This window comes from Meriones unguiculatus, chromosome X, assembly GCF_030254825.1.
Source record: "Meriones unguiculatus strain TT.TT164.6M chromosome X, Bangor_MerUng_6.1, whole genome shotgun sequence".
In the NCBI taxonomy this organism is placed as follows: Eukaryota; Metazoa; Chordata; class Mammalia; order Rodentia; family Muridae; genus Meriones; species Meriones unguiculatus.
In genome coordinates this window covers 11,615,059-11,759,237 of record NC_083369.1, presented here as the reverse complement: position 1 = coordinate 11,759,237, position 144,179 = coordinate 11,615,059, and the positions used below count along the sequence as shown (strand labels likewise).

At 38.2% G+C, this 144,179-nt stretch overlaps 1 protein-coding gene across 1 annotated transcript; it reads left to right on the top strand.

Moving 5' to 3' along the window:
- Positions 1–51,411: 51,411 nt before the first annotated feature.
- On the top strand, positions 51,412–135,752 carry Sh3bgrl (SH3 domain binding glutamate rich protein like). The gene is made up of 4 exons (XM_060375752.1): positions 51,412–51,656; positions 116,487–116,672; positions 128,799–128,879; positions 133,477–135,752. Exons 1-4 carry the CDS (start codon positions 51,612–51,614, stop codon positions 133,507–133,509), a joined length of 345 nt encoding a protein of 114 aa, XP_060231735.1. The 5' UTR covers positions 51,412–51,611; the 3' UTR covers positions 133,510–135,752.
- The last annotated feature ends 8,427 nt before the right edge of the window (positions 135,753–144,179 follow it).

Here is a 144,179-nt window from a genome sequence, read left to right as displayed (position 1 = left end):
TACTGGCTGTTCTTCCAAAGGTCCTGAGTTCAATTCCCAGAAACTACATGGTAGCTCATAACCATCTATAATGAGATCTGGTGCCCTCTTCTACCAGGCACAAATGCAGGCAAAATACTGTATAAATAACAAATACTAAAAAAAAATGAAGTCTGGTAAATACAGACTCCTTCAGGATTTTAGACACATTAACAAATATATGCTTAAGATGGGCTCCTCCCAAACTGCCACCACACATCCTTGTTCACTACTCCTTAGCCATCGTAGACACTAAGGATTGCTTCTTTTCCATCCTGCTAGCTACAGAGGACCAGCCCTAGTTCACATTCACAGTGTGGGAACCCATTCATAATGTGCCCACCCAGAGATATCAGTGTTCTCCCCAGGGCAGGAAAAATAGCCCCTCCATCTGCCAAAGATTTGTTTCCTTGGCCACAGCAAGACTACAGTCTCATTGCATGGTCATCCATTATATGGACGACTTGTTACTTGTGCATCCCTCCAAGGATTCCCTTTCGAACCTACTAAAAATATTGGTCTCAAATCTTGAGAGCCTTCGCCTTACAGTTTCTAATGACAAGATTCAGACCCTGCCCACTTTAGCTTCCTGGTCACCACTGAGATAAAACCTCTTGAACCCTCCCTCGCTCCTCAACGATCTCTAAAACTCTGCAGTTAACTTAATTGGCTTTCCTCCCCATTCCCAACTGCAGAGCTTCTGCCTCTCTTCTCCCTATTGTGACATGCTTCTGAGCCTTCCTCTAGGGTCAAGCTGGACTCACCCTCATGAAAATTGCTCTATAAAATATAAAGCTCTCTCTTCTCCCTTTCACTTGGGAGATATTATCTTGGGACTACAGTCTTAATATTATCTTCTGGATGCGGGAGGCTCCATTGGCCATTGTCTGGCACAATGATCAGCCCTTTTATTGGATCTATCCCTCTTGGTCAGATACCCATAAATTAACCACAAAGACTGATCTCCTTCTTATGTTAGCTATCAAAGCACTGAAGTATACTAACAAAATCTTGAACACAGAACCTTCCAAGATCATTCTTCCCCTCCCTCTGTCAGAAATTCAGTTCCTGTCTCAAGATAGTTCCCTCTTCCATATCCTAATGTCAGGATAACCCAAAAACATTGATAACCATCTCTCAGCCCACAAGCTTTTGCAATCCCTTACCATCCAGCTCCTAGAAGGAACCCTCTTTTCCATATCCTTCAGATGCCCCATTCCCTGAGCCACCTTGGCATTCACTGACACCAACAAATCGTTTTTGGGGTTGTCCTCAAGAGACCTAACTATCCAGATTCAACTCACACGTTCTTCAGCCCACACTCTGGCTGTCCTCAATGCTCTGGAACTCTGCCAGTAGGAGCTCCTTAATATCTCTGACAGCAATTATACTGTACAAATGGTCAGGATGCTGCTGCTTTGATCGTCCCCTCTTCGCATCAATAACATGATCAGTGCCTTGCCTTAAGAATCATGCTGGATAACAGACAATATGCATGATTTATCGAACACGTATGGCCCCATACAGGGCTCCCTGGTACAATAGCTGAGGAGAATTTCCAAGTGGATAAGCTTATTGCCTGCATAGAACCAACAAAGAGCCTAAATCACAGATTCCACCTGTTCCCCTCCAGCCTACATACTCTGTTCCCTGAACTGTCCTTGGAACAATGTAAACACCTGGCCCATGCCTATAAAGCTTGTGCCATCCTGGTGCAGTTGCGCCCTCTTTAACCACAGGTTGTTAATCCTAGGGGACTCATCCCCAACTCTGATGGCGAATGGATGTTACCCACATCATGAGTTTTTGTAACCTTAAATATGTCCATGACATCATCTACACTTATTTCAAATTTGTCTGTGCACAGGCTCTCTCAGGGGAAAGGGCAGCCCATGCCATTAAGGCCACTAAAACTGCTATGCTGGTTATGGGAGTGGCATGGGAGATTAAGACTGACAACGGCCCAGCTTACATCTCCATTTAATTTAATTCATTCATGGATTCTTGGGGTATTAAACACTCCACTGGAATCCCCTATAATCCACAGGTTCAAGCCATAGTGGAGAGAGCTAATAGAACCCTCAAAGAAATGATCCTCACACAAAGATCCATTATGATGCCACAGGACCCCTATTTGACACTGGAAGAGGCACCTTATACAATCAACTTCCTCACCTTTGATACAACTAGGGCCTGCCCCAAACATTGGAGGTTCCATCCTGCCATGGTCCCCTCTCACCTGGTCCACTGGAGGGACCCTCTCACTGGCACCTGACAGGGACCACGCTCTTTCCTTGTCCAGGGCTGCGGGTTTGCTTGTGTCTTTCCGGAGACCTCACAAATACCCATCTGCATTCTGGCTCACAACATGGGCAGGCGACCTTGAGCCAGCAACCAACGGTGGTGATGAGCTCTTCCAGGAGGAAAATGCTCTCCTGGAGGAATCATAAAGGTGGGTGACAACAGTCCAGGCCAATAAGGTTCTCCTTTATGCAGCTGCATAACAATAATTTCAGCACCAACCTCAGGATGTTACATATGATATCCTCTCAGCCTTTCTCACTCATGTTTGGTTTCTTCCACAACACCTCTCCTCTAGTTGAGCCAATTATCCAACTGCCATCCCTACAGGTCTGACTAATATACCCTTAAAAAAAACCTTCTCTATATCTCATTTGATACTCATAACCAAACTTTGGGCAGAGTATTGTAGCCCTTATGGAAGAAGAGGGAGATAGAAAGACCTGGAGGGGAAAGGAACTCCACAAGAAAACCAAGAGAACCTAAAAACAAATCAAAACAAAACAATAACGTGGGCCCAGGGGGCCCTCCAGAGACTCCAATGAAGGACCATGCATGGAAAGTACCTTGATCCCCTATTCAAAGGAAGCCCATAGGCTTCTCAGTTTCCAAGTGGATTTCTTTGTAAGGGGTACAGGGGCTGTCTCTGACATGAACTCAGTGACCATCTGTTTGATCACCTCCCGCTGAGTGGGATGGTTACAGTCTTGCCAGGCCACAGCCAGCCTTGATGAGACCTGATAAGCTAGGGTCAGACGGAAGGGGAGGAGGTCTTTCCCTATCAAGGAACTAGGGAAAGAACATAGATGGAGAAGAGAGAGGGTGGGTGGGACTGAGAAAAGACAAGGGAGGGGGCTGTGGGGGGACACAAAGTGAATAAATTAAATAAATAAATAACTTCTCTGTGACAGAGTGACCCCTGGGGAGTACTTACCAGGAAGATGGATAGCCAATGACAGGTAAGACCCCAAGCATTGGGGCAACGTAAGACAAGCACGGTGCCTTGAGGTGAGCCGCCAAGGCTTTGGGCCAACATTGGTGGGAAAAAGGACCCTGTCTCTCAAGGTTGCCATAAATAAAACAAAAAGGAGGATATGTGGGCATCCTCAGCAAAGGGCCATTAGGGCTCACAGCCTGAGCTAGCTCCTGTTGACATGATGACGGAAGGAAGTCAAGCTTCCTTCCGTCATCATGTCAAGAGTGAGAGTCATGTTAAGAGTGAGAGTATGTGACCTGAAGCTGGAGAGTCTGCCCAGAGATGAACAAGCAATGGCAGGCTCAGAGATGGTGTGGAGTATCCTGACTGGTCATCCAAAGCTACATAATGTGATCTCTCTTCTGCAGCTGCTTGCCCTTGGATTTCATTCACCCCACTCCTGGCGTCTGAGTGGTGTCTCTGACCCTCTCACCTCCTCAGCCTGGACCCACTGCCCTCACCTATGGGCTGGACCTTTGGGAGGAGGACCAACATATACACACATACATAGACACACACACAGGAAAAACACTCACACATTAAACAAAATAAGGGACAAATTTTAAAAAACAAAAAGGGTGAGTTTCTGTGTGTGTGTGTGTGAGAGAGAAAGAGATAGAGTGAAAGAGAGAGCATGGTCAATAGTGAAGAGTACTTGCTGCTCTGATTAAAAACCTGGATTTGATTGTGAATATCTTCATAACAGCTCAGAACTTCCTGCAGCTCTAGTTTCAGAGGGTCTATCATGCACTCTGGCCGCCATAGGCACCAAGAGCACATGTGTTGCACAGGTTTACATTCAGGGAAATACATACATAAAATAAAAATAAATAAGGCCCTGTGCATTGGCACACATACCTGCAATGCCAGCACTTCTGGAAACAGAGGCAGGCAGATCCCTGTGAGTTCTAGGCCAGCCTGGTCTACAAAGCAAATCCAGGACAGCCAAGGCTACACAGAGAACCCTGTCTTAAAAACGAGAACAAACAAACAAAAAGAACAAATAAATCTAAACAACAATATTATATTTGTCTTTAGGGAAGTAGTATACTGCCGTGATTAAAATGTGATATTAAATGAATAAGGCTTTTCTTGGAAACAGTGCTTCTCTCCTTACCAATTATACGACCTCAGGTAAGTTATTTCAAAAGTGTGCTTCAGTTTTAGCTTTTGTCAACTATGGACAGTTATAACTACTTCATAGGTTGGTGGGAAAAGTTAAATTAGATAATAAATATACATACAGAGTGCTATATATTGCTTAGAAAAAACAAACATTGTGAAAATGTCTACATTTAGTCTTCTATTACAGAAATTAGAAGTTTATTTTCTATAAAGTACATTTTCATAATAATATCTTTTGTTGGTATAGGATATGTACCACATGATCCCATTCCATATGGAAGTAGAAAGAGCTAATATAAAGTTAACGTCAACCCATTTTTCATTATAAAATGTAATTTGTAGTGGGATGCCATAGTCTGTATGTGTCTATAAATCCTAGAACTTGCATCACATACATAGACACACACACACACACACACAAACACACACTAATAAATGATGGTAATAATTTAGGATTTCTCTGTGTAGCCCTGGCTGTTCTGGAACTTACTCTGTAGATCAGGTTGGATTCAAACTCATAGAGATCTCCCTGTCTTTGCCTCCTGAATGCTGAGATTAAAGGTGTGTGCCTTTAATCCACCACGCTCATCATAATAATACATTTTAAATTATAGTGTGAATACTTATACTCTGTATAGATTAATATTATTTCTAATAAGTGAAATTATATTTGCTTCCTTTGACTCATTAAAATCCTCCCTTTTATTTCTTCTCTTCGTCTTGTCTAAAATATCTAATACAATGTTGGATAGAAAGGTAGTGATAAGTATTATAGTTCTCTTCAGTTACTGTCAGGAAAAAAAATCTTTGGTATGGTATTTGGTTAGGTTTTTTGTTCAAATCTTTGAATAGCTTAAAGAAGCTCTTTTTTATTTATAGTTCGCCATTTGTTTCTAATCATGAAGGATTGTTGAATTTATTAAATTATTTACCATGAGGCAGAATGTTCAGGCAGAGAGCTTTGGACTTATTACCTTGTATGGGAATGTATTTCCCTCTTCCATATGCAATGACTCTTCTTTTGTTCTGGTAAGTACATGCATCAATGGCCCTTAGGCTCATCTTCAGCTTTCAGCATGGCATTTTAGATGAGGGTGAGAAGCAGAGCCATGCACGAGGTACAAGAGTGGTGAACTTCATCAGTTGCCTTGCATTGGCTGGAGAAGATGTAGTAGCTGTGGGTGTGTGTGTGTGTACACAAAGGAGCAGACACATAGCATTGAAACAATTTATTCTTTTTTTGTGTATAAATAAAATGTTGTTCTATCCATTATTTGATTTCAAAACCCAGATGCAATGAGCAAGAGTGATCACTGTCCTCTCTTGAGACTAATCTTGTGCAGTTTCCTGTTTGTGAGTTGGAATAACACAACTTACTTATAAAGAATTGCTGTTGTGGTGCTAAGAATACAATTCAGGTGATAGAGTGTTTGCTGATCATGGTTGAAAGCCCTGGTTCAAGCTCTCAGCATCTCTTCAACCTGGCCTGGTGACAATTGTCTATCACTCAGTATGGGACACAGGGGAATCAGGAAGCTCAAGGCTGCCCTGAGCTACACAGTTGGAAGTGAGCCTGAATTACATTCCACTCTATTGCTCTTATCAGCAAAGATCAAGAAGACAAAAAAAATACATTATTTTGTGTAGTAACTTTGCTTCTGCTTTTTAACAGTGTTAGCTTTTTTTGTAGTATACCCATTAAAGTTTGGAATGAGTATACAACTCATCTTGAAATGACTGAAAATTATGTCTTTTCCTCTATTATCTGAAAGAATATGGGTAAATTGTTATTATTTTTCTCACATGTATCTTTAAAAATTGCCAGTGAAATAACCTGAGTCTATAGTTTATGTAGAAGTCTTTTTTGTTTTTTTAATTTTTATTTATATTACTTACAGTTTATTCACTTTGTATCCCAGCTGTGACCCTCTCTTTCATTCCCTCCCAATATTGCCCTCCATCCTTCATGTAATTTAAATTAATTAATTTGTTTTATGTGCATGGCTGTTTTGCCTGTGTGTGTGAATTCTGTAACACATATGTTCCTGGTGCTAGTAGAGGCCAAAAGAAGTTATCAGATCTCATCTATTGGAGTTAACTAGACACTGTGAGACAACGTGTGCCTGTTGAGAATCAAACCCATGTCCACTAGAAGAACAACAAATGCTCTTAAGCATCCAGCCATCTTTCCAGCCCCGAATACATAATCTGAATTTTCCTAATATTTTTAGTTTATACATAGTTTCAATCCATAAGACTGTTATAATGGCTTGAAGTCATCTGGTCATTTCAGATTTACTCAGATAATTACTATTTGTACAGCTCTTCCCTCCCTATTCAGTATCTCAGCTTCTATCCACAACTACATACCTTTTGAATATTTCAGTCTAGTTTTTCATGTTTCTGGAGTATGGCTTTTTAAAGAATTGGTACTATATAACTCTTGAAGTAAGGTCATAGAAGTGACATTGTTTGTGACTAGTTTGCAATATTATGATTGAAGTATAAGAAGTTCAACACTCTGAAGCTTCTATGTCATTAGAAAGTCAAAGTCCTATAGTGAAACCACACCGCAGCTAACATTTACACCTGAACTTACTGTTTGAAATATTGCAAGACAATGATCAGGATTATGAATAAAGGAGCCTTCAGAAAGTTTCACCTTCCAACACCAACACCATGTGAATCTCAATTTCAAGGCTTTCTAGCTGAGGCCCTGGTTACAGTGGCACCAATGATCCCTGGATGAATTCCTGACCCACATAGTATGAAAGTAAAATTGTTATTTCATGTTACTAACTTTTGGAGTTGTCTGATATGCAATGACTAGAGAAAAAATTACTATTTACAAGGTGTCACTATGGTAGGGAAATGAAAACGAATAAAAGGAGTAATATTTGAAAAAACTAGAAATGTCATTTTTTATGGAAAAAAATGACTGTATAAAGAAAAATTCAAAAATATATGTGATAAATGATTAATATGAGTTTAGAAAAAATGTTAATCAAAAGTCAACATTCAAAAACAATTGTATTTTTATATTGCAGTTTTATATACTAATTTTATAAAGTGAAATACAAATATATAAGACATTTGAAGATGATTAAAGTAGGAGCACTTGCTGTATCAGATATCAAAATATGTGAATTTATATTATTTAAGATAGCAAATGGGCAGGCAGACAAGTATAACAGAACACCGAGGCCTGATACAGACCTGTATATATATAATTATTTGCTTTTTGACATAAAGCTATTAAAAAAAAACAGTGGGTGAATTTTTTATTTATTAGTTTCAGAATAACTATGTGCCTATTTTTAAAAAAGCTGGAAAACTTATACCCAAATTGTTTCAAGCTATATTTTAGAAAAACAAATGTAAGGAGCTTTTATAAGTGAATATGAAAACATCTTCAAGTCTTTGGGGTCTGAAAAGTTATCTTTTACAATTCAAAATAAACCACAAACTGCGTGTGTGTGTGTGTGTGTGTGTGTGTGTGTGCACGCGCACACACACACATGCGCGAACATGTAAAACATAACAAACTTATAATTAAGGACAATAGTTCACAAAATACACCATTTTAAAAGTGCAAAAGCCAGCCTTGGGCTCCTTTTACAAACAAAGCCACTGAGCATTATCAGTCTTGTTTTCTCTGATTCATGATCTATTCCAATATCAGGAATTCAAGCATTATGTTATGCATCCTGTACCATTGACCAGAGTCATCCCTACTTCAAACCTGTTGCTTTAGCCAAGTATTTTATTATAGCAACAAAAAAAGTAACTAATACAGGTAGTTACAGATCAGTAAACATCGTTTAGTGTGCATGGACACATGGAAACAGAGATAGTCAAAGACAAGAGTTCTAAACCATTATTTTCTTCATTCATTCATTAATGTGGTTTTCTTTTTTGACACCACTATTATTTATGTAGCCAAGACTGGCCTTGAACTTGTGATCCTGATTTTGAACTCATGATCTTCCTGTTTCAGCTTTCCATGAGCTGGAATTACAGGTAATGTTGCCGCTCTACGTGGCTCTTAAACAAAAGAAAATACCAGCATGAAACAGAAATCAGTATGAAAAAATGGCAATAGGTATATAAAAAAACACACTTTGCTTATAACGATATCTTGAAATATTTTCTTTCTAGGAGATTATACTTTTTAAAGCTGTTTTTCATGATAATAATTCTATAAAGTATTAGCTGTTAAGTCAATGATAACCAAGCTATAGTCTATAGAGCAATAGAGGTTACTTATAGAGTATGGAGCTAGGAGGAACAGAAAGATCTCCCGAGGAAAATGAAATAGAGTAGATAGTTGTAAGAGGAACTTATCTTTACCCGAAGTAAATATTTTCTCAGAGGCTTACTGATTCCTTCTGCTAACCTAGGTCAGGTCCTGGAAGCTTCTAGTCTCCTTACAATCTAACCTAGGCCTAGAACTTTTTTTTTCAAACATTTATTATTTATACAACATTCTGCCTGCACACCAGATCTTACTATAGATGGTTCTGAGCCACTATGAAGTTGCTGGGAATTGAACTCAGGACCTTTGAATGAACAGCAAGTTTTCTTAAGCTCTGAGCCATCTCTCCAGCCCCCGGCATAGAACATTTTCAGGCTCTGAGACTTATTGCTTAGTAAGTTCACACTTTTTTTTTTTTTTTTTTACAATTTATTCATTTTATATCCTGATTGTAGCCCCCTTCCTCAACTTCTCCTGGTCCCACACTTGTTCTCTCTTCTTCCCTATCCCCTTCCCCTAGTCCACTGAAAGGGTGAGTTCTCCTCCCCTGCCATCTGCCCCTAGCTTTTCAAGTCTCATCAGGACTGCCTGGATCCTCTTCCTCTGTGGCCTGGCAAGGTCGTAGCAGTAGGGGGAAGTGATCAAAGAGCACTATATAAAATAACCATACTATAATCTACAGACCTAAAGAAGCTAAACAAGGAGGAGGACCCTGGGGGATTGCTTAAATCTCATTCAGAATGGCAAACAGGATAGCACCAGAAGTTGTGGAAGAGGGAACAGGATGAAAGCCTACTATAGAGGTCCTCTGAAAGGCTCCACCCAACAGGGGATCAAAGCAGATACTGAGACTCACAGCCAAACTTTAGGCAAGGGTACAGGGAATCACATGGAAGGAGATAGACCTGGAGGGGACAGGAGCTCCATAAGGAGACCGACAAAGCTAAAAAATTCTGACCCCAGTGCAGTCTTCAGAAACTGCTGCACTAACCAAGTACCAAGTATAGCGAGGGCCTAGACATCCTGCTCAAATGTAGCTGATAGGCTGTTCAGTCTCCATGTGTATTCCCAAGTAAGGGGATCAGGGACTGCCTCTGTTATGAACCCTTTCTTGTTCTGAGTAAGGGGATCAGGGACTGAGATCTGGGCTGGCTGATTCAACTCAGCTGTTCTGACTCAAACTCCTCTCCCAGCTGACCTATTCAATCTAGCTTTTCTCTCAGCCTCTGAATTGCTCTTCTTGGCCTCCAACTAAATCAAGCAATCTGTTCTTGCTACTTCTTATTCTCTGGTTCATTCATTCAACTGAGTACTCTCTTTGCAATCTGTCTATTACTGTCCCAGTAAAACTGTTCTCTCCCTCCCACCCCCATTTCCCCTTAAGTAGCTTCCCTTTCCTCTCTGTTCTCATGAGAGTTGGGGTCTTATTCTGTCAAAACTTCTCTGATTTGTCACTTTTTCTGCTACTCAGTCATCACTTTCAAACATTGGTGCTTCCTTCTACAAACTAACTTTACCTTCATTGTTTGGATTAAAGGTGTGTACTAAGGGCATGTCTATATTCCAGCTGATGGGGACAGTTAATGAATGATGAGGCACACAACAGACTTTATATGAAAGAGGTTTATTAGATGGAGATGAAGAGAGAGAGAAGGGAGAACGGGACATGATGGGGGGGAAGAGAGATGGGCACCCTGACAGAGAAAGAGGAGAGGGTGAGAGGGGGCAAGAGGAGCAAGAGAGAGACCACATGTCGGGTTGTTCCCTTTAAGGGGCAAGGTAACCATGCCTTCCAGGTGTGGCCAACTGGCCGGCGACACATGATGACATCATAGGTTGCTAGGCAACCCAGAAGCGGGTTCCTAAATACTAACTTTCCTCCTTTTTTTCTATAATTAAAAAAGAAAAAACTTGGGCTGCTTCTCATGTAAGGTAAGTTAAAGTATATAAATTTAGGTTCATTAGAAGCAGCTCTTTGTTGCCATGCAAGGGGTTAAACAGAGAGAGAGAGTGAAGAAATAATAGCAACAGAATGGCCACATTACATGGTCAAGAGGAGGAGGGAAAGCCTCTGCCCTGGAAAAGTTAGGGTAGAGGGTTGCCAAAAGAGAGTTGTTAGCCATGCAAGGCAGCAGGTAGGGAAGGAGGAACACTGGGAGAACCTGAAGCTGCTTGTCCTGGTCCTGAAGCACACCATTCCAGCCTTTTGTTAATAATAAGTGAATAATGGGTGTAGATTGTCTTCTGGCAACTTCCTGCTGACACTGGGGTCGCTGTAGAGAGGTCACAAGGCTGAAAAGCTGGCCAAGTCCAAGAAGAATAGGCTGCTTTGATGCTGTCCAGCGTCTGCAAGAACATCCATGGCTTGGAGGGAAAGTGCAGGTCTAGCTTGATGGAAATCTGCGAGGTTAGACTCAAACACTTATGGTAGCTGTTTTGGCTCTGTTGTGGCTATAGGAAATATGTGCATCTGGCAGGACACTGAAACATATACATAGGCAGAAGAAAAACTTAATTAAGTTATGGAGAAAAAAATTTTAGGTGTACATTTAAAACTTTTGGGAGAGCGAACAGAGGTGGAAGGTTTGGATCAAAAAGACTTGATCATGGGAAGCTTCATTTACCTGAGAGAACCTTTATTCTCCAGAAGACATCCCAGAAGATAATCTGGAGGAATGGAAGAATAGACTATTCCCATTGTGAGAGTAGGAGTCAAAGACCTGTCAAGGTGTCCCAAGAGCAGGGTTTGACCCAGTAGATATATATGGTCCTACTTGATCCAATAGCTTGTCCGCTTTTGCCAGAGACCAGGGACATAGCTGCCTGAGGAGGCACAGTTCACCTAGAGCTAGAATTTTCATAGGTGAGTGTGAGGGGAAGAAACTGCACATAGAAGAAAAGAATCTCTCCCAAGGGAAAGAGGAAGTCCTAAATGGAGGTAGCCAGTGAAGACTGTGGCTGGGGAGTGGGGGGTCCCTCTGTCTCAAAAGATAGTGGGAAGTTTCTGGAGCTCAGCAGTCAAGCTTCCCCTACCAAGAGAGGAATTTTACGCTGATAAATGAGGTGAACTCACCAATCCAGTGGCTTCCAGTTAGGAGAACTCACCAATCCAGCCAGTGTTGCATGCAGCAGATAGCAATCTGGTAGCCAGTAAAGGGAAGTCCCAAAACCAGAGAAAGGGGAGGAATCCCACCTTCAGAGATAGGCAATATATGCAGTACTTATCTGGAGCCCTATTGACCTGAGAGGTGGGTTCAGGTAGATTTCCTGCAGCTTACAAGAATTACTTTTAAGTTTTACGAAGGAGAGAAAACTTTAGACATGTTAGCATCACAATTGTAATCTGCACTGAAATATACATTGTAGAAAAAGCAGTAGACACACACATTTGTGTTAACAGCATAAGCATTCTTTAAGGTGAGGTCTGAAAAGACAGAAGCGTTTCATGAAGTAGAAGTAGAAACTCACTTGATCTTAACCTTTAATATAAGTGGACATTATGGAGATTTAAAATCTGAGCTTGGAACCATGATAATGGCTGATATAGCGGAATGTTTTTGTATTAGAGTTAGATTAATAAATCAGAGCTCTATTGATAAATTTAAAGCTCTGGACAGTCAATACAACAGTAATATAGCAACAGGAGGAAATATTAAGCCTTTTTAACTATTTAGAATACCTTAAATCACCTTAGAATTTGTAACCTTTATAATTTGCTTTTATCAACCTTAAAACATTTTCTTAGACATTTGAACATTTATTAACTTGCATTTATGAACCTTAAGATGCTTTCTTAGACTCTCAAACATGTATAACTTGCATTTATCAATCTTAAGGCATTTTCTTAGACTCTCAAACAATATTTATTTATTTTTGAGGGGGTCCTTTGTGTCTAGTTATTTACCATGAGACATAGGTGAAACTGCTATGAACATTTGTTGTCCTTTAGCTAAATAAAGGGATGGTGAAACATTTCATTTAGGCCTGTTTCTTGAGTCTGGCAACAAGGCATATTGTGTTTAGGCCTGACAATGGCAGCTCTAAGAATTAAGCTTAAGGCCTGGTCTCCTGCATATGAAGAGAACTGAGAAGGCATCTGAAGTCTCCCAAGACAGAAGTTGGCAATATATCTGTAGAACCCCATTGTGAGGCCAAAACAGACCTGCAATGTTACCCTGGGCTGAGAGAGGGTGGTAGAGGTCGCTGAATCAGGAGCCATTTATTTGTCCTCTGCCAGGCCAAAGAGCTGGAAGGCTGAAAGTGTCTATGGTTTTTGTGCTGATTGAGCCTCCATGGCTAGGCACAGAGGACAAACCTGCATGGGAACATTTTGACTTCCAAAAGCCAGTCTACTGGCAGGCAACCATGGCTTGTTGAGGCAGCAGTGGAACTAGTGTCCCATTTGGCTGCATTTGAAATCGTCACCCGCCCAAGTTGACTTTAGGCTATACCCCAGTGGGATGCAGACCTGTTTATTTTTTTTGTGCCGGAATGCCAACAGCCTCAGAGCAGCAGCCAAGGTCTGGAGCATAGCTTTTGTTGAAGATGAGCCTTTCAGGAAGGCTCTTCTCTTATTTTTACCAACTCCTGTATAGTGACTCAAGGACCATTCTCAGCTGTTTATTAAAGATTGCAGTGAGACCATGTTTGCATCTGTAGGACTATAAATATATATTTGGACATCTATGAGATGGCTATTAACTTTCATTCATTAAGCATAAAATATTAGGACTTTAGGTTTTGTCCCTGTTAAGTTAGAGCCTTAAAAGTCATAAATATAGTCCATTAAAGTGAGAGTACAACAGTTTTCTGTATGACTTAGTATATAAAAAGTTTATATCTTATAAAAGTCTAAGATTATACTAGAGATTAATAATAATACCATTTTTTAAAAATAAGACCAAGCATATTTTAAACTTTTGATAGTAAAGATATAGCATAATGACCAAGTTTTAACATAAATAATGCCTCTAAACTAACTTAATTTGAATAGACCTTTATAACTTTGAAATTTTATTATTATATAAAGTTTATTTTGAAGCAGGGCTGAATTATAGATATTGGAAAACATAAGTTTGAATTTTTATAAAAGTCCATACCAATTTAAAACGAGGCTTGTTGTTGTTCTAGTCTAAAAGGAGATAAAATAAATAGTTAGTTATGATTAAGGAAGTCTTATAGATGTAAACCCAATGAGAAAATTATATAAATTGTTAGATATGAATTTAAAGCATTTTAATATATATATATTTAAGAGCAGGGTGTACAGAAATGAAGAAGAAAAAGATTTTTTTAAAAGCTTGGAAACAGCACCTTAAGGGACAGAAATATTGGAAGCCAGTGCTTGAATGTGCGTGGCTTGGAGCATGGCAAGAGTGGGGAGCAGCGAGCACATGGCAAGGCCGAGTTCTTGTAGAGGCAACCCCATCCGCAGGAAAAGGGCAGAACTGTCCTAAGTCTAAATGGCCTTGAAACCATGTGGAGATGGCAGTAAAGCCATGGCTCCACCCGCCTCCTCCCAAAACCAACATGGTGGCGGGTGTTTCAAGGGAGATTCAAAAGAAATCAAGTCCATGTTTAAAATCTCAACTATAGGAGCCTGAGGCAGTGGTACAAATCTGTGTACAGGATCCCCAGCAATTGCTTACCTAGAAGGAGGCTGTCTGTCTGTCTGAAGCCAATTATGGCACCGCTTGAGTGTCAGGAGTTCAGAGTACTAGCAGGGAACAAGTCCGATAGGCAGGGAGCCACCTTGGGGAGCCAGGGGCCACCACTGCCTCAGGCAGCAGGATAGATGTGCCATTCGAGATAAGGCAGTTGAGGAAAAGTAAAGGTTTTTATGCTTAGATAGAGCAGAAAACATCTGTTGTAGCCATCCATTGTTCCATAGGAGACCAAAAGGTTTCCCAGAAAAACCAGGAAAGATCCTCCCGGGTTTCATCACCAATAATGGGGACAATTAATGAATGGTGAGGCATACAACAGAGTTTATATGAAAGAGGTTTATTAGATGAAGATGAAGAGAAAGAGAGAGAAGGGAGAGCAGGACATGATGGGGGAAAGAGAGAGGGATGCCCCGACAGAGAAAGGGAAGAGAAGGCAAGAGAGGGCAAGAGGCAAGAGGCCAAGAGAGCAAGAGAGATATCACGTGTCCAGTTGTTCCCTTTAAGAGGCAAGGTAACCACACCTTCCAGGTGTAGCCACCTGGCAGACGACACATGATGACATCATAGGTTGCTAAGCAACTCAGAAGCAGCTTCCTAAATACTAACACCAGCCATAGAGATTAAAGGTGTGTACCATCACCCCTGGACCTAAGCTTTTTTCTTTTTTTTTTTTTACCTGATCCTTGCTCTATACCAGGCTAACCTTGAATTTAGAGGTCTGCTTGCATCTGTTTCCTGGATTAAAGGCATATTGTATTCCAGAATGTCTTTGGATGTGATCTCTTGCCAGAACAGCCATGTTCTCAATTAAAATTTTTCTACAGATAGTTATGAATTGACAGGGGGGTGTTGAACAGGAAGATCAATTCAGGAGGGGGAGGAAGGAAATAATTAAGTGCTTTTTGAGGGGCAGTATGGAAACGTAATGCAGTACAAGCTTCCTAACATACATATACATATATATATATATAGTGATCTAAAAGAAATTGCCCAATAATAGGGGAGATAGCCCCAACTGGCCATCTCTTATCACCAAATGAAGCTTCAAGTCCTGGTGCTGGGTTACATCTAATTGAGTTGCCCTATGGAAGCAAGGTGTGGTGTTGCACACCTGTAATCCCAGTACTCTGGGAGGCAGAAGCAGGCGAATCTCTGTGAGTTTGAGGCCAACCTGGTCTACAAAGTGAGTCCAGGACAGCCAAGGCTACACAGAAAAACCATCTTGAAAACACACACACACACACACACACAAAAGAAAGAAAAAAAAAGGAAAAAGAAAAAAAAAAGAAAGAGAAAAAGAAAAAAGAAAGAAAAAGGCCACATGAGCATTCCCAAACTACCCAGGTTGTTGCCAAGAGTATAGGTTTATCTTCACAAACTGATGACAAGGCCTCATTGGTAAAGAAAACACCTACACAATTCATTGATCACAGAGAAGATGAGCTGGGGCTTATATAGAGTCACAGATGATCTGGTGCCTACATAGATCTTCACCTCTACATTCTAGCATCTTTTGCACGGTACAGAAGGAAAAACAAACAACAATCTAGCTACAAATGCTTTGACCTACAATGGTGTTCTGCTTGCAAGATATACCAGTGCAATGGTGACACAAAGCTTGTGGGAAAGACTAAATGTGACTTGTGGTTCCTGTACTCTATACTTCGTGGGTGATCAAGAACTAGGGCCGAGGATCTGGCTTGCTTCCATGTATGTGGACCTATCTGCATTGCCCCCGTGGCATGCCTGGGTTGGCTACCCAGAGGCTATTTAAGCTGTGGGCTGGCTTTCTCCGGGGTCCGAGGATTGTTCAATGTTCCTGAATAAACTGCATTGAAAAAAAAAAAAAAAAAAAAAAGAACTAGGATTGGATAACCCAGGGACCAACCCAGGGACCAACGGTAAAATCCAAACTAAATACTAGTGTTTTAACAACAAAAAAGCAATGAAACAACTTCTAATGACATTAGGTTATACTCATAGACCAGAGCCTTCGTCCACTTTCATCAGAGACACTTCCTCATGTAGCAGAACAAATACAGACACCCGTAGCCAGACACTATGTAGAGAGTGAGAGACCTTGGAAGACTCAGCCCTAAACAGGACGTCATTAAATTCCTCCTCACAGTGATCAGAGAACCCTCAGGGAAGAGGAAGTAGAAAGTTTAAGAGCCAGAGGGGATGGAGGACACCTGGAAAACAAAGGTCTCTAAATCAACATTACCAAAGCTCATATGAACTCACAGAGGCTGAGTCAGCAAGCATAGAGCCTGGCCTGAAAAGGGTCCACACCAGTTCTTTTCCCTATATGTTAAGGTTTCAAGTTTAGTGTTTTTATGGGATTCCTGAGTGTGACAGCAAGTGGGTCTCTGTTTCCTATGCCTTTTCTTGAGCTCATTTTCTTCTGTTTTTTTTTTTTGTCTGTTTGTTTTGTTCAATTCTAATGAATTAGTTTTCATTTTATCATTATATTTTATTGTTATGCCCAGGTCTCATGGACCTCAAAGACCACCAAGGAGCCAATTCCAATGCAAAAGCAGTAGGATCTTTTTATAGCAAGCTCGAGCTCCAGCCCACACACTCACCAATGCAGTGGTTGAGAATAGAGCCCCAAGCTCAGTGGGAGGAGGGTTTATATTTAGGGTTATAGCAAAATAAATTGGGACATTCCAGCTAGGTAGTTTATGATTGATTGACATTTAGCAAATATTAGTTGCCAGCAAACATTAGTTGCCTCTGGGCAAACAATTGTTTTACTCATCCTTTTATAAAGAACACCTGGATAAATTCCAGGTATTCAGTGAGTAGCTGTTGCTAGGGGTGATGGTTAAATATTACTGTTTTATTTTTCAGGCTATTCCTTGTGTAGGGGACTCTATTGTCTTCTTTGTGGAATTGGCAACCTATGGCCTAGTTCCTGGGACTGGTGCCTTTTGGTGTTTGGAGGACTCAGGCCTGGTTGTCTCATTTCCCCCTTCCCATGGTCATGTGGAGGCCTAATCATGGGTCTTCCAGATAGGACCACCTGGTGTGCTCCAGATTTACCCCTCCATAATAAGATCTGAGTACCATTACTGTATCACACCCAAACATCCCTTCATGAAAGCCACCAAGTGATTTAAAATATAAGGCCCAAAGGTAAAAACACAAAATCAAAATGAATAGAGGTACCAGCAGGGTGTACATAAGGGTGTTAAGCCAAGGGGAACCATTAAACCATGATTCAAAACATCCTCTGGAATCCTCTTTCTCTATTCAGCATCTTTTCAGACTTTTTAAAAACTCTTGCTAAGGATTTTTTTAATCACTTCTGAGTGGTTTACATAAAAGCAACATTTTTCTTTAAGGGCGGCACACAGCCTGTCCTGCTGTTAAAACAACAGATCCAAGCCCCTTCTGTTTTTCAACACTACTTCTGCCAGGTAATCACTTTTTTTTTTTAAATGGGTGATTGAGTTCTCAAGGCATTGAATATCTCTATCAATATCTGCCTTTAAGCTGTTAAAATTCTGGCTTTGTACAGCCAGTGTTGCCATACCAGTTTCTACTCTAGTTAAGCCGGTCCCCAAGATAATAGCTAATGTCAGGGAACCCCTTTTGACTTAGCATTTCAGCCTGTTGAGTAGGATAAAGACTGACAATTTTTTCTTTTTCTCTAGCTTCTTCATGCTGACATTAGGACTAAGTTATTGGGGACCCAGAAAGGCTGAAGGACTAGCCAAAACCTGGACAATAAAGCACTTATTAAAACCATTAACTAGCAATCCAGTTGAAAAGACAAAGAGCCATCACATCAGCTGAACTGGTTTACTTCAGCTTTCAGTAAGTCCAGATCTCAGCTTGCAGTCCATAGCTGATCCCTGAATGGAGTATGTCAGCCAGGTGAACATCTGCTGAGACAAATCCAAACTAGTGACAGAAGTTAAAATTTGTCTAGTAATTAGGGAAAGAGAGGAATCTTAAGACCAAGGGAAAAACTCATCTGGGGTTTGTTTGAGCTATGACGTATCTGGGTCTTATGACTTTTTGATATCCTGAAACTCATATGAATTTTAGTTTACAAAAGGAAGTTATATTAGTATCACCATTGTATTGAGATCCGTATTTTATAAAAAGCAGGTACCAGGATTCTGCAAGATAGCAGGTGTAGACTTATGCCATTAAGACCTAGTGAAAGCTGTGGCTTTTGGGTCAGATATACCTATTAAACAGAGATGTTTTTAGCACAATAAGAAGCACCTTTAAGTCTATCTCCAGAAAACAACCAAAGGGAAATTAAAATCTTGAGTTTGTGACTGGATAATAAGCAGTCATTGCTCTATCAGCTTATCAGAACTCTATCAGCTTATCTGAACTTCTAAAATATTATAACAACGTAAGCACAACAATAGGGGAGAAATCTGAAATATCCACATTTTTAGTATGCCTTAAATTACTTTTAATATTATTACAACTTGCATTTACATATTTTAAAACATCTTAGATCCATAAACATTTACAACTTGCATTTACCAACCTTAAAAATGACTAGACCATCCAATCTTCCTTGCATTTACCAACTTTGAAACATCTTTTTAAAGTGTCAATTTTTTTAGAGCCTCATAACTTAAACTTTTATATTTTTAATCTTACATAAACTATCTTTTTTTCCAGTTATTCACCAAAAGAAACAGGCAGTTAACATAAAGCATGTGAGCAAGGCAAACCTGTTTGCCTTTCTAAATAAACAACCTAGTACCTAGTAGTTCTAACTAGCTGATGAATTGACCGAGTAACTAAAAGTGGATCTAACTGTCTGCTCTTTAGCTGCAAATCTACCGTTAGCTTAGCTTAGCCATCATTGTGATCAGAGATCTGAGAAGGATAAATTATAAGCTAAATGAATGTACCAATCTACATACCAATCAAAATGACAGAGATGAGTAGTCAGTCCATCATGTAGGCAGTTATCCCTGGCTCCTGTGGTTTCATGGTATCTTGAGCAGATATCAGGCCCAGAAGAAGAGAGACTGGTTCTGTGGAAAAGAAGAACATAAGAGAATAGCATCATTTTGCCTTCAACTATGTGAAACAATGATTCTCCAAGTTTCTACAGTTTTGACCACAGTTTAGGCTGGGCCTTAGTGATGGAACAGTTGGGGCAGTCTTGCCCAGTGATTAGCATACCACAATCCAGAGTTTAAGTCATCTATTCTTGTGCCCAAATCTTGCCAGAGATTTTAGGGATTTTGCCGGGATTTTGGGACTCTGTCATAATAAAACTTATGTACATTAGATGCCATATTCATCAGATCTCTGACAAGCTTGAGAACAAGCATCTGAATTAATTGTTGTCTGTCTTTAGTTATCTAATCTAAACTGCATCCTGTAAACACAGAACGTTATAATCTCTAATTTTGGCATATTCCTTAGATATGTGTTTTAGGACCATATCTATTTTAAGTAGATCTACATAGGCAAACTTTGTAGTTACCCATCCTAGGCTTAACCTGGAAAACATAAACAAGAGACTAGGTAAATCTCAATCTTGTAATCAAATGCAGTAATTAGCATAACTTTAAATATATTTATGAACTAAAATCAAAGCAAAACTTTTAATCATAGAGTTCATAGAGGGGCTGGCAAATCTTGCTGATCATACCATGTTGCATTATTAAGACTGAAGAGCAAAATGCTTGAAGGACCAAAGTTGCACTTAGCACTGAACATATCTGGTATCCCTCAACAAAGATGGCAGTAAAACCATAGCTCCATCCGCTTCATCCCTGAGCCAACATGGTGGCCAACCACATGTTCTTACAGGCAGTGGTGGGCAATTTAAAACATAGGTACTGCTGGTGGTGTTGTCAACTCCCATGGTATAGCATTGTGAAACATTTACAGTTTTCAGTAACCAAGTTCTAACATTGTAATCAAATAAGTTTTAGAACCAACTGCATAACAGAACAGTATAGAACAATTTAAAAACTGTACTTGAACTATTCTGGCCATATGAAAACTATCAGACACAAGTGAAACAGCATTAATCCATTTATTCAGGAACTCTCATTAAGGCACACACTTCACCTCTGAATAGACCTTCACAAATCAGGGTGGAATCACACAGAATGCCTAAAAAATACAACCCTGAATTATATTATATTATATTATATTATATTATATTATATTATATTATATCTATTTAATATATATAATTATGGATGATATATGCTACACATATATCATCCAAAAAGACATTATTATAAAATACCTAATAAACTTTAAAATGTTTCATAGCCTTAAGCACATTTTTAATTTTAAAATTCAAAACCAAATTTTAATAATGTAAACAATTTAGTCTCTAAAATCAATACTAATTTAAGATGAGACTGGCCTTCTTAGTATAAAAGGATATAGGATGATAAACAGAATTCATTTCAACAAAGAGGTTCTATTATTTTTGTCTTATGCCATACCACGTTGCAATTTCAAGATGGCAGAGTCACATCCATGGTAGGCCACATGGTTGCTATTTAAAGCTATCTTTGTCTCTGTAGATGTTACAAACACATATGTACACATATATATGTTCTAAACAAAAATTTGAATTTAAACTTTAAACATTTCCAATAACTGTTAATCAGTAACAAAGACATACAGAGTATATTAACCATTTAAGATCAGTCAGAAATAAACATGTAATGGTCATACATACATTTAAAATAGACAGACAAAACATTTCTTACTCCATCCAGCTGTAATTCAGTGCATTGTTAACAGTTGAATCTACAAAGGAGTTTGGGACTTGCTGGTAGTGTTTCTGGGGAGCTGCATGATGCAATCACCCCCTGGCATGCCTCCTCACCTCTGTCCACTCATGCTGACCTCAGGAAGAGTAGTGGACACCATCATAGTGGAAGTTTACCATTGCCATTTCCCTTCCCAGAAGGCAGGGCTGCATGACACCATCCCTCTCCAGCCATTCTCCCCAACAGGGCCATCCCTTCCATCCAGGTGAAAATGATTCCATCAGCCTAGGCAAGCTTGATGCCTAACCCACTCTTGGCTGATTTCCACTTGTCCTGCCCCAAGGCATGCTCCCACAGGCAACCAGAAGGTCTCAGCTTGTAGCCCTGGGAACATGGGACAGGCAAAGTCATCATAGTGCATAGCTGTTTGGTCACCAGCCTACTGAGACCAAACACACACACACACACACACACACACACACACACACACACAGAGAGAGAGGGGGGGGGGAGAGAACGTACAGGTATAACACACCCAAAGAGAAAGGAAGAAGAAGAAAAACAGAAACTCAGAACAGCACCTCTACCAGACCAGAGGCCAGAGCAGTGGCAGAGCTCTGCCAGATCAGAGACTCCCAGAAATGGGCAAGAATTAAATCTTGGGAGTTAGAAGCAGTTCATCCCATGTTCCAGTAACAAAACAAAACAAAACAAAACAAAACAAAACAAAACAAAACAAAAAACAACCAACCAAAAGCAGGCATTAACAGACAATAAGGTCAACCAGAAAGACACACACAGAGCCAGATCCTGGTGTTCACATGGCAGAAAAACATACACAGATAAACTTTAAAATGTTTCATAGCCTTAAACACATTTTTAATTTTAAAAGTCAAAACCAAATTTTACCTTGTAAACAATTTAGTCTCTAAAATCAATACTAATTTAAAATGAGACTTTCCTTCTTAGGCTAAAAGGAGATAGGATTATAAACAGAATTCATCATGACTAAAATACAACAACAGATCCCACCACTCCTGCAGCAGGAAAGCTGTGCTGTGGGAAACACCTGCCTTGTCTTTATTCAGAGATCAAGAGGTCACAGAAAACTGAGTGCTCCAGCACCCTTTACAGAAATTCAACACACACACAAAGCCAGACAACAGATCCCACCACTCCTGCAGAGGAAAAGCTGAAAGTAGAACAGCAGCAAAGCCACACTGTGGAAACCACCTACCTTGTCCTCATCCATAAATGCAGAGATCACTGGGTGCTCTTTAAAAAAATTCAGGGGCATTTTTGTTCCCTTTGAAGGGGTCTGGAAAGTCTTCCAGGACCCCTTTGTCACAGTTGTCCAGAGAGTTCACCCTAACAGTTTCCGACCACACAGATTACAGATTTAGCCTTGAAGCCCGAAATAGAAACACTGAGACAGACACAGACAAACAGACACAAACAAAATGCTTACTGGCTGGACCTTGACCCTTTGGTTCAGGAGTCCTGGTGTGTGTGTGTGTGTGTGTATGTGTGTGTGTGTGTGTGTGTGTGTGTGTGTATGTGTGTGTGTGTATCTTGGGGATCCCGGACAAGCCCCCAGATGTTATGCCCAAGTCTTGTGGACCCCAAAGACCACCAAGGAGCCAATTCCAATGCAAAAACAGTAAGGTCTTTTTATAGCAAGCTCAAGCTCCAGCCTACACACTCACCAATGCAGTGGTTGAGAGTAGAGCCCCAAGCTCAGGAAGAGGAGGGTTTATATTTAGGGTTACAGCAAGGTAAACTGGGACATTCCAGCTAGGCAGTTTTATGATTGATTGACATTTAGCAAATATCGGTTGCCAGGAGGAAGTTGTTTGCCTGGAGGGCCAAGCCAAAGCATAATTATTTTACTCATCTTATTGTAAAGAACACCTGGGTAAATTCCAGGTATTCGTTGAGTAGCTGTTGCTAGGGGTGATGGTTAAATATTACTGTTTTTTTTTTTTTCAGGCTATTCCTTGTGTAGGGGACTCTATCGTCTTCTTTGTGGAATTGGCAACCTATGGCCTAGTTCCTGGGACTGGTGGCTTTTGGAGTGTATGTGTGGGGTCAGGCCTGTTTATTATTATTATTATTATCCATTATAAGCTTGTTTGTTTGCTAATGAGAGACAGAAAAGGATACAGGAGGTGAGGAGGAACTGGGAGGAGTGGAGGGAGGGAAAACTGTAATCAATATACATTATACGGGAAAAAAAATTTTAATAAAGGGGAAAAAGCAGATTGACTTTTATCAACCTGAGACCCTTGCTATACTGTATTGTCTAAAAGATCTTTGGAAAGTAACTCAACATTGAAAAGTCTGTTTCCTGATACGGGTATTATTTGTTCCTACCTCGTTCAACTGTGACAATTATGTAAGTAAATGCTTACAAAAGGTTTGCTATTATGAAAATAGTTATCATATGTCTATTCAGTTCTAAAATATAATGACTACTATGCATTAGAAATGCACTCAAATGATTGTACAAATTGGTTTATGTGCTTTTTTTAGTAAATTTTATTATAGCTTGTATTTTGGCCACGAAGTTTATTGCTGAACATATGATAGAAAATCATATTCAACACTATAAACAGCTTTTTCTTAATGAGATCATATCAATAAATGTTATAGAATCACTAAAATGTAGCTATATCTTGACTGTATACTACATTACTGCCTGTGCTAAAAGCATTGCATGCATGATCTTATAGCTTTGTCATTTTAGGAATAGGGTGATATTTGACTGCTCTGAACAAAAAGTAGAAGCTGAACTTTTGAATAATTAAATTCAGCTAAAGATTATAAGACAATCACATAATCTAGGATTCAGTACCAGATCTCAAAAGTCCATAATTTTGTCATTAACAGTCTGTAAATTATGAATGTGTGTATTTAAGAGAGTCTGGGAAAGACTAAACATGAATTATTCTATTTAGAAAATAGAAGTTTCTTTCTCAAGGTATCAAAAACTGAGGTATCTATCACCAAGACTCTTAATACTCTTGGTAGTAGAAATCAGGAAAATATGAAAAATAATTATAACTTCCTTTACCATAAGTCAAAAATCTTTTGTTTTGTTTTGCTTTCAGAAAACCATAAAATGGCAGTAGTAACTTGTCCTGGCTAGTCTTATGTCAGCTTGGCACAAGTTAGAGTTATCTGAAAGGAGGGAACCTGAACTGAGAAATGCCTCCATGAGATCAGGCTGCAGGGCATTTTCTTAATTAGTGTTTCAGGGGGAGGGCCCAGCCTGTCCTTAGTGGTGCCATCTCTGAACTGGTGGTCTTGGGTTTTACAAGAAATCTGGCTGAGCAATGTATGAGGAAATCAACGGGATCTGATGAAAGAGGACTGCACCAATAATTTTTTTTTTATCAAAGTATCAGATTTGTTTTTTTTCTCCTGCAAGTATCAGAATATTTTGAAAACTGTTGTTGATTTTGCCTTGAATCCTATTCCTTCGCGAGACCCTTAATTGTAACTGCTCTGGGAAGATGGCTGAAAGGTTTTACTGTTGAAATTGTGCAGAGCTGGTAAAAACTCAAAAAGTCGCTTTTCCAAGTGCCTGACGTTTCTCTTCCGTGGGCCAGTGGTGCCCTCTAGTGATCGTACTGAGAAACCGCAATTTGTATGTAGTCAGAACCTTGAACCCAATACTTTTCTGAAAGTGTCCCAACATTGCTCTCTTTGGCTGCACATCATGTCATCCCAGATGGGGAATAAAAGCTATGAACTATTAAGTCAAACAGTGTATGTTAATTCATCCAAGCTCCACTGCCAATAATGTCGTTCTATAGAGAGCTGGCAAGAACAAGAGAAAGCCTATCAAACTGTATTGTGAGAGTGTGAATGTGTGTGTGTATGTGTGGTGTGTGTGTGTGTGATTTAAATATGTACATGTGTGTCATATGCCTTATCCTCCATCTTTTACAGAAAGCAAGAAGGAGGACTTCAGGTGTTATAAAGGACATTGCCCATAATACATGAAATAATAATTTTGAAGGCCACTAAGATTATTTTTTCTTTGAAACAACCAATGTACTATGTATTGAACACATGAAATATAAGTGTATATATAATTCAGTTAAACATACACCTGAAATATGTATATTATTTCTAGTTGTCTATCACCTGATGAGTGAGTAATGAAAATGTGGTACCTATATACAGTGGAATTTTATTCAGCTATAAAGAAAAATATAGTTTTCAGGTAAATGGGTGGAACTGGAAATAATCATTTTGAATGAGGTAACAGTCCCCAAAAGACGAACTTTCTAGGTTTTCTCTCAAACGTGGATCTCAACACCAAGTCCTTAGATTTATGCTTATTTTGGCATAACTTTAGATCCTATGAAACTAGAAAGGGACCATGGGTGAGGAAGGGAAAGAAAGGCTTTGGGTGGTGTAGAACATAGATGATATAAGGAGGAAAATGGGAATAATGGTGGACTGATTAGCATTTTTTTCCCTAAATTTTACACAAGCCAGCGTCATCAGGGAAAAAGAAACCTCAATTGAGAAAAAAAAAAATGCCTCTATCAGATTGGCCTGTAAGCAAGTATGTGTGGATTTTCTTAATTAATGATTGATGCAAGAGGGCTCATCCCACAGTGAGTAATGCCACCCCTTGGCAGGTAATCCTGCATTGAATAAGAAAACAAAACTGAAAAAAGCATAAGAAGTAAACCAGTAAGCAGTGTTCCTTTATGGTCTCCTACTATGATTCCCGCCTTGGCTTTCCTCAGTGGAGTATAACATGTAAGCTGAAATAAACAATTTCCTCCTCATATTTCTTTTGATCATAAGGTTTTGTCCTAGCAATAGAAAGCAAACTAAGATAAATGGGGAAAGAGATTTAAGAGGGGAGAGGGATGTGAGAATGTAAAGAAGGGGGGTAAGAGGAAGGTTTTTTTAAAATTTATGTAGGAATCAACTGTTACACACACACACTCACTCACTCATATAAAAGAGTTTGACTGGTGTTTCCCTACACAAGGGATATATTCCTCCCCGAAGACATGACATTGCTGGGGATACAAGTAATTGTAATATACAACAATTGTTTTTTTTTTTTTTTTTCCTAAATAGAAAGCCTACTGAAGGCTTGAGATAACTCCCGCATCATCTCAATCATTTGAACACTTGATTCCCAGTTGTTGGTCCTGTTTGGGAAGATTTTGGTGGTGTTGCTGTGCTGGAGCAAGTATGCCACTGAAGGTTGGGCTTTAAGATTAAAAAGTTCCTGTCAGGGAAGGGGAAATGGGGAAGGAGAGTGGAAGGGTGGGATTGAAAGGAGAGGAGAGGGCTGTGATCAGGTTGTAAAGTGATTAAATTAATCAATTAATTAATTTAAAAAGATCCTGTCATTTCCAGTTGCTCCTCTCTGATTCATGCTTGTAGTTCAAGATGTGAGTTCTCACCTTCCTGCTCAATGCCTGCCACTTGTTACCATGCCTCTTTTCTGCCACTGTGAACTCTTTCCTCTTTGGACCTGTAAGAAAAATAAACTCTTCCTTCTCTAAGTAGCCTCAGGAATGGCACTTTATCACAACAATTGAAAAGTAGCTAACAAACCCTCCAATACTCAGAGACAATCTCAGGAGAGTGGTGGAATGGTTATAAGAGCAAGTGGTCAGGGAGCACAGGAGAAAAAAAAATGTCTTCTGAACATATGTTGCACAATACAGATTTCCTTCGGAGATTCTACACACATGCTACTACTAATAGCAGAAAGGGAGCTCGCGACACACCAAAGTGATGATTGCACCAAGGTTCAATTTGGTGAATGAGTGAGGTTTTTGTTGGAGTTACTAACAAGAGTGAGGGATTACTTTAAAAGAGCAGGGTTAATGCAAAAGCAGCTGCATCATCAGAAAGTCTATCCCAACAAGAGTGATGACTCCTGAAAGCCTGTAACCTTAGACCTCTCTACACATCTTGCAGGTAGCTAGCTCCATAAATAAACATACCACGTAGCAGTCTGTCCCCCTCCCTTGGCTCTTAAAAATATTTCTGACCCCTTCTTTCACAAAATTCCCTGAGCCATGAAGTGGATGATTCAAATGTCTATATATGGCTAAGAATTAGGCCACTGTGTCACAGCAGCAGTCACTCGTTCTCACTTCACTTGTGGTTATGAATCTTATTAAATACAAAGCACCAGAAAGGAAAAAAATCTTTTTATATGATGAGTTGAGGCTCACAACAACAGTGATCTATGGGTGCAAATATTTAGATGGCAATTTGACAAGTACATCATATCCATTTAATAAACAATAGCAGTGGCTTCTCTTTTGGGGCCTATGACCTCCTCAAACACAAGTTTTTAAGTTCCAGTACCAGATGTGAATTTCTTCCTGTGGAGTGGACCTTATGCCCAATCATAAAGCCCGTTGTATCTATAACCACTGTTACTACTAGCTGGTACATGACACTTTCTACCTCTATCGTGAAGCATGCAGGATCCACAGCTCAGTGGAAATTTTGATGTTTTTCTTCCCCAATAATTTCTGGTACCAAGGGATTTAACTCTCAGGGAGAGGATTGATCCATCTAGTCCTTGCTTTATTTCCCCAAGTCCAACAACCAAACTGTACAAATTCTTCTGCAATAGGAACCTACCATTTTGTTCTGTAATGAAACCAACAATGGTGGAAATACGCTTTATGTTTTGTAGGTCCTCCTTGACCAGTAACCACTACTGAGGTAAATAATTCCCAGTACTGGAAGTTTCAATCAATAACATTACGGCTTTGGGGAGCATCTGTTTCTCCTCTTACACTGTAAAATTTACAAAATGCTCCTGTTTACCCTGTAGGAGCAGATTTTTTACTTGTTCAGGCTAAATTACATACCTTTCTGATGGTGTTCTAATCTGTAAAACACTCAAAGCTTAGCATTATATCATCTACAAACCTTTTCAGAAGATGGTCAGGATAGGGCAACATCCTGAACCACCATCCTATAACAAGTATAGGGATTACAAAATTAACATTGGTGCGATAATCTAAAAGTCCATTGTCTTCTGTTCTGAGTGTCAGGTAATCCCAGAATTTCTCAGCTAAGGAGATACTAAAGACAAACATAAACAAGGTCTAACACAGAATAGAAAGGTTCCATTAATTTTTACTAATTGTTTTCTTAAACAGTCAATGATGAGTACTGCAAGAAAGGCACCGACTCAGTTAGTTCTCACCAACTCTCTGTCTGTCATTCTGTGCAATTCCACTTCCATATCCTGGAGCTCATCCAGAGAACCTTCCTGCACTTCTCCATCTCTGATATACTCTGTGGGCCTGACTCAAGCTGCTATGCCCTCCCCCACCCAGGGCTAAGGGGAAATGTTGCCCCACCTTCCTTGCTGTAACTGCTGGCTGCCCAGGTCCAAGAGGCTTTGCGTTGGCACTGTGGCTATAGCCATAGCTGTTGCAACTATATTCACACTTGGCTGCTGGGAAGGTCCCGGTTGAGCAAATCACCTTCACCTTTACCATATATTTGTGCTGGAGGAAATTAGACCTGATTATTTGAGGGTAGAGGGAGAATAATTACCGACTCTTGAGACAGCTTGTCTTTACCTGTATTGTTTAATCAAGGATGTCTTATATAAACTGATTCTTGGGCTTAAAGCCTTCCAGAAACTCCTTAGCATACAGCTGGGCTTTCTGCCAATACTTTTTTCTTCGGAACTATGGCTTGATGCAAATCTTGTTATATTTTTCTTTCAGTAACCCAGACAAAACTCTTCCTCAGCTTTACTTTTTTCTTATCCCTTCTTGGTTTCTTTTTTTACTTTTAGATATTTTTTCAGTGTGAAAATATATTTTTTCATTTTTAATTTTATTTTTTTCACAATTTATTCATTATATATCTCAACTGAAGTCCCCTCCCTCAACTCCCCCTGTTTCATCTTTCCTCCCCCACCCCCCCCATCCAATTCCCTTAGTCCCTTAGTCTTAGGGAGAGTTCTCCACCACTGCCATCTGCCCATCGCTTAAGTCTCATCATGACTGCCTTGATCCTCTTCCTCCATGGCCTGACAAGGCTGCATCATCAGGAGCCAGTGATCAAAGAGCAGGCAACTGAACTCATGATAGAGGTACTCCTGGGCATATACCCTAAAGATGCCCCATCATTCAATAAGGACATTTGGTCAGCTATGTTCATAGCAGCTTTATTTGTAATAGCCAGAATCTGAAAACAACTTAGATGTCCCTTAAAGGAGGAATGGATACAGAAATTGCGGTACATCTACACAATGGAATACTACTCAGCTATTAAAAGCAAAGAAATCATGAAATTTTCAGGCAAATGAATAGAACTAGAAGAGAGCATCCTGAGTGAGGTAACCCAGAAACAGAAAGACAGGTATGGTACACATTTACTTATAAGTGGATATTAACTATATAACACACGATAGCCATCTACAGACCTAAAGAAGTTAAACACTAAGGAGGACCCTAGGAGGAATGCTTAAATCTCATTAAGAATAGTAAACAGGATAGACACCAGACATTCTTTACATGCTTCCCTTTAGACGGTGGGTCTCTTTAGATCCACCAACACCTTTCCTTCCTTATTAAGAGCTCTCCCCACCAAAGGTCTCAGCAGTCACTAAAGCTCCATTTCTGTCTCCAGGTCCTTTTTGAATCCAGTTCTCCCCTAAAGCTATGGTGAACACTGCTCTCTGTCCTAGTGAGCTTGGCCTCATATCTGGCTTTCCTTTTACCTAGTTCCCTCTGTAGTACCTTTCCTGCCTCTGTGTTCCTCCAGCTGCTGCTATCTCTAGGGCCTCCAGATGGAGATAGCCAAGTAAGTGCTCCTGACAGCTCTGATAAGCTAGTCCATGATGGACTAATTTTCCTCATATTGCCTCAAGTTATTTAGTCTTTGCTTTAAGGAGAGATGGGTAGTTATAGTTCTCAGGGGTTTTATTTTTTCTGCCTCCACAGCAGTTAGATTGATCACATCTGATCCCATTTTTCAGAGCCTCACTAAGCAAGCTTTGATAGGATCTTTCAAGTGCTTAAAAGTTTTCTGGAGGGGATATAGCTCAGAAGTTAAGGGCACTGGCTGTTCTTCCAGAGGACTCAAACTGGATTCTCAGCACCTACATAGAAGCTCACAACCATCTGTAATTCCAGTTGCAAAAATTCCAACACCCTCCTCTGGCTGCTGTGGGCACTGCACATACATGGAACACAGACAAACATGCAGACAAAACATCCATACACATAAAAAATGAAAATAAACAAAACTGATTCTGTCATCAGTTAAAGTGCTGAGCATTCATTCCCAGGTCACCACAGTTTCTTCCATTGGTAAGGCTTCCATCTGCATGTTGGATCACAGATCTGTTCTGTCCCCTCCCCTCCCCTCCCCTCCCCTCCCCTCCCCTCCCCTCCCCTCCCCTCCCCTCCCCTCCCCTCCCCTCCCCTCCCCTCCCCTCTTCTCTTCTCTTCTCTTCTCTTCTCTTCTCTTCTCTTCTCCTCTCTCATAGCACAAAGGTATATTATTAAGATACACCACATGGCTGTTTGAAATTTTCTCTGAGAATTCTTGAGGCTGTTCTGACTCAGTTGCATGCCTTGTAAGTCATAACCAGAACCATGCAATAACTTCTTTGAAACTTGTCTTTGCTTCTGTTCTGTCCCTGTTTGAGTGTCTCATGTTATGTAACAGGCATTCCCTGGGTGAGAGACAATACACACACACACATGTCTACACACCCTAGAAAAGGAGCCTGCACCTGACCAAAATAATGATTGCACCAATGTCCAATTTGTTAAACCAATGAGTTTTTATTCCTGTTACTAACACAAGTATAGGTGATGGATTAAAAGCAGCTACATTACCAGAAACTCACCTCAACAAGAGTGAAAACTCCCAAAAGTACAACCCTGAAGCTCTCTCCATAGCTTTCAGGCAACTCCAAAGTCCATCATCTTTCTTCCTTTGTGGAGTTTGGCTGCTCAGAGTCTCCCCATTCCCTTCACCATCAAACTATTTTTCTTCTTATTTCCTGATGGTTAGGAGCTCTCAGGAATACTCCAGGTACTTGTTTTCCATCCCGCCACCCTACCTGACACAAGACCCTGTGTTTACCTCCTGTTTATCACCTGAGACTACTGAGTTGTTCCTTTCTTCCTTGGGCAAATGTCTCCATTAGAATAGAATGTCACTATTGGGGGGCCATGCCATACAGCAATTTGGCAACTCACAGCAGCTGTGTTTGCCTGCATAAGAGCTGCACAGAATCAAGCTAGTCAACATTCTAACATTAATGGGAGAAGAGCTTAGGGGCCTTCACTTTCTGAGGTGCTATTTTCAAGTTAGTGGCTTCCATGCCATAGAGAGGCAGTTTTTAGGGGTGTGATTCACGGTAGGTTGATCCCATTTCCGTGCATAGCCCCATGCTTAGGAGTATATATGATTAGCACAAATTGTACTAAGTAGAATATTTTTTTAAGGAAGAGAACATGAAGTGAGCAGCAGAAATAGATAGGAGGTTAATATGATCAAGTACATTGTACGGAATTCTCAAGAAGCAATATAACATGTCTATTCTTAAGATATTGTGCTGATTCATGGCTGCAGCAATCCATGATGATAATCCTGTGGCTAGTCCTGCATCCACTCTGGTAGAATTTACTGTGACAATGGCCACTCTCAGCTGCTCCATCGTAGTATCGAATTCTCCAGTCCAATTACCTAAAATATAGCTCGACAATTGTTTAGACAGATTTGCAGCACAGGAAAAACTCTCATGTTATATGCTAGTGACTCAAAGTCCAGCATATTTTCATTGACAGTCAAGTTGAGCGATTTGCCATAGGGTATCAATTTGCTCCTGCACGAGGTCAATCCTCTGATTGAACACCATCAAGCTTCCTTTTAGTTGAGCATTAATTCCTTTTTGTACAACTAAGGCATGAGCTACATTGGCTAAATGATTATTCAGGGTCTGAGCAGTCTGCCCAGTATGACTCATGGCTAATGCCCCGGTGGTAGCTCCAACAGCCGCCTATGAGATGGTAGTAACAATGGTGGCTGTAGTTCCTAGCCACAGGATTATCATCATGGATTGCTGCAGCCATGAATCATCTGAAGGAATGGGCGGGCATGGGAGCGGAAGCAGGCCTTCTGGTGTTGGTCTCCTTGGTTTGCCTGTGGTATATATGCAAGATTAGAGTCTCACAACAGTGTGATGCAGCCATGACCATTCAGGCCTTTACAGCCATTGAAGCAGGACAGTCTCCCCAAGCATGGTTGGCTACCATAAAAAGCTAAAATGTTACTCTCAGGATGCGAGGCTAAGCACTGCACTCAGGGTCAGCCACTTTCGACCCAGAGAAGAACATGTCTGATTGCATGGGGGTTGATGCCCCACGTCCCGCCTCTGAGAAAAAGGTATGGGACGGGTCTGATGCTCTTTGGGTGGATGACACCTAAATGAACATCTGTACAAAGTCCCAATTTATTTCTAATATCAGAGATCAGACCTCTACTCTTGCCTGATGCGTCTAAAACAAAAAGGGGGAACTGTAGAGAGCTGCGGAATGCTATGCCTTAAAGATGGAGCTGGTTTCCGCCTTCCACCTTCCCGATGGTGAGTGCTCTCTGCTGTCACGAACAATTCCACATTTGGCTAAGGCTGAGGATCTGGCTTGCTTCCATGTATGTGGACCTATCTGCATTGCCCACGTGGCACGCCTGGGTTGGCTACCCAGAGGCTATTTAAGCTGTGGGCTGGCTTTCCCCAGGGTCCGAGGATTGTTCAAGGTTCCTGAATAAACTGCATTGAAAAAAATAATAATAATAATTAAAAATAAAAAACAAATATCAGAAAAAAAAAGAAGGGGGACGGAGGGTGGGACTGGGAGTTGAGAAGGGAGGGGCTTATGGGGGCATACATAGTGAATAAAGTGTAATTAATAAAATAAAGTTTAAAAAAAAGTACAAAAAAAAGATATTGTGCAACTGTAGTAGACTACTGGACTATACTTATGACACAAAGGTTTTTGTAAGAATAGTTTTAAGCACTAAGACTATTTTGGGTAAACTTGTCTTTGGTCTCTTAGACAAGCCATAAACTCCTAGAGTAAACAGGTCTCCAGACAAACCACAGACTCCTAGAGTAATCTGGTCTCTGGACCAGCCTTAAACTCTTAAAGTGAACTGGTCTCTGTACCAGCAATAAATTCCTATACCATATGTCCCTGACCTAAAGGTTAATAGAACTTCTTGACCACTTTACTGCTGTTGGTTCAGTTCAGTAAACAACACTTGCTTGCTGCAGATGTCCAGAGCTGCCTTTCTGTATATATCACAATTGTAGTTTTTGCCTTTAAATACAAATCTCATTAGGACTGCCTGGGTCCTCTTCCACTGTGGCCTGGCCACCAGGGGGAAGTGATCAAAGAGCAGGCAACACAGTCCCTGTCCTATGTCTGAGACAGCCCCTGTTCCCCTTTAATAGGGAATCCATGGAGACTGAATATGGTAGGAAGGCTCTCCCTTTATGTGGAAAAGGAGAGGGGGTAGGGAGGAAAAGGGAGAAAGAGGGAGGGAGGGTGTGACCAGGAGGAGATGAGGGAGAGGGCTATGATCAGGATATAAAGTGAATTAACTAAAAATTCTAAATTTAAAAAAATAATGAAAGACAAAATAAAACAAAAGTCCAGAACCTTTACTCTGATAGGAGAAAAATCAGAAAATGGGCAACTCCCTAGCACAGGAAAGGACCTGCTAAAAAGAATACTGATGCTTTGGACAGGGAGGTTTATGGGAGAAGGGAAATATAAAAAGTCTGGGAGAACACAGGAGCCATACAAGGAGACCAACAAAGCCTGAAAATGCTGGGCCCAGGAGGGATTGCAGAGACGGATGCATTAACCAAAGACAATGCATAGAGAGGACATAGACCCACTGCTCAGATGTAGCCCATAGACAGCTCAGTCTCCATGTGGGTTCCCTAGTAAAGGGAGAAGAGACAGTCTCTGACATGAACTTGGTTGCCTGCTCCTTGACCACTTCCCCCTGGTGGGGTGACCTAGCCAGCCCACAGAGGAAGAGGTTCCAGGCAGTCCTGCTGGGACCTGATAGGCTAGGGTCAGAAAGTAGGAGACGAGGGTGTCCCCTCTCAGTGGACTAGGGGAAAGGGGTAGGGGAGAAAGAGCAAGGGAAGGTGGGACTGGGAAGGGAAGAGGAAGGAGGCTTAAATTGGGATATAAAGTGAATAAATTATAAACAACTGTTAAAAACTTCAGAAAAAAAAACCCTGAACATACTGCAAGTTGAGGCTATTTTCCATATTTTGTCTGGGACAACTTGGCCTGTGGTAAATAAAGACTTCATATGACTTATGCAGGTATGTTGGAAATCTTTCTCTTCAGGTGCCCCATAACATAACATTAAGATGGAGACAGGAAGATTTCAAGAGCTTGCTGGGTTCAAGTCTAGCTTCAGGTTTTGCAAGGGATTGTGTTTCAAAGAAATAAGGCTGAGAACAATGAATTAGGACAGCCAATACCTTCCCCTGGCCTTCTGTATGTATAGGCATATGCTGCCCTGCCATGTGCATACACCACACACACATACATACACCACACTCACAGACATATATATTTTCTCTCTCACACATAAACACACGTAATCACTCACACAACAAGCACCACACTCACATACTTCCTCTAACTCACACACACATACATATGCACACACAATCACACACACATGCACTAAAAATATTTATCCAAAATGAATTTGTTAAACTATGGTTGGTTGATTTGTGTGTAGTCATTATATATCTTTAGTAAAAGTTGGTTTTGGAATTGTACAATGTCATTAGTCATCAGGGAAATGTAAATGAAAATGACTTTGATATTCTATCATACACCCATCAGAACAGCAAAAATAAAAAACTCAAGTGACAGCACATGCTGGTGAGGATGTGGAGAAAGGGGAACCCTCCTCCATTCTTTCTGGGAATACAAATACGTACAACCACTTTGGAAATCAATCTGGTGCTTTTTCAGAAAATTGGGGATAGCTCTACCTCAAGACCCAGCTATACCACTCTTGGGCATATACCCAAAATATGTTCAAGTACAAAACAAGGACACTTGTTCAACTATGTTCACAGCAGCTTTATTCCTAATAGCCAGAAGCTGGAAACAATCTAGATGTTCTTCAATGGAGGGATGGATACAGAAATTGTGGCACTTTTACATAATGGAATACTACTAAGCTATTAAAAACAAAGAAATCATGAAATTTTCAGGCAAATGGGTGGAACTAGAAAAGATCATCTTGAGTGAGTAAACCCAGACCCAGAAAGACAAGCGTGATATGTATTCACTTATAAGTGGATTTTAGCCATATAGTATACAATACATATACAACAATGAACATACCCTAAGAAGACAAGTAACAAAGAGGATCCAAGGGAAGATGCTTAAATTCACTCAGATGGGGAAATAGAATAGACAGAGGTAATGGCTGAAGAGAGGGAACCAGGTAGGAGAGGAAACACAGAGAGATATGAGGGTAGAGATCAGACCTGGGGAGAGTGGTGGCAGAAGTACAAAAAATCTGTAGCGAAAAGAGAAGCTGTGGGCAAGGGCATCTCTCTGACAAGTTTGAGACCTAAATAAATAAGAGTAGGCTCCTGGGGGGTATATGAGAAGAACTCTAGTAAAGACTTCTAGAAGCAGGAGCCATAGAGATGGAGAAGAAAACCCTTTAACTAGACAAGTCTCTCAGTAGAGGGAGGAGAACACCAACTCAGCCACAGAATCTTGTCAAAATTCACCCTGCCTACAAGATTTGCAGTGATAAAGATAAAACAAGGATGAAGGAAATGTCCAACCAATGCCTGGCCCAACTCAAGACCCATCCCATAAGAGAGAACCAACACTTGACACTATTAACGGTACTCTGCTATGCTTGCAGACACAGTCAAGCAGAGCTGTCCTCTGAGAGGCTCCACCCAGCAGCTCCTTGAAACATTTGCTGAGACTAACAATCAAACACTAGGAAAGGCATAGCAAGCCTTTGGAAAAGTGGAGGGAAGGAGAAAAGGACCTTGAGGTTATAGGAGCTTCACAAGAAGACCAACAGAGCCAACTAACCAGGGCCAAGATGGGCCTGCTGAAACTAAAACACCAACCAAGGACCTTGCATGGACTGGATCCAGGCTTTCTATAAAGATGCAGATGATGGGCAGCTCAGGTTTCATGTCACATAAGGAGAGCAGGGGTTCTCTCTGACATGGACTCTCTTGCCAGTTTTTCAGTTACTTCCCCCTGGAGGGACTGCCTTGCCAGGCCACAGGGAAAGAGGACACACTCAGCTCTGATAGGACTTGATGAGCTGGGGTGGATAAGAAGCGGGGGGGGGGGGCTTCATTGTGTAAATGTACCACAGTTTTTTATCCATTGTTTGGTTGATGAACATCTAGGTTGTTTCCAGCTTCTGGCTATTACGAATTAAGCTGTTAGGAACATGGTTGAACAAATGTCCTTGTTGTATAGTAGAACATCTTTAAGGTGTACTGAGAGTGGAAGGAAGGACATATGACAGAGATGTAAAGTGAATTAATTAATAAAAAGAAGGGGAGCTCCCTTTGCTAAGGAATAGAGGAGGGGTATGGGGGAGAGGGAGGAAGGGTGGGACTGGGAGGTGAGGAGGGATGGGGCTAAGACCAGGATATAAATGTAATTAATTAATTGACAAAAAGTTGGTTTCAGATGAAATTTTGTGAATACTGATTTTGATACCTAACAAGGTTGAATTGGTAACAATTTTAGAAATTAAAAAAATAGACATCTTTATTGTACTGATGTCTTTTGCACTCTTAAATAGTCAGTATTTCTATTTTCTTATAAATTTCTGTAGAGGAATATCAAGTGACAGAGAAACACTTAAAGAAATGCTCAACCTCATTAGCCATTAGGGAAATACAAATCAAAACGACCCTGAGATTTCACCTTACACCTATCAGAATGGCCAAGATGAAAAACTCATGTGACAACACATGCTGGAGAGGTTGTGGAGAAACGGGAACCCTCCTCCACTGCTGGTGAGAATGTAAACTTTTACAACCACTCTGGAAATCAATCTGGCGCTTTCTCAGACAGCTAGGAATAGTGCTTCCTCAAGATCCAGCCATACCACTCCTAGGCATATATCCGAAAGAGGCTCAAGTACACAATAAGGACATTTGCTCAACCATGTTTGTAGCAGCTTTATTTGTAATAGCCAGAAGCTGGAAACAGCCCAGATGCCCCTCAACTGAAGAATGGATGCAGAAATTGTGGTGCATCTACACAATGGAGTATTACTCTGCAATGAAAAATAAAGAAATCATGAAATTTGCAGGTAAAAGGTGGGACCTGGAAAGGATCATCCTGAGTGAGTTGTCCCAGAAGCAGAAAGACATACAGAGTATATACTCACTCATATAGACATATAACATAGGATAAACCTACTAAAATCTGTACATCTAAAGAAACTAATCAAGAGAAAGGACCCTGACTAAAACGCTCAATCCCCATCCCGAAAGGCAAAGAGGATGGACATCAGAAGAAGAAGAAAACAGGAAACAACCTAGGAATCTGCCACAGAGGGCCTCTGAAAGACTGCCCTGCAGACTATCAAAGCAGATGCTGAAACTTATGGCCAACTGTTGGGCAGAGTGCATAGAATCTTATGTAAGAAGCGGGAAATAGTAAGATCTGGAGAGGACGGGAACCCCACAAGGAGAGCAACAGAACCAGAAAATTTGAACACAGGGGTATTCCCAGAGACTCATACTCTAACCAAGTACCAGGCATGGAGATAACCTAGAAACCCTGCACAGATGTAGCCCATGGCAGTTCAGTGTCCAAGTGGGTTACATAGTAATGGGAAGAGGGACTGCCTCTGACATAATCTGATTGGCCTGCTCTTTAATCGGCTCCCCCTGAGGGGGGAGTAGCCTTACCAGGCCACAGAAGATGACAATGCAACCACTCCTGATGTGATCTGATTGACTAAGATCAGAAGGAAGGAGAGGAGGACCTCCCCTCTCAGTGAACTTGGGGGGCATTTGTGAAGAAGAGGGAGGGAAGGTGGGACCGGGAGGGGAGGAGGGAGGGGCTTATGGGGAGATATAAAGTGAATAAAGTGTAAATAATAAAATAAAATTAAATTAAAAAAATTTAAACAGAAAAACTTCTGCTTCTAGAAATACTATGCTAGTTTACCTGGAAGAACATTTTAATATAATATTTTTATTAATTATTTGAGAATTTCATATATGCATACAATGTAATTTATTCATATTCAACTCTCATTCACTCCTCCCTGAATTCCTCCCATATCCTTAACCTCCAACATTTCCTAACATTGTGTACTCTAAAAAAAATAACTCAATTTGTTCAATTAAGTTCAATTTGTGCTGCCATTGTACTCTCTGGTATATGACCATTTACTGGAGCATGGTTGACTTATTAGGTACTACACTGATAAAGAAAACCAATGCTCTCTTCCCTAGCACCCATTAATTGCCCATAGCTTCTCAACTAAATAATGACAGTTAGGATTTACACCTTTTTCATGCTAAAATGTTAACTGGCTTGATTTTTTGCAGTTCTTACACAGGGGAGTACAACATTTGTGAGTTATGAGTGGAATGAACCTATCATATACACAAGACACTTGCTTGTTCACTACAGTCCTCTCTCCTCCGGTATCATAATCTTTTCACTCCCCCTTCCAGGGTGGTCCTTGAGCCTTGGGAGAAGAGGGTCTGATAGATAGATTCCTCATTTATGGTTGAATTCTCCTCAGATAATTATTCTCTGCTCTTTGGCAGGCTTTACATTTTTGCATTAACTGCTTTTTTGTCTAGTGTAAAAGGAAGCTTATCTGATGAGGTCTGAGATCTGCACTTATCTGTAGGAACAGACACGTGTATTTAGAAAATACTTTAGTCCTGTTTCCATTTAGCAAAATAATAATAGGTTCACCCCTGGGCTTATGAGCAATTCAACCACAGGTTCTTGGTCAGATTTACAATACTGGACATAAATTTTCCTCTTGTTGAGCTGGACTCAAACATGATCAGAAAATAGTTTATTACCACCATAACAGTCAAGCCATTACTGTATATATGGACATATTTTGTCATGCTGGTAATTACTACAGTCCACAGTATTCACAGCCGGATTAGACGTGATGACATCTTCTACCCAGTAGCCTATGTTGCACCTTCTGGTACTATAAATGTTTATTAAGCAGAGAGGATACCAGGCCAGTGCCAGATTGATTGTTGCATGTCCTGTTATCAAAGTGTGTGGTGTCTTCAGTTATATTTTATTAACTCTGTATCTCAATCCCTTATTCCCTCCCAATCCCACCCTCTTTCCCTTATCTCCTCTCTTCCCCTTTCCAAGTCCACTGACTGGGGAGGACCTCCTCCCCTTTCATCTGACCCTGTTTTATCAGGTATCTTCAGGAATGGCTACAAAGTGCTCCTCTGTGGCCTAGCAAGACTGCTCCTCCCTTGGGGGTTGGGGGGGGTCAAAAAGCCTGCCATTGAGTTCCTGTCAGAAATAGTCCCTGTTCCCCTTACTATGGGAAACTAATTGGTTACTGAGCTACCACCGGCTACATCCGAGAAGAGGTTCTAGGTTATATCCATACATAGTCCTTGGTGGAGAGTCAGTCTCAGAAAAGACCCATGTGCCCAGATATATTTGGTCCTGGTGGAACTCCTATCTTTTCCACATCATACTAACTCCACTTCTTTCATATGATTCCCTACACTCTGCCGAATGTTTGATTTTTGGGTTTATTTCTGGGTCTTTATTTTTGAGTCTTAGTATCTGCTTTGAAACACTGCTAGGTAGAGTCTTTCAGATGCCTTCTACGGTAGACTCCTGTCATATGTCCAATGCACATCCCATTTGTCTTTCTAAGTGAGAATTGATCATCTTACCCTGTGTCTACTTTCTTGTTTATCTTCTTTAGGTACACAGATTTCATTATGTTTATTATATCTTGTAGGTCTATATAAGCGAATATATACCATGTTTGACTTTTTCCTTCTGGGATACTTCACTCAGAATGATCTTTTCGAGATCCCACCATTTGCCTGCAAATTTCATGATTTCCTTGTTTTTGATCTCTGAGTAGTATTCCATTGTGTAAAAATACCACAATTTCTGTATCCATTCCTCTGTTGATGAACATCTGGGTTGTTTCCAGGTTCTGGCTATTACAAATAAAACTGCTACAAACATGGTTGAGAAAATGTCCTTGTTGTGTACTTGAGCAAATTTTGGGTATATACCTACCAGTGGTATAGCTGGGTCTTGAGGAAGCACTATTCCTAATTGTCTGAGAAAGCGCCAGATTGACTTCCAAAGTGGTTGTACCACTTTACATTCCCACCAGCAATGGAGGAGGGTTCCCCTTTCTCCACAACCTCTCCAGCATGTGTTGTCACTTGAGTTTTTGATCTTGGCCATTCTGATGGGTGTAAGGTGAAATCTCAGGGTCGTTTTGATTTGCATTTCCCTAATGGCTAATGAGGTTGAGCATTTCTTTAAGTGTTTCTCTGCCATTCGATATTCCTCTATCGAGAATTCTCTGTTTAGCTCTGTTCCTCATTTCTTAATTGGATTACTTGGTTTGGTGCTTCTCAGCTTCTTTAGTTCTTTATATATTCTGGATATTAGCCCTCTGTCAGATAAAGGGTTGGTGAAGATTCTTTCCCAATCTGTAGGTAGTCGTTTTGTTTTGATGACGGTGTCCTTTGCTTTACAGAAGCTTTTCAGTTTCATGAGGTCCCATTTACTGATTGCTGCTTTTAGAGCCTGTGCTGTTGGTGTTCTGTTCAGGAAGTTGTCTCCTGTGCCAATGAGTTCTAGGCTGTTCCCCACTTTTTCTTCTAACAGAGTTAGAGTATCTGGTTTTATGTTGAGGTCTTTGATCCACTTGGACTTTAGTTTTGTACAGGGTGATAAATATGGATTTATTTTTATTTTTCTGCATGTAGACATCCAGTTGGACCAGCACCATTTGTTGAAGATGCTGTCTTTTTTCCATTGAGTGGTTTTGGCTTCTTTGTCAAAAATCAAATATTCATAGGTGTGTGGGTTTATTTCTGGGTCTTCTATTGGATTCCATTGATCCTCCTTTCTGTTTCTATGCCAATACCATGCAGTTTTTATTATTATTGCTCTGTAGTACAACTTGAGATCAGGGATGGAGATACCTCCAGATGATCTGTTCTTGTACAGGATTGTTTTGGATATTCTGGGTTTTTTGTTTCTCCATATGAAGCTGAGAATCTTTTTTTCAAGGTCTGTAAAGAATTGAGTTGGTATTTTGATGGGAATTGCATTGAATCTGTAGATTGCTTTTGGCAGGTTGGACATTTTCACAATGTTAATCCTACCAATCCATGAGCACGGGAGATCTTTCCGTCTTCTGATATCTTCTTCAATTTCTTTCTTCAGAGACTTGAGGTTTTGCTCAAACAGGTCTTTCACCTGTTTGGTTAGTGTCACCCCAAGGTACTTTGTTATTTGTGGCTATTTTGAAGGGTGTTGTTTCCCTGATTTCTTTCTTGTCCTTTTTGTCTTGGGTATACAAGAGGCCTTCTGATTTTTTTGAGTTGATTTTGTATCCAGCCACTTTGCTGAAGTTATCAGCTGAAGGAGTTCTCTGGTTGAATTTTTGGGGTCGCTTATGTATACTATCATATCATCTGCGAGTAGTGACACTTTGACCGCTTCCTTTTTGATCTGTATTTGTATTCCCTTGATCTCCTTTAGTTGTCTTATTGCTCTGGCTAGGACTTCAAGTACTATGTTGAAGAGATATGGAGAAAGTGGGCAGCCTTGTCTTGTCCCTGATTTCAGTGGGATTGATTTAAGTTTCTCTCCATTGAGTTTGATGTTGGCTATAGGCTTGCTGTATATTGCCTTTACTCTGTTTAGGTATGTGCCTTGTATCCCTGATCTCTCCAAGACTTTAATCATGAGTGGGTGTTGGACTTTGTCAAATGCTTTTTCTGGATCTAAGGAGATGATCATGTGTTTTTTCTCCTTCAGTTGGTTTATGTGGTGGATTACATTGATGGATTTCCATATGTTGAACCACCCTTGCATGCTTGGGATGAAGCCTATTTGGTCATGGTGGATGATATCTTTCATGTGTTCTTGGATTCGGTTTGCAATTATTTTATTGAGTATTTTTGCATCAATGTTCATAAGAGAGATAGGTCTGAAGTTCTCTTTTTTTGTTCGGTCTTTGTGTGGTTTAGGTATCAAGGTGACTGTGGCTTCACAGAATGAGTTTGGTAATGTTCCTTCCATTTCTATTTTGTGGAATAGTTTGGAGAGAATTGGAGTTACCACTTCTTTGGATTTCCTCTGTGTCTTTTGTTATACCCCCCTTTTCATTTCTGATTTTGCTGATTTGGATAGTTTCTCTCAGCCTTTTAGTTAGTTTGGCTAAAGGTTTGTCTATCTTGTTGATCTTCTCAAAGAACCAGCTCTTGGTTTCATTGATTCTTTTAATAGTTTTATTTCTTTCTAATTGATTGATTTCAGCTCTGGAAATTATTTCCAGCCATCTGCTCCTTTTGGGTGTATTTGCTTCTTATTTCTCTAAGGCTTTCAGTTGGGCCATTAAATTGCTTGTATGAGATGTCACAAACTTCTTCTTGAAGGCACATAATGCTATGAATTTTCCTCTGAGCACTGCTTTCATTGCGTCCCATAAATTAGGGCATGTTGTACCTTCATTTTCACTGAATTGAAGGAAGTCTTTAATTTCTTTCTTTCTTTCTTTCTTCCTTAACCCAGCTATCATTGAGCAACAAGTTGTTCTGTTTCCATGTGCTTGTAGACTTTTTTCTAATTCCATTTTTGTTGAGGTCCAGCTTTAGTCCATGGTGGTCAGATGGAATACAGGGTATTATTTCAATTTTCTTGTATCTGTTGAGGCTTGCTTTGTGACCAACTATATGGTCTATTTTGAAGAAGGTTCTATAAAGTGCTGAAAAGAATGTATACTATTTTCAGTTCGGGTGGAAAGTTCTGTAGACATCTATTTGGTCCATTTGATTTAGGACTGCTGTAAGTGCCTTTATTTCCTTATGAGGCTTCTGTCTAGATGATCTGTCCCTTGGTGAAAGTGGGGTGTTGAAGTCTCCGACTATCAAGGTGTTCGGATCAATGTGTGATTTAAGTTTTAGCAATGTTTCGTTTATGAATGTAGGCTGTCTTGTATTTAGGGCATAGATGTTCAGAATTGTGATGTCCTCTTGGTGGATTTTTTCTTTGATGAGAATGCAGTGTCCCTTCTCATCTTTTTTGATTAATTTTGGTTGAAAGTCTATTTTATTAGATATTAGGATAGCTACCCCAGCTTGTTTTCTGGGTCTGTTTGCTTGAAAGACACTTTTCCAGCCCTTTATTCTGAGGTAGTGTTTATCTTTGTTGCAGAGGTGCTTTTCTTGGATACAGCAGAATGTTGGATCCTGTTTCTGCACCCATTCTGATAGTTTGTGTCTTTTTATTAGAGAGTTGAGTCCACTGATATCGATAGATAATAGTGACTAATGAATGTTAGCTCCTTTTATATTGGAGCTAGTGGTTTTACTGTGTTTCTTTGCTTGTTTTCTTTTAATTTTTGTTGGGATATTATCTGTATGCTATGTTTTCTTGGGTGAAGTAGCTTTCATTGGGTTGGAATTTTACTTCTAGTATCTTCTGTAGGGCTGCTTTGCTGTGTAGATATCGCATAAATTTACTTTTGTCATCGAATATTTTGTTTTCTCCATCTATGTTGATTGAAAGCTTTGCAGGGTATAGTAGTTTGGGTTGATATTTGTGGTCTCTTAAAGTCTGCATAACACCTGCCCAGGCCCTTCTGGCTTCCATAGTTTTTGATGAGAAGTCTGGTGTGATTCTGATAGGTCTACCTTCATATGTTACCTGGCCTTTTTCCCTTGCTGCTTTTAATATCTTTTGTTAGTACTGTAGATTCATTGTTTTGACTATGATGTGACCTGATGTGTTTCTTTTCTATTTGGTGTTCTGTAGGCCTCTTGTATATTTATGGACATCTCTTTCTTATAGTTGGGAAAATTTTCTTCTATGATTTTCTTGAAAATATTTTCTGGACCTTGGAGCCTGGAGTCTTCTTTTTCATCAATTCCTATTATTCTTAGATTTTGTCTTTTCATGGATTCCTTGATTTCTTAGATGATTTGTATTTGGAACTTTTCAAATTTTACTCTTTCTTTGAGGGATTTATCAATTTCTGCAATTGAATCTTCACCACCTGAGAGTCTCTCCTTCATCTCTTGCATTTTGTTGTTGATGCTTACCTTTGAGGTTCCTGATCTTTTCTCTAATTTTTCCAGCTCCAGGTTTTTCTCTGTTTGTGTTTTCTTTATTGATTCTAATTCTGTTTTCTTGTCTTGGACCATTTCCTTCATCTCTTTGAATGTGGATTCCTGTCTTTCCATGATGGCCTCTATTTTTTTGTTTGTTTGTTCATTTCCTCTCTATATGCCACCAATTGTGCCTCTACTTGTTTCTCTATGTGTTTGGCTGTAGTTGCCTGTATTTCTTTGAGAGCTCTGTTTGTTTCCTCTGTATATGCTTCTACTCATGCTTCTACGTGTGCCTCTATTTGTTTGGCTGTATTTGCTTATATTTCTTTGAAAGATTTGTTCGTTTCTTCTTTATGTGCCTCTAATAACTGGATAAACATAGCTTTAAAATAATTTTCCTGTATTTTCGATGAACTAAAGTATCAATTGATTTTTGGGGTTGCTGGTGAAACCCTGATGCCCTGATTTTTGTTGTATGTGTTTTTATGGTGACCTCTAGCCATCTGTTCATCCTCAACCTTTGTGGTTTTTTCTTGGAGTCTGTACTTCAGACTGATTCTGTCTTTATCTGGTGTCTGGAGTATTCCTCAGGGAAATGAAAGAGTTTCACTGGTTTGAGAGTGTGTGTTGGTCTTTCAGCTGTAGCTAAGAGAGGAAGGTCACACACAGGTGCAGGTTTACAAGTGAGGGTGAGCAAGTGTGGGCTTATGTGCTGAAGTGTGCCTTGAAGGACAGGGTGCTATAGCATGCAGAAGCCTGGAATTTTGGGCTTAAGCATTTAGGGGTGTTCGTGCTGGCGCTGTTCACAGGTTCCCTGAATATCTCAATGGCCTACAGGCCTGTTGTACTGTCCTCCTGGTATTCAGATCTGTTTGGGCTCCAGGAATTGTTTGCCTGGACTCCACTGGTAAATCCACAGAACAGGGACTTCAATGTTGAGAATGCTGTCCCAAGAATCTCTGTGTTGCTCACAGAGGGTCTATGGATGCGAGGGATCTGATGTCAGGCTGCTAGTGTAGAGGGACCCTGGATCTTGGCATCTGCACACACTCAGTTGAAGGTGCTCTCGGTGACTAGCAAGTCTAATTGGAAAGCCCAGTTATTCCCCCTGTTGTCTACTCTCAGGTATGGGCCGGCAAGGGCAAATGAGAGTGTAGATCAGTCAGCTCAGTGATGTCCACTGTTTGTCCGCTGGGCAGGTATACCTTTACTTTGGGTAGTCACTTTTTTGTCTCAGTCATGGAGCATGGAGGCTCCTGTTAGGACAAGCTGCCACCCTGTTTCCACTGCCGCAGACCTGGGAGGCCCATACAACTTCCTGCTGCTGCACAACTGGGAGCTTCTCCTCTGCTGTCTCAGTTACCAAGCAGGTTGGTCCATGCTTGGAGCACTGGTGTCAACACTGTGGGTCACCTCTGCTGAGGAGGGAGGCCAATCAAGGGGAAGTGTAGTGGGTTTAATATTCACCACTCTCAGTCCAGGTCTGTGGGTGACCTGGATCCAAATGATCTTAGCTCAAGGTTGTCCCCTCTCACCTGGACAGCCTTAATGTCAATGTTCTGGCTTCATCTGCCCCTCCACTCACCAATTTCAGAGTTTGGATCCTGTGCCCCTCAGATATGGTATGCTCTGTTAGCCACCATCTTGGATCCCCACTTCACACTTCATTAAACCTCCTTCTTCAGTATTTTTCTTTCTCTTTCACGCCACCTGTAGTTTACATCACCTATGTCTTCAGATTCTTTCTTCAGACTTCTAATTTACTGGTTTCTACATGTTAGAACCTCACTTGTTAAATGCAATTTAAAGTATTCTTTAAAATGTCAAAGATGAAGCAGGTATTGTAGTATACAACTTCAATTTAAGCACTTTGGAAGGAGAAGCAAGCAAATTTCTGAGTTTGATGACAACTGACAACCTTCACAGTGAATTCCAGGCCATTCAGGACTACATATTGAGACCCTTTATTAAAACAAACAAACAATAATATTAAAGGCTGGTGGCTGGTGAAATAGCTCAACAGGTAAAGGCACACCTACCACCAAGCCTAATGACTTGAGTTGCAGCCCCACATGGTGGAAGTAAAGAAATGACTCCCACAGGTTTTTCTCTGATCTGCAGACATGTGCTATGGCATGTGCACACCCACATATGCACACTCTGCACATACAAAATAAACAAAAATTAATAAAATTTAAAAATACTAAAGAACTAAACAAGAAGGAAGTAAGTTATCTGGATTTAAAAATAAAACAATAAAACAAACAAACAAAGAAACAAACAGAAAAGACTGAGTAAATTTTCAAAACTGTGACCCTTAATAGGATTCCTATGCTCCATTGGGCAGCTCTATCTTCATCCACATATTGGATGTACTAATTGTACTCAGTGGGTTAGAAAAAGAGATGCACTCCTTTGACTTCAGAGCTTGGGAGGCAGAAGCAAGCAGATCTCTGTGAGGTCAAAGACAGCCTTGTCTACCAAGTGAGTTCTTGGTGAGCCAGGACTACACAGAGAAACCCTGTCTCAGAAAAACAAAACAAAACAAAAGGCTGGAGAGCTGGCTCAGTCTTTAAAGGCTAGTCTCAGAACCATAAATACAACAAAAATAAAAAGTAAAAAATAGAGAAGAAGGAGGAGGGGGAGGAGAAGAAGAAGAAGACAGGAATTTGGGAGGGAAATGTAGTGCAGAGAGTTTGTGAGGAGTTGGAAGGGAGGGTAGTGGGTAAATTTGAGCAGAATACACTACATATCTAAAGTTTGCAAATAGTAAATACATACATTTAATTTGTTTATTAGCATGTGTATGGGCATTTTGTCTGCACTTTTGTCTGTGCATTATTCATACTGTTCATGTCTTATGGCTGTGGAAGACAGGAAAATGCAATATTCCCTTCTGGATGAGGAGTAAGAGCTGGAGAGATGGCTCAGTGATTAAGAGCACTGGATGTTCTTGTAGAAGACCCAGGTTCAATCCCCAGCATCTACTTGGTGGTTCACAAGGGTCTGTAAATCTGTAAATCCAGTTCCAGGGTATCAGATGCTCTCTTCTGGACTCTGAAGACATCTGACATGCAGGTGTTGCCCATATAAACAGGCTGGTAAGCAAGCTCCAAAACAAACAAACTCCCCTTCTTATGTAGTTCATGTTTTCCTTTAAATATTTTTGAGATTATTATTATTGTTATTATTATTATTTTATATGTATGGGTATTCTTTATGCATCTCTGGCCATCATGGACATGCAGTGCTCATGGAGGCCAGAAGAAGGCATTAGATTCCCTGTAATTGGAATTACAGAGTGTTGTGAGCTGGGAATTGAACCTGGGTCAAGTGCTCTGAACCACTAAGCCAACTCTCCACACCCATCAAAGGAAGGAAAGGGGGAAGGAGAGAGGAAATGAAATAAAGATAAGAAAGAGTGAGAGAGAGTGTGTGTTTGTGTCTGTGTGAGAGGCAGTCAAAAGAATATCAGAGATTTTTAAAAGCTTTTTCTGCCAAGGTGGTCAAATGTTTGAAAAGAGTAAGAAAATACCTTTTGTAAGACTTTGTCACCAAGACTGATGGCCTGATTTTGACCTCTGGAATTCACATTGTGGAAGAAAAGAACAGACTCCCCCCCTTCACTGCCATGTCATGTCATGGGTTTGTGCTTATATGCGCATGTGCGCGCACACACACACACACACACACACACACACACACACACAGAGAGAGAGAGAGAGAGAGAGAGAGAGAGAGAGAGAGAGAGAGAACTATGGTGTATTGAATAAATAAATAAGTAAATATAAAAAAAGAAAACGTTTTCTTTTTCTCACTGTATATGTGCATAAAGAGAATTTCCCTGGAATTTCTAACCCTAAGTAGGATATGAAAACATGTGTAAATGATCTCTTCTTGAAAATAAAGATATGTTATACTGATGAGAAAATCAGTTCAGACAATGAAATGGGAAGAACATTCAGGGGAAATGATAAAATTAGGAGAGTTAGTGCATTTTGAAGTAGACTCTCAAGTACAAGAACTCTTTAATAGGTGGGATAAAATGGAATTTGGAAGGTAGAGTCTTTGGATGGGAGGTTTCCTCTAGTTCTTATCCTAGGATAAGTAAATAGTATTTTGCAAAAATTATTGAGATTCTTCTCTACCAAGTTCTACTTCATGGGGGAGATCTTTAATTTTGATGCTTTTAAAAGTTCAGTCTGTTCCCTAAAGGAAATACGTTGTACCCCATAATTCTACCATTGTATGGTGAGATCACTGAAATTGTCTTAGTACACACCTGTATAACAATTGGTCCAACAGTCCAGGGTAGGAAACTAAAATGAGTAGTTTGCGGAATGCTATGCTCATGATTATTGCCACATGGGGATCTATTCTAGCAAATAAAATGTGTCATTTTGTATGGGTGGAGATTAAAGGACAATTTTTAGGAATCAGTCTTCCTTTTCTCTTGTTGGTTCCAGTAGCAAATTCAAAAAGTGGTGAGGCTTTTTACCAGCTGCGCCATATCACTATAAAGAATTTATTTCTAAGAATTTACTAGAGATGTAGATAAACATTTTGATATGTAATATGGCATTATTACAATACAGACTAATTGAAAGCAGGCAATATGTTTAATAATAGAGAATTGCTGTTTTAGTTAGCTTTCTTTTGTTGTAATAAAGATTATGACCAAAAGCCACTTATGGAGGAATGGGTTTATTTAGTTTTTTTTAATTTTTTTAATATTTATTCTTCATAATTTATTCATTATATATCTCAGTTGAAGCCCCTTCCCTCAATTCCCCATTCCCAACTCTCTCCCTCTTCCCCCCATCCCCTTTCCTTAGTCCACTGAAAGTGGGAGTTCTCCTCCTCTGCCATCTGCCCATAGCTTGTTCAGTCTCATCAGGACTGCCTGAATCTTCTTCCTCCATGGTCTGGCAAGACTGGATCATCAGGGAGGAGTGATCAGAGAGCAGTCAACTGAGTTCATGAATGAGGCAGCCCCTGCTCCCCTCCCTCTGAAATCCACATCGAGACTGAGCTGCCAAGTGGCCACATCTGAGCAGGGGTCAAGGTCCTCTCCAGGCATGGTCCTCCATTGGTGCATTAGTCTCTGCAGGAGCCCTTGGGCTCAGATCTTTTAGTTTTGTTGGTCTCCTTGTGGGGCTCCTGTCCCCTCCATGTTGCTCTATTCCCATCCTTCTTATTATGGTGTCTTTGCTGGCTTGGAACTCCTAAACTTAAGTAATCTTCTTGAGTAACAGGGGCTTTGGCACATGTTTTTTAAGTTTTCTGCACACAGTATGGGTTTATTTTTAAGATTAAAAATGCACTGACATTTGGCTGTCATGGTTTTCTGGGGGTGGATTTCATGTGCTATTTGAAATTTGAATATTGACCCAACCCAGCTTATTCAGACTGATTGTAACCTTTCTAGCCAAATCATAGAAGCAAGTGATCTAGGAAAATTTCTCTATAGAAAAATTAAGCAAATATGACCATTTTAGAATGACCATTTCAGAATACTCACCCCAAAGATAGCTAAAAGTAGTGAGTAACAAGCCTAAAACATAATAATAACTTTTACCTTAGAAAGGTGAGTAACAGTTTCTCCTTAAAAATGTATCAGAATTTTCATCGTTAAGAATCAGCAATTTTCTTTATAAATCAAGTTATTGGTGCATATTCACTAAGACGAATATATGATCTATTACACAAGTGTATATGTGTGTGTGTGGGGTAATGCTAGATACAACATTCAGTCTTTGTGTGATCTATAAAACTGCAAGTCCAGCCACATTTCTTTAACGTATAGATCATGCCCACCAGATTCTCTGCTAATGCCAATAACTGATTGTGTTAATCAATAAATGCAATAATGATAATTGATTGCATTCAGTTGTTTATGTACTAAATATATATATTTTGTCCTTCCTGTTTTATTTTTCATAAATATTTTTTCATTATTTTAAGAGTCTACAGATCCAAACAGTTAATGTAAAACTCCAAAAGGAGAGTTTGTACAGTGATGATGTAAAATAAAATATTTTTTCCAAAACCATGCTTTGATTATTATTTATGATTATAAAGATTTGCCTTGTTATGTGTATTGGGAAGTAAAATTAACAGTAGCCATGATGTCAGTAATGAGGATGGGGGGGGGAGATTATTCTAGTTTACAATACCTGATAATTTGTAGAAAATCTTTTTTGTTTGTTTGGTTTTGGTTTTTAATAGTCTCATTTTGTAGCTTCTAATACCTGGCAATTATGTCTTACCATTCCAAACGCAGAGATTACAAGTAGGACACACAATGGCACAAAGTACTTTCAAAGTACTTTCAGATGCTTTTTTTCTTCTCTGCAATTTCCTCCTTCATTCTAAAGTTGTTCCTGCAAATTTCCACAGAAGGACTGTTCCCTATTTTAACAAAACTCTGAACAAAAATAAAACCTCTTGTGCTTTTTCTGGTTTCGGGACACTTGAAACTTCTCTCTAGCCTTCATCGCGCAGCATTTCAGCACACAATCAATTCCCGCAGCCAACAAAGGTTAAAAAATCACTCTCTTCATTCTTGGCGTCTTAAAATATACAAGGCTTTGATAACGTGGGTTTAAAAAAATTAAACTAGTGTCTGGATTCAACACAAAGCTAGCTTTCAGCTATCTTATTTGCATACATTTCTGAGCAGGAAGTAACACTCAAAACTTACGGAGTTCAATGGGAAAGGGTCCTTTATTCTAGTCGAGTGCAATTCAGGGATCCTTTCCTCCCGTCTTTCTTTTATTTTTCCCTCGCCCCCTTCCTGGAGAGGGAGTAGTCAAAAGGAATTCTTTCAACAGATCTCGCGGTGCTGTTCGAGATCCTCTGTTTAAAAAAAAAAAAAAAAAAAAAAAAAAAAAAAACAATTTAGAAATGATGCAAATGAGCCCGAGTCTTCCGGCTTTTGGGGCTGGAAGCTCATTGAAAGCAGCCACTGGTGGAGGCGGGGCTCCGGCCAGTTCCCCTTCCACCTCCCCCAACCCTCCTCCTCCAACCTGTTTGGCCCCTTGCTCTGTTCCAGCCATTGCTGCAGCTGTTTCCCAGCCCTTTTCAAGACTCCAGCGACCGACCACAAGCCCTGGTTTCCAGGATGGTGATCCGTGTATATATTGCATCTTCTTCAGGCTCTACAGCGGTAAGGAGAGTGGGAGCCCACCTTTGTTGTTTTCCAACAGAACAGTCCTCCTCTGCCCCAGAACCGTTAAATTGCAGAAGTTACACGGGAAGCTTCTCGTAAGAAGACCCAAGCATCGCCCACCATAGCCCCCTTTCTTTCCTTTCTTCCTTTGTTGCGTCGATTTCTCTTTTTTTTTTTTTTTTTTTTTTTTTTTTGTGGAGTTAGCTTTGTTTGCCTTGAGACATTAGTGCCATATTTCTTTTTAAAGGAAAAAGAAAACTACCAAGTTTAGGTAGGATGGGCAAAGATACCTCGTTTAGGGACTTCACGGTTAAAAAAAAAAAAACAACAAAAAACAGTGGCATTCAGGCTTTCAAGAGTGAGATATTTAACCAACATGTTCTAAATGCCGAGTTCACTAGTGCATTTCTGTAAAAGATGGGGGTACTGATAGGAAGGGAGTTGAAGACTCTTGATTACTAGGAGTATTGTAAAACCACTGTAATAGGATTATTTTGAGAGCTTGTAGGCAGGATATAAAACTTAAGGAAAAATAGAAGAAAGTGAGGCACAGTGATACACATGTTTTTGTTGTTGTTGGTGGTCTCCTTGCTGCTACTGCTTCCACCTCTTCCTCCACCTCTTCCTCCTCCTCCTCCATCCTCCTTCTCTTCAGCGTGGGGCTGATTTTTAATGTGTGCCCCCCCCCATTGACTCTTATTTTGAATTTTTCTTTTCCTTCAATAGATTCTAAAGCTCCACTCCTTTATAACTGGTAAAAACTGGGGAAAGAATGTGAGGCAACTGAGTTGCTGCCTCTTCTTAGGGTACGATTTTCTTCCTTGAATCATTTGACAGTTAATTTAGAATAACAGTTTTTAGCATATATTGGGTAAACTGAGGTGAAAGCTGAATGCATACTCACTCATGTTAAATGAAAGAGCCTCTGTTCTTACAGCCCTAGGAGGGGGAAAAAAAGGCCAGCAGTGGCAGGAGCAGATGTGTGGGCTAAGGAATTTGAATGTAGAAAACTCCTCTAGATTTAGAGACTTCGAGATCCTGGGTTGTTTATAGTTACATATAAGAAGATTTGGAATAGAACTGAAGATTATATGAAATCACCAGAACCTTGAACCTTGGACTTTGTCTTTTGCCAATATGTGTGGGTGTGTTTATATTGTTCTTAAAATATAAGGAAACATACTCTGAAAGTTGTTTTGTTTGAAAAAACAGAAATGTTTATTATTTCCTTTGGATGCCCCTTTAGAAGCATCTTGTCTTCCGTACATAATATTCTGATATTTCAAAGTAAAACATGGGTTATTGAATATCAATCTACTATAATACCTCCATTACAGAAAACAGTTGGTTTATTCTTATTAGATTGAAACTCCCAGTTTTTGTGTGTGGTGATGGTGTTGGGGTATGCAGTTTCAATAATGGTATTTATTCTTTGCTTTCTTTCTTTATTTCTCTTCCAGAAGTAAACTCAAGGAAAAAAATGCTTTCACAATTCATCAAGTTTTAGAGTTACATCTCCCTCTCTTTTAGTTAAGACTTAAAATTTCTAAGTACTTAAGACTTACTTACTTACATTATTCAAATAGATATTTGTGGTATTTTGTTTAGTTTTCATTGGTTTTTTTTTCATGAATAATTAAGGATTTGTCCACTGTTGTACTAATTATATTTTTATGAAAATGTTAAAATTTTCTACTTCATTGTGCCCAAATATAATTGTTGTTCTCCTCCTTCCTGTATGGGGGCTGCCTTCCAGCAGCCTAGGAAGTCAAGACTGGCAGGAGACTCAGGACTGGCAGGAGAGGAGAAGCGAGCATGGCATGGCCAAAGAGAATCTTGCAGGGATCCCACACAACGGGAACAGCTGATGGCTAGTTCAACTTTAATACCAGAGAACAAAGGCTATACCCCTAGGGAAGTGGTTAGGGGGCTGCAAGAATAGGTGTACATAATTGGCTGAAACTAGACGTTTCAAGGATGCTTGATTTGCATTACACAGCAAGCTCTTATCCTAAGAGTAGAATTAACATACAGATAAGCACTGGGAGGGGAGAGCTAACAGGGAGCTGTGTCAGAGGCTCCCTGTTAGCTCCCTGTTATCAAGTGTGGCTATGGGAGTCTTGAGTCTGGAGACACTTTCCAGATGAAGTCAGGCAGAGAGCAGGGGACACCTGCAAGGGGAGGGAGTTCTGCCTTTAGCACCAAGCTCCTAATGACTATTGCGTCCAAGCAAAAACTGCAGCTTCAACCAGCAGGTACTTCCAACATGTAAACTTGCAATTCCTTTAAATAGTCCTAAAATAGTACAAAGAAAGTATCTTGAAGGAGAAATCCTTTACATGAATGGGTTGGTGTCTACTGAGAAAGGAAATTTCAGTTTCCAGTACTGAAATTTTCCTTTAAGATAGCAAAAGCATCGTTCTTTTAACAAATGATTTGGAAATTTGGGAGCAAATTTCTGATGGAATCTAAAAAAAATTAAAAAGATACATATCTTTTAGTTATTATATTTCTCGTGAGTATTTAAGGTTTTTTGGCTTTGGGTTGATAACATGTATGTATTAAATGTTTTGCCTGCATATATGTGTACTGTGTGACTTCTCTATGCTCATGGCGACAGAAGAGGATATTGGATCCTTGGAGGTGGAGTTACAGATTGTTGTGAGCCACCATGCAGATGCTGGGAACTGAACCCAGATCCCCTGCAATATCAACCAGTGCTCTTGACCACTGAGTTATCTTTTCATCCCTGATTTTATATTTTTCATGAATATTATAAAAATCAGCAATATTAGGTGGTTAATTGTTTTGTGAGTGATCTAGATCAGCAATAATGGTCAATGTTATATTTATAGAGCAAGACTTACTGTATTTCTCAGCCCAATTAAAAAAAAAACTTTAAAAATGTGTACTCATCTCTGCTCCAATACACATTAGTAGCGCTTGCTTCTCAAGGCTAGAAATAAAATCAAATGTGTTAGACTTTGAAGTGGCTTCTCTGTTGTTTTTGTTTTGTTTTCTTTTGTCTTTTTCCAAGACAGGGTTTGTTTGTGTAGCCTTGGCTATCCTAGAAACTCACTGTATACCAGGCTGGCCTTAACTTAGAGGTCACCTGCGTCTGCATCTCAAGTACTGGGATCAAAGGTGTGTCCCACCACCTCCTGGCTACACTGAATTCTTGATATTAACTACGGTAAGGATTGCAGATGGGGATGATTAAGTTTTCTCTGGCACTACCTTACATTTTCTTGACAATAATCCCATGATTATGGTTTTCTTTTTGTTTCGTTTTTTGTCTTTTTTTTTTTTTTCAGAAAAAGTAATGCAGATATGGAGAAGTTAAGCAACTTCCCCAGTATCCACACAGCCACTAAGCCACAGAGGTTTAATGCAGTGAAAGCTGCTTAAATACAAACTTGTGCAACCATAAAAAAAAGACATGCTGACAGTTATGCAAAGCAGCTAGTAGGCATGAAGACAAAAATATGAACATGACCTTAGATGTTAGGAGAATGAGTAAGTCCCACAGGTTTAAAAGAATTGCCTGGGCATGCCCATATGTGGGAATAGCAAAATAGGGAGCTAGCATGGAAGAGGATGTGTCTATAAGTGAATGTGTCTATAAGTGAATGTAAGTAAGTGGGTTATGTGGCTTATTCACTAAAGGGTAGGAAAGTAGAGAAGTTTTGGAAAGCCAAAACTGATAGATTTTAGATGATGCTCTGACAATTCAGGCCTTAAATCTGTTTCTCTTGGTGAGAACCATCTGGCAAGCATTCAGGTTCCAATTGTCCCTAGAAAACGAATTCTGCATCTTCATGTTTTATTTCTTATCACTTTCTAGATCAATTTAACATCTGTTCTTAATTTTTTTGGGACAGAAACTCATCTCATAGCCCAGGTTAGGCTCACTCACGATCCTCCTATTGTCTTTCAAGTGCTGGGACTACTATAGGTTTGTGCCACCACATCTGGCTTTTTAGTCTTTTATCTGTTTAGAATTGTTTATGTTCACTATTGATGTGATGTCATGTAGGAGCATATGTCTCAATTTAGATTGCAATGTCTTGTAAATTTATATTTAGAAGAAAATGGTATAGTAAACCCAGTGTCTACATAAAACTTAATAAACTGCAGTAACTTTTAACAACAACAACAACAACAACAACAACAACCCCCAGCATTGACCCTTTGTTGAAATTGTTAGAATAAGGAAATATTGGTTAAGTTTTAGTTGGCTAGGAGAATTTTACCCTTAATTCTTTCTCCCAGACCCATATTGAATTCCATTTTATGTACTTTACGCATTCTGTGAGTCTTGGTACAGAAATTTAAAGGGTATGGTATATAAGTGGTTTCTGAAGATTTCATTTAGGGGATGGCATATGCAATGATTTCTCTCTCTCTATTTTATTGTTTTTTTAAGACAGGGTTTCTCTGTGTAACTTTGGGTATCCTGGAACTTGCTCAGTAGACCAGGCTGGCCTCGAACTTACAGAGCTCCATCTGATTCTGTCTTCCTGAGAGCTGGGATTAAATGCATACCCCACCACTGCCTGGCTTTATTTCTCTTATAACTACTAAAACAAAGCTAATCTTAGGGTGGATTCTATGATGGTACGCACTCACAAATAATAAAAACAAGTGAATAAACTGAATACTCTTGATGGGCAAGTCATAACCTACTAGTCATATTATTTTCTTCCTTTGTAATAAGCGTGTAAAGCATCAAGCCTCTGCTCTTTGTCATGAGGTTCTTAAGCAATTTTATTTTAGGTGACAGATTTTTTTTTTTTTTTTGCTGTTCTGTCTTTGTATACATAAATCGAACACTGACTTGAAGCATACTCTGATGCCTACCATAGCTGCAAAGCTTTGTTGGAATGGCATGTATTTAAAGTTATTCGTAAACTAATTAGAAGATCAAAATCAGAAACCACCAAAGGAGTAAACATACTTTCTAGAAACCCCAAGTGTCAAATGCAAAGATTGAATGAAGAATCTATACCTTCAATTTGGTATCCAGTACTTGAAGCTGATTTCCATTGAAATCAGTAGTAAAGCCACTGGAATAATTCAGCCCATCTTAAAAAGGTCTAGGAAATACATTTCCCATCCAAATACTAACCAGGCCCCATCCTGGTTAGCTTCTGAGATCAAATGAGATGGGATGTGTTCAAGCTTATATGACCGTAGACAGGAAACATGTCAGTGGTTGTAGCTCTCGTGCACTTGAAAATGTTTAAAAGTTTAACAGTTATTCTATGGCAGAATGTATTATGAAAGGTAATTGACAGTCATAATCTCAGAAGAAAAGGGTAATGTGAATTCATCTTTAGCATAAAGACTCATTCTGTTGAGGAAGAATAATAGCCTTAAGGTCAACCCTTCTCCCAGAAGCCTAGACACTGTCAGGCTAAATGTTATAATTCTTTGTAGTTACTCTCAGCTGTCTTTTCCTAAAATTGCATTGCACTATCAACTGTGTATCTTTAAATTTGTACGTTTATTATTTGAGAAGTTCATATATGTACTCAATGTATTTTGATCATATTCATTCCCTCCCACTCCTCCCCTTAACTCCTCCCAGCCAGATCTTATCCCCAACCCCTCCCAACTTCTTGTTTCATATATATGTACTTGATACACCCACACCCACACCCACACACATACACACACACACACACACACACGCACAACCTATCAGTCCAATTTGTGTTGCTCTCATTCTAATGGATGTGGGCCTTCCACTGAACATTTTACACCTACTGGTAACTACACCTTTAAAAGAAACTGACTCTTCTGCAGGCAGCCAGCAGCTGTTAGTGGCTTCTCATCTAGGGGTAGGACCATATGAGCCCCTCTCCCATCCATGTTAGAATGTTGATTGGCTTGATCTTGTACAGGCAGCCACAGCTGCTGGCAGCTATGTGTCTTTAAAGTCTGTTTTGCTTCAACTGGATGATCACGGGGTAATTTTGTATTGCGTTTGACTGGTAAAGTTGAATCGATTAGAGGGGATATGTAAGTGACTATTTGACCGTTTGTTGGCCTTCAGTTCTTCCTTGCTACCTACATAGAGATCTTTTGAAAAAAACAATTTAATTACTTCCTCCAATTTAGACCAAGAGGAAACAAACATGCTTTTAGACAAAAAGGCCAGGTCTTTTATGATGACTGCTTTTGTTAGGAGGAGAGACAAAGTGACATTTAACACTTGTCCAACCCAGAAGAGTTTTAAGCAGAGGAATTGTTTTCTAGCTTTATAGTTTGCATGTATGTATTTTAAATGGTTGCAGATTTGTAGAACATAATAAAATTCAAATAAAAGTTTAAAAATACCACAGCGATTCAAACTCTGTATATTTAAAGTGTTCAGTACTGTTGGATTTTTGTTGTCCTTGCACTACTATTTCATTAGCATGGCTGTTCAACATTTGGCTGCAATAATAGGAAAAAAATGTGTTTTTTTTTTATGCTTTGCACATACCAGGTACTGTGCCTAGTGCTTTCAATACATTATCACATTTAATTTAACTCTTAAAGTACTTTGAAGTGCTATTGATAGATCCATTTCTGTGTTTGAGGAAGCTCTCACTGAGATTCAGAAGAGATATTAGTTATATATTGATCAAGATCAAAGATCTAGAAATGGCAGAACAGTTATTACAATGAATACAGGGTGTTGCCTTTAGTACCCTCAGCGTTTTAATTTACATATCCTCCATGTGTAGATTTTGCATAGAAATCACATCTCTATCACACTGAAATTTTGATTTATGATTACAAATACCTCTGTTTTATGATTTATGATTACCAATATCTTTGATTTATGATTACAAAAACCTTTGAGGTCAGCCTGGTCTACAGAATGAGTTCCAGGAGAGTAAGGACTACACAGAAAAACCCTATCTCAAAAAACCAAAACAAACCAACCAACCAAATAAATAAATAGAAAATACAATACTTACAATTTAAGTAAGGAGTGTGGGATAGTTCATTGGGTAAACTGGTAATGCTATCTATGCTGATAACCCGAGCTTGACTTGAAGAATTACCATACAGGTAGAAGGACAATACAAACTTCCAAAAGTTGTCCTCCAAACACGTATCATGAGGTGCCTGCATGCATAAGTACATATTCATATTCATGCACATGTTCACATACAATAAAAATACTTGGGAGATCCTTTTATGAGACGGTTCTCTTCTACAACCTGTACTTCAGAATAAGGTGGGAGGGAGACTAGGGAAAAAGAGAGAGACTAAGGGACAAGAAGGAGTCCAGTAGTAGCATATTTATATGCATACATACACAAATGTGTGCATGCATGCATACACACATAGGCTTTGCCAGGGTTATATTTTAAGTAGTCTTTATCCCGTTTTGTTGTGGCTTAGGCTGAATATTGAACTTCTATGACTTTGATGCTAATTTTACAAAACTTTTTTTTTTTTTTTTTTTTTTTGCTGAGCGTGGCTGTCGAGAACAATTTATCATAACACTGTGGAGTTTGAGATACAAATATATTAAGTTAGAAGCCTGTGTCAAAAAGAAAAAAAAAAAAAAAGAAAAAAAGAAAGAAGAAGAAGAAGAAAAGAAAAAGCATCCCCACCCAAACCCTAAATAAAGGAACAGCAACAAAAACACCTCATTTTGTGGCTTTACATCTGCATGGTTAAAAAAAAAAAAAAAGAAAGGTCGGTTTTTATGAGTCTATGATTAAATAGGAAAGCAGCATATTTATGATTTATAAACTCTGTCTTTATATTCTTTGATTTAGCTCTTTTTGGAAATAAGAAATTATCACAGAGTTGGATTCAAGCCAAAAATTTTTGTTTGGGAGATTTCTAACAATGAGTCAAGACTAATTCACCTTCAGTTTTTAACTACTAGAGAATATTCATCTCAGGGTACAACTACTACCTGAGATTGTTTGATCTGTTTATGTTACCATCACCTCTCATACAATGGTTTCATCACAAGTGTTGCATATTTCTCATTGTTAAAATTATAACAGTATGTATGTATGAAATCAACATTGCATCGTTTTGGAAACCATCATCTGCAGTATAACATTTGGGAGTTCAAATTTAGAAGGAAGACAAAGGTGGATAATTACTTATTGTTTTAAAAATGATAAATTAACTTCCTTTAATTTCTAGCACAAAAGTCAGTTCTAGTTGACAGCACTGTGAAAAAAAAAGACTAGTGGTACAGCTCGGTGGTGGAGTGCTTGTTTAGTATAGCAGAAGCGTTGGTTTTTAAACACTACAAAAATTAAATTAAAAAGTCTAGAAAATAATTTCAAGAGATGCTTTGCTGTCTTTCATGGAGTACTTAAAATATACCTGCATAGCAGCCACAAATGTCCATGTGGGTCATTTAATTCTGTAACAACTAAGTGAAATCAGTATTGAAATAGACTGGCATGGTGGCACACACTTTTGTTCCCAGCACTCAGGGAGGCAGAGACAGGTGGATCTCTGTGAGTTTGAGGCCAGCCTAGTCTACAAAGTGAGTCTAGGACAGCCAAGGCTACACAGAGAAACTCTGTCAAAGAACCAAATATGTATATTATAGATGGGTTTCACCATGTGTCCTAGTATGGGCCCATAACTTGCCTTTTTCTAGCTTTAGCACTGTTAGTGCGGAGATGACAGTTCTGTTCTGACCACACCAGGGCCTACTATCCCTGTTTTTATTTGAGGTCACTCTGTAGTCCTAGTTGCCCTGAAACTCACGATATAGACCAGGCTGGCTTTGAACTCCCAGAGATTCATCTGTTTCCACCTTTCACATGATGGGATTAAAAGAATGCAGTGTGATGCCTGGCCCCATCTTTTTTCTTTCTTTTTAAAATTTTTTTTATTAATTACGGTTTATTCACTTTGTATCCCACCTGTAGCTCCCTCCCTCTTCCCCTTCCAGTCCTGTCCTCTCTCCCTCTTCTCCACTCATGCCCCTCCCCCAGTCCACTAATAGGGTTGGTCCTCCTCCCCTTCCTTCTGATCCTATTCTATCAGGTCTCATCAGGAGTGGCTGCATTGTTTTCCTCCGTGGCTTGGTAAAGCTGTACTCCACTGAGGGGCAGGTGATCAAAGAGTAGGCCAATCAGTTCATATCAGGGAAAGCCTTTGTTCTCATTACTAGGGAACCCACTTGGACAATGAACTGCCATGGGCTACATCTGTGCAGGGGTTCTAGGTTATCTCCATGAATGGTCCTTTGCCCAGATTTTTTGGTTCTGTTGCTCTGCTTGTGGAGCTCCTGTCCTCTCCAGGTCTTTGTAACTCCCCCTTCTTTCATAAGATTCCCTGCACTCTCCCCAAAGTTTGGCTATAAGTCTCAGCATCTCTTGATACCCTGCAGGGTAGAGTCTTTCAGAGTCCCTCTGTGGTAGCCTTTTGTCCTGTTCCCTAATTTTTCCCTCTTCTTCCATCTTCTTTGCTTTTCTGAGTGGATTAAGCATCTTACTCAGAGTCCTCCTTCTTGATTAGCTTCTTTAGGTATACAGATTTTAGTATATTTATCCCATATTATATGTCTAATATCCACTTATGAGTGAGTATATACCATGTGTGTCTTTCTATTTCTGGGATACCTTACTCAGGATGATCTTTTCTAGTTCCCACCATTTGCCTGCAAATTTCAAGATTTTCTTGTTTTTAATTGCTGAGTAGTATTCCATTGTGTAAATATACCACAATTTCTGAATCCATTCCTCAACTGAGGGGCATCTGGGTTGTTTCCAGCTTCTGGCTATTACTACTAACATGATTGAGCAAATGTCCTTGTTGTATAGTTGAGCATTTTTTTGGAGTGGTATAGCTGGATATGGTATATGCCCAGGGGTGGTATAGCTGGATCTTGAGGTAGCACTATTCCTAATTGTCTGAGGAAGCATCTGGCCCCCATTTTTAAGAAACAAAAGGAAGATAGAAAGTTAGCAAAGTCACAGAACTAGGAAACAACTTCAGATTAGTCTGATCAGAAGCTAGTGATATTAATTTCCATGATAATCTACCTACAGTTTTGATACTACTCACTGTAAGTCACTATAATATTTCATTTCTGCTAATCTTGAAAAAATCATGAAAATATTTTGTAACTAATTGGCCTATAACAGTATCAGGCACAATTAATTCTAAGGGTCTTTTGTGTCAAATAGAGAATTTAGAATTCTTCAGACCAGGCAAACAAAGATCTCTTAAGACTGATATTGATCAATTAGAATATAAAATATGTACCTTAGGTCAATATAATAAACTCACCTTGTATTGGCTATTCTAACAACAGTACCATAAAACAAATTCATTTTAGACTGACTTTAAAGGGTGAGGGATATTATTGTTTATTTGACATGAGAAGGCCACTGCATCTTTCTTTGACTGCTATGCTCACCATCTGAATATGAGCAATATAAAATAAAGGCTACTATGGAAGAAAACTTCTATATGTGTTATAACAAATTCATTACTGAAAATTATTGCATCTGATCCCATTATTTCAGAAACTTATATGTAACTGGTCTTTTTGTATTTTTGTATAAGATTTTTTAGGTTCTGAAAACAGATAGTTGAGATGAAGTCTTTCTAATGAGTTTCTATTTAAAAATTAAGAATAGAATAAAGAGGTTAAAATAAAAAATTCTAAGAAATTTTGAGGGAGCAACGTTGCTGGTGGTTGGGGGAGTTAAGTTACTGGTAGTGAGAATTTACCAAATGACAACACAAACACTTGCTCAATTTGAAAGGGTGTAAGTAGGCAGTTTGACAAGATCCAGAATAAGGCCAAATACTTTTGAACTCATGGGGCATTATTTTAAAAACGATGTTGAAAGACATGTATGAAAAAACTGTGATAAAATGATTATTTTGGCAGATAGGTCATTATGATTTAATTTTGAAGTTGAAAAAAAAAGAATGGATCTTATTTTCGCATATTTTAGAATTACTGTTTATATTTTATTTTTATATATTATATTATACTGTTCTATGCTTTTATGGAGACTTTATTTTTACTGTCACATATTTTACTATGCTGTTATATGTTTATATTATGTAGAGGGTTTAAGAGAAAAATGTGTATCACATTGGGAATTTAATCTGATTCTACCAAAAGAAAACTTTATGCCCCAAGGGATCCTAACATTACCCAAATGCCAGAGACTGCAGGTGAAAAACCTGTCGTGTCATCCACATAGGGTATGTCTACTTAAAGTCAGTATTTATACATTTTGTGAAAACTCAAAATAATACAAGCTTGGCTAAATAATTTATGCCTAAATGTTCATGTAGGTTTAGTACAAATCAATATCTAATAAAATTTGAAAATCATTTATTTTCAGAGATAGATTTTCCCCCGCAGTTGAGCATGGAAGTCTCAGTTTGGCTTTAAGGTTTTGCTTTAAGAGTAATTCAAGCAAAATAGTTTATAAAAATACTACTTACTGTATAGAGAACACATCTGAAGCGCAGCAATTGGAAAAAATGCAATATTATATCATGTAGAGGCACAGCCTAAGAGATTCATGAGAAATAAGCAAAAGTGGCCTCTTTAGAGTCTTCAAACATGGATTGCTCTGAAAACAACCAGAAGTAAAAGTTCTTAGATGTTCTCTTAAGATGTGAAGTAACTGGGACTCACCCATCCTTGAAAAAAGGATCATCATTTTAATCATTTATTTTTGTTTTCTGTATATGAGTGCTGTACCTGTATGTATTTATGTGTAGCACATGTGTGTAGGGCCTACAGAGACCAGAAGAGAACATCAGATCCTCTCGAAATCAGGTTGCAGATGGTTGTTAGTTTCTGGATGCTAGAAACCAAAATTGGTCCTCTGTAAGAACAAAAAACACTCTCAGCCACTGAGTCCATCCACAATGGCTTCACAATATTTCTTAGAAATACTTGAAATTGGAATGCTAGGCTCTTTGGTTTTGTTTGTTTTTGGTTTTGTTTTATGGCAAGAATCTCCCAAAGCTCCAAGGCTGAGGGTGACCTTGAACTAAGGTCGTTGAAAGTACTCTGATTATAATATATGCACCACCATGAATGGCTTGTATGTGTGAATCATTTTATGTGAAAGCATATGACAAAAAGATCGGTGGCATATTATAAATAATAATGTTAAGTGTACTTTCCTAAAAATTTTCTTAAGCTATAGAAATTCCTTCTTTCATAGTAACTCTTTCAAGCCATAGAAGGAAGAGGCTTGTATCTGACAGAAGAGATTTTGAGGCTAGGTCAATGTTTGTATTACTTAGATGTATTTTATTAACAGCCTATTGCGTGTTAGAAGTAGTTTGTAGGGCCCTATAAAATGAAACAGAGCCATGAATATTGATTTATTTACTTTCTCTAATTCTTACTATCCAGAGTATAATTAGAATGGAATAGGAAATCTATATATTAGCTGATGCAGCAATAGATGGCATGGTGCAATTCAAATGCAAGTAGGCCACCGATTGGAAATTTATGATTGGTACTCAGAAATGCATGATAAGTGTTGGCCAGTGATAGTAGCTAGAAAGTTAAAAGTGTAGGAGCCATTCACATGATGTTATTTGAAACTATGGAAAAGAACAATTTAAGAAGCAGAAATTACAAAATGAGATGAGAAGAGGGGATAAGGGTACAACCTTGGCAAAAGTTCACACATAGGATGTGAAAGGAACAAGAAAAGAAGGAGATTCATTAAGGAAGATGAGAGAGGTCAAGAATGCAGGCCAGGATAGAGGTGAGTGTTCAGGGAGCATTGTTTGGTAATGCTATACAAGAATTGTGACAGTTGATAAAATGCCATTGCATTTAGAAGGGGGAAATTATTAGTGATCTTGGACATAGTAGTTTCAGTGGAATGGTGAAAGCAATAACCTGGTTGGAAGGAGTAAAGAATAGAATTGTTCTGAAGAAAATGGCATGTATAATTATTCCCTTGCATTTTGACTCTTAAATATAGATTAATGATATTTCTAATTCAAAAAAAAGGACTAGAATACACAAAGAGGAGATATACATGGTCTAATTTTTTACTAGTGTGATAAAAGGAAAGGCTATTTTAACTTACATAGTGAGTAACAGGTCAGTTAGGGATATACAGTAAGATCCCCTTTCAAGTAACAACAATAAATAAATTTCCTTACCATTTTAAGTTTCATATAAAGTATATATTGACTGTGCAAAGAGTTCTTTTATTTTTACTGACCAGATTTACACTGTTTTTGTAAGAGAATAAACAAGAAAGTCACAGTTATTACATAAAGTATGAATGGCTGGACAATTTCCAGTACCCTTTCTTGCCAAACCAATTTTAAATATGGCTCTTTAGAAAATAATAGTTTGCTGGCAGTGCTTACCCTAGTGTGAGCGAGGGCCTGGATTTGATTCCAAGCACTGAAATAAAAGTAAATAAGTAAATAAATCCTGTGTATCTATGTGTTTACACTTTAAATTGTGTCTAAGGGATAGGTTATTTTAGTCATTAGATTTTAAAGTGCAACTATAGCCTGGTGTGGTGGGGCATGCGTGTAGTCGCAGTACTCTGGAAGGCAGAGGCAGAGGCAGAGGCAGAGGCAGAGGCAGAGGCAGAGGCAGAGGCAGAGGCAGAGGCAGAGGCAGAGGCAGAGGCAGAGGCAGAGGCAGAGGCAGAGGCAGAGGCAGAGGCAGAGGCAGAGGCAGAGGCAGAGGCAGAGGCAGAGGCAGAGGCAGAGGCAGAGGCAGAAGCAGAGGCAGACAGATCTCTGTGAGTTCAAGGCCTGCTAAGGCTATAGAGAGAAACCCTTTCTCGAAAAACCAAAAATATATAGTAAGTGCAACTAATGTAATGTTTCTTTCAGTTGAATCATTTATACTTTCATTCCTGATGCCAATGGAGCCTTCTGAAGGCTGCTGAGTATAGGGTTGGGAGATCAGTAAGCTGATGCTTCTGTAACCTTACGATTTGGGGGTTAACTTGGAATGTTGTGAATGAAATTCAAAGAAGATAAAGAGATAATGTAATCATTTGGTATTCCATTTTAGCAAATAGTTAACACTCTAGATTTGAGAGTAAACTTGATAAGGTGGATATATGCAAAACCATATAAATTACTGGAATACATGAGTGAAGAGCCTTGCAAAGAGTAGACATTTTGAACAGATTTAGTTAGGCCAGGTTCTGCCAGGTTCTGCTAATTCTCAGTCTATGATTTGTTTTTGCTGTGCATTTTTTCCTTTCATGCTCTAATTCACATGTTCATTAAGAAAACATTTATGCCAATCACTGAAATAAATTATGGACCTTAGTTCTCAAGGATAAGAAGGGACCTGGAATAAATGCCCCAGACCTTTGGGTGACTCAGAATGAGAAATTATGGTGGTGTCCTTTTAGGGTACTAAGTTATATGGTCTGCAAGTAGGGAGAATATACAAGGTGGTCATAGGCCAAGATACTTTTGAGATATCTCTGCTGTCATTTTGATAAACTCTCACAGAAGACTGTTGTCTAGCTTCCAGTCACATCTTCTTCAATAATTATTCTAAAACTGGCTATAATTAAGCATTTCAGTTGAACTTTTACCCACTTTTGTTGCCATTTCCCTGGAAGGGTACTTAGACCCTAAGTACAATGTTCTGTTTCAGTATTTTTCCCCCCTGTACTTGTAGCAGAGGCACTATTAAGGTCAGTTCTGATTAAGGTCAAATGTTAGCTGCAATGTCAACTGTGGTATTTTTTTTCTGCCAAACTGTTTATGTCAGTTATTTTGGAATTCCAAAGGAAAACAAGAAAGCATTCTTTCATTATCTGAAAACTCCCACCCAGGCTTATCTAGAGTCTCTTCACTTTAGTATCAACCCCTCTGGGACATTTTATATAAATAATTATGCTTTACAAAAACTTGAGGTGCGTCCCTTAGACTTAGCAAATCCTAACTCTCTTAGGTTAGTCTCATCCTGGCTTTTCCTTTGCTTTTCTAAAAGTTACAGGATTTCCAAGTATTTAGTTTTAAGTTTAGTTCAGGTTTTCTACATCAGTTTGCTTTACTATTTATACCACTGCTAAATCAGATAAGGGTTATATCCTTCAATAGAATTTCCAAAGCAGGGGCTATTCTGTGTAAAAGTAACTTTTTTAAATTAAATTTTTATTTTTTATATTAATTACAGTTTATTTACTTCGTATCCCAGCTGTAGATCCCTTCCTCATTCCCTCCCAATCCCACCCTCCCTCCCTCATCTCCTCCCTGCCCCTCTCTTAAGTCCATTGATAGGGGAGGTCCTCTTCTCCTTTCATCTGACCCTAGCTTATCAGGTCTCATTAGGACTGGCTGCAATGTCCTCCTCTGTGGCTTGGCAAGGCTACTCTTCTCTCGGGGAGAGGGGAAGGAGGTCAAAGAGCTAGCCATTGAGTTTATGTAAGAAACAGTCCCTGTTCCCCTTACTTGGGGCCAACTTGGACACTGAGCTGCCATGGGCTACATCTGAGCAGGGGTTCTAAGTTATATCCATGCATGGTCCTTGGATGGAGAAACGGTTTCAGAAAAGACCCCTGTGCCCAGATATATTTGGTCCTTGTGGAGATCCTGTCCTGTCCTCTCCATACAAACTCTCCTTCTTTCACATGATTCCCTGCACTCTGCCCAAAGTTTGGTTATGCGTCTGAGCATCTGCTTTGATACACTGCTAGGTAGAGTCTTTCAGAGGCCCTCTGTGGTAGGCTCCTGTCCTGTTACTTAGACATTGGAAGTAGGAGAAAACAAGTAAAAGTAACTTTTATTCGACCTTTCTAATTGTCATCTTAGAGGCTTACCGACTCCATCTGCTAACCTTGGCTTAGTCCTGAAAGTTTCTAGCTTTATACAATCTAATCTAGGCTTAGAAGGTTTTCAGCTTCTGAGAGTTACTGCTGAATAAGCTCACTTTTTCTAGTTCTTTCTGAATTCTGGCTCGATGGTTTAACTCAGCTGTCTGACTCAAAACTTCGCTCCAAGCTGACTGATTCAAACTGGCTTCTCTTAGCTTCTGAATGAATTTCTCTGCTTGGCCTCATACTAACTTTGGCAATCTGTTCTAATTTTCTCTCTCCTCATTCTCTGACACCTTCTACTTTTTCCTGTGTCTAGCTTGTTCTCTCTGTCTGTAACTTGTCTCTGTAAAACTTTCCAGGTAAAAGTGCCCCTCCCTCATTCTCTTTTTTCCCCCACACATCCCTCCCTCCCTCCCTCCCTTGCTCTCCATCCCTTTCTCTCTAATTTTTTTTCTGTGCTACTCTCCTAAGTCTTCTTTCACTTGTTCCTTCTCATGAGAGTTTGTTGTATCTTATCCTGACTCATTCTCTCAATTTTTTTTGATTTGTCATTTTGCTTCTAAATTAGAGTCACTTTCAAATATGGATGCTTCCTTCTAAAAATCACTTTTACCTTCATTGTTTGGGATTAAAGGTGTGTACTAAGGGCATGTTTGAATTCCAGCCAGAGTAACCACATTGCTGGATTAAACTCCCTCAGCAATTCAGTATGTTGACCTTTGGCCATCCATGTGACAAAAAAGCTAAATGCTAAGATAATTAGTATTTTTTTAAGTTTCCACCAAATAATAGGATAAACACATAATTTTAGTTCTTTCCCTTCTCAACATATTTCTAGCTCAGCTAAATGCACTGATTCAAGTATGAAAATAATTATTGCATTATACCTGGGAGTTAATAAACCATTTGTTCTAGGTAGATGGGCTTTGTATTACAAATAAGGCTGCTCCTTTAGTATAGCATTTTATATATCAATTTTTTTAATAGTACTGCTCTTGGTAGACAAAAACAATGTCATGTAGGAAGAAATCTCATAGATTGAAAGCAATTTGTCTTTTTGTTACTCACACATTTGTTACAAAGGATCCTTGGATGTTTTGGGTCTACTGGATACAAATCAGATTTTATTCTCTTCTATTTTTACAACCATCAAATTGAAAGTAAAATATTAGAAGCATTTATCTAGGCGAGGTCATAGAAGGCCATCCAACCCATCCACGTAAGGACTGCTTGGGAGCTAGCCCAGAAAGATTATCAATTTTCTCTTAGTAAATTCTCCAGAGAAGGAAACATACACCTTTTCATTGGTAATACACTGGAGTGCTACTCTAAGTACCTTCTTTCTCTAGACTCCAGGAGTGGAAATCTGGGTGGAAAGTGAAAGACAGCAAACTCATTCTTTTGTGGGAGAGAGAACAGATTCTTGAAATTAGAAACATGGGACATAAAGAACTATGCACTATAGAAACATTCACCTGCTATCAGCTGAACACATATTTCCCAAGTATACACTAAAATAATATGCAAAGTCTTTTTAAAATGATTGTTGCAAAGAGCTTGCTACATTTATTTTGGAAAAGTTAAAAATAAATTTCTTGATTTTTCTTTCTTCCATTCTGCTTTTCTTTTTACAGGAAGCATTCTGAATATTGCCCATTTGTGTTCAATACATTATGGGTGCACAGCATAAGACTACATTACTGTTATCACATGGTAGTTATTTCATGAGGCTTGCAACTTACTGGATTTAAATAAATTTCAAGATAAATATTTTAAACATTTTCAATGTGTAGTTCTCGAAAACTCAAGTACTGGGCTTGGTTGAATAGCATTGTTAATGAAGAAAATTACAGGACAAGATTAACACCCGGTACAATGCCTTTAAAATGTTCAAATACTAGAAAAAGAGCTATTGTAAAGTTTTGAACTAAACTGCTTCTGTTGTAGAGAAAATACCTGCCTTAGGACTCTAAACTTTAGGTGGTGACTTTTTAAGGCAGGGAAATAATAATTTGTTAGTAGTCTCTCCTATCATCAGTGCACTACTCAACCAGGGGCCCTTCAGTACAGATGGGGAAAGAAAGGAGCTTGGAGAAGTGTGTTAGCCCTATAATGGCCATTTTTGTGTGTGTGTGAAAATTAAAGGCCTTAAACCTGCATCCTGGGGAACCCTAGGTTTCTTTTAAAAAATGAGTAATAATAACTACTTTGAATTTTGTTGAAAGAAGGAAAAATTTCCCCGGCATAGCAACAATTGGTTAAAATTGTTAGCTGAAGAAAATGTCTTTCCCCTTTCTTTGTATAAATTATAATTTTGCCTAGGTTTTTAGTCATTCTAGATGTGGTTCCATAAGAACTACTTGAGTTACTTGTTTGTTTTTTTTTCTTTTTTTTTTAATATTAGCACAGAGCGGAAGCCTGTTTCATTTTCCAGTATAGGTGAATTGGTCTCTCAAGGGAATATAGTCTCAGTCTCCCTCTCTTACTTCCTCACTCTCTCCATCCATTTATCCCTCCCTCTCTATCCTCCTATTCCCCCTTCTTCCTTTTTCTTTCCTTTCCTGCCTGCTTTACTTTTTTGACTCTTACTGTTTTTTTTTTTTTTTGTAAGAATGCACAGTATATGTAGGTCCAGTGGTCATCCGAGAGACAAGGACAGAAGGAAGAGAATGGAAGGAAGTTTAAAGCCAACCTGGTTTACATAGCTGAATTCAAGTACATCTGGAGCTACATAGTGAGATTGTCTCAAAAACAAATAGTTTTTAAAACATGAAAAGAGGACTGGATATGTTCCATCGTCCTTTTTTTGGGAAGCCTCAAATTCAGTCCCCGCAGTGCATGAAGGAAAGGTACAAAAGAATGCACAGTGATTTGTGGTTAACTGAATGTGACATTTGATACAAAGTTTTTGTCCTAAAAAATTATAATTTAGGAAAAAAATGGCACTAAAGTAATTATACAGAATTGAAACTTTAGAAATCAAGCTGCTGTGTGGCCTGTGACAGTGGTATTTCCAAATATGTGTTTCCTGGAAAGAGATCCCATGTTTTTGGAAATGGGCTGCATGTTTTTTTTTTTTTTCTCATTGTTAATCTATTTTTTGCATGTTTTCTTTCGCCTCTTCTATTTCTCTTGAATATGTTAGCTAATATTTTATCTCCACAATATTAAATATCTTCTCTTGATGAGTATTGTTAAGCTATCTTAAATACATCTGTGGTAGGTCTTACTCTCTAGACTATCCTGAAATGATTTTTAAAAATGTGAGTTTCTTCTCTACATGTTTCAAATAAGCAAGGTAATTTTCTTAAGTTGTGGATGGATATGTGTGTGTATGCTCACACACAGGTAATGTATCCTGAGTTGGTGAACACATGCTAGACCAAGACTTTCTTTTCATAATGCAGAATTTATTGAATAGCAATTATGAGTTTAAAATCGTCAGATAATCTGACTACCTTGGCAATCTGGCTGAGGCAAACACTCATTCTTTTATTTGAAACTTAATTATTAATATTAACTCTCATATCTCACAACATAGAGTAAATCTGTTTATCCATCGTCAGTCTGTGTATATGTATTTGTCTATCTTCATATATGTACTTTACAGTGAAATACAAGTAAAGCAATCTTTAAGAGATTTCAGTAGTCTGATAGAAATACAAGTAGAATCTTTGTTGATTAATCTTTGTTTGATAAAGGTTGGGCTTACAAACTTTTGGAGTAGGTGATATGGGTGTCTTTTTATCCCGAGATTATTTTAGTACTTTTGTTATTATTTGAGAGTTTCTTACACAAATATACTAGGTTTTGTTTAAATCTATACCTCATTCTTTTTCTTCTTTACAATTCCTTCCCTATCTTCTACTCCCACTTTTGCCTTCTAATTTCATGCTTTTGTTTTATTTTTTATTTTTTATAAGCCACCATGCCCACGTCGAGCTGCCTGTATATGCATAGATGTAGGACCAACTACTGGAGCATGCATAGCCTCTTAGAGACCACATCCCTGAAGAAAAATGACTATCACCCAGCAGCCAGCAATTGTAAATAGCTTATTAGCTAGGGGTGGGTCTTCATGAACCTTCCCTCATTAATGCTGTATTTGGCTGGTTTGATCTTGTGCATACAGTCACAGCTGTTGGCATACTTTTTAAAAAAAAAACTCCTTTATTTACGGTTTTTGTATATCTTTCTCCCTACGCCACCCCAGTCCCTTCCAACATCCCAATCCCTTCCAACACCCCAACACCAGGTAGGAGAGAGAAAGGGTTAGTGGGAGAGGGAGGTTGTAGTTCTCTTAGCTGCTTCATGCTGGTTAGTTACAGTGGTCAAGTTCCTTGGAGCCAGTCTAATCCTCATTTAAGGAGATCCCCAACTACTTGTCTCACTGCAACATTAGCAACCGGGAGCTGAAAGGGAAAGTAGCAGCAGCCTTCTTCTGTCTCGGAGCTATTCCTCACTCTCTGGGTTTTGGCATTTATTCTCTGTCGGGAGTTCTCAGATTTAAACTATCTGCAGCTGGCAAAGATCTCCTCTCAGAGCCTGCACGAGGCAAATAGTTTGCTGTTGTGAACCATCTGACTCAGTCCCACATCCCACACCTGGGATTAAAACAAAATATGTTAATATCCACAACACACAGCCTATATGAGTTCATGTGTACAATGGACCATATGTGTTCAGCAAATGCTATTTTTCTGTATCTATCAACTATTAGTTCTTACAATCTTTCAGCTCCCTCTTCTGCAATGATCCTTGAGGCTTGTGGAAGGGAGTATGGTATAGATGCCTCATGTACAGCTGACTATTCTACAGTCTCTTATTCTTTGCACATTGTTTTGTTGTGGGTTTCTATATTAATTGCTATCTTCTGTAAAAAAAATTCTCTAATAAAGGTTGAGAATTATACTAATTTATGGATATAAAGATAAGAACTTAGGAGGCAACATATGACTATGTCCATTTATCAGAATACTAGTGTTGCAGACCATGGCTATTTAAACTTTTCCAGTTACCACCTCTTCTTACCTGAGAAATTTTTATGTGATTTTGGGTGTGTAAATCAAGAATTTATGCTAAGGGCAGTACTCATTATTCCCCAGTTCCCTGTCTCTTGGAGAATACTCACTAGGTTTGTTTTTCATCTTAAAAGTTAAATACCGAAACTAAACAATAAATTTATCTTGAAATAATTTCTGATGTGTACGTATCTGTTACCATTTATTAACTATGAAAGCAAATTTGCATACAAGGAGATAGATATGCATGTTTATTTTTATGTAAGCAATTAAATATTGTTTAAATATTTGATGCTGCAGGATGTAGAGCATCTTTCATGTTTTCGGAGCTGATCAAAAGTTTGATTTTAGGAGGGAAGGAACCACAGGGGGGAAACAAAGTGAATAAAGTGTAATTAATAAGGACTTAAAAAAGTTCGATTTTATAAATTAATACTGACTATGTGAATTCATCTAAATGTGCTATACACAATGGCAGATATATGTTTAAGAGCACTTCAGAAATGGTTTGAGATTCTGGCTTGACTGAAGCCAAAATTTATTTAACAGTTTATTTATAAAACTCAAGTTATCAACTCAAAAAGCAATCTTAAAAGTCAAACAGTCTAATGTAATCTAATCCAGTGATACACTAATTTGATCCTTATGCCAAGGAGTGACAATATGAAAATATTATTTTTCTTTTCTATGATTAAACCATTATGTTTCTACAAGAACAGAGAACTTTATAAAACAAAAACACTGAAGTTTATAATGTGCAGTAGTCTCATATCTGGGGCAAGTTATTTTATACGAGGACATGAGTAAGTAGTAAGTATATATGTGTGTTCAGAACCAAGGCTGCAGCTAAGTTGTACATTGTGGCGTAGGCTAGTACAGACAGGAATACCTTGCATTCATTAGGCATTAGATTTTATATTGCTTTGTTCGCGTGTGTTCAGAAGCTGTTTACTGTTCCTAAACTTTTCATATCTAGTGCACGCAGCTACACAATCTAATATGGGGTCATGACCCACAGTTTAAGAAGCTGGATGTTAGAGAAGTTCTGAGCTACATTTCCAAGTTATTACCCACAGTTAAAAAGCTGAATGAATGTTAGAGAAGTACTGAGCTACATTTCCAAGCCACGGCTTCTTTAACAATTAGTCAAGAAGACAAGCTGAGGCACAGATCTTGTATGTAACCCAAATCCACATACTTGCCAAGAAGGCTGAGGATGCGTCACAAATAGCTATTACTTCTACTCACAGCTAAACTGTGATTAAAATAACTGGTATTTACTGATTTCATTTTATACAAAAAGTTTACTTTGAACCTCATTTATAATTCCACTATGCTTACCCTAAACTCCATTTATTGATATAGTATAATAAATGGACCAGGAATCATACTTTGTTCAGATGTTTTAATCAACACTCTGTATTTTCTTCCTTGTCTTCAACTCTGGAATTGGGAATACTTTTAAAGTCAAATCTGATTAAAGAAAGCATGAAGGGTTTTATGGTTTCTTGTGAGATATTCCTGATTAAAAGCTGAATCTAGTGCCATGCATGATAGTCCATGCCTGTGATCGCAAACTGTGAGATGCTGAGGCAGGAAGATGACTGCCAAGTGTGAGGCTTATTTGGGCTACTGATTAAAACTCTACCCAAAGGAGGAAAAAACAAAACAAAACAAAACTGACTCAACTTCAATCTTTTCCAAAAGAAATGGATCATATAATGGCCAGATAGATTATATAGAAAGTTTAGTAAATCTAGCTTCCCTCCCAACCATATATATGTATATGAAACCACATTTTACTAAATATCGTGTCATTCAAGCCACTTCCAGTACCAATCCTAGTAAATTTTTTTGTGTGTTTTTTATTTTCTTCTTTTGAGACAGAGTTTCTCTGTGTGTAGCCTTGGTTTTCCTGGACTCACTTTGTAGACCAGGCTGGCCTCAAACTCAGAGAGATATGTCTCCCTCTGCCTCCCTGCACGTTGGGATTAGGGGCATGTGCCACTGCACCTGGCTCAGTTTGAATAATTTTATGTAATCAAGACTAAGGTGATCATGTTTTATCAAATATATGCTATTTTTATTATATTTTACTATTATTTATTTTATCATATATGCTAATTTTATCATCTCTGGAGAACTCCATGGATTAAGCACATTTTACAGTCGAGCTGCATCTTGTTCACTTTTTTCTATGTTATTCAGCATTTCTGTTATAGTTTTCCTCATAAGTTTGCAAAGTTTCTGATATTGATGTTTGTTGTGTTTTCAGACTACCACCCTGTGATCAGTCTTTGGCAAGTATAATGAATATGCGTTTATGGAATTTGAATGCATGAATGACTGAATGCATGCATGAACAAAGTGATTTTTTAAAGCAGTAATACAGTGAATTCATGGGTTTGATGTGCTAAATGCTCCGCTTTCGTTTACCTATTAACATAAATACATTCGATTGAATAAACATGCTCATTCACATACTAAACACTACCTTAGGTGCTGTCAGTGGAAACACTGAACCAAAGGCACTGTTTGATTCAGACATCTGGGCATATTACTTCTGCATAATCAAGTTTTCTTCTCGCTTCTGTGTATTTACAAGTGGATTTTCTTCCACTTATTTCACAATCATTGGTCTTATCCATTGTTAACCTCTTTTCACTAATAAAGTCTTTCTTAATGCAGTTCTCTTTACCATTGTTTGTCTATACCCTTTTCTATTCAATTAGCTATCCTTGTTTTTCTATAAAACAGGGTGTGTATATTGGCTCTTAAATCAGTATTTATGCACTGCATTCAGCAGTGGAGCACTCTTCTGTTGGACTGGTCAAGGTCAGGTAAACTTCAGGAAGAAGTTTCTTCGTTATCAGATATGAGGACTAATCAGGAGGTGAGTTTTGAGTCTGTTCTTGGGCTCCCCTATCTCATCTCCTTTATAACTTGAGGACAACTAAAGGGCAGAGAACTTTTTTTTTTTTTTTTTTGGTGCTTTGGTTTGTACCCACTTCTGTTACACAGGTCACAGAAGGCATTATCTCCCACTTTAGCCTGCCTCTTGGTGTCCTAATTACTTTCCCAGGGCAAGGGCTGTGCTTAAGATGATCATGGACCTATGGTGGCATGGAGGCTGACAAAGAGTTCAGAGTCTCCTTCTTTGTGTCCCAGAGCATATTCTGGCTGTGGATCTCTCTGTTGCCTGGCTGGCTCTCTGAAACCCTGTAGCCTATCCTAGACCTCATTCCTGGGTGTGGTCTCCACTGATCAGGCTGGTGATGATTTGAGAGGATTTTGCATAATGTGAGTCAGGTGCTGGCAGCCTCCTTGTTTTCAATTGCTGACATTACCCTCATACACCACCAACAGTTCGATTCACTGTGGTTTCCATAAGAAACTGCCCCCTATGTTGATGTGACAGACATCCATAGCTTCTGAGGGGATCTTCTAGTTTCCTGTGGTGATAAGTTCATTTGAGGCCATGGATGAGTCTTGGCTACTAGGCAAAACAGAAGGTTTTGGGAGAAGAAAAGGCAAACTCAGAAAGGTGAGAGCTTAAGTTTCCATGGAAAGGTGAGGAAGCACAAATCTCCCATGAAACTGAGACTCATAAAGTTGGGTGGGTAAGGAGATGGGAAGGACTTTGAGGATTTGGGGGATGGGAAAACATGATCAGCATGTCTTGTGTAGAAAATTCTTTCAGTTAAAAGTTGCAATTGTGTTGGGTTCTACTTGTGTTTAGTTAAGTGGGAAATTGTTTTCATATTTGTCAATTTTTTAGAATATTTTTACTTATTTGAAAATTTCATACCTGTGCACAGTTTATCTTGATTAATATCCAACCCAAATTCCCCTTCTTTCTCCTATTGGACTCTTAAATACATTTCCCTCTCACCTTCATTTTCTTATTTGAAAATAATTTACTGAGTTCAGTTAGTGCTGCCTGCACTTGCATGAGTGCATCCACCAGAGTATGAGCTACGTACCAACAGACACACTCCTCAAACAAAGAAACAAACAAACAAAACCTTGCCCTCCCGCTCTAAGAAACCATCAGTTACCAATAGTTCTTCAACACTGGGTAGACCCATAAGCTTCTGTGTCATTCATGGTTGAATGTTGATTGGCTTGATCTTGTGCAGCTCTTCTGCAGGTTGTCATAGTTGCTGTGAGTTCATGAGTGTTATGGTCCTTTCATGTCCAGGAGATAGAATTTCATTGAATTCTCCCTATCCTCCAGTTCTTATAGTCTAAACCCTCTTAGGTGATGTTTCCTGAGCTTCTTTAGCAGGGCTGGTGAGGTGATGTAAATAGCTTATTTAAGGATGAACCCTCAATAGTAATTCTCTGCACTTTGGACAGTTTTGAATGTTTGCAGGGGCTGCTGTCCACTGCAATAAGAAGAGGTTGAGAGTAGAATTTATGTATGGGTATAAACATAAAATATTTAGAAGGCAGTTTGATAACAATTCCATTAAGCCAAACAACAGTAGTGGGTTCCCCTTAGGGACTAAGACTTCCCCAGCCATGTGCTTCTTACTATGTTTGAAGAGGTGTGAGTTCTTTCCTGTGGATCAAGCCTCAAAACCAATCAGAAAGCAGTTAGTTACCCTGTAATACTTGTTCCAGTAGTGCTCAAGTAAGTAGTCACATCTTGTTTAGTTGGTTGGTATTGTAGCACGCAGATTCCACCATTGGATAAGACTGTTGATAACTTTTGTCCCACAGTGGCCCACACAATACCTTCTAGCACTATGAAAGTTACTCAGCTGGGAGGCAGTTTCCAGGGAAGTTCCAGCTTGCTCTCTGTATGTCCTGCACCAAAGTGTGTGATGTCTTCAGCTGGAGGATTTTACTATCTACTTGCAGTGGGTAACTAAGAGCAATGGCAATAGCCGAGATGCTTTGGGAGCCACTACAACTAGATAATAAAATTCTACAAACAGTGGATAAGTTTTGCTCCTTCCTCAGAAACTCACCAGCCTTTGTGATCATTTGTTTTTGGTTTGTTTGTTTGCTTGCTTTTGTTTTGTATTTTTTCAAATACAATTTAAAAAATATTATTATTTAACTTTATGTGTATTAGTGTTTTATCTGCATGCATGTCCGTGCATCATATGTGTATCTGGTACCCACAGAGACCAGAAGCCTGGGTATCAAATTCTCTGGAACTGGATGGTTGTGAGCTGCCATAGGAGCACTAGAAATCAAACTCAGGTCCTCTGGAAGAGCATCCAGTGCTCTTTACCATAAAGCCATCTCTAGCTCATTTGCTTTGTAGATGATAATCATTCTTGCTTGGGTAAGATGAAGTCTCAACATAGTTTTAGTTTCCATTGTATTTCTTTTTAAACATTTTATTTATTTATTACAGTTTATTCACTTTGTATCCCAGTTGTAGCCCCCTCCCAATCTTACCCTCTCTTCCTCTTCTCCTCCCATGCCCCTTCCCCAGTCCACTGATAAAGGAGGGCCTCCTCCCCTTCCGTCTAATCCTAGCCTATCATGTCTCATCAGGACTGGCTGCATTGTGTTACTCTGTGGCCTGGTAAGACTGCTCCCCCCACCCATGAGGAGGTGATCAAAGAGCCAGCCACTGAGTTCATGTCCAAGACAGCCCCTGCTCCCCTTACTAAGGATCCCACTTGGAGACTGAGCTGCCATGGGCTACATCTGTGCAGGGGTTCTTGGATATCTCAATGCATGGTCCTTGGTTGGAATATCAGTCTCAGAAAAGACTCCTGGGCCCAGAATATTTGGTTCTTTTGCTCTCCTTGTGGAGCTCCAGTCCCCTTCAGGTCTTACTATCTCTCCCTTCTTTCATAAGATTCCCTGCACTCTGCCCAAAGTTTGGCTATGAGTCTCATTTGTATTTCTTCTTTTGAGAATTCTGTTCAGCTGGCAGATGGCTGGGGAGGAGGATCTCCCCTATCAGTAGACTTGAAGAGGGGTATGGGAGGAGATGGGCATGGGAGGAGATGAAGGAGGGAAGGGTGGGATTGGAAGGGAATGAAGGAGGGGGCTACAGCTGGGATACTAAGTGAATAAACTGTAATTAATATAAAAATAAAAATTAAAAAAAGGATTGTTTCTTATGTCCAGTGCCATATTCTCGTTCTATCTACTCTTAAGTTTATTGGATGAACTTACATAATTGTACAACAGCATGACTGGCCTTCTTCTAAAGGAAGAGAGGTAGATTTTCATTTATAAACACTGCTAACTTTTAAAGATTTTTAGATGTCACAGTTTTTAAAAGGTAAAAATTAAGGAATCTTTTTGAAAAATTCTTTTTATGTGTGTGCTCTTGCAGAGGACTAGAGTTTGGTTCCCAGCAGCTTGTAACTCCAGGGCCAGGGGTCCGATGCCTGCTTCTGCTTCCTCAGTTACCTGCACATACACAGATGCACACACACACACACACACACACACACACACACAAATAATAATAAAACAATTATTAAGAAATAGCTATGTGATTTGATTTCATAACTACTACCTAATACTACTTAGTACCTACTACTAATATTCAGAGACTGGAAAAGATGTCAGGGATTATGTGATATGAAGTTGCTGGTAATTAGGGAAATTTTAGTTAAACCATGGTGGAAAGGGCTGTGGACAAGGAATAGGAAGTTTAGTGGTTGAGTTTCAATTCCTTGATTCACAAGTTCCCTAGTTTCTGTTAACTCTCATGACTTCAACTAGAAAATGAGAATACCAGCACTTCTACACTTATTCCATGAAAATGCTGTCATAAGCAAGTAAATTTTAATTATTTTCAACATGCTTGTTTTTCTGTTAGGCCCTGGCAATTATAAGTTGAACAAGATCAATACAGTCCTTAGGTTAAGTGTACATTCCAAAGGAAATCATAGACATTAAAAAGTAAATACATAAATGAAAGAATGTGATTTTAACTTTGTAATTTCAACTTGTGTTAAGTGCCACAAAGGACTAGGACAATGCTTAGTGGGTGATCATAACAAGAGATAGTGTGGTCTGGGAAAGTCTTACTGCAAAGGTGATATTTTAGCCTAGTAGAGAAAGAAGGAAGAATATATGCAGTAAAAGTAGAATTTTTGGTAAAGGAATCACAACTGACAATTCTAGGAAAGAAAATGAGTTTGGCATTTTTTTGAGGAATATGAGCAATATTCTTTTTTTGTGGCTGGAACAGCTTGAAAATATGGAATAAAACTGGTATGGAAACCAAAGGAGAGGTCCTTAGAGCCTTGAGGACAGTGGCAGACATTACAAGCTCTAAATCCTTCTACCCGTTTAAAGATTGCCAGTACTACTGCCGTTTCTGTTGTTTATATTAAGCTGTGTTCTTTCCTATCTGTCATGTGGGACTCCAATTGACTCTTGACACATAAGATAAACTGGTAGATTCCTGTGTTTGCACTTTGACTCTGAGCCAAGCTAGGGAAAACTGAGTTTCCTTTACTGATACAATTTCAAAACTATCCTGTATTTATTTTGTACTGTTTCCCCATATGAACTTTGACACTTGGGAATGTCTAATTAAGTTACTGAGTTACTTCTGCTTAAAACAATATGTTAGCATGATGAAATGAGTCACTCACTAGCTGGTGTTCTGTGTTTCTTCAGGGAGAAGCTAGGAAAGTCATGTTTGATTGTCTTGGAAATTTGTCGTGTATAAATACGCTCAAATTTTTAGTAGAAGCTTATCAACAGAATTTTTGGTAGTTCTTAATCTTTTGGCAAAATTGTTGTCTGGTGAAGAGAATAACATTTCACTAGACTAATATCTAAACTACTGACTTGAAATTGAAAATGTTTGTAAATTTGGAATCAACAAATACTCATAACTCCTAACTTGGTTTATTATTTAAAATAGTTGTACAACAGCATGACTGGCCTTCTTCTAAAGGAAGAGAGGTAGATTTTCATTTATAAACACTGCTAACTTTTAAAGATTTTTAGATGTCACAGTTTTTAAAAGGTAAAAATTAAGGAATCTTTTTGAAAAATTCTTTTTATGTGTGTGCTCAATTATGATCTAAACTAAATAGTAATATGTGTTTTTTTGTCCTTTGCTAAGAAGAGATCATATTGCTTAATAATTTACATGAACTCTTATCTGTTATTAATGTCTAGCAGTTGTCCATTTACCTGAATTACCTTCTTTTAGATGATGATAATCAATTTCTTGATGAACCAGCCAAATTTATTTTGAAAATGTTCAGTTATATTAAAAATAAAGTGTCTAGTTTGTACAAATTATATGCATGTTAACAGTTTTAAAGGTTACTTATTATGGCTTCAGAATACCACTGTGTATATGGAGGGTTGTGTATATGTGTGGGATGTAGGGGTGTGTGGGAGAAGTTGTGTGGGAGAGGGAGCTTTCAATTCCTGATGTCTGACACAAAACTCTTAAAACCCTTGAAATTTTCTCACCAGTAAGAGTACAGACTTTTTAAAATTGATCTGACTTTATGTTAATAAGTAAATGAGTTATGGCTGGATAGCTTCAGGGTGGGGGTGGCCTTCAGAGAATGCCTGGGTTCAGAAATATTCTGAGTCCGATGGCTCCATAGGCTCGGAGGACAAAGTACTTTTACTCTACAGATAGCCTCCTGTACCTAGCCATCTGACTTTTCATTTCAGTTTTAATAGTAAATTGTATTGGTAAGTAGAACATTTTTTTCAGTTCTGTGAGTTGCTGTAGTGGATTATTGATCCAAAATGGAGGCTGTATCAGTTAACTTTCTATTGTGGTGATAAAACACTATGACCAAAGCACCTTGTAAAAGGAAGGGCTTGATTGGGCTTATGGTTCCAGAGAGATAAGAGTCTGTTGCTATCATGGCAAGGGAACACAACAGCAAGCAGCAGGCTGGAGGAGGATGCTGAGGGCTCACATCTTGAGCTGTAAGTAGGCAGCATAAAGCAAATTAAGGATACTGAGAGGCTTGTAAACCTCAAAACCCTTCCCACACATTTTAAGCCTCCTAAGGCAGCACTGTCAACTGGGGTCCAAGTATTCAAATGTCAGAGCCTGTGGGGTGGGGGAATTCCATTCATATCACTACGGAGGGTATGGAAACTCTTGAATATATAATTGTGAGGCCAAAGTATAGTTTATAAAGAGATCATGCTTTGGGCTAGTGTAAAGGAGAGTCTTTCCTGACCGAGAATTTATACTTGTGGAATCTGATATTAACTTCAGACAGTGTAATTTGGTTACTGGATGCCCAGTTGCTGGTAGAGAAAGGAAAACTGGTTTGCTAGTAGAGCAAAATATTTGAAGTTAGGGAAAAACTATGCAATCTTTATAGTCCTTCAATTTGGGATTAAATAGGTTAAGTTTTACCTCTTATACTATTGAATAACTCTAGGGCTTCATACCTGTTGAACAAGCCTGTACTACTGAGCTATACCTCCCTCTCTTCCCTTCTTGCCCTCTGTCCTTTTCTCTCTGCCTCCCTGCTTTCTTCCCTTCCTTTCTGCCTCCCTCTCTCCTTTCCTCCCTCCCTCTCTATGCCCCTTCATTTGGTTTGCTAAGTTCCTCCAGGAACTTATTCTCATTTGATAGCCTAAGCAGTCCTTGAATTTGATTCTTTTGCTTTAGCTTCAGGCCTGAACTTCCAGGACCACCAAAACATATTCTGTATCTAAATTCTAAGTGTCCTCTTCAGTTCTGGTTAGCTTAAGCTGTGACCTAGACTTAACTGAGGGAATCTCAATTGGAGAGTTATAAGATTGGCCCGTGGGTGTGTCTTTGTGGCTTCTTACTGACTGCTAATTAATGACGTATGAGGGCCAGCCTATTGTGGGCAGTGCCATCACTAGGCAAGTGGACCTGGGATGTATAAGAAGGCTAATATTCAACAATGTCACTCTATGATTTTTGCTTCAGTTTCTGCCCTGGCTTCTCTACATGATGTAAGCTGTAAACTGAAATAGACCCTTTCCTCCCCAAGTTGTTTATTTTAACCATAATGCTTATCACAGCAACAGAAAACAAACTAGACGAGATGGCAGCAACCTTCTCCAGGTACTGTCAAGTAAAATTAAACACGATTATGTATGCAATATTGAACTTAATCCTTGTTATACAGAAAATGCCAAGTATTCATAATCATCCTCATATGTGTATATTACTGTCTGTATGTACATGTTACACTCCTGTCCAAACCTCAGTAAAAAAGAGGATATAATACTTTACTATGAAAACATAAAATCAGATAATATGCCTAGTATAGTGCTTAAAATAGTAAGTGTTCAATGGTGTTACTTGATATTGTTTTAGTTATTATTTTGGGTCTATCTGAAAAATTTGTACTATTCTTACAGTCTTTGTCCAGATATGGCATCTTATATGTTATTTCATTTCCTCCAAAACTCAGTAAAGAAAATATAGGTAATATCATAGAATTGGAGCGATTAAACAAGATTAAGCTTGCTCTGTTGTTTATTGCACACAGTAAGCACTCACTAAATAGTCTTAGTGGTGGGTGGTGGTGTGATGATGATAGAGAGAATGATGTTGTCCTTTGCCTTCTGAAAAAAAAAAAATGTGGGCAACCAGGCAGGTTTTCTGAATAACAAGAGTTTACTACTTAACTGACACTCTCCCTGAGCTGTTGCTCTTAGGAAATTCAGCCTTTCCATATAAATACCCAGCCTTCCTCCTTGTGCTGCCTCTTGTCTCTTGTTTTTACTTTCTTACCAAAGGAAGCTTTTTCTCTGTGAAAGCACCTGTCCTGTAGATCAGCTTACTTTTTTGGAGGTTCAGCTGGACATTCTACTTAAAACACTTTTTGTATTGTGAAATGTGACCCAGTCTTTCATTCTGCTTTAGGCATTCCAGGGCAAATCTTCAACAGATTTATGAGCCAGGATAGAATCCCTCTATTGTAGAACTCACCTCTCTCACCTCATCCTTATAATGGTTCTACCATACTTGGCTTTTAAGATTTTGTAACTTTGTCCCATATTTATTTTTGCTTTAAAATTTCAATTCTACTATTTCTGCTATGGTTTCAGTACTTACATAGATTTTTAAAATTTATCCTGAAATTTGTCATTGTGATGTTATTAAGAAGGAGACTTTCAAGTGTTCACAGGTTCCTGCTTTTGTGACTGAGTTGATGCTATTACAGGAATGTGTGTCTTCATCTTTCTCCTCTTCTCTCATTTCCTTCTCCTGCTCTCTTCTGTTCCTTATGATGCTTTTTGCAGAAGGTATTTACCAGATGTTAATGCTTTGATCTTGGACTTTTTAGCCTCCATAACTATAGAGAAATACATTTGTTGTTCATAAAATGTCTGTTCTGTGTTACTGTGTTATAGCAGCACAAACTAAACCAACACAGTTTAAGACATTTTTATCTGCTTATTGAATTTGATGTCTTCTTAAATTTTGTGTTCAAGGTGATTGTCTCAGGACTCTCACTAGAGAACATTGTACAACCTTACAGTTGTATACTGGGATCTATTTTTTTTCTTTAATTTAGAAAGTTTCCCATAGTCGAATTTTTATGATCCATTAATTGAAAGAATAAATAAGAAAATAAAGCTGCCATTAACTTTGGAACACTTCTAAATAAATTTGAAGTTTAGATAAATAATAATAATATATGTACAAATTAGAAATAATAATAGTGTACTTTAAATGAAAACCATATGCTTTGTATTTATACAGCTTCACAACCCCCTTTTAATAACTTGTTCCTATCTTCCCACTTTCTTCTCCACTTCTGCCTTTAACCACTCTCTATAAATCTTACAATTTGTCTGCCACATTCTCCAGAGTGCTGCTATTATAGATTAGAAACCATTGCTGTAATAACCAAGGTATACATTATTTGAAATGTCAAATGGTATCTAACAACAATGGTGTCTATGAACACATTGTGTGCTTAATTAGAATGAAAACAAAAATAAAAAAGGGACAGATTAAAAATAATTTCACAAGTAACACTATATAGACAGACCAGGTTGCATTTATGTATTTTGGAAGACACATTCATGCGCACACACACAGTAACAAAAATTAAAAGATAAAGAGGCCATGAATTTGATAGAGAACAAGTAATGGAGTACATGGGAGGGTTTGAAGGGAAGAAAGGGAAGGGGAAATAATGTAATTATAATATCAAAAATGTGTTTTTTAAAAGTAATCCAAATAGAAAGAAAATAAATGTATTTAAATGTGGTCTAGAGATGATGGGGCTTTGGCAAAAGACTGAAGCACAGGTAGGAGAAAGGAATAATGAGTGTGGAAAGACTTCATACTCACTGAGTTCCTCTTAAGTTCTAGCAACAAAGCCAGACACTTTCCAGTCTTTCCCTCATTTACAAATCCTTACAAATGTATGGATTTTATACAAAAGAAAACTGACTCCCGAGAGGATTTAGGTTGCCCAAGGTCTTATAGGCAGTAATAGCAAAGCCAGCATCCATATCAATGATTTAGCATTTTTGAAGTTAGCACTTGGCTAATGCTGGTAAAGAAAGTATTGCTGCTGGTAAAGAAAGTATTACTTTGAACTGATAAGCCTGGGATGTGCAGAAATTAGAAGTTGTTTGCTTTTGTATTTCTCCATTTGGCAGGCACATCCTATTGCCTCAGTGTTTTTGAATATCCTGTTGAGACATGCTTTTCTTATTCCATCACTTGATGAATTGTTTTATCTTCCATCTACTTTACTTTTATTGTTCAACTGCTTCTCGGGCTCTTGTTAAAAGCAATACTGAGGATTGAATTCAAGGCTTCAGGCTTGCCGGACAAGTGATCTTCTGTTGAGCTATAGCTCCAGCATCCTCACCTGTTTCTTTTGAGACAAAATCTCACTATGTATGTAGTCTGGCCAGTTTTATTAAAACCCAATTCTTCTACCTCAGCTTTCTAAGTGCTGTTGGTATTCTAGGCACATGCTACTACCTTCAGCAACAGTTTTTCTTTCCGTTTAATTTTCTTTTTGGGATTTTAAAGACAATAGACTCAAACATATGTCCCCAACTGGAGTGTTATGCCATTATGGCTGTCTCTTCTTTAGGATTTTGCATGGTTCAAAATGATTTGTTTTTTGTTCTTTGTTTTTTTTTTTTCCCACAGGTTATTGGTTGTGATTGGTCTTTTTGTTTTCAAATAAATTTTGAAGGAGCAGGTTCCTATTACAAATAGTTGAGCAATTTAGAAACGCATTAATACTCCCACTCAAACAAATTGATAATTGGCATAAAATCAATTTTTCATCATGTACTAATAAAATAGAATAGAGAAGATATTTTACTTAATATCTGTTTATTATTTTTGAAACAGGGTCTGATCACATAGCTCTGTCTGGCTATTCTAGAGCTCACTATGTAGGCCAAGCTGGCCTTGAACTCAAAGAGATCTGCCTGCCTCTGCCTCCAAATGCTAGGATTAAAGACATGCATCACTATGCTCAGCTTCCCTTTAATTCTTTAAGGAATTGTTTTTATATTTAGTTTGTTTCTGTGTATCACAGCATGTGTTTGCAGTGTGTGTGTATATTACACACAGCACATCTGTGGATATCAGAGGACAAAAGCAGGAGCCAGTCCTCTTTCTGCTGTGTGGGTTCAGGAATGAACTCAGGTAGTCATGTCTGTCTGTGGCAATGGCCTTTACTTGGTAAGCCATCTCAGTGGCCCATCTTTTCCTTTCATGTCGTGCACAAAACATTTAGGAATAGTTCAGTGTAGATTTTATTTTTTAAAGATTTATTTTTATTTTACATGTAGCAGTAAATGTTTTGCCCACATGTATGTCTGCATATCACACGTGTGACTTTTTCTTGAGTTGCCCAGGAGACATCTCCTGGACCTGGAGTTACAGATGGTTGAGGGCTGTCACATAGTTTTTTGGAACTGAACCTGGGTCCTGTGCAAAGACAGCCAGTGCCTTACCCATTGATCCATCTCTCCAGCCCTTAGATTTTGTTTTGAAGATGTTTTATTTTTGTTTTTTGAGACATTATCTGTGTAGCCCTGGTTGTCCAAGAACTCACTATGTAGACCTTGCTGCCTTCAGACTCAAAGATCTGCCTGCCTCTGCCTGATGGGATTAAAGCTGTGCACTACAACACCTGGCTATTTTTATGATTTTAATAATTCTCTTCTTCCAGTGTTATTTTGATTTACTGTAGTAAATATGGCCAGCAGAGGTAGCCATTAATAATACCGCTTTACCATTTATATTAACAGCAAAGTGTTCTTTATGAACATTTTAATCCTATGACATGGATAAAGTTCTTTTGCTATAAGAGGCTATGTGATATTACTTTACAGGAATTTCAAAGTTCTTAGATGAGGCTCTGCTACAGGATTTCCTTGTCTTCTTTGTCCTCCTCCTCTTCTTTTTTTCTGAAAAAATTCTATCTCCATTTGAAATAATAAGGCATTTAAGCAGTGTGACCAGGACTGTATGTACCTAGTTATACTTATTTCCTGAGTATGTTTACATATCATTATAATGTTTATATATAATTATAATGGATTATAATTTGGGACTTTGGGCTATGTCCCTTTTTCTTGCCCTTCAGATTAATTAATCTTTTAAGTTAGCATACAGTATAATTAATTTTATGATGTTTTCATGCATCATGAATATATTTCTTCATGCATGTGAATATATTTATTCATCCCTCTTCCTCATTCCCTCACCCTATCCTTCCTGTAGTCTTCTTGGTGATTCCCCTTATTGTACCCTGAATAGCCCTCTTTTAGACACATGTATTTTCTTTCCTCCTTACCCTTTTTCCCTGTTTTAATATCTCTTCTTTCCCTCTCATGGTCTGTCTTCTATTTATATGATATACACATGCACATATACAAAAATTTAAATTTGTGTTCCACAAATGAGAGAAAATATATATCATTTGCCTTTGAGGTGTTCATATATCACCTAACATAGTGATTTCTAATTCCATCTATTTTACTGAAAATGTCATTGGTTTTCCTTATGGAAGTTCCATTGTATGTATCTGGCAATCTATTGATGAACCTCTAGATTGGTTCCCTTCACTAGTTATTATGAAGAGTGCAAAAATAAGTAAGGGCATGCAGTAGTTGGATGGTAATGCCTTAAGTTGGTTACAGGAGTTATTGCTGATATTTATTAGCTGTCAAGTGGACATGGAGCATTTTGATTTCCACACACCATAGAATTGAGCAATTCAGAGCAGTCTTTGGCTACATGGATTCAAGTCTGATTTGGTAGTTCAAACTACTCTTCACTGATGATTAATTTTATTTTTATCCTAGAGACTGTCTTTTTGTACAGGATCTTATAGTCCACACAAGCCTGAAACTTATAGTTCAGATTGACCTTGAACTGCTGATCAAAAGCTTCTTTCAAAGTGTTGGGATTATGGGATTGTAAGCATGCTTGGCTTAGATACTATTTCTTTACCAAATAAGGATGTTAATACTAATCTTACAGAACTCTTTTGAAGAATAAAGGGTAATGTGGTTCATTTCCCACTGTGTGACATATATGGTAGCCACTCAACAAATGGCATCATTACGGTGATGATAATGTTTCACCTCAGCACAGAAAATGAACTTAAAAACTTGAGAGTTTAAGATCTTGTAATTTCAGGGAACAGACTGTTCGTTCTTGACCTGTCTCAGAAAGTGAGTGTCCATTGACAGTTTTGAGAGAGTTTATAGTCACCAGAGCTGAGAGCTTAGGTGACAACAGCCATTCTTGTGCTCTGTAGGTAGCTGAGTATGTCTGAAAATTTGTCGTTAAAACTTGCCTCAGTTGAAAATGATAGTAAGGCTAGTAAGAAATGAGAAACAAAACAAAACAAAAAACAATGCCTTAAGTGAGCAGTGAGATACAGTAGTCACCGGCTCCTATCTGTCATTTATTGACATGTAGAAAACTCCTTCAAAAACGGAAGTTTTTAGTGCTAGCTTGACGTCTCATGGCACCTCATTAAGGCAAGAAAATATGTTGGTATAGTGAAAGCAGGTTGATCTCGGCTCAGCTCTGTATCACCTGATGAGTGTCCTCTGTCCTCATATGTAACAGTCTACTTTGTTTCTGCCTACCTTTCCTCACATTTCCAGTATTGTTGTATAACCTATTTTCGTTGTATATATTTAGTTAAGCAGTTGCACAGTCAACCTTCACTTATATCTTTGGTCCGTTGAAGGATTATCACCAACTCTGCCTTACTGAAGTAGGATAATTTTCTGGCTGATAATTCCTTTTTTTTTCCTTTAAATTCTCATCCTCTGTATTTGGTCTTGACATTTACTTCTGGCTGTCTCCATTTTCTTTGTCATCTGAGTTTCTACCCTGACCAGTCATCTGGACAGTATTAATTTTCTTTTATTGGTGTATCTGATTTAGAACATTAGTAGTCAACTCAAGGGCACAGACATTATTATCATTTTCTATTTACTTCTTTGTATTCTATGTAGACAATGTCCTGTATCTTGTTCAGTGTGAAAGAGCACATGCACTAGGTGTGTGAGAAATGGTCCAGGAGACTGCTCTGGAATTGGAGTTAAGAAATTGAGCAAGACTTTCATTATTGGGTGGAGGAAATGGACATTGCTGAAAGCGGGAACAGGAAGAGCAATGTTGAGTGTCATATAAACATTACATTGTCTCTTACTGTGTAATACGAAGACCATCTGCTTTTGAAATCTTGGACAGGACATGTTCAAAATTTTATTCATAAGTACTGTAGACCTATTAGACTAGGATCCATGGGAATGTGGCTGTCCCTTTTCCATATTAAACAACAGGTACACCATGAAAAAAAAGTCAATTAGTTAAATCAGTCACATATAAAGACAGAGACAGTGACAGAGAGACAGAGACAGAGACTGAAAGAGAGACAGAGCTTAGGCCCTGAGAAAACTAAACCACATCTTACAGGGCTGAAAATAGTAGTATCATTTTGGAAACTAGCACTGTCTTTCTAAAAGAAGGGTCCATTTTCACAATTAGTATTGGTTGGGGGAACAGGTTGAGATACAATGCACAATTCTGTAACACAAAAGCAAAGAAATTATTCTAAATAATCTCCAGTAAGATCCGTGGTGGTGGTGATGGTAGTGCTGGCAGTAGCATGTGTAACCAAACAGAAAGAAAAAAAAATAGAATAACAGCTCAAAGAAGCCTGCTACATTTTCGAACTCTCAGAGAATATTTTACAAAAGGCAGCAGAAATGTGCAGCCAACAGATATCTTCTGGACATGACATAGCTGTTGAACTCATGAAGCTATTGTGGCTGTGGTTATCTATGCAAGACTTGCACAATATTAGGCCTGTGAACATTTCATCATGGATAGGCCAGGGACCCAGTAAGTCCCAAGCCTCTCTGAGAGAATATTGGCAATTAGTATTTACTGGGGCAGGTAGTATCATTTTTTTTTCAATGCCATAAACACTGATAAGTTGCCCATGGTCCAGGAAATAACTTCCACCATGTTCATAGAAGCAACTCTGATTAAACTCAGTGGATCACAGACATGCACAAAAAGAAGGACATGGAAGGGCATTTGTCATATCTTGAGATGGGTCCCAGCAAGAGAAAGAAAGTGGGCAATAGAGTATAATGTGGATGAAAGGACAAAAAAAATTCACTTGTCAATTCATGCCAAATAACTTGTTGGACATTCCATCTTTCTCAATTGAATACAGGCTGTGTGCTTGCTAAAAAATGGTTTACATTGAGTTATGCTCTTAGCCCATAGTCCCCATTTTAATTTTGAGACAGGGTCTTCCTGTGAAGACCAATCTGGCCTTGAGCATGTGTTGATCGATCCTCCTGCCTAAGCTTCTTGAGTGTTGGGATTACTGACATGCATGATGGTGGCCAATTCCTCTTCCTCTTTAAAAATAAGTTATTAGTTATAGCATACATCCATTGATATGCATCAGCTCGGTTTATGTAAAATTTAAATTTTTTCTTTCTGGAATGAAAATTTCAGGTCCCAATATGGTTCTTTATAAGGAGCCATACATGCATTTTGAAAACTGCAGAATTTACTTTAAAATTTCTTTTCTCGGTAAGTAGTATTCACAAACAGGTTTGAAGCATGTTTTTTCCAGAGGTACCAAATTTATTGGCATTAGTCATGCAGTGTATATATCCAAAATTGCCCATTCCCTTGGTTGGATGGAAGAGTGTGAGAGCTTTTTTCTGTGCCTGGATATCCTAATGAGTCAGCTGAGGCCAGAGACATTTGCTTTCCAGAGCAGACTGTTCCAAGGAAATATGTTTTCAGTCCTGAGAGACTTGTGACTCTCCCTTCGGTGTAAAGCCAAAAGGGAAAATTACTGCAATGCACAAGGCATCTTGGTAGAAAAGGGCAAAATGATTGCAGCTGTCTTTTGCATGGAAAAGTTTATAATGTTACCAATAACCTCCATACACATGTAGTCGTTACAGAAAATATTTGTACCTTAACTTTTGGCAAAATTGGTTGCATAGGATATGGTAAGAAAGCAGAATTACTAGGTACTCACAAACCATACCTATGTGTAAATGAATCCCACAGGGATGTAGTGACAGAATAGGTATCTAGACTATTCATCTTAACTGAGTATTCATTATAGATGAGCTCTGACTATTTCTAAAATCAAAACTAATTGGAGCAAAACCTGTTTGTATTTTAGTACTGACACCAAATATTGGAGTCCCTATGTCATATGCTTTTACTTTTCATACACATTTTGTAGTGAAAATGGTCTTTTTCTTTGAATAAAAAATACTGAGCAGAATGTGATTTATTTCAGCAAACCATTTTCTGAATGTGTGGAATGTGTGTGTTTATTTGGGGAATGAATGTATTCAGTGTAGCCTTGAGGAAAAAAATTTATTTAATAGCATACCACAAGGCAAAGAGAAAAAATATTACTTGATTATACCGTGCTCCTATTCTTAAGTTTCTGATGTAGATCTTAAAACCTTCCTGGATTTAAGGAACACCAGAAAAAGAAATTTCCTAGGATTTTCCTAGGAAGCAAGAAGCACCTAATACACTTCTAATTATCAGAAAATGAGTTTGGTGTACAATTTTATGAATAGCATTTAAATTTATTTTTAATTTTACATGTGGACTTGAATATAAATTAATACTAGAAAAATTTGACAATATGTATATTAAGTGGGATTAACTATTTAAAGTATGGTTTTCAAGTAAACATGACATTTTTGTTTTAATTGCATGCTTAAGTGTTGATTTGCTTGGTTTGAATTCTCTGTACTACAATTTTTCCAGCTGTGTTGTTTTTGGCAAGACAGTTAACTACTGTACAAACTGTTTGCTCATTAACTAACATGAGATATGCAAAGTGCTTAGTGTAATAGCAGGCATGTAAGTATTTATAAGTATTTTACTGAAGTATGGCAAATTGAAATTTTAAATGTTTATGAAACAGAAATACTATTTGCATATTTTATTCTCCCTACAGAATATGTGGGTGGTGGTTACTTTGATGGATATTTGCATATAAATATGGGCTGGAGAAAAAAAATAAAAATTGCTAGTTATTTTCCAGCTCTAACTTAGGTAAGAACATAAAGCAGGGAATCTTAGGATAGTTTTTCTCAATACTTTCTGTGTTTTTATATCAAGATACAATACAGTTATTTATAAGGAGTTTCATTCATCCTACAAGGTTGTCTTTTTGCTCTACTTTTCTACAAAACTACCAAAGTGTTAGTATTAAAAGCTTACTATACTCTGTAATGAGTCATTAACAAATGTTTGTCATATAGATCTTTTCAAAGATCCATCCATATTTAAGGAAATTGTATATTTCCTGAGAAACAAAACACTTTTTTTTTTAAAGAAACCCATGCTTGTCAGAGACTCCACACCTTTCTGTGGTTAATTATACATATAATACCTTGCAAGCAAGACATGTAGTTTGATGCTGGGCTAATTAGATACATTTCAGCAAATTTAGTATTGTCAAATCATCAGGTAAAACAGTAGAATTAATCACTCCCCTACCTTCCTTCCTTCCTTCCTTCCTTCCTTCCTTCCTTCCTTCCTTCCTTCCTTCCTTCCTCCCTCCCTCCCTCCCTCCCTCCCTCCCTCCCTCCCTCCCTCCCTCCCTCCCTCCCTCCCTTCCTGTTTTGGTGGTTTTCTTTGTTGTTTGTTTTGAGTCACGTTTCTCTGTAGGCTTTGCTGTCCTGGGCTCATTTTGTAGATCAGGCTGGGCTCAAAGTCACAGAGATCCACTTACCTCTACTTCTGCTTCCCCAAGTGCTGGGATTACAAGTGTGTGCTACTGCTCCCAGCTCTGTACATTTCTCAATGAAGAAAATGAAATATATCTTATTGTCTTATTATAAAACAAGCCTAATCTGATTGATACATACATGTCTTCCCATTGGGTCCTCCTTGTTGCTTATCTTCGTGGGTTCTGTACATTGTAGTATGCCCAACCTATACTACATGACTAAAATCCTCTCATAAGTAAGTGGATACCATGTGTGTCTTTCTGGGTCTGCGTTACCTCACTCAAGATGATCTTTTCTAGTTCTACCCATTTGCTAGCAAATTTCATGATTTCTTTGTTTTTAATTGCTGAGTAGTACTCCATTGTGTAAATGTGTCACAATTTCTGTAACCATCTTGGTTGACGGGTATCTAGGTTGTTTCCAGTTTCTGTGAATTATGAGTGAAAATCCTGTGATTGAGCAAATATGGTTGAGCAAATATCCTTGTTGTATAGTGGAGCGTCTTTCGGGTATATACCCAGAAGTGGTATAGCTGGGTCTTGAGGTATCGCTAAGAGAGGGATGAGGGACCTATAACCGAGATGAAAATTGAATTAATCAATAAAAAGGAAAATATTACTAATAGTATATAAAAATTATAACATTATTAAATGATAATTATAATCACTTAAAAAAACCTAGCCTATATGTATACCATCCTCCCTGTTTTGGGTTCCTGTTGAAACCTAAACAGATTTGTGGGTGCATTTACGACAATCAATTGAACATTTTTTAAAACAATAATGTAAAATGAATATTTTAATTCCTATAATTTTATTCCCTGTAAGCTACACATATTGTTATTACTGATAAAATAAACACTAAAAGAAATTTTTTTCATACTATTTCAGTTATTACACTAGGCATCAGAGTGTTTCTTTCCTGCATTATTATTTTTTGTAGTGCTGGTATATGAGCCCAGGACATAGAGCATGGCAGGCAAAATGCTCTTACTGCTTAGCTATACTGCTAAACCCATGTGCTTTACTTTTAATAAGGCTTCCTTTGATAATTGCCAGTTTAAAAAATTGACAAATATATTTATTTTAGTAACTCTACACTGAATCAGGATCAAAATGCCTAAGACGAAAGTGTTTATAGAACGAATAAATGTTTGTCAGCTTGTCTAGACTTTCAGTGAGGTCATAATTCACTTTTGTCTTTAGTTACACACAAGAGATTTGGTTTTAGGGTAAGAAAAGTTAAAGGTGTAACATCACTCACAAGAATTGATTTCACAAATAAACAACCCACCTCACAAGGGACTGTTGAATGAATGCATTATATCTGGAGTTACAAAGTTCAGTCTGCTCCATGAATTTTTGAAGTATCCATGATTTATGGTTTTAATTGAGTTGTTATACAAACTAACTCCCACAGTGCTTTTGCTTAACCAGGTGGTAAAATTACAGGCTTTCATCACCCAGCATAGCATTTGATTCTCAAATTAGCTTCACCTTGAAAAACCTGTAAGACAAGAATAAGAGGCTACTTTGTAGCCAAAGTATATTATAAGTACTGGGTGTTGGCAAAATTGTCCTTTGTTGATGCGCTTGCTTTTGTGCACATCTTGTGGGCAGAGCCACGGATTTCCTTGTCAGTACAAAGAGCATTGAAACGTACTGTGAACTCCCTCCAGAGCAAAGGGCAAGTTGGCTTACTGCTTATTGTAAAAGATATAGGTCTCTTAGTTGGACTGTGTTTATTGCCTCTCTTTCTTTTGTAGAACAGGATGTGTAGAACAGGAAAGAGGTGCAAGGAAATGCTGATGTTATGACTCATGTTGTCTTGGGTATTCTGTTTTCTTGCAGTGCCTTAAAAATTATTCTGACAGCCTTACTTAGTTTGCTGGTGTTTAACTTCTTTAGTTCTTTATATATTCTGGATATTAGACCTCTGTCAGATATAAGGTGGGAGATCTTTTCCCAGTGTGTAGGCTATAGTTTTGTTCTGTTGGCAGTGTCCTTTGCTTTTCAGTTTTATGAGGTCCCATTTATTGATTGTTGGTATTTTGATGGGAATTGCATTGAATCTGTAGATTGCTTTTAGTAGGATGGCCATTTTCACTATGTTAGCCGATCCATGAGCATATCTTCTACACCAACAAACCAAGTAATCCAATTAAAAAATGGGGTACATTTAGAAAGACAAATGGGATATGCATTGAACGTATGACAGGAGTCTACCGCAGAAAGCATCTGAAAGACTCTACCTAGCAGTGTTCCAAAGTAGATACTAAGGCTCATAACCAAACCTTCGGCAGAGTGCAGGGAATCATATGAAAGAAGGGGAGTTTGATATGAAAGAATAGGAGCTCCACAAGGACCAAATATATCCGGGCACAGGGTCTTTTGTGAGACTGACACTCAACCAAAGACCATGAGAAGATAAAACCTAGAACCTCTGCTCCGATGTGACCCGTGATAGCTCAGTAATCAATTGGTTTCCCATAGTAAAGGGAACAAGGACTATTTCTAACAGGAACTCAATGACTGGCTCTTTGACCTCCCCACCTCCCAAGGGAGGAGCAGTACTGTTAGGCCACAGAGGAGGACTTTGCAGCCAGTCCTGAAAATACCTGACAAAACGGAGTCATATGAAAGGGGAGGAGGTTCTCCCCTATCAGTGGACTTGGAAAGGGGCAGGGAGGAGATGAGGGAGGGAGGGTGGGATTGGGGAGGGAATGAGGGATACAGCTGGGATACAGAATTAACAAACTGTAACTAATGAGAAAAATAAAATTAAAAAAAAAAAAATGGGATACAGAGCCAAACAGAGAATTCTCAATAGAGGAATATCGAATGGTAGAGAAACACTTAAAGAAATTTTCAGCATCTTTAGTCATCAGGGAAATGCAAATCAAAACAACACTTAGATTTCACCTTATACTCATCAGAATGGCTAAGATCAAAACCTCAAGTGACAACATATTTTGGAGAAGATGTGGAGAAAGGGAAATCCTCCTCCATTGCTGGTGGGAATGTAAACTTTTGTAACCACTTTGGAAATCAATCTGGCACTTTCTCAGAAAACTGGGAATAATGCTACTTAAGATCCAGCTATACTACTCCTGGGCATAAATCTGAAATATACTCAGCTATACAACAAAGATATTTGCTCACCCATGTTTGTAGCAGCTTTATTCATAAAAACCAGAAGCTGGAAACAACAGAGGTATGGATATAGAAATAGTACATTTACACAATGGAATACTACTCAGCAATTAAAAACAAGGAAATCATGAAATTTGCATGCAAATGGTGGGAACTAGAAAAGATCATCTTGAGTGAGGTAACCCAGAAGCAGAAAGGCACACATAGTTTATACTCACTCATAAGTGGATATTAGACATATAAGATAGGACATACATGCTAAAATCTATACTTCTAAAGAAGCTAAACAAGAAGGAGGACCCTAGAGAAGATACTCAATCCTCATTCAGATGGACAAATGGCATAGACATTGGAAGTGGGAGAAGAGAGGGAGACAGGATAGGAGCCACCACAGAGGGCCTCTGAAAGGCTCTACCCAGCAGGGTATCAAAGCAGATGCTGAGACTCATAGCCAAACTTTGGGCAGAGTGAAGAGAATCTTATGGAAGAAGTAGGAGATAGAAAGACCTGGAGGGGACAGGAGCTCCACCAGGAGACCAACAGAAACAAAAAAATCTGGTCCCAGAGGGTCCTGCAGAGACTGATACTCCAACCAAGGACCATGCGTGGAGAGGACCTAGTCTCCCTACTCAGATGATATCCATAGGCAGTTTATTATCCAAGTGGGTGCCCTGGTAAGGAGAGCAGGTTCTGTCTCAGACATGAACTCAGTGGCTGGTTTTTTGATCACCTCCCCATGGGGGTGCAATCTTTCCAGGCCACAGAAGAAGACAATGCAGATAGTTCTGATGAGACCTGATAGGCTAGAGTCAGGTGGAAGGGGAGGAGGACCTCCCCTATCAGAGTACTGGGGGGGGGCATAGGGCTAGAAGAGGTAGGGAGGGTGGGACTGGGAGGAGATAAGGGAGGCGTCCACAGCAGGGCAACAAATTGAATAAATTATAATAAATAATAAATAAATTTTAAAATAAAGAAAAAATTCTGACAGGCTTACTTTAGGATAACAAGTAGGATAAAGTTTCAGACCCTTCAGTACTTTTGCCAGTAGTACTTATTGCTGGATATGCTATTGTTCTCAATAGTCATAGTCCACATTACTGTCAGCAATTATATTGCACAGAAATTTGCAAGTAAAGTGTCAAGAGTTCTTTTGTCTTAGCAATCTTTATTTACTAGCCTACTAACTATTTTCAGTTCTGGTCTTGCTAAACTAATTAAGCGATATATGACAGCTGTCCTCAGCTGGACTGTTTAGAACATGTTTTATTGGCCTGAGTGTGGGAGTACATTTGTGGTGCTGTCTGGAACATCGTCTGGGGCACTCTGTTGAGCTCAGGCTTCAGACTTTCCCTTTTGCTTATAGCAAATTAATTTGTTATCATAAGAACTGAGAATTTTCTGTTGTCGTAAAGTCTTTTAATTTTCTTTGTAATGATAGCACCTCACTAGCTGTCGACAGGGGTAGGGGGTGGGGGAGTTTATGGAGCAAAATTGTAGCTAAGACAATCAGAAAAAAATAGTATTTGGTATTTTGTTTCTGTTTTACAAAGTGTACTTTCTGCAAAAATAAGGAGGTTTTGAATATAAAGAGTATGATAGAGATTCATTATGAGTTGGTATGTATTTAGCAATTAATTTCTGAGAAAAGCCTAGGGAAAATTACTTTGAACATGCAGAGTACTTTTTTCCTTCTCTCATACAGGATCTCACATATCTGAAACTGGATGCTGATTTTCTGTGTGGTTCAGGATGACCTAAACACCTGATTCTCTTGTCTTTACCTCCCAGTGCTAGACAAACATGCTGCCAACTGAATGACATCTCCAGTCCATTTTGTTTTCTCTGTTTCTGCATACCTTTAGTTCTGTCTGTCTGTCTCTATCTCTGTGTAACTAGAACAGAAATAGTTTCCCAACTCAACCTGTGCAGTGTTGAAGAAGCACTGAAATTAAAAAACTAGATTGTTAAACATTTATCAATATATATTTCCTATGAAATTTTCTAACAAATTTCTTTTAAAAGTAGAACAAATTGCAATGTCAAATGTTTACATAAAGTCACTTGAACTCCTTTATCTTAAATCGACTATACTTGACAAATACATTTATTTGGGCAGCAGCTTCAAAATTCTTCCATGTGCAAAAGTAAAATCTCTGTGAATGAAAATAGTAATAAAAGTCTTGATTTTAACTACACAAGGTTTGCAATGTTGACTACATGACCCACAAAATTGAAAAGAAGTACTTGTGAATACTATCCAGTTACAAAATGTATACAGAGATTTGAGGTCTCCTGCTAATGTAACTTTCACTAAATAGTAATTATAAAGGATAGATACAATGAATTTTAAAAGTGAAACTGAAAGCCAGACAGGACTGCATATGCATGATTTTAATCTTACCATTTTCCCTCCTGAGGCTGAGGTGAGATTTCTGTGAATTTAAGATGATGTGGTTTACATTACTAGGTCAGCAAAGGTTGTATAGCAAAAGCTTGCGTTACAAATAAGCAAAAGCCCAAATGACAACAAAAATTGGATTGGGAATTGTGATGCATTTCTAGGAATTTGATCACGATGGCAGAAGATTGTATTTGTAATTTGTTCCTACAGTTGATGGTTTTCTTCAGAGTGAGTTGGCTGAGATGCTGTCTGTCCTGACTTGATTGATGCAATTATTAGTTGTTCAAATGTCCTTGCATCTTTTGCCTCTCTTTTTAATTTCTTTTTACCATAATGCCTTTGAATTCGAGGAAGCTAATATCTTAAAATATGTTTAATATGTTCGGGAAAATTTTTGTTTGCAGGAAAAGCATTTTACAAAGAATGCAATGACACAAATATGAAACCATCTTTCCCTTTGGAAAAAAATGAAGGACAGTGGTTAATTTTCTTTCAATGAGAAATAATTAAGATCTACATTTCTGAGAACTTGCATATGGCTCCATGTGGGTATTATTGGTATTATTTGTATTATTCACAGAATGGTTTGGGGAACTTTTTGAGGTTAAGACAATGACTTTCCAACTCCTTGTTATTTCACAATATTTCCTGTTACCTGTTCTTCTCAGACATAAATGCTGATGGAATTTTACCATGAACACAAACAACAGACTGAATTGGAAGGCTTTGAGGATTGAGGTTTAGATTGACTTAGGAGCTTTTTCTACTGCTTCATACTTACATTTATGTTGGGGGTGGCAGTTCTTTTCATTTTGCAGTAAATTGTCACACAGTGCATTCAATTTATGAAAACATAGCAATTTTAAAATGTGGCTAGATATTTTTTATGTGATGGTTGACCTTGAGGGTTAAGAATTGTTTTGTTTAACAAAAGTATTGACGAAATTTAACTTGCAGTCATGTTTGGGGCTTAAGAAATATATTGTTTGACAGTAACTTCTGGTCAGGTTTCTGATAGACTGTGTGTGCCAACTTTCTTATAGGCAGTTAGTTTAAAGATGTGACTTCTGAGGCTTGTACTTGAGGAGTTTTGCTGTAAGAGAGTAAATACTTGCATCTTTCAAAGCTTTGGAAAGAGCGTTCGGTTTCTTAGTGGTATTTTACTGGGTTTTTGCTTCTCAGAGCCCTGTGATATGAGTGTGGAAGGCTACTAGGCTTTGTGAATGTTCAGACATTTGCCCAGGATGTCACGTATCATTTGCCTTACCGTGGCTTCCTAGAGACTGCATTGATTCCTTTAAACACCTTATACCCTCATGTGTAGTGTTTTGTACTGGTACTGATAGCATCTTCAGAAAGGTTTTATTCAGTTATGCATATAGATCTTATTATATTTGATTCCAAAGTCTGATTCCTCATTTACACACTTTTATTCTCATACAATCTCTGAAGGACTTTTTTTTTCCCTGTGACTTTTGTACCATGGTATTCATTGTGTTTAGTACCTACCGGGTAAGGATTCTTTCTTAATTTTCTTTATTATACATACACAGAGGTATGCACGAGTGAGCCCATAGATTAGAGCTTGCTTTAATTTGTTTATTAATTCCTTCAGTACATACTTACATACAATATCTTCTGTAGGTCAGATATAATGGCTACTAAATAACACGATGAGCAAACTGTACAAGGTCTTGGCCATGTGAGAACTTGTAACTTACAATCTAGCCATTTTTCTAGCAGTTAATGTAATAGGCTCATAGCTTCTCTTATCTATGACTTTCTGTGCAACATCTGAGAGGTGCGTATTATTATTATCCTCAACAAACAGGTAGATTTGAGGCCTCACAGGGTTAATCACACGATAGGTGAAAGTTCTCTGAGAGTCAAAGCCAAGTCAATTTGGTCCTGTATTGGCTGTCTGTGCTATAGAGCAGATTATATTGCTTTAAATCAACATCAATTCATTATATTATAGTGCCTCTGGGTCAGAAGTTAATATGGCTGTATTCTCTGAAAAACTGCCATCAAGGTGCCTTGACTTTTGACTGGGAGGCTGCATGAAGGCTGAATCTTTATTTTATGTTCATTTGGTTGTTGACAGAATTCCTTGAGACTCCAAAATTTGTTTACTTCATTGTAAGCAAAGAAGACTCCAGTGTGAGGCTTGTAGAGAGTACCTTGTCTAGCATAACATTACAATGACAGCCCATCACCTTTGCCATATTCTCTTGAATATAAACAAGAAGTCCTACCACCCTCCAGTCTCTGGTGGGGTTTCTGAAGAAGAAACATTTTATTCCATGGTGCACAGCCTTGCTTCTATGACATGCTACCACTAGAAAGGCCTTAATATATATAATGTATTTTAGTTATGAAACAATCATAATATTGTTTAAATTGGTAGTCTTTTAAGAATATAAATTTTGCTTTTCACAGTTGAAATTATAAAAATATGTAATTTCCTAGATTTTTCTTTTGATCTTGTATATATTGTCCTTTGTTGTTAACATAATCATATAGCATATGTTTGTTTTCACTGTGAATGTGGTATTCTTTCACAAACATTTACTTAAGTCCGTATGGGTAAATATGCAGACAACTTTCAAATCTCCATTGTCAAAAAAGAAACAACAAAACTCAACAAAATGTCACACACAATTCCTTCAGGCACATCATTTTTCTCTCATTTGTTTACTTACTTAAACAAAGCATCTGGACATGGAATTACAAGATTAAAAACTATGAATATTTCCATGGCTATTAATACACACTGGAAAAAAAAACTTCTGATTTTACTTGATTTTGTCTGAATTAACACCCTTCAGCACTAACACCATATTTGATCATACTAATAGGAACACCATGATCACTGAGAATAAAGATGAAGTCTGTATGTGCTCTTTAATTCTCATGTTTTGCTGTAGAGGAATATGGGTATTGTATTCTCTTGTGGCTGTACAACAGCTCTCAGAATCTGGTTCTACCCTGCATTTGAAGAGAACATGGATCCTCTGAGGACTTAGTCTTATCAAATTATATTGTATCTGTGAATTTTTTTTCCTGACCACAGTGAGATTTTCCTGTAGCGAGACAGAGCTTGTTTCCTGAGACACTTAGGAAATCTATTTGCTTCTTTTGGAGGAGGTAGAATGAATGACTTTACTTATTCAGACACATCATTCTGATGTTATATGCCTACCCCTTGGCCACACATTTCTTAACAGCCTGTCAGTAGAAAAGGAAATGGAAAAGATGGTCAGCTAATGTAACACATTGTAGTCTGGCTAATATTTGTCATCTGGTTAATACTAGTAAGCTTATTGCTTTTCTTGTGATTCAAGAACTGATAGGTTGATGGTTACAGCCTTTTTAAAAAAGGCATCTTGTGAGCTGCAGATTTTAGCTACCATATTTGGTTCTCATATGCCTGCCCTGTTACTTCACATCAGCCTGTTTGAGGATTTGTTTTTGCTAATCCTTATATGGGAAGGTTGTCTGGTGACTTTCTCTGACGGGGATTAGAAGCCCTGTAGCATTAGCAGGAAGTGGCTTTAGGACACAGTTTCCTTACTGCTGGAATTCGTTACATAGAGAAAGACATGAGTTGTTGTTCTTAACGTTCCTTGTAATGATTCAGCTTCTCTTTGTTCTGTTATAACGCTATTCTCTTAAAGGGGATTGAAAGCCATACAGAAAGCCACTGTACTGAGTTCTTAATGATAGTGATTTTAAGACTGGAATGTGGGAGCTGAGATGAACAGTTTTATTTTCAAAATCTTAGTGTGACACTAGTCTGAACTTTTTGTATTGAAGATCCGTAATGTTAGAATAACACTTATACCAATTATTGAACTTTGATAGTTGTTTCTAACAGTGTGAAGAGGTTTTCTCCTTTTTGCATAAAGATTTATTTCTTTGTTTTAGAATATTTACAGTGTTTTGCAATAAGATGATCATAAGATAATCCATTAAAAGGACTCGTAATTATTGATAACATTTTCTCATAACACAGAAAAAAATGAGAGGAGTCAAGGAAGAGTGGATGAGTGTGGAAGGTAGGAGCACAGGGGAATAGAGTCATTGACACAGAATCACAAGCATTTGCAAACTAAACAGTGGACTTTGACTAATATGTTGAAGCCTTGATTATATATCAAAAGGATATTCCCAGAGTCGTGAGAGTAGCCTAGGGTACCTGTTAACCCTGTTTTCTCTGAAAGGCCATTTCCTGTAGCCTGGTGTAGTCATAAGCGGCTGAACTTCTGTGGAAGCATGTCATAATGCTCTTCATTTTGCATTTGCATTTGTCCATATACATGAAAAAGAAGGTTTCAAGTAGAGATAACTTTATGTACAGGCAGTATAATTCATATGACAGCCGTTTCCTGTAAAAATCTGTAGGCACAAACCACTAACAATGCACATAAAATGCTTTAGGTGTGGCATAGTGCTGCAAGCCTGTAATGCTAGGACTCAGGAGGCTGAGTCAGATTATAAGCTGGATGTCAACATGGACCATGTAGTGAGACCCTATCTCAAAAAAATGCAATAAGGGATAGAGATGTGATTTAGTGATAAAACACTTGTTTATGGTACATGAGGCAAGAGCAAGGTAAAAGAGCAAAAATAACAACACATAATAACAACAAAAATAACAACAAAAAATCTTAACGTGATGGTAGAAATGCTGCAATTAAATTACATTCTCAAAAATAAACAACAACAAAAAAAGGACACTAAAAATAATCTCCAGGTTTTCCTGCTGCTACTTTAGACCAGGCTTTGAAATGAAGACTGATACAAAAATTGTTATGAGCCATGTCTGTGCTCAAGAGAACTTCAATAAGTTAACAGATGATCTAATTAGCAGGAGGCCTCAAGCAAGGCAGTACATTATTTGTTATTCTGCATACTTAATTTTTAAGTGGTGATTTTCACTCTATTAGAGGTTGGACAAAGATGTGATTTGCAACAAGTTCTTTAATGCATCTGAGCATTATTTTCTTTGTCAGAGTGTCTGGAATGAAAATATAGCAGCTGCTTCAGAAGATTATTGTGAGAATAAAATAAAATAAACATGTAAAGAGCTTATCACAGTGCCTGGTTCATAGGAAATTCTTCAAAAATAATAATTTTCACATTATAATTTACAGTGAGATTATACATGGTGTAATACAAAAAGGGACATGATACATATAACGTATTGCTAACACATCCAGCATATCTAATTCTTTTCCCTTATTATTCTAGCCTTAATTCATCTATTTCCCTACAGCAGAATTATGCCAGATGTGATAAAGGGCTGTATAGAGCTAATCATTTGCGATCATGGATTAGTCTAAAATTTATATTGTATAATTATAACTTACAATTTCCTTCAGATCATAAAATTGCTATTATGTTACTTTTTTTTATGTGTAAGAGCAGTGAGTGACCTTGAGGCCAAAATGATCCTGTACATCAACAGATTGTCTGGAGGTATCCCCATCCCTGATCTCAAGCTGTACTACAGAGCAATAGTAATAAAAACTGCGTGGTACTGGCATAGAAACAGAATGGTGGATCAGTGGAATCAAATAGAAGATAAAGAAATAAACCCACACACCTACGGATATTTGATTTTTTGACAGGCCAAAACAATAAAATTAAAAAAAAAATAGCATCTTCAACAAATGGCACTGGTCTAACTGGGTGCCTACATGTAGAAAGATTCAAATAGATCCATATTCATCACTCTGCACAAAAGTAAAGTCCAAGTGGAAAACCAGACACACTAAATCTGTTAGAAGAAAAAGTGGCGAAGAACCTTGACCTTATTGGCACGGGAGACAACTTCCTGAACAAAATACCAACAGCACAGGCTCTAAAAGCAATGATCAATGAATGGGACCTCATGAAACTGAAAAGCTTCTGTAAAGCAAAGGACACTGTTATCAGAACAAAACGACAGCCTGGGAAAGGATCTTTACCAACCCTATATCTGACAAAGGGCTGTATCCAGAATATATAAAGAACTAAAGAAGTTAAAAAGCAACAAATCAAGTAATCCAATTGAAAAATGGGGTAAAGATCTAACCAGAGAATTCTCTGTAAAGGAATATAGAATGGCAGAGAAACACTTAAAGAAATGATCAACATCCTTAGTCATCAGGGAAATGCAAATCAAAATGACCCTGATATTTCACCTTAAACCCATCAGAATGGCCAAGATAAAAACTTCAAGTGACAATACATGCTGGAGATGTTGTGGAGAAAGAGGAACATTCCTCCATTGTTGGTGGGAATGTAAACTTGTACAACCACTTTGGAAATCAATCTACATTTTTCTCAGACAATTAGGAATAGTGCTTCCCCAATTGTATTGAAGAGTTATATTTTCTTTTTTTTTTTAACTTTTATTAATTACACTTTATTCACTTTATATCCCCCCATAAACCCCTCCCTCCTCCCCTCCCGGTCCCTCCTTCCCTCCCTTTTCTTCACGCATGCCCCTCCCCAAGTCCACTGATACGGGAGGTCCTCCTCTCCTTCCTTCTGATCTTAGTCTATCAGATCACATCAGGAGTGGCTGCATTGTCATCTTCTGTGGCCTGGTAAGGCTCTCCCCCCTCAGAGGGAGGTGATCAAAGAGCAGGCCAATCAGTTTATGTCAGAGGCAGTCCCTGTTCCCATTACTATGTAACCCACTTGGACACTGAACTGCCATGGGCTACATCTGTGCAGGGGTTCTAGGTTATCTCCATGAATAGTTCTTGGTTGGAGTATGAGTCTCTGGAAAGACCGCTGTGTTCAAATATTCTGGTTCTGTTGCTCTCCTTGTGGGGTTCCTGTCCTCTCCAGCTCTTACTATTTCCCACTTCTTTCATAAGGTTCCATGCACTTTGCCCAACAGTTGGCCATAAGTCTCAGCATCTGCTTTGATAGTCTGCAGGCCCTTTGTGGCAGGTTCCTAACTTGTTCTTGTTTTCTTCTGAAGAGTTATATTTTTAATCAACTAATAATCCCAAAGCGGTACCAGACAGGATCAAATACTGGACCTTTTCTACCAATTGGAAGTAGGTATTTCAGATGTCTTTTTTCTTTGAATGTTGTTGAAATTTGTTCATTTGTATACATACTCATTCAGAAAATAAATTAAGAGTTTATATGCTGTTACATTGAATTTACAATTAACTTTTATAACAAGCACACATAAAAAATATTACCTTTGGAATAAATAGTGTCTTTCACTAAGCTTCTCAGTGTGCTCTCTGGTCTTAGGCTTATGAGAGTGTCAGCTTTCAGTCTCTCAAGTACCAGAGACTACATGTGCATACCACTATGTTAGGGAGTATTAGTCCTTGTAAGATTTTATCAGTCCTATATAAAGGTTTCTTTATAAATTATTTACTTATTTATTGAGTGTGTGTGAATGTGAGAGGACAACTTGTGGAGCTTGGTTCTCTCTCCACTATGTGGTACCTGAGGCTGTCTGGCTTGGCTGCAGTTATCTACCCTATGAGCCATATTGCTGAACTAAGAATTCCTTATCTGGGCACAGGGGTCTTTTCTAAGACTGATTCTCCAAGCAAGAACCATGCATGGATATAACCTAGAACCCCTGCTTAGACATAGCCCATGGCAGCTCAGCATCCAAGTGGGTGCTGTCTCTGTGGATGCTGTCAGCATTCAAGCCAGGCTGTGTGGCTTGGCTGCAGGTATCTACCCTATGAGCCATATTGCTGAACTAAGAATTCCTTATCTGGGCACAGGGGTCTTTTCTAAGACTGATTCTCCAAGCAAGAATGGATGGATTCTTGCTTGGAGAATGGATGGAATGCATGGATATAACCTAGAACCCCTGCTTAGACATAGCCCATGGCAGCTCAGCATCCAACAGGGGCTGTCTCTGACATGAACTCAGTGGCTGGCTCTTTGACACCCCCTCCCACCCAAGGAAGGAGCAGCCTTGTTAGTCATAGAGGAGGACATTGCAGCCAGTCCTGATGAGACCTGATAAACTAGGGTCAGATGGAAGGAGAGGAGGACCTCACCTATCAGTGGACTTAGAGAGGGGCAGGGAGCACATGAGAGAGAGAGGGTGGGTTTGGGAGGGAATGATGGAGGGGGCTACAGCTGGTATACAAAGTAAATAAACTGTAATATAAAAAATTAATGAAAAGAAAAAAAGAAAATAAATGTAGAAAGTAAATTGAGAGAAGACCGGCAAAGTAGTGAAATAATGTAAGATTTTCTGATAAAGAACATCTAAATTTGAATTTTAGTTCTGTAATGTACTGGTTTTGTGAATTTGGGTAAATTTCCTCATTCTCTTTGAGCCTTGATAATCTAATCCATAACATGAAAATAACATGAAAATCAGGATACCTTCCCTACAGGATATTATGAATATCAAGTGAAAAACTATACATGAAATACTAACTTTCACTTAATTGGCATTTACAGTGGTAGCTGTTATTAATAAGAATAAGAAGCAAAATCTGTTTTCCAGCAATTTATTTATTTATTTTTTATTTATTTATGTGTGTGGGTCTTTTGCCTGCATCTGTCTGTGCACAGTGTGACTGCCTGGTATCAGTGGAATCCAGAAAGTACTGGATCTTCACATAGAACTGGAGTTACTTATGATTTTAAGCCACCATGTGGGTGCTGGGAAGTGAAATCAGGACCTCTGCAAGAACAGCAAGTGCTCTTCTCCCCAACCCCTCTGAGAGAGAGCATTTTTCTCTATAGCCTTAGCTTGGCTGTCCTGAACTTGCTTTGTAGAGCAGGCTGGCCTTGAACTCACAGGGGCAAGCCTGCCTCTCCCTCCTCGAGTCCTAGGATGACAGGCACTCAGAGGCTGCAGGAAGTACTCTTAACTGCTGAAACATCTCTCTAACTCCTCTTGGTCTTTCTTTCTTTTTTTTTTTTTTTAGCTGCAATTTGAAATCTGCTAAATTTGGAAATAATAGCTATCCTTTTTCTCTAATCCTGGTGCACCCATAGCTTTTATGAGACCAGAAGCTCCAAACCTTGTGAAATTTTAGGGCTTTACTCTTCCTTCTCCTCCTCTTTTCCTCTCCTCCTCCTTTTCCTCCTTCTCCTCTTCTTCCACATTACATAAAACAGCTTCAACTTCCCTGTTGTGGAATATGTTAACATTTAGGTACTTTATAGAGCTCTCTCTGGTGATGTCTAAAGGTACAAAATTTTCATCAGCTTTGTTCTAAGACTTGCAAGTGCTATTTTGGAAAATATGAGGATGGAAGAAAATCTGTATGCAAGCAGTGATCTTTATCGGTTTCTCTGTGTACAAGAAGTTTTGCTAGAAGAAATGTATGTTGGCTTAAAAGAATGTAGGTTGGCATATTTTACATTTCACAGGCACCACTACTTCAAGAGTAGATGGCATATCTTACACTGGGAAAGGTGGCTAAGATATAAATAAACACCACTAATAAACTTCATTTTAAAGTACCAGTCACTTTAATATGATACTTCATGTGTTTAATCCAAGGTTTTTTTTTTTTTTAAGACATGTTTCCAAATAAACATTGAGGTCTGACTCTCTGAGCTCCGTCTAATGATTGGCTGTGGGACTCCACTTCTGCCTCCCATCAGTTGCTGGATGAAGCCTCTCTGGTTTCCCTGATGACAGTTATGCTAGGCTCTGGTCCCAGAACACCCTACAGGCAGGCCTAACTGGATGTTGAAGGTTTTGTGGCTGGGTCCGTGTCCTAATCCCTTCACTTGAGGTCTTAACAGGTTACAGAATAAGGCCAGTTCAAGCTCCCTGACCCCCATTACTAGGAGTTTTTGCTAGGGTTACTCTCATACATTCCATGGAGTTTCCATTTCCCTAAGTTTCCACCCTGAAATGACCTCCGGTTTCAATTGTTTCCCCTGGTATTTTCTCCCTCTCCCCCACCTGATCCTTCCTGTTCCCAACTTCAACCACCCCCAAGTCCACCCTCAAAATCTATTCTGTTTCCCCTTCCAAGGACATCTTTGTGTTCCCCCTTCAGCCCTCCTTATTATGTAGCCTTTCTGGACCTGTGGACAGTAGCAAGATTGTCTTTTTCACTTTACAGTTAATATCCACTTATGAGTACAGCATCAGGCATACCATAAGAACATGGGCATAGAATCAACTGACCAGAACTCTTGAGAGCTCTTAGGGATCAGGGAGACTGTAGGGGTATAAGCTAGGTTCTCTGTGTAGATGTTATGGCTGAGTAGCTTGGTGTTCTTCTGGGAATTCTAACAGTGGACTCTTTTGCCCACTTGTGGGACCCTTTTCCTCCTACTGGGTTGCCCCATATAGCCTTGATGTGATGGTATGTGCCTGGTGTTATTGTAGCTTGTAATGAACTGTTTGGTTGATGTCTGTGGGAGGCCTGCACTTTTCTGAGGAGAGGCAGAAGGGGTAGATCTGGGGAAGAGAGGAGGTAGGTGGGAGAAACTGGAGGGAGAGGAGGGAGGAGAAACTGCAGTTTGGATGTATATATTAAGAAAATAATGCATATAATATATTAATTATATAATTATTAAATATATTATCAATCATATAATTGTTAAATAAGTATATTAATATTATATAATAATATTATATATTAACATTAATATTATATAATATTAATAAGAAAATAATAAAAGATGAATTATGAAAAGCCTATCCTATTTAACCTCAAAGACCGAGGTATATCACTTTTCAGCAATCTCTCATATGTTGTTTCTTGAATTTCCCAGGATTTCTAGCTAAGAAGTACTGTCAGATTTTCACTATGAAGTTAGAGTTTTATAAAGAGTACTTTGTTCAAGTGTAGGTTGGGCTTACTGACTTCCAAATACATAATATACAGTGTAGAAAAGGAAACGTATTGAAGAAAAATGACACATTCTTCATTTATCAAGTAATCAAGGTTAATATCACCTTAGTGAGTTATGTTCCTATCAGGTGTTCCCTGGTATGAGAAAATGAGAAAATTGTTCATCCCTTTTACACTTTACCCCAAAATTCATAATCTCAGTCTAATTGTCAGACTGGGGAGGCCTTATGATATATTTGACCAGTACACCTCAAAATTGCCAAGATCATGGAGAAAAGGGATCCCTATGTCCAGGTGCTTTGTCACCTCATCGAAAGACTACAACCTCAATGTATGAAATCATTGGCAAGCACTGTGTCCAATAGTCCTCCATTTCCATGATTTCACTTTCTAGTTATTTTTGGTAAGCAGCAGTCCAAAATATTATAGATCCAGAAATAATAGTTCATAGAATTTCAGTTGTCATCCAGGGTAGTGTGATGAAACTTCTTGACATCTTGTTTATCTCACCCAGGATGTGAGCCATCTCTATCCAGCACATCTGTGCTGTATGCACTACCCATGCATGTGTGTGTTAGTTGAGAGATAGCATGTTCACAAAGGATTTGTGGTAATACATTGTTATAATGCTTTCATTTTATTATTAATTCTTATTAATATTTTACTGTGCCTAATATGTATCTTAAACGTTATTATGGTTATGCAATCTCCAAAAAATACACTACATAAAGGCTCGATCTTGTCTACAATTTGAGAGATCAACAGGAGCTAATAACCTGTGGATAAGGTGGGTCTACTCCAAGCTGGATGATGTATACTGCAGAAAATAACAGGGAGAGGGTAGAGACCCTCTGGAGAACTTCACACAGGGAGTAGGCTTGCCTGGGTAAATTAGATTGATATTAGTGTGGACAAGCAGTAATCTCCTTTCTTAAACATCCATCACTACCAGCTTAAAGACTTGGAAATTGTGTCTTGGAATTACCTGGGAAGGTGTTTCTTGTGCCTTTGCCACATGACATGTAGAATTTATACAGGGGGAGCTCTAGGCAAAAATTTCATTTTTTAAAATTCTTTATTAATTACACTTTATTCACTTTATATCCCCTCTGTTGTTCCCTCCCTCCTTCAGTCCCAATCTCTCCCTTCCTCCACCCTCTGCATGCATGTCCCTCCCCAAGTCCACTGGTAGGGGAGGTCTTTTTTTCCTTCTGATCCTAGTCAGTTAGGTCTCATCAGGAGTGGCTGCATTTTCTTGCTCTGTGCCCTGGTAAGGCTGCTCCCCCTACAGGGAGAGGTGATCAAAGAGCAGGCCAATCAGTTCATGTCAGAGACAGTCCCTCTTCCCATTACTATGGAACCCACTTGGACACTGAACTGTAATGTGCCACACCTGTGCAGGGGTCTTAGGTTATCTCCATGCATAGTCCTTGGTTGCTCAGATTTTTTGGCTCTGTTGCTCTGCCCTGCAGACTATCAGTGCAGATGCTGAGACTTATGGGCAATCTTTGGGCAGAGTGCAGGGAATCTTAGGAAAGAAGTGGGTAACAGTAAGATCTGGAGAGGACAAGAACTCCACAAGGAAAAATTTCATTTTTAACCCAGGCTGGCCTCAAGACCCAGTCATTCTCTCTTTCTGCCTCTTGAAGTGCTGGGATTATAGGCATGAATCACTCTGCCTAGAAAGAGGAATTCTTTATTCTCCTTTCCTCCGTCCCTCTCTCCCTCTTTCCCTACTTCCCTCCCTCCTCTCCATCTTTGCTCCATTTTTGTTTTTATGTGTGTGAGTTGCATATGTGTGTTTGTACATTTTTTATTGAATATGGGCACACATGAATATGTGTGTGCATGTAGAAGCCTGAGGTTGATACTGGGAATCATCCTCACTTGTTCTTCTACCATAGTCATTGAGACAAGGTAGCCCAGTCAGACGCATGGTTTGCTAACCAGCTTGCTTTTAGCATAGGTTTTTTTGTTCTTGTTTTGCTTTTTGAGACAGGGTTTCTCTGTCCTGGAACTCACTCAAGGCTGGCCTGGAACTCAGAGTTCTGCCTGCCTCTGTCTCCCTCCTGACCTGAAGAATTCATTTTTTTTTTTGTGTGGGTTTTGGTTTGATTTTTTTTTTTTTTTTTTTGAGACAGGGTTTCTCTGTGTAGCCTTGGCTGTCTTGGACTCACTTTGTAGATCAGGCTGGCCTTAAACTCACAGTGATCAGCCTGCCTCTAACTCTGTCTGCCTCCCTGAATGCTAGGATTAATGGCATGTGCTGCCACCCACCCTCTGGCTTGCGTGAAGAATTTTTAATACTCATCTTAACTCAAAACTGCTGCATTGTTGGTAAACCAGTTTTTTGTTGTTGTTGTTGTTGTTGTTGCTGTTATTGTTTTTGGTTTTTTTGTTTTTTTGTTTTTTGTTTTTTTGTTTTCTTTTTTGATGGGCGGCTGATTGTGACTAAAGGATTTTGAAAGTATAGTGAAACAAGTAAGGAAAGGGAGCTCTCACTACTCTTCGTTCACTGTTAAATCCTTAGCATGGTTAGGCAAAGATGTCTGTTGTTGCTGAGTTGCTCTTTCTGAGTAAAGTTTGAAACAATGAGCTACAGAGAATTTTTATATCTGCATTTGTAATGAGGGAATTGACTGTTATAAAGTAGGATTTTCTAAAAAATACAAACTAATTACACAATTGCTCGTTCATTTGTAGATTTTAGTTATTTCTAAGAAATGTGGTAGCAGAGATTTTGAGCCCCAGTGTAGCACATTACAATGCCTTTATTTTTTGTAATAATAAGTCTTCAGTTTTTAGTATGGTATGTTTTCACTTTTGGTCTAAGTTTTTATACTGTGTGTGTGTGTGTGTGATATGCTCTTACTCTGGCATCTTGTTTTATCTTGAGACGGTATCCCTACCGTCTCAGAGCTTGCCAAGTAGACAAGTGAGTCCCAGGGATCTGCCTATCTTTGCCTTGCCAGTTGCGGGGATTACATGTGGGTGCCATCGTGCTAAGCTGTTTTATTTTATTTTATTAATTACACTTTATTCATTTTGTATACCCCCATAAGTCCCTCTCTCTTCCCCTCCCAGTCCCATCCTCCCTCCCCCTTCTTCACGCATGCCCCTCCCCAAGTCCACTGATAGGGGAGGTCCTCCTCTCCCTCCTTCTGATCTTAGTCTATCAGATCTCATCAGGAGTGGCTGCATTCTCATCTTCTGTGGCCTGGTAAGGCTGATCCCCCCTCAGGGAGATGTGATCAAAGAGCAGGCCAATCAGATTATGTCAGAGACAGTCCCTCTTCCCATTACTATGTAACCCACTTGGACACTGAACTGCCATGGGCTACATCTGTGCAGGGGTTCTAGGTTATCTCCATGCATGGTATTTGTTGGAGTATGAGTCTTTGGGAAGGCCCCTGTGTTCAAATTTTCTTGTTCTGTTGCTCTCCTTGTGGGGTTCCTGTCCTCTCCAGCTCTTACTATTTCCCACTTCTTACATAAGATTCCATGCACTCTGCCCAACAGTTGACCATAAGTCTCAGCATCTGTGTTGATAGTCTGCAGGGCAGAGCCTTTCAGAGGCCCTCTGTGGCAAGTTTCTAGGTTGTTTCCTGTTTTCTTCTACACAATGGAGTATTACTCTGCAATGAAAAATAAAGGAAATCACGAAATTTGCAGGTAAATTGTGGGACCTGGAAAGGATCATCCTGAGTGATCTGTCCCAGAAGCAGAAAGACACACATGGTATATACTCACTCATATAGACATATAACATAGGATAAACCTCCTAAAGTCTGTACATCTAAAGAAACTAATCAAGAGAGATGACCCAGACTAAATCGTTCAATCCCCATCCCAAAAGGCAAAGAGGCTAAGTTGTTTTTAAAACTCAGTTTCTGGGTAAAAATTCAAAATTGTGTGCATGCAAGACAATTTATCTTGCCAGCCCCAGTTTTATTAATCTTTACTAACTTCACCTTTGGCTGAAACCATGAATATTGGTAGAGACACTTACATTGGTGCTGTCTTTATTACATTTAGCCTAAGGGCATCACTAATACCAACAATATTTGTACTTTTTTTTTCCCCTGGCTTTGTAATTCACTGGTTCCTTCCCACTTAACCGTCCTGCGTTGTTCTTAGCATCTAATTTAAATGCTATGTTAAACTGGTGAGCTGGTGCAAACCTGTAATCCCAGCACTCAGGGAGGTAGAGGCAGGTGAATCTCTGTGAGTTCAAGTCCAGCTTGGTCTACAAAGTGAGTTCAGGACAGCTAAGGCAATACAGAGAAACCCTGTCTCAAAAAACATAGATAGGTAGATATATAGATGGATGGATGGATGGATAGATAGATACTGTGCAAATTTGAGTATCTCAATTTAACTCTCCCAGTAGATGGTAATATGCATAGGTTATGGGAGTTACTTTTCTTTAGACATAGAGACTCCAGTAAAGTTCTTTGCTTAGCACTAACCGTGTAAATACTGTTAAATAATGACTATGTAAAATTTCTGACCCTCATTTCAGATTTTAGCTCCTCATAGTCAGAACCTCTGTTAGTACCATTAAAGTATCAGAAGAAAAAATGTGCTTTGTGTTAGGCTGGCAGATTTTTTTTTTTTTTTTCAGGAAAACAGAAACAAAATCTTTTGTTATCCCATATCATTAGCAAAGTTCTGCCCCTTTTCTATTGGTATCCTCTAAAGCAGAAACCCTGTCAATTTCCTTTTAAAAAAAGATACTCAACCTTTGACATAACAGATGAAGTTTCTAGTAAAGATATCCTATTGTACATACTGATACCAGACAAAGCCACTGTATTTACTTAGTACTGTGGGCTCAACATAAAAAAGCATCCAATAAGGTGGCAAAGACCTCAAAGAACTCTTTATTTTAGAGGGCCTCTGATCTGTGTCTACGCAAACACAGTGGTGATAATATGGTAGGAATGTGTATAATTCTTATTGTTGAAATTCTAGGTTACTGAAAGTACCATATGATATATCTACTCATATCAACAAATAGTCTAAATAGTCACAAATTACTTGATCCACTTCATGTTGACTGAATTCCCCTTTGTGACAAAAGTTGAAATCAGTTTAATTTTAACTCTTTTTTCTTTTTTAATTTTAATTTTTTTGTTTTCTATATTAATTACAGCTTATTTACTTTGTAGCCCCCTCCTTCATTCCTTCCCAATCTCACTCTCCCTTCCTCATCTGCTCCCTGTCCCTCTCTAAGTCCACTGATAGAGGAGGACCTTCTCCCCTTCCATCTGATCTTAGTTTATCAGGTCTCATTAGGACTGGCTGCAATGTCCTCCTCTGTGGCCTAGCAAGGCTGCTCCTCCCTCGGGGGTGGGGGGAAGGTAAAGGAGCCAGTCATTGAGTTCATGTCAGAAACAGTTCCTGTTCCCCTTACTAGGGTACCTACTTGGATGCTGAGCTGCCATGGGCTACATCTGAACAGGTTATATCCATACATGGTCCTTGGTTGGAAAATCAGTCTCAGAAAAGACCCCTGTGCCCAGATATATTTGGTCCTTGTGGAGCTCCTGTTCTCTCCAGGTCTTACTAACTCCCCGTTCTTTCATATGGTTCCCTGCACTCTTCGCAAGGTTTGGTTATGATTCTCAGCATATGCTCTGATACACTCTACCTAGCAGTGTATCAAAGCAGATGCTCAGACTCATAGAGGGCCTCTTTCTTTCTTTCTTTCTTTCTCTCTCTCTCTCTCTCTCTCTCTCTCTCTCTCTTTCTTCTCTCTCTTTTGTTCAAGACAGGGTTTCTCTGTGTACCCTTGGTTGTCCTAGACTTGCTTTGTAGACCAGCCTAGCCTCAAACTCACAGAGATCTGCCATTTTCTGCCTCTGCAAGTGCTGGAAATACAGGTGTGTGCCACCACGCCTGGATGATAGTTTAATTTTATATGTCAATGAAGTAATAGTACTGTTAGAAAAATTAATTTCATGGTACATTTTATTAGATTATAATTGATCTTTTTGAAAGGACTTTTATTACTCACCTAAATAGACACCTGAAATTCTGTTTTTACTCGAGTAAATTGAGAAATTTTTCTTGAGTTGTATTATTTAAAATAAATTATGTAACAATAACTAGAAATAATTTGGATGAAAATATAACCATAACTAGAAATAATTTGGATGAAAATATAACCCCAGTGCATGTACACAGTGGTAAAGGAGGTAAATGTGAATTTAAAACATCTTTGTCTGTGAGTTTCTTTTTTCACATTTTGATTTTCATTTTGTGGACTACTTCTTTATATTTTACTTTGAGTTTTTGTTTTGTTTTAAATGCCTTTGTGGCATTTAAAACATTTAAATGCCTTGTGGCCTTTGAGTAAAAAAAAAAAAATAAAATAAAAAATAAAAAACAAAAAAAACATAAAAAACAAACAAAAAAATCCCTTTTTCTTGCATATTCTTTATATAGTTCAGATATGTTAAAAGTGCCTTTAAACATAATTATATGAACAAATATGAACATGTGAAATCAAGTTCTCAAATGAATGCATTTCATAGGAGAATACTAGTAAGCATTAATTTTACTATTTCCAAAGCTCTCTGATTTTGGTGCGATAAGGAGGCAAGTAGGTGATCTCTACTAATAATCTAATGAGGTAGCACGGACATGTGAATGGTGTCTTAACTATGCATATTACGAGATAATGAGCAATACAGGTTATGCTACAAACTTAGTGCACAGGCAGGCCTAGATCTTTTACATTATAGATCATGGCCTGAACCGTAAAAATGAGACTTGAGTGACTCTGAGGCACATGAAGACATTGCAACTGATTAAGATGCTTGAATTAACCATACTTTGTACAGTTAATAATATGCATGATCTGGAATTAGATCGGCATTATTAGATATAGAACTTTAAGTGGGAAAAGGAGAAAGTTAGATGGTGAAAAAGGATCTTCATGGTGTTCATTTGTAAGATCATCAAAAAGAAAGTAATGATAGCAAATGTTTCTTCTGCATTGCAAATTTGATCCATGTCTAAATTCATGTCTGCTGGCTAATAAGCACTGACTTTGTTGATTTTGAAAAATAAAATCCTTTGGTGTAGGAAGTCTCTTTTTAATCTCCAACACTAGAATTGAGTGGTAAATTATTTTGACTTTGTAGCAATGAGTTCATCACTTTAGAAAAACTTTATAATTTCTGATTATTTTTGAGACATTGTAATTCACATTTCTTTCTTCCCTTTCTTCCCTCCAAGCACCATCTTCCTCTCTCCTTCAAATTCATGGTCTCTTTTCCCATCATTTGTTATTGCATGCATATATGTATTTGAATAAGCATATTATGTATTCCTAAATCAAACCCATTGAGTCCAAAAAAGAAGAAAAAGAATAAATACTATTTTCTCAAAAGTGTTTCCTCACCCCCTTTTGGCTTCCAGATTAAGAAGAAACAGCAAGATGTGCTTGGTTTCTTAGAAGCCAACAAAATAGGATTTGAAGAAAAAGATATTGCAGCTAATGAAGAGAATCGAAAGTGGATGAGAGAAAATGTACCTGAGAACAGTCGACCCGCCACAGGGTACCCCTTGCCACCTCAGATTTTCAACGAAAGCCAGTACCGCGGGGTAAGGAAACTACTTAACTTCTTATTTATTGAAATAGATTGTCTCAAAAAAAGTTAACCTTTCAGCTTCACCTCCAAACCCATGTAGAGTCATTTCTTCTGCACAACCAGCTGTCTTCTGCAACCACCCTAAGCAGCTACATAGTATTTTGCTCTCTAGGACCAAAAATCAAATGAACAAGCAAAACATGTAAATGTATAATGACAGAAACTGGATGGATATACAGTAGGCTTTATGTTTCTTCATTTTGATGCCAACCACAGCAACACAGGTTGCCATGGCCTAATTGTTGGCTGTCATCTGGACGTGCCCAGGGTCCTCTCCTGGCTCCTAGAATTTAATTTTGTCACTGGAAGTTGCTCTGCTCTGGGATTTCCTCACTAGTAGAGTACTCTTGTTTTCTGCCTCCGAGTTTTCCTTTATAGAGCCAGCTAGTTTTTTGAGACAGCTGAGACTGGCTTCAAAGTCCTATGTTGCTGAGATGAATTTATACTCCTTATCCTCCTACCTTAATATCTGCTTACTGGGATTACAGGGGCTTTCCTCTACTCCAGGCTTGGAATCCATTTTTTCATAGCGCCTTTACATCATAGATTTATTGAAGACTGAAAAGGCTGTCTTTTCTTAGAGAGCATCTTTTTTTCCTTTTTTTAATTTAATTTAATTTTTTATTAATTACAGTTTATTCACTTTGTATCCCAGCTGTAGCCCCCTCCCCCAACCCTTCCCAATCCCACCTTCCCTCCCTCTTTTTCTCCTATGCCCCTCCTCCAGTCCAGTCCTCCTCCCCTTCCATCTGGCCATAGTCTATTAGGTCTCATCAGGTCTGGTTTCTTTGTCTTTAGAAAAACTTTATAATTTCTGATTATTTTTGAGAGATTGTAATTCACATTTCTTTCTTCCCTTTCTTCCCTCCAAACACCATCTTCCTCTCTCCTTCAAATTCATGGTCTCTTTTCCCATCATTTGTTCCCTTCCATCTGGCCATAGTCTATTAGGTCTCATCAGGTCTGGTTTCTTTGTCTTCCTATGTGGACTGGCAAGGCTGCTCCCTTCTCAGGTGGAGGTGATCAAAGGGCCAGCCACTGAGCTCATGTCAGAGACCCTGTTCCTATTATTGGGGAACCCTTTTGAACACTGACCTGCCATGGGGTACTTCTGTGCAGGAGTTCTAAATTATCTTCATGCATGATCCTCGTTTGTAGTATCAGTCTCAGAAAAGACCCTGTGGCCAGATATTTTTTGGTTCTGTTGCTTTCCTTGTGGAGCTCCTCCCCCCTCCAGGTCTTTCTATCTCCCCCTTCTTTCATAAGATTCCCTACACTCTGCAAAAAGTTTGCCTATGAATCTCAGCATGTGTTTTGATCCTCTGCTGGGTAGAGTCTTTCAGAGGCCCTCTGTGACAGGTTCCTGTCCTGTTCCCTGTTTGGTCCCTCTTTTGATGTCCATCTCATTTGCCTTTCTGAATGAAGATTGATCATCTTAATCAGGGTCCTCCTTCTTACTTAGCTTCTTTAGGTGTACAGATTTTAATATACTTATCCTATATTATATGTCTAATATCCACTTATGAGTGAGTATATACCATATGTGTCTCTTTGCTTCTGGGATACCTCACTCAGGGTGATCATTACTAGATTCCACCATTTCTCTGCATATTTCACGATTTCTGTGCTTTTAATTGCTGTGTTTTTAATTCCATTGTGTAAATGTATCATGATTTCCGTATCCATTTCTCCGTGGAGGAACATCTGGTTTGTTTCCAGGTTCTGGCTATTAAGAAAAAACTCTCCTATGAACATGGTTGAGCAAATGTCCTTGTTGTGTACTTGAGCATCTTTTGGATATATGCCTAGGAGTGGTATAGCTGGTTCTTGAGGGAGTACTATTCCTCAGGACACTCAGCTCTGGAAAAGATTCTGTTTTCCCACAGGCTCCAGGCTCTAGCTACCTGCTTTCTTAGAGAACATCTTACTTCTAATTAGTATTTTCTAGGGGATAGGTATGACCAAAATGGGAAAATTCACTAATATAAATATTTTCCATCAACAATTCTGCTGTAGATTTTTATGTTATTGAATATAGGGCCAATGTGTAAATTATATGTGAAGACAGGTGAAGGAACTTAGGCTATTCTGAATTTTCTGCAAATCATTGAATATCAGTAGCTAGAAGGCACTGCAAAGGCTAGCCAGTTTAAGGAATTTATGCATTTATATATGCACAATTTAAAATACAGGCCATGAATTCAAGGGGGTTCATGGGAAAAGGAAAATAATATAATTATATTTTAATTAAAAATAATTTTCAAAGTAGTCAGTTAACCCAATATAAGCCAATATGTGATCTTGACAGTTCATTTCAGAACTATTATTTTTAGAGGCATAGAAGTTGGTACATATTTGTGTTATACCATATGATGTTTTGATTCAAGTGTGTGTTATGTTCAAGCCACAAAAAAAAAGATAAGCATGTCTTCTTCCAACTGTGTGTCCGTTTTTTTTTTCTTTTTTCTTTTCTTTTTTTCTCTTTTGGTATTGAGCACTTTCAAAATCCTCCTAGTTTTTGGAAAATATAAACCCCATTATTACGTTTTTGAAATGTCTGTTGTTTGATTTTTGAAAACAATCACAGTATAGATCATAAGAGTACATTAGGAAGCCATAACTATCTGATTTTCCTCTTCCTTGGGAGCTGTACTTCAGGGGAATAAAGGCAAGTATCACTCAGAATTACAAAGACAGAAGTGAAACATCAAGAGGTGAGACTCAGGAACCAAATACATATCTGATAGTGCAAAAGGCAGTCATTTTCTATTTAGTGCTACTTTGTGCCTGACACACTTGGGAGTTTAATGACAATGAGAGTTAAGATTTGACTTTATAAACTCTCTCTCAAAGAGAAGAACTTGGACTAGTTATTTACAGAAAACTCATATGCTTGTGATTCTGCTGATTTTGCTATGTACTTTGTACAATAATTTTCATGCCAATCCATATTACCAAACAGCTTTGCTAGCAAGATCTTACTATTCCTCATCTCTGGATGCCCTCACTATTTTCTGTTTGCCTTTTTCACTCTGAAATATTGAGTAAATAGCTTTCCATATTAATTTGCTTTTACTTATCTGAGGCTTTCCGAGCCTTGTACCACTAACCATTTTAGAAGGATTATTGTTTGTTGTGTAGAGATCCCCTGTACATTGTAGGATCTTTCACAGGAATCTTGGCTTCTAGCTAGGCAATGGCAGTAGCACTGTCTTTTTTTTTTTTTTTTTTTTTTTTTTTTTTTTTTTTTTTTTTTTTTTAGGCTGGATTCTTTATCGTAACTGTATCATAGATATTCTTTTTTTTTAATTTTTCATCAATTACACTTTATTCATTCTGCATCCCCCCATAAGCCCCTCCCTCCTCCCTCTGCATGCATGCCACTCCCCAAGTCCACTGATAGGGGAGGTTCTCCTCTCCTTTCTGATCTTAGTCTATCAGTTCACATCAAAAGTGGCTGCATTGTCCTCTACTATGGCCTGGTAAGGCTGCTCTCCTCCAGGGGGAGGTGATCAAAGAGCAGGCCAATCAGATTATGTCAGAGGCAGTCCCTCTTCACATTACTATGTAACCCAATTGGACTCTGAACTTCCCTGGGCTACATCTGTGCAGGGGTTCTGGGTTATCTCTATGAATAGTCCTTGGTTGGAGTATGAGTCTCTGGGAAGTTCCCTATGTTCAAATTTTCTGGTTCTGTTGCTCTCCTTGTGGAGACCCTGTCCTCTCCAGCTCTTACTATTTCCCAGTTCTTACATAAAATTTCCTTCACTCTGCCCAACAGTACAACATAGGACAAACCCACTAAAACCTGTGCATCTAAAGAAACTAAGCAAGAGAGAGGACCCTAACTAAAATGTCCAATCCCCATCCGGAAAGGCAAAGAAGAGGGACATCAGAAGAAGAAGAAAACAGGAAACAACCTAGGAACCTACCACAGAGGGCCTCTGAAAGCCTCTGCCCTGCAGACTATCAATGCAGATGCTGAGCCTGAGGAGCACTGTCTTTTTTGAACTAAGAAAAATTCTTACAGGCCTTACCGGATATCCCCTAGGTGGAAATTACATCCTACTGAATGCCACTGGATGGTGGCACATGATGTTATTATTTCACTAGGTGGTATCAGAGGCTACTATTCTACCCATATTTGTGAAGCTCTGCTATGGAAGATATAAAATTTATAAGAAGTATCCTTGTTCTGAAAGACTTGTACATATGAATAAAATAAGAATTAAGATCATAACAAAATATGGTGTCATATATTCTTGGTTAACGACATTGGAATTCCAATATGTAAATAAAGTTTTTTAATTTTTTTCTCCCTTATGAGAATTGCTCCAGAACACAAACCACCTTGCTTATTGTTGAATATTTAACATCAAGGACACCGCTTATCAGAAAGACACACATGGTAGATACTCACTTATAAGTGGATATTAGACATATAATATAGGATAAACATACTAAAATCTGTACACCCAAAGAAGCTAAGCAAGAAGGAGGACCCTGGGTAAGATAATCAATCCTCACTCAGAAAGGCAAACGGGACAGACATCAGAAGAGGGAGAAAACAGGGAGCAGGACAGGAGCCTACCACAGAGGGCCTCTGAAAGACTCTACCCAGCAGTGCATCAAAGCAGATGCTGAGACTCATAGCCAAACTTTTTTGCAGAGTGTGGGGAATCTTATGAAAGAAGGGGGAGATAGAAAGACCTGGAAGGGATAGGAACTCCACAAGGAGAGCAACAGAACCAAGAAATCTGGGCCCATGTATCTTTCTGAGACTGATACTCAGGATAATCAAGGACCATGCATGGAGATAACACAGAACTCCTGCAAAGATGTAGCCTATGGCAGCTCAGTCTCCAAGTGGGTTCCATAGTAACAGAACAGGGACTGTCTCTGACATGAACTCAGTGGCTGGGTCTTGGATCACCTCCCCCTGAGCGGGGAGCAGCCTTACCAGGCCACAGAGGAAGACAATGCAGCCAGCTCTGATGAGACCTGATAGAATAGGGTCAAATGGAAGAAGAGGATGTCCTCTCTTATTGCTGGATTTGGAGAGGGGCATGGGAGGAGATGAGGGAGGGAGGGTGAGATTAGGAGGGGCAGGAGGAGGGGGCTACAGCTGGGGTACAAAGTGAATAAACTGTAATAAATAATAAATAAAAATAAAAATGCTAATCTTATATGTAAATTCAGTAATTTGAAGTATGGAACATATGGTATTTCTGATGGCTTATTTTATTGAACATATCCCTAGGTTTATTCACGTCACAGATAACAGGGTTTTATTTTAAAGGGTGGATAGTATTTTACTGTGTACACATGCCGAATTTTCTTTTTTCTCCATCCATTGAAGGACACTGGCACTTTTTATGTCTTGCCTGTTGTGACAAGTGGTGAAGTAAATATCTGATTGTAGAAATCTCTTTGACAGACTGATTTCATTCTTCATTTCTTTGACTTTTTAATACTAGGATTCTCTATATGCCAGACTGACTCAGGCAATTCTCTTACTTCCATCATGAGTTCTAGGATTACAGGTGTAAGACCTGTACCCATTACGATTTCACTACCATTGGGTATGTGCCCCAAAGGGAGAGTGCTGGATCATGGGATAGAGGTTTTTTGTACGTTTGCTTTTCTTTCTTTCTTTCTTTCTTTCTTTCTTTCTTTCTTTCTTTCTTTCTCTCTCTCTCTCTCTCTCTCTCTCTCTTTCTTTCTTTCTTTCTTTCTTTCTTTCTTTCTCTTTTTTATTTCTCTTCCTCTTTCTTTCTCTGTCTTTCTTTCCCTCTTTTTCTTTCTTTCTCTCTTCCTTTTGCTCTTTCTTTTTCTCTTTTTTCTCTCTTTCTCTCTTCCTCTCTTTTTCTTTCTCACTCTTTCTCTCTTTTTCTCTTTCTTTCTCTCTTCTCTTTCTTTTTCTCTTTCTCTTTCTCTCTCTCTATCTTTCTTTCTTTGCTTTCTTTCTTGAGTCAGTGTGGCTATTCAGTCTTGTCTGTCCCTGGGCTTGCTATGTATGTAGACCAGGCTCCCCTAAGGTAGTTAGGGGACTACCTTAACTGAGTAGTTAAGGACTGAGGAACCTCTATATATAATTTTCCATAATGGTTGTACCAGTTTACATTCACATGCAATAATGTGGAAGGTTTTACTTTCCTCTACTCCTTTATAATGTTCATTATATTTTTGTCTTTTTGAAAGAAATCATTCTTGCATGGTTAAAGGTGGTATCTCACTGTGGTTTTAATTTGGAATTCCTCAATAATAAACCAGTGTTGTTGGGCAAGAGAAAAGTTAACATTTTTTCGTGATTGCAGCTTCTCTCTCAAGCCGCTTTTTTGAAGGAGACATTTGGAACAACTTGCAGGAGTTAGGGGTAGACAGAGAGCTTTTCAAAATTAAATTTTTATTTTTATTTTTTACATTTTGTTTATTATATATCCGGACTGAAGGCTCCTCCCTCAACTCCTCCCAGCCCCGCTCTCCCTCCCTCTTCTCCCATCCCCTTCCCCTGGACCACTGAAAGGGGGAGTTCTCCCCCTTTGCCATCTGCCCATAGCTTATTAAGTCTCATCAGGATAGCCTGGATCGCCTTCCTCTATGGCCTGGCAAGACCGCATCTTCAGGGGCAACTGATCAAAGAAAAGGCAATCGAGTTCATCACAGAGACAGACTCTGCCTCCTTTACTCTGGCACCCTCGTGGATACTAGGGGCTACTTCTGAGCAGGGGGTCTAGGTCCTCTCCATTCATGGTCCTTGATTGTGGCATCAGTCTCTGAAGGAACCCCTGGGCTCAGACTTTTTAGCTTTGTTGCTCTCCTTGTGGGACGCCTAAATACTCCATGTCCTTCTATCCCCCACCCTACTTCCATAATACTCCCTGAGCTCTGCCCAATGTTTGGCCCTTAGTCTTAGCATCTGCTTCTATCCCCCTGTTGGGTGGAGCTTTTGAGGACCCTCTATAGTAGGCTCCCATCCTGTTTCCTCTCTTCCACACTTCAGGTGTCTATCCTGTTTGCCATTCTGAATGAGATTTAAGCATCCTCCCTAGAGTCCTCCTTAGTGTTTATCTTCTTTAGGTCTGTAGATTTTAGTATGGCTATCCTATATTATAAGACTAATATACACTTATAAGTTAGTGTATACCAGAAAACTTTGAAGAGCTGAATATGAGAGTCAGCTGTATGGCGACTTGAAAAAGGCTATCTACGCAAATAGCCAAACTTTGGGCAGAGTGCAGGGGAATCTTATGGAAGAAGGGGAAGACAGACCTGGAGAGGACAGGAGCTGCACAGGAAGACCAACAGAGACCCAAAAACACTGGGCCCAGGGGCATCTACAGAGAATGATACTCCAACCAAGGACCATGCATGGAGAGGACCTAGAACCTCTGCTCAGATGAAACCCATAGGCTGCTTAGTCTCCAAGTGGGTTCCCTAGTAAGAGGAGCAGGGTCTGTCTCTGACATGAACTCAGTGGCTGGCTCTTTGATCACCTCTCCCTGGGGGTTACAGCCTTGTCAGGCCACAGAGGAAGATGATGCAACCAGCCCTGATGACACATGATAGATGGAAGGGAAAGAGAACTGCCTCTATCAGTGGACTAGGGGAGGGGCATGGGAGGAGAAGAAAGAGAGTGGGTGGGACTGGAAGGAGATAAGGGAGAGGCTAGAACTGGGATACTAAGTGAATAAATTGTAATTAATAATAAATAAAAATTAAAAATTAAATAAATGCTAAAGTGTAAAAAAACAAATATATTATTATAGATTTCTAACATAAAAACTAAGAAAGTTAATTTTAAGTTCCGATTATTAATTATACAACAAGTGATTATATAGGTTTAAATATCATAAATAATTTCTTTTTAAAATACTTTTTTATATTTGTTAAAATTATGTCTATGAATTGAGCAGAGTTAGCTTATACCTTGATAAATGCCAAAATTTGAAAAAGACTAAGAATTATTTTCACATTTTGTTATGTTTCATAAATATTATTAATTTTCTGAACATAATTGGCAAGCATATATAAAGCCTTTCTGTTTGTAACTCATATTTGAATGTTTTTAAATGTATAACCAAGAGTTTCACATTTCAAAAAGTAAATTGTGCATTAACATTTTACTGTAAAATCTAAGCTTCTCATACAGGGCATTATAAATTCTCTTTCAATGCAGAGGATGTTTTGGATTGTTGATTCCAATCCCATGGTACTTCAAGTCGTTATTAATGACAGGTTAATAAACACAACATTGGTGTTGATTAATCACATAAAATAAAATTTGAGGAAGTATATTCTATAAAACTAATTCTGTTACGATAATACCTATGGAGCATACTTAAGGAGTCTTCACCATCATTTCAGTTCTCATTTAATATTTTTTTGTGAAATAGTTCTTTTGTATAAAATAAACAATAAGCATAATTTCTCAATCTGCATAATTTTCTTAGTATACAAACCTATGTTTAACTTTTTATAATAAAAATATTATTTTTCCAAAAAGAATTCCTCAATAATGCATTATTATGTTTATTTTTTCATAAACCTAATGGCCTTTTGTATATTTTTATTTGAGGCATGTCTTATTTGGGCATTTCAGTCCATTTTTAGTTGGGTTAACTTGAATTTATTTTTAATTTGTATAGGTTGTTTTGGCAGCTCCCACATTTAAGTTCTCCCAGCCACTTGGTAGAATACAACACAATACACACCCTCACACACACACATACACCCACACACTCAAGCACACACACACATCCTCCAGTACTTACTTTTGTTTAACTTATATAATTTTGTTTTTGTCATTTTTTTTCTTGAAATGTAATTAGATTATTTATGTTTGTATAAGCTTCATGTTTGAAATTTTAATTTGTGGTAGTGACTTTTGTGGTGTGTGGTTTCCTATGAATTTTAACATATGCATTGGTTTGTGGAACTAGTGCTACGATAAAAATACTATTTTTCAAAGTGTCATGACATTCCTCTATATGTATATACTATGTCTAACCCTAATCCCTGGCAAGCACTAATTTATCTTCAGCACTATAATTTTGTCTGTTTGATAAGGTCATAAAAATTGGTTAATACAGTATGCAGTCTTTCACTGCTGATTTCTTTCAATGAATTGTATATTTTTGAGATCTAGTTGTTGCCTGTATCAACACCTTGTTCCCTCAGGTTGCTGGGTGGCAGTTTATCATTACACAGCTATCAACACTGTACATTGGTAGACATTTTTATTGTTTAAAAATTTGAATCATTATCAATATCAGTGCTTCGAGCATTGATTTTTGTATGAACACTGATTTTCACTTTTCAGTATTGAATGCCAAGGATGTGTTTATTGCTTAACACTGTGAATGTATTTTTTTTTCTGACATAGGATTTCTCTGTGTAACCTTGTATGGTCTTGACTCCCTTTGTAGACCAGGCTGACCTCAAACTCACAGAGCTCTGCCTGCCTCTGACTCCCTGAGGGCTGGAATTGCACAAGTGTGCCAGCACACCTGGCAGTGATTTTAATTTATAAGGGATCTGAAATGTTTCTGGATGGACTCCGCCATTTACCCTATGTGTCCAGTATTCAACCTTTTCTTTCAGTTCTTGGTATTGTCAGAAGTTTGTCTGCTCTTTTTATATGCTCCTGCATATTTTTCTCAGTATTGTACCCATGATAGACAAATGCTGCAGGTCTGAGCCACTTCTCAGCCTTATTGTCAACCTTTTCAACCAATCCCAAATAGCTTGGTGTCTTGATATTTTCCGGTCATTTTAATTTCTGTTTATGAAATGCTCAAAATTATGATATTAACATACATTTATGTGCTTATTTGTCATCCTTCTATTTTCTTTAAATGTCTGTTTAATCAGTATTATGTCTTATGATTTTTATGTAATATAAATGTAAATTTTTTGCCACTTACATGTTTTGCAATTATTTTCTTCTATGTGTAGTTCATCATTTTAGCTCCTTAATATTATCCTTCATAAATAGAAAAAAAGTTCATATTATTCAGAATAATAAGGGGAAAAGACTATGTTTTTAAGACAGGATCTTACATAACCCTGACTGGCCAAAACAACCATATTACCATGTAGCTCTTGGCTCTGAACTTCTAATCCTCGTGCCCCTTCTTTCCAAATGCAGACTACAGATATGGGACACCATTCCTGGCTCTATGTGTTCTGCTATTTCTTGAAGTAGGATCCAAATTGGTAGGGTTCCATTTATGTCCACATCCTCCAAATTCTGGAAAGAAGGAAAGGTGCTTGAAAAGAAGCCTGCAATCTATTGTCGAGACAGTCTCTAGAAAATTCAGCAAGTTTTGAGAATCTCAGCTGTAACAAATCAGCCAAAAAGTCAGGTTCCCTATGTATGTCTAGAAATCACATAATCAAGGCCATGTACAGAAAATAGACATTGAACTATGTTTGCTGTTGATTACAAGTTACAATTGTAGTCAAGTCCATATGTGACTTTTGGTGAAAGCTTTGTGGCCTAGGGGACAAACAATGTAAAGCTCAACCAAATTGAGATGTGTCAAGATTCTCCTGAACCTTCAGGGTTAAAGCTTTTTTTGCTCATTTCAAGAACATTTTACTCTCTTTGAAAACACAGTACAGCCTCACTGTTCTTCTGGTTTTATGCGTGTGTAGCTAATATTGGTTTAATTTAGGGATGAGAAAATTACTATAAAATTTGGCAAAGGGAACTGGAATGAGCCTGTAAATAAGTAATATACTGCTGAAGAATGCTTGCTTTAGGTTGTGGAGGAAGGTGCAAGCAGATGTAAATTCTCTGCGGTGTGCAATAAACCATTCTGCTTTTTCTGAGCCAAAGATCAACTTGTCTTCAAATATATGTTAAATGGTATCCAAAAGCCTTTTCTCCCTTCCTCCATCCTTTCCTCTTTGTATTTATTTAGTTGTTGTTTTTAACTGAAAATAGATTTTTTTCCAAACAATATATGATTACAGTTTCCCATCCCCAAACTCTTCCAATGTCCTCTTGATTTCCTCACCCACCTAAATCCATACACTTTCTTGCTCTCTATTGTTAGAAAACAATTGCCTGAAAACAGTAAAGTAAAATAAAATAAAATATGACAAAATAAAAAAAGAAATCATCATAGGGCAAAACAAACAAAAGGGAAAACAGTCAAAGAGAAAGCACCAGAAACACATAAAGATGCAGAGACACACATTCACACACAGAATTTCATAAAAACACAAAAACAGACTCTATCACAAAATGAATTTACTATTTTTTGGAGGTTTGTTTGTTTCTTTGTTTGTTTGTTTTTGCCTCATAATGCTTTGTCTGGGCATTTTAAATTTTCACTCTTTATTCAAAAGTAAGGTGAATACAAGCCAACATTGAAATATTGCAATGTGGGGCTGGGGAGACGGCTCAGCATTTAAGATCACTGAATGCTCTTCCAGAGGACTTGGGTTCAATTTCCAGCACCCACATGGCATCTCACAACTCTAACTCCAAGATCTGACACCCTCACACAGACATACAGGCAGGCAAAACACCAATGCAGATAAAATAAAATTATAAAGGTGAGAGAGATATTATCCAGGTACGATGGTGCACACCTGTAATCCCTGCACTTGGGAGGCAGAGGCAGGCAGATCTCTGTGAGTTCAAGGTCTGCCTGGTCTACGAAATGCATCTTGGACATCCAAGGCTACACAGAGGAACCATGTCTCAGAAAAAAGAGAGAGAGAGATTGCAATGTAAACATTTTTCCAATTCTACACCAGGCATTAATGCTCCTCACCTAGGAGATGAATAATGGGCTTTTTTTGTGATAAAGTGTTTGCCTGTGTAGCTCAGTCTGGCCTGGAACTGGTGATCTTTCTGCCTCAGCTTCTGAAGTTGGTATATTACACACTTGTCGTTTCAGAAATCCTCCTGGTTTCTGTTTATTACTCCTTCCAGGATTTCAGCGTTATAGAGCTTAGCTCCAAGGGAGACAGCTGATCTTGTCAACCAATCAAGTCATTGTGAGAACATTTCTTTTCTGTTGGATTGTTGATTGCTAATTTTTCTTGTCTTCTTTTCACAAAGGATTATGATGCCTTCTTTGAAGCCCGAGAAAATAATGCAGTTTATGCCTTTTTAGGCTTGACAGCACCACCTGGTTCAAAGGTATGATTCCTCTATGTCCTTTGTTGTTGACTGTCTTATTGCTGCTGTGTTTTTTATCAATAAAAGTTCTGTACAAAACAGAATTTGAAAATCTAAATGAAATGGACAGTTTTCTTGATAGATTCCATTTACCAAAACTGAATCAAGATCAGATAATAAATTAAACAGTCTTATATCTCCTAAGGAAATAGAAACTGTCATCAAGTCTCCCATCCTAAAAAAGCCCAGAGCCAGACGGTTTCATTGCAGAATTCTAAACCAAACCTTCAAAGAAGAGTTAACACCAATATTCTTCAAACTATTCCACAAAGTAGAAACAGAAGGAACATTACCATACTCATTCTATGAAGTCACAGTCACCTTGATATCTAAACCACAGAAAGACCCAACAAAAAAAGAGAACTTCAGACCTATCTCTCTTATGAACATTGATGCAAAAATACTCAATAAAATACTCACAAACTAAATCTAAGAACACATTAAAGATATCATCTACCATGACCAAGTAGGCCTTATCCCAGGCACACAGGGTGATTCAACATAAGAAAATCCATCAGTGTAATCCACCATATATACAAACTGAAAAAACAAAACAAAACAAAACAAAAAACATGATCATCTCCTTAGATGCCGGGAAAGGCATTTGACGAAATCCGACACCGATTAGTGTTTAAAGTCGGAGAGATCAGGGATACAGGGCACATACCTAAACATAGTAAAAGCAATATACAGCAATCTTATAGTCAACATCAAACTAATTGGAGAGAAACTTAAATCAATTCCACTGAAATCAGGGATAAGGCAAGGCTGCCCACTCTCTCCTTAGCACCTAGAATTCCCCTGTGATGGGGTTACACTTGTGTGCCATCCTGCAATGAAAATTTGGCTTAAGAAGCTAAATTTGGCAGGTGTGTGCACTGTGAACATTAGAGGAATGACATCTTATAGTCAGAATTCTATTTTAGGATGCTTTAACAGTCCACAAAAACAATTGAGAGGGCCTTAAGTGAAATAGCTTTAAAAAGGAGAATGATGAATTTAGAAGGAAAATCACATTACAAGCTTTTGCCAAATGAAAAAGATGTTTGTGCATCTAAGAACTGAAGTGGATTACTAAAGCTCTTCTTGGAATTTGGACCTATAATAGAACAAGGAATTAACCAGGGAGAGGGTGAGTCTTTAAAATGAGAAGGCTTATGATCTTCTGGTGAGATTGAAAGATATAAGGAGAGAAGGATTACAAATAGGAATGTTAATATGAGGGAAGGTTACAAGGTTCGTAATTAAAGGTATTCTTCCATTAGTGTGAGATTAGAAGAGTGATTACCTGTGAGGCATGAGAAAAGTGAAATTACCTGTGAAGATTGAGGAGAGTTTTGGAACATCAGCATTATGAGGGGAATTGAAATGATTTAGATTTTGGAGATAAGCCATGCAGTAGACTGTGACCACGAATAGAATTGAGGACCTGAGTTTGGCTCCCAGCACACATTCACAAACAGATGTCACTCTAGAGCCACACCTCTGGCTTCTGAGGACAACAGCACTCTTGTGTACATGCTCACATAAAATTGAAAAATAAAAATAAATCTTAGCTAAAAAGAAAATTAAGTAGTTAACCATATTGGAAAAGAACACTGATGGTGAAAGAGATGTTGTAAGGTGAGATGCAGTTCTCATTTGTGAAATTTGTAAAAATGAAACAAAAAGGTAAAACTCTGCTCTGGAAAAGTATATTGAAACAGTAGCGCTGGCAAGGTGAGTTGTTATTCTCCTTTGAAAATGAGAAGAGCAAATATTTGTCAAAAGACTCAAGAATGTTATAGTCTGACAAAATAACTATATAGTCTCAGTTAGAATGTCCTGTATTGATAAGAGAGAACTGTGTAGCTTGTGGAAAAATATGAAAATGAGTTATAGATTTATTTTCACTGGATAATTCTCTAATCATATTTAGAACCTTTGCATAGGACAAAAAGGAGCCTAAAAAGGATAGCTGCCAATATAATTCATTGCCAATATCATCTGTCATTCTTTATTTTCCAAATAAGTAATAGTGCATACTCTTAAAATTTATTGAAAATGAATGCACTAGAAAGCCTGCTACCTGAAAGAACTGCACTGCAAATATTTCCAAAAAGCACATTCTTGCGGAAGACAAATATGCTTTATTATCCGTTTGTGTACCAAAGATACTTAAGAGGGAAAGGTTAGTACTGATTTCTTGCTTTTATTTTAATTCAGAAAGTACTTCTTAGCTCTGGCAGTTCTTGCTTTGTAGTGAAAGTGATGATTTTAAGATAAAAAATAATAAAATAGTTTATAGTTTGACAAAAATATAAATCCAGTGACATTTGTCTTTAGGGAAAAATGATTTGCCTAGGAAAGCCTTTTGAAGTAATCTTTTAATGTAGTAGAGAGTTATAGTTAGAAAAATGTTTTCATTAATCTTGTTTGAATCATTGTGTATGAAAAGTGGCCATGGAATCTTCCTCAGTTGTGGTATGTGAAAAAATCCTATTTTCATTGAAAATAATCTATACAGGAGATTAATAACAAAGATTAATAACCTAACTGTGGAGTTGGTTTCAGTCAAAAGGAGGAAAGGAGAAAAAGAATTTTTGCCTGTAATGAGGTCACTCAGGGAAACACTCTGTATATATCTGTTTTCATTGTTTTATCCTTAGATCATATTTATAAGCTAAGTGTCTGCAATGGAATTCTGTAGAAGAAACTAATACTTAATTAATTTACTTTGTCCAAAACTACACAATTGAATGGCACAGCTGGGATGTGAATCCTGATTTACTTAACTCAAAACCTCTGCAGGCACAAAATAAAGTTCATATTACATCATATCACATCATATCATACATAATATATTATATTATATATACATATATTGCTAAAAGAACTGCAGTGCAAATATTTCAATAAAGCACATTCTTGTGGAAGACAAATAATCTTTATTATCCTTTTGTGTACCCTGCATACTTTTTAAAATTAAATAAGTCTTTTATTATTGTTGGGTGTGTATGTATATAATGTGTGTGTACATGGACACCTGTGTGTTATTGGAGAACAGAAGACAACTATTGTTATTTAATATATTTTGTTTATCTCGTTTTCTTTATTTTAATAATTTTTAAATTCAGTGTGTGCACATGTGTGTATGTGTGTGTGTTGTGTCTCTGTGTGTTAGGAGGGAGCATTAGAACCACAACGCACATGTGTAGGTCAGAGTTCCCAGATGTGAGCTCAAATCATCAGGCTTGCATCATAGACAGCACACACCTTTGCCTGCTGAGCTCTCTCACTGGTCCTACAATTTATTTTATTCCTAAAATTAAAAAGGAACTTGCTCTGTAGATCAGATTGGCCTTGAACTCAGAGAGACCCACCTGCATTTCCCCTTTCCCCTGTTACTGGGATTGAAAGTGTATGCCACTACCCAGTAGGACAGTTACCTAGAATGTAGAATTTCCTTTTGTTTAGATGCCCATGTTAGTAAATTTCTTTCATTGGGAAATATAGAGTTTGGCTATGGGGAGGTAGGCTGTTTTCCAAATACTTGAAAGTGATGTGCACTTATGAGAAGAAAGACCTGACAAATATATGCACATTATTATGTAACTGCTTCCCCAACTTCATATGCTAGTTGCTATTTCATAGTGTTTTTTTTTTTCTGCTAAGTTTTTTAAAGCATTTTGTGTTTATTTGATTTATTTATTTTGTATTTATTTTGACCCATTGGATTTAAAAAATGTTGCTGATATGATCGGGAGCCATTTACCAAAGGTGCACATCCTTGAAGAAAATTCACCTTCTCCCGTCTCCAAGCATCTCCCATCTCCTGTAGCCATTGCTAACTAACTGTCAATAGCTTCTCAAGGATTGGTGGGACCTTACAAGCCCCTCCCTTAATTACATGAGGGCATATTGTCAGGGTTCTATCTTTTTAGGTGTTCTTTCAGACTTGGAGAGGATAGTACGGATGTCCCATTATGACTGAGCATTCAACAGTCATTTTTCTTAGTATTTTGATTAGTTATCAACTGCTGCTCACTGCAAAAAGAAGTTTCTCTGGTCAGGATTGTAAGCAGCACTGTATGGTCATAAACACAAACATTTACAAGGCAGTTTGATGAATACAACATGACCGTTTAGCAAAATAATAGTAGGCTCCTCCTGAGTACCTGTGACCTCATTGTCGAGGGGGTATTTACTACACTCACAGAACTAGTTCCTCTTACAGGACAGACTTCAAACCAAGTCAGAAAGAAGTTGCTAACCCCCATAACAGTCACACCACTTTACCAATGGGCCCATCTTGCCTGGTGAGTTGGTTTTGTGGTATACAGGGTCCATAGCTGAATCAGAATTTGATGCCCATTCTCTCCCAGAAACCTGCATAGTACTTCATGGCATGATGAAAGTTACTGCTAATTATTTTAAAGCCTTTTCTTCTATGAAAGTAAGTATTCTCTTTTTGAATTATCTTAGTAATTTGAGCTAATTTATGTTAACCAAAATGCACAGGAATATCTGCCTTGTGATATTTAAATGAATTTTTGTTTGTTTGTTTGTTTTATTCCAGGAAGCAAAAGCCCAGGAAAAGCAGCAGGAATGAATGCTACTCCTTCTCCCTTCAGCATATTGAAAAATAATGAATATCCATTGCTTTTAAAAAAATCTTGGCTTTAAAAAATAGGCTTAAATGTTGAAATAGTAGAGTAGTTGATGTTCTTGCCTGCAAACAAGCATAATTAAAATGTGAACATGGTGGTGAGAAAATGAGAGATGAAGTTAAAACTTTAAGTAGATATCATAGAGTAGTATTATCATCTGCCAAGGCATTTTAGGTTCTGTAAGGATTTTGCCAAAAATATGCTCCTTTTTTTTATATTACTGTGTAGCTTAAGGATATCTTCATTTCAACTTAAAGGAATTAAAGCAGGAGAAAGAGAGAGATAGAGACTCTTATTCCAGATTTGCCTCATTTAACTTTAGTGAACATGAATACTTTGATGTGATGTTACTGTTGTTGAAATGTGTTTGCAGGTTATGTTTATGATGTGTTAGACATTGTAATTTCCTATGGTGATTTTGGTATTTTCATTTTATAGAATAAAATTTTATGCCCTGAACCATACGTTTTCCAGGCTTCTAAATGTACCCTTTCATTGCACAGTTAGTGACAGATTCCTTGTTACTTATACAGTTATAACATTATCATTTTTCTAAGTTGCTTGCCTCAGTAAAATATGGGTATATAAGTTATGGAAAATGATTGCAATTAATTTTTAATTGGCCCTTCCTTGCAAAGAGCTCTGACTTTGAATTAATCATTATGCAATATTTTGCCCCTCGTTGTTCAAGATTTATTTTCCTTTGATGTTTGCTAAGAGAAATCTTAGCGGCTCTTTTCTCCTTCTTTGACACTGCTGGTGATTATGAATGCCACTGTCTCTTGATAGGTGAGCTTTTTTTTTTTTTTTTCAGTTTAGGTAGATTGTATCAGCAAATCAGTTCAAGTAGAAAGAATCTCTACCATGCCTTGATTTTGTGAGAAAGCACAAGTATCAAAGAATGAGAATAACCTTGAAAATATTTTGAAGATAAGGATGACCCAAATCACTCAACCAGAAGATATTGATATTATACCTTTGTCTTGTATTACTTTATTTTTTAAAACACACATCTTTGATTTTAAATTATTGTATATCTGCCTTTTGCTAGACTGAACTCTGCAAAAAAAAAAAAAAAAAAATCCAACATATAATGAAGCCATTGCTGTGTTTACTGAAATTCAAACTTGATTTGATACTTTAAAATAAATGTTTTAAAAAATTATCTGTTACTGGACTCTGAATAATATACAGTAATTTTGATGAGTAATTGTTTCTTTATAGGTGTTTAGGAAGGAGAAAAACAAACCAAACAAACAAACAAAAAAAAACAATTTGAAGACAGTTTCTCAGTTTTTTAGTGATCTGAACTTTGAACATTAAATTAGAGTCAAAGCTACCTATTCCTCTTATATTTTTCCTTTTTCTTTTTACCAAAAAAAATTTTTTTTTCAGAGAAATCTGTGGAAAACAGTGCTTTCAATGAAATCTGGAGTAAGCAAAATAATTTTAGCCAATATTTTTTTTTCTGAACATTCCTAAATGCTACAGATGATACTAGCAATATTCTATGTGAGAAATTTAACTTTTGGTTTGTATTAAATAACACTGTTGGGACAGGCATTATTCAAAAATAGATGCATGGAGGATGTTTATATTTATGGGATAATACCTTGAAATCAATTTATCTGTAGCTTTAAAGTAAAAGTTTGGATTGAGTTTTCTCAAATTGAAGGCTTTAGAAGAAAGAAAAGAAAACAAAATTCTGAGAATTAAGTTGAGTTTTGAAAGAACTTTTATAGCCTGGGGAATAAAATCCTTGCTGTTTTTTTTTATAATATGTTTGGAATATTTGTGTTCATAAAACAGATCAGATAATTTGTTAATTTCTCATTTTAGAGCTAATTTGCCTTTTAGAACTTTTGATCTTCAGAAAGAGTTCCATTTCCAAAAGCACTATAAATTGTTAATTGTAATGTTAAATGTGAACACTCCCTTGGGAACCTGAACATAGGTAAACAGAGAATTTTGAAATAAAGATTGTTTTGATTGGGAAAGACTAAGTACAAGGAGTTTGGGTGAAATCAGACTGCATTGTTTAAGTAAAAAGGAAAAAAAGTATAATTCTCATGGATATTATTAATTAACCAGTTGCTGGTGTTTAAAATATACAAAGTATGTCATATTCTATGTAACACCTGTACTTCTTTCCTTCTGATGAATTCTAATAAAACCAATTAAGTGATTCATGTTTGATTCCTTTGATTTTTCTAGTCTTCTGTCCCCCTTCCACAACCGCTGCTTCTGAATATTACTGGTCATCCCTTTGTAACTAATTTTTAAATTTTTATATAAAAAGTAACTATTCTTGGAACTGGGGATATGGCTCAGTATTTAAGATCACTTAGGTCTCTTCTAGAGAAACCAGGTTCTATTTCCAGCACACACATGGTGCCTCACAACTGGCAGTAACTACAGTTCCAGGAAATCTGATGTCCTTTCTGGCCTCCACTGGCACCAGGCGTGAACTTAGTACACAAACAGACATTCAGAATATTTAATTATTATTTTGTTATGGTTGTTTTTATTAACAAGTTCACTGAGATATGTTATATTCCTTAAAATTTACCTATTTAAAATGTAAAATTTCATGGGTTTTGCACAGTCATCAACATAGTGTGAGGCATTGAGCACCTAATATCTTACCTATTAGTTCTTACTCCCTAAGCTATACCAACCAGTAATATATTTTAATTGTTATAGAGTTAACAGTTCTGCAAGTGTCACATAAATGGAATCATAATGCATTTGATTTTTGGTTAATGGTTCCTTTGGTTACCATGCTTTTGAACTTCATCTATACCACATTTTGTAGAAAGTTACTGGTAAATATAGCATCTACTCTTTTATATTGTCTAATAATATTTTATTATATAGATAAAATCACATTTTGCTTCATTAATCATCGTACTGGAATAGAAACAGAAAGGAGGATCAATGGAACTGAATAGATGACCCAGAAATAAACCCACACACCTATGAATACTTGATTTTTGACAAAGAAGCCAAAACCATTCAATGGAAAAAAGACAGCATCTTCAACAATGCTGCTGGTCCAACTGGATGTCTACATGCAGAAAAATGAAACTAGATCTATATTTATCACCCTGCACAAAATTAAAGTCCAAGTGGATCAAAGACCTCAACATAAAACCTGATACTCTAAATTGGTTAGAAGAAAAAGTGGGGATCAGCCTAGAACTCAAATTTACTTTTTGACAGGTTTTCCTAAAAGAATTTTTGTGAAATAATGGAAAAAGTATTACAAAGTACAGTATTATTTTTTAACGAATTTCTGTTTCCAAACCCTTAACTCTGAAGCAATCACTACGTTATGGATTTACAACCTGATTCATTAAAAACTTTTCAAGAAATATGGTGGGTAAGGCTAGTGTTAAAGACATATGGTGGAGTTTGTTGCAAAATTCCATGCATGTGCCTCTCAAGATACTGTATTTAGTAACAAATATTTTTAGCTAAGAAAATGGTAATTTCACACAGTACATAGGTTTCTAAATATTTAATTTTAGATATATGTTTGTGTGCGTGTGTACCACATATGTAGGAGTACCAGAGAAAGCCAGAAGAGCATGTCATATCTTAGGGAGCTGGAGTTACAGGAGGTTATGAGCTGCTGAGGACCAAATTAAGGTTTTTTGCAAATGCAGCAAGCACTCAAATTTCAACCATCTCTGCAGCCTTGATATTAAGTCTTTTAATCATTTTTCGTCTCAGATATCACTGCTTTCTTCAAACATAAAGGCTGATGGACTGATGCTTGAATCACACCTCAAATTAAAGTGATTGACTGTAGAGATGCATAGTCAGATAGCTAAGTTAGATAGTCAGGGGGGGCGGTTAGAATTAGCTCTCTGCTAAGTGATGTTAACAGACATTTGTTACTGATTTGATTCTAATTGACTTAATTGTTATCCTTAATACTGGCTCATTATTTCAGGCATAGGCAACGTTGTAGTTAGGTATGATTATTAAAATACATCAGATCTATGTATTTGATTATTTTCAGAACTTTTACAATATAGTCCAAGCTTAGTGTGACATCTCAATCACTGAAGGAAAACAGAACAAGTCACATATGAAACAGAGTTACTCCCACCTATAATCTCTAAGGATGTAAAGAAGCCTAAACTTAAATATGAACTATTCTACAACTCATTTGATAAAATTAAACTTACTATGTTTACTTTTCTAAACACCTCCAGTAAGGAGTGTATTTTATATGTCATGACCTTAAATATATGTTTGAATGAATATAATTTGTGTATTCATCAATTGATATATGTGAATTTATATACATACATATACATCTTCCCTACATGAATTTTGTTTGTCACTGCTTGCTTTCTGACTTATTTTTATTTGCATATGTTCACTATAAAGGGTTTCTATAAGTATATCATATATTTGACCATGCTTGCTTTCTCCTACTCCTCCTCTTTCCCTTGTCCCTTCATCCCTTTTCCACTAGTTCTTTCCTTCCCCCAGTTTCACATCTAGTTGTTTTTATTCATGATGCATTTCCCCTGAATAATTTTTCTTCATAAAATACAGGGTTTCCAGATGAAAGAAAACAAATATAATATTTGCCTTTCTGAGCCTAGTATTTAACACACCCATATTCCTGACGGTGATATTGTTTCATTATTTACTGCTGACTAGAACTACATCAGGATGGAGATATATGTGTATATGTAGTCACATTTTCTATATGCATTCATCCGTTATGGACATCTGACTGATCCATTAGCAGCTATTGTGAACAGTGCTGCAGTAAACATGGATATGCAGGAAATCTGTGGTCTGTTGACTTGGGGTCTTTATTTGTATGCTGAGGAATGGTATAGCTGAGTCATATGGCACTAACATGCATGCATGCATGTGTATATGTTTAAATCAGGATGAACATATATGCACTAAATTATTTCTTTATGGCAAATATTTGAAAAATTGTTTAGGTACAATACATATCAGAAGACACCATACTGTGTAGTAGCACACCATGACATTACTTGTGCCAAACTATATGTTATGCCAATTACTGAAGATGTCTACATTCGTTACTCCTTACCAGTCTCTGCTTCTGTTGTCTCAATTCCAGTTGTGTTAGCTTTTCAAAAATATCATTGTATCTTTTGAAAAATATTTATACAAATTCCAAGATCATAAAATAACATAATTTCCCTTTTCCTTGACACCCTTGAAAATTTCCCTGTATGCCTCCTTTCTCTCTTTCAAATTCATAGCTTATTTTCCCATTAAGTTTTATTACATACATACATATAACCAACAGCTCTCTAATTGTATTGTTGATCCACTTAACAAAAAGAAAATCAGTCTTAGTACTGGAAACTTTGGCAATTGCTCAGGGTTACTAAAATTTTCTTGGAGGAGGAGCTACAACCACCAGTTTATGAAACCAGCAAAGCCCTAAGTATATTCTAAATATGTTAACTTTGAATTTTTATTTTTCTAAGATGTTGTGTGTGGGCGCTTATGTACATGAGTGCAGGTGTACTCTTCTGGAGGTCAAAAGCATTGATCTGCCTGGAGGGGAAGTTATAGGCCTTATGAGCCAACTGATGTGGGTACAGGAAACTTGAATCAGACCTCCAGCAGGAGCAGTATGTACATGTAAACACTGAGTTATCTCTCCAGCTCCAACCGTGTGTGTGTGTGTGTGTGTGTGTGTGTGTGTGTGTGTGTATTCACACACAACTGGGACTGTAAGTCCAAATAAACTCTATTCAAGTTGAGGAAAGTTATAGGGATTTGCGTGTGTGTATATGTGTGTGCGTGTGTGAGAGAGACAGGAGAGAGACAGAGACAGAGAGAGCTGCCATACATGTGTGGAGGTCATAGGACAACCTGAAGAAATCTGTTCTCTCCACCACATAGATCCTCAGAATTTGACTCAGGTTGTCAGATTTTGTCACATTCAACTCCCTCTGTTTTACATCCTCTTCTCCCCCATGTTAGAGTCTATCCCAGTTTTCTTTGTTTTTCTGTTGCTATGATAAAGTAAAATGGCCAAGGCAAGTTGAAGAGTTTATTTGTGTTTACAGTTCCAGAGGATTATAATAAGAACATCATGGTAGGGAGGTAGTTAAGGGCTGGAAGCTAAGAAATCACATTTTTAGTCATGAACCCAAAATAGAGAACAAACTACAAGAGAGGCAAGGATGTGGATTCTGAAAGTTCACTCCCAGTGATGTATTTCTTCCAGGAAAGAGGCATCATGCCAACAAGGCACAGCAGCAACTGGGGATAAAGTGCTTAAATACTTGAGCCTCTGGGAAAAATTTTTATTCAGATCTCTACATTCTACTTGCTGACCCCTATGGGTTAATGGCCATATCATAATGCAAATTGCATTTAGTCCAACGTCAAATATCCCCATACTTTTTCACATTCTCAACACCTTTTAAAGGTTCAAGATCTCTTCTAAGACTTGAGACAATTTCTGACTAGTATCCTGTAAAATCTAAAGGCAAGTTACGTGTTTCAATATTTTTCCTTTATTATGTTTAAAATATTTTCTGTAGTTTTTGCTTGTGTAATCAAATTTCTCTACATTGTCTTTAAGTCTTGATATTCTTTTTTTTTTTTTACTTTATCTATTCTTGTTTTCCTCTGAGTTTTCTAAGTGAGCTTTTGAGTTTTAATCTCATCTTCATTTAAGAGTAAATTTTTAAAAAATATTTCTACCTCACTCTTGAATTTAATATTTAATCTTCTCAAATCTTTTTTATTTGTTTCATGTATACGAATGCTCTATCTGCATGTACACCTACATGCCAGAAGAGAGCATCAGATCTCAATAGAGATGGTTATGAGCCACCATGTGGTTGCTGGAAATTGAACTCAGAACTTCTGGAAGAACAACCAAGTGTTTTAACCGCTGAGCCTTCTCTCCAGCCCTGAATTCCTCTGTCATTTCATTCAGCCATAAATTTGTATATTCTTGTCTTTAACTTGGACAATTCTTACTCTATTTAAGTCCACTGAGCTGTTTTTGTCTTCTTAAATTTTTTTTTATATATTTAATGAAGTTTATGACTGTTCTTTTAAATTCTGTGCCCTTGGCTTTATCTAAGTAATTCTCATTGGAGAACATTTCACATTCTCATTTAGGTAATTCTCATCAGAGAATGTAGAGATGATGGGTTTGGAGAGGCGCACATACTATCTTGGTCTTTTGTATTTGTGTTTTTATAATGTGACCTGGACAGTTGGACTTCATTAATTGGTTGTACATCTGATGAGAGTTTCTAGCCTATCTCTGTTAAGTAAAGGTTTGGTTTTAATTTTGTTGTTTGCTCAAACTTGATTTCAGATCAGATATAAAGAGTTGGTACATCTATCCTTCAGATACTCAGTGTTAATTTTTGATTGGACAGCTGGGGGTAATACTAATTCAGAGATAGGCAAGAGCGTATGTGTGAATGGGGCAAATGGCTGGATGTGCCTGTGATGGTGCACAAGCTTGATCTAAGAGTGTGAAGTGCTATTCCTAAGAGTGTGAGGATAGCATGGATGAGCTGGAATCTTGAGCACTCATCAGCTTAGGGCAGCACAAAAAGTGTGCAACTGGAGCTAGGTATGGGGGTTGGAGTTGGAACAGGTGAGGAAGGTTCTGAGAATTCACAAGGTGAATAGGTGAGTGACTAAACCTGGTATTCGAGGGTGGCAAAGATGGTCGTGAGTCTGTGAGACACACCAGACAGTGTTGGAACACAGGCTTCACAACTAGTGCTAGGCCTGAAGTTTGGATACGGTTCTACAAGGTCAACTTTTATGAATGCTACATATGGGTATAATTGTGTTTCTGTGCTTGACTGATATCATAGTTTGCTTCCTTGTTGTTGTACAACACCGAACAAAATGAATGTAGGGAAAGAAATATTTTATTTTAACTTACAAGCATATCCATTGCTCAAGGAAAGCCAAGGTGGGAACCTGAAGGCAGGAAATGAAATAGGCCATGGAGGAATACTGGCTTGCTCAGCTAACTTTGTTTTACAGCCAAAGACCACCTACCCATGAATAACACTGCACAGTAAGCTGGGTCTTGCCCCATCAATCATTAATCAAGAATATTCCACACAGACCTGCTACAGACCAGTCTAATTGAGGCAGTTCTTCTATTGAGCACCCTGCTTCGCAGTTTGTGTCTGACCAAATCCTAAGCAGCACAATAGTTTTTGCTGAATCTTTCCTAGGTGTTCAGTGCACACACTTGTATTTACATGCATGAAAAATTGACTTGTTTTCCGATTTAGATGTGCTTCATTTCTTTCACTATATTAATTATTCTTGCTAGGCATCTCCACTATGTTGAATAAAAGGGATGAGCTCAAGCATCTGTCTTTGCCCTGTTCCAGGTCTTACAAAGAAATACTTCAGCTTTTTCTATCGAGCATATTAACTGTGGGTGGGCTTGTAAAGAAAAGGCCTTCATTGTGTTCCTTCTATACTTATTTTTAAAATTTTTATTTTATTAAAGTCAGAGGCCCTTTGTGGAAGGCTTCTGTCCTGTTCTGTTTTCTCCCTCTTTTGATGTCTATCCCTCTTGTCTTTCTGAATGAGGATTGATTATCTTTCCCTGGGTCCTCCTTCTTGCTTAGCTTCTTTAGGTGTACAGATTTTAGTATGTACAGATTTTAGTATCCTATATTATATGTCTAATATCCACTTATAAGTGAGTATATACCATGTGTGTCTTTCTGCTCTTGGTATACCTTACTCAGGATGATCTTTTCTAGTTCTCACTATTTGTCCTCAAATTCCACAATTTCCTTGTTTTTAATTCCTGAGTAGTATTCCATTGTGTAAATGTACCACAATTTTTTATCCATTCCTCCATTGATGGACTTCTGGGTTGTTTCCAGCTTCTGGCTATTACAAATAAAGCTGCTATGAACATGATTGAGCAAATGTCCTTGTATATATGCCCTTGTTGTAGTTGAGTATATTTTAGATGTATGCTTATGAGTGTTATAGCTGGATCTTAAGGTATTGCTATTTCTAATTTTCTAAGTGCACAAGGTATCAAAGCAGATCCTGAGACTCACAGCCAAACTTTGGGCAGAGTACAGGGAATCATACTGAAGAAGGAGGAGATAAGAAACCTGTAGGGGCCAGGAGCTCCACAAGGAAAGCAACAGAGCCAAAAAAATCTGAGCACAGGGGTCTTTTCTGAGACTGATCTTCCCACCAAGAACCATGCATGGAGATAACTTAGAACCCCTGCACAGATGTAGCCCATGGCAGTTCAGTCTCCAAGTAAGTTCAGTCCCTAGTAAGAGGAACAGGGGCTCTGACATGAACTCAATACCTGGCTCTTTGATCACCTCTTGCTGAGGGTGAGTAGAGTTTGGATTTTTTTTTTTTACAACATATCCCGATTGTAACCTCTGCCTCAATTCCTCTCAGTCCCACCTCTTTCCCCCATCTCTTTCCACTAGAACTCGGGATTTCTCCTTTTGCCATCTGCTCATAGCTTATCAAGTATCATCAAGACTGCCTTGATCTTATTCCTCTGTGGCATGGGAAGACCTCATGACCAGGGGCAAGTGATCAGAGAGCAAACAATCACAGAGACCCCCCCCCCCCCGCTCCCCTTATTGGGACACCCACTGAGCTACTAATATGCTACATCTGAATAGGTGGTCTAGGTCCTCTCCATGCATGGTACTTGGCTGGTACATCAGTCTCTGCAGGACCTCTTGGGCTCAGGATTTTTAGCTTTGTTGTTCTCCTTGTGGGTTCCTGTCCCCTCAGTGTCCTTCTATCCTGCCCCACCCCCTTCTTCCATAAGACTCCTTGCACTATGCCCAAAGTTTGAATTTTGGATTCTTTGTCTCTTTGTTTTCAGAAATTACACTTAAAGGATGTAATAGTTTCCTGTGTATTTAAAAGCAAAGTCCCATAAACTAGGCAACTTAAAAGAACACACATTGTTTTCAGTGTTATGAAGGCCAGAAGATTAAAAATAATGTGCCCCACCCAGGCTACAGGAAAAAGTAGATTCTTTGCCATTTTTCAGCTTCTTTTGGTACAAGCAGTCAGTTCAGTTTGCCTCTTTGATCCTTCTCCTTTCCCCTTTGCTTGTCTCCCTCTGCTTCATGCTCCTAAAGGTGCTTGGAAATCAATGTTAGGACGTACTTGGAAGAGGACCCTGGCTAACATGATCAACTCTCAGAATGACATACAAGATTTACTTTGGAAGAGGGAGAAAACAAGAAACAGGACAGGAGCCTACCACAGAGGGCCTCTGAAAGATTCTACCCTGAAGTGTATCAAAGCAGTTGCTGAGACTCATAACTAAACTTTGGGCAGACTGCCAGGAATCTTATGAAAGAAGGGGGAGATAGTAAGACCTGAAGAGGACAGGAGTTCTACAAGGAGAGCCACAGAACTAAATAATCTGGGCTTATTTTCTGAGACTGATCTTTCAAACAAGGACCATTTATTGATATAACCTAGAACCCCTGCTCAGATGTAGCCCATGGCAGCTCAGTATCCAAGTGGGTACCCTAGTAAGGGGATCAGGGACTGTCTCTGACATGAACCAGTGGCTAGCTCTTTGATC

What these genes read in the sequence shown, in the direction of transcription:
- Sh3bgrl (XM_060375752.1), top strand. Translation starts at nt 51,612, where the DNA reads ATGGTGATCCGTGTATATATTGCATCTTCTTCAGGCTCTACAGCG. An exon ending in ACGAAAGCCAGTACCGCGGG is followed by an intron (nt 116,673 to 128,798) that starts GTAAGGAAACTA and finishes CTTTTCACAAAG; the next exon opens with GATTATGATGCCTTCTTTGA. An exon ending in CAGCACCACCTGGTTCAAAG is followed by an intron (nt 128,880 to 133,476) that starts GTATGATTCCTC and finishes GTTTTATTCCAG; the next exon opens with GAAGCAAAAGCCCAGGAAAA.